The sequence below is a fragment of the Odocoileus virginianus genome, chromosome 17 (genome assembly GCF_023699985.2).
Source record: "Odocoileus virginianus isolate 20LAN1187 ecotype Illinois chromosome 17, Ovbor_1.2, whole genome shotgun sequence".
Lineage (NCBI taxonomy): Eukaryota > Metazoa > Chordata > Mammalia > Artiodactyla > Cervidae > Odocoileus > Odocoileus virginianus.
The window spans coordinates 35,957,170-36,099,881 of NC_069690.1; the positions used below are offsets into that span (position 1 = coordinate 35,957,170).

The 142,712-nt window shown below is 45.0% G+C and overlaps 3 protein-coding genes and 1 pseudogene across 10 annotated transcripts; 2 read left to right on the forward strand and 2 right to left on the reverse strand.

Moving 5' to 3' along the window:
• Nucleotides 1-14,821: 14,821 nt before the first annotated feature.
• Nucleotides 14,822-37,474, reverse strand: CALCOCO2 (calcium binding and coiled-coil domain 2). Of its 4 annotated transcripts, XM_020870776.2 has the most exons (13): nucleotides 37,368-37,474; nucleotides 30,207-30,396; nucleotides 25,693-25,795; nucleotides 25,400-25,533; nucleotides 24,463-24,588; nucleotides 23,573-23,661; nucleotides 23,112-23,181; nucleotides 22,304-22,426; nucleotides 21,921-22,007; nucleotides 19,304-19,399; nucleotides 17,393-17,528; nucleotides 16,342-16,370; nucleotides 14,822-15,845 (listed from the first exon to the last, which is right to left on the reverse strand). In XM_020870776.2, exons 2-13 carry the CDS (start codon nucleotides 30,384-30,386, stop codon nucleotides 15,666-15,668), a joined length of 1,353 nt encoding a protein of 450 aa, XP_020726435.2. In that variant the 5' UTR covers nucleotides 30,387-30,396; nucleotides 37,368-37,474; the 3' UTR covers nucleotides 14,822-15,665. The 4 variants fall into 4 exon arrangements, with proteins under 4 accessions (XP_020726435.2, XP_020726439.2, XP_020726437.2 ...); XM_020870780.2 differs by lacking the exons at nucleotides 14,822-15,845; nucleotides 16,342-16,370; nucleotides 17,393-17,528 and adding an exon at nucleotides 20,486-20,644 and having other exon boundaries at nucleotides 19,321-20,213; XM_020870778.2 differs by lacking the exons at nucleotides 14,822-15,845; nucleotides 16,342-16,370; nucleotides 17,393-17,528 and adding an exon at nucleotides 20,486-20,644 and having other exon boundaries at nucleotides 19,321-20,222.
• Nucleotides 37,475-37,713: 239 nt separating this feature from the next.
• Nucleotides 37,714-99,086, forward strand: TTLL6 (tubulin tyrosine ligase like 6). Of its 5 annotated transcripts, XM_070479334.1 has the most exons (17): nucleotides 37,714-38,508; nucleotides 40,003-40,207; nucleotides 60,388-60,607; nucleotides 61,468-61,506; nucleotides 62,474-62,592; nucleotides 62,731-62,861; nucleotides 64,448-64,604; nucleotides 65,377-65,520; nucleotides 66,146-66,231; nucleotides 71,408-71,633; nucleotides 72,949-73,124; nucleotides 74,424-74,612; nucleotides 75,404-75,581; nucleotides 76,517-76,798; nucleotides 89,701-90,070; nucleotides 90,553-90,821; nucleotides 97,709-99,086. In XM_070479334.1, the coding sequence occupies exons 3-16, from the start codon at nucleotides 60,430-60,432 to the stop codon at nucleotides 90,819-90,821; spliced, it is 2,544 nt and encodes an 847-aa protein (XP_070335435.1). In that variant the 5' UTR covers nucleotides 37,714-38,508; nucleotides 40,003-40,207; nucleotides 60,388-60,429; the 3' UTR covers nucleotides 97,709-99,086. The 5 variants fall into 5 exon arrangements, with proteins under 5 accessions (XP_070335435.1, XP_020726432.1, XP_070335434.1 ...); XM_020870773.2 differs by lacking the exons at nucleotides 37,714-38,508; nucleotides 40,003-40,207 and having other exon boundaries at nucleotides 60,519-60,608; nucleotides 61,466-61,506; XM_070479333.1 differs by lacking the exons at nucleotides 37,714-38,508; nucleotides 40,003-40,207; nucleotides 60,388-60,607; nucleotides 97,709-99,086 and adding an exon at nucleotides 92,082-94,631 and having other exon boundaries at nucleotides 61,466-61,506.
• Nucleotides 99,087-108,295: 9,209 nt separating this feature from the next.
• Nucleotides 108,296-109,619, reverse strand: LOC139039054 (protein INCA1 pseudogene; annotated as a pseudogene).
• Nucleotides 109,620-126,981: 17,362 nt separating this feature from the next.
• Nucleotides 126,982-128,756, forward strand: HOXB13 (homeobox B13). The gene is made up of 2 exons (XM_020870753.2): nucleotides 126,982-127,585; nucleotides 128,503-128,756. The coding sequence occupies exons 1-2, from the start codon at nucleotides 126,982-126,984 to the stop codon at nucleotides 128,754-128,756; spliced, it is 858 nt and encodes a 285-aa protein (XP_020726412.2).
• Nucleotides 128,757-142,712: the final 13,956 nt, after the last annotated feature.

A 142,712-nucleotide genomic window follows, 5' to 3' on the forward strand; every position in this document is an offset into this window, starting at 1 on the left:
CACCTCCTTACTGCTCGCCTCCTATTGGCCAGAACTCGGTCACGTGGCCACACGGCTGCAAGGAGGGTGATGAACTCTGGTCTCTGGCTGGACTACCACTTATCCTTGAGGGTGGGGTTTCCATTACTAACCAGAAGAAAGGGAGGATAGGCAGTGGAGAGTACTTCAAGGGGTAATTAGTACTCTCTGCCCCAAGGCCTGCATGAATCAGAGCGTTTATTGAGTGGCTTCTATGTATACAATCTGTTTCAGACACGGGAGGTGTGTGAAACCTGTAACTTGTACAAGAATGGATGGAAAGCACCCTGGTATAGGAAGGAAACTAGAGCAGTCATTAATCTGCCCAGAATCTCATAGGCAATCAGTGATGCAGCCAGGACGGTCTGGTCCCAGGACCAATACTCTTTTCATCACTGTTTTATTCTGCTCTGGGCCTTATTTAGTTTTTTTTTTTTTTTTTTTTTTTTTTTAGCTATTTTTTGCTCTCTGGGGTCAGAACTTTCTTTCCTCTAACACATACCTCTATTGTTCGACTTTCAGGCATGTCACTCTTACACACTTCCGTAGGAATGTGTAGTGTCATGTTTGCCAGTAAAAGACTGCTTCCCCTACAGCTTCCTCTGCACTGCTGCCTTCAGGCCACTCAGTCACCTTCCAGTCACTGCTCGGCCTGGCTGTTCAGTGGCTGAGACCCCTGTCCTCCTGCTTTCCCTGTGTGGCCTCATGATAAACTCCCACTATATAAAGATATTCTGCATGACCCGGGTCTTTGCTACTTGAAACAGCCCACAGTTCACCCCCTTATATGTGAGGCCTGGAGCCTGGCCTTTGCCTTGTGCATGTTAATGTACCAGCGGAGAGGTTTAAGCAGGTGGAATTCAGGAGCAGCCCTGTGATTAGAAGCATCCTAAGGTAGTGATGTGGGGATTGGGGGAGAAACAAGGAGGCCAGTGCAAGGCCTTAACCAAACTGGGGGGAATGGAGAGACGTTCTTCTTCCCTCTTGTTGGACACAGGGTCCTGGCCAGGGCAGCATGCAGCATGTTGCCCTCCAGGGCAGATTCGAATGGGAGCTTCCTCACCACCCGGCCGCACTGCCTTTCCAGGTGGACCCTGCAGTGTTCCAAACTCTGCATACTCCAGCTTCCCGGCATTCTTACTGCCCCCCAACAAGCCCGCACTTCTACAGTGCATCGCCTTTACTCACGCGGTTATATCTTTCCTCTCTAGCATTGCCAGGAAAACGCTTACTCATCCTTCAGAGTCCAAGTTACATGGCACCTCCCCTGCGGTGACACTTTCCCTGCTTCCCGGACTTAGTCACATTCCCCTGTGCTCCCGTGGGACTTGGTACACACATGCATTACAGCAGTCATTGCACTGAGCTGTTAATTGTGTGTTTGTGTTTGTAGTTGCCACTACAAAAATGGTGACCTCTCAAATGGTAGGGATAAACTTATTCCTCTCTATTTCCCTTTGTTCTCAGAGCACCTACAGGAGGCCTGGTATAGGTGGGCGCTCAATAAATGTCAGTGAATGAATGGTGGGGTTGATTGCAGCCTGATACAAGAGGGGCTCCCCACCTGCACCTTCCCGGAGCAACCTCTAGAGGGCAGTCGCATACCACATGCAGCTTCTCTAGCCTCTGCTCAGTTGCCTTTATTACCTCAGGCAGCTTGCACGATGATAGGTAGATAGATAGGTATGCCCATCATCATACAAGCTGCCTAAGGTAATAAAAGCAAACGGGCAGAGGCCAGAGAAGCTGCCTAAGATAGGTGGGTGGATAGATATGGTGGCTCTGGATGAGCTCTGGAGTTGACAAGCCCTGGGATCTTAGACTAACCTGGCAGATTTAGGTACTGGAAGCACTGTTGACTTATCCCTTAGATATTGTTTTAGAGCTGAGGAACTATGGTTGAAAGATGGAAAAAAGTTATCGGTTTTAAAATAAGCAAAGAAAATTGCAAAAATGAAAATTCACAAATATTAAATAAATGGTCACAAGATAAAAACATCACCCAGTTAACTGTAGCTCCACTTGTACATAATTTATGTATAAATTATATTTCATGTGAGATGTGAGTGCATCTTCCTGTTTTTGTCAGGATGTGGGCAATCCCAAAGCATCAAGGGCTCTTGATGCTCTTGAAAAGGCCCTGGGAAGGAGTAAGCGGAATGGAGTGTTATTGGAAGCCCAGACTCCCCACCAGAGGGCACAGGGCCCTGCTATTTAGCTCAGCTTCCCACTGAATCTGAGGCTGGAGGTCTGCACACCCACCTGCCTTTCCCTTTTCTGCTGAGGGCTCTGGGGCCACGCCCACCAAGGTCTGGTCAGTAACAAAGGTTGACCTCGGCCACCGTCTTTCCTGATCTCAAGTTAAGATAACAAAGAGTTGGTGTGAGCTCTTCCACTGGAAAAATATTGAATAGGAAGAGGCTGTTTCCCCTGGGACTTCTGAATCAGCAACAGAATGGGCAGGAGATGAGAATGTGACCAAGTGACTTTGAATTCAAGTCAAAACCAGTCAAGGGCTCTAAAGCACTGGGTGGGGACCCAGGAAGGCTTCTGGGAAGAGGGAGCATTTTGAGTTGGCTTTGACAGGTGAGTGAATGTCACACAGGCAGTAGGTGGAACATCCTAAAAGAGCAGGAGAGAGGGGAGGGGAAATTAAATGGCACATTCTTCAGGCTTCACAGATTTCCTGGGGCAGTGGGGTCTGCAATTCACACACGAAGGGGCTGAAATTCAAGGAGTTAATTATAATAGTAAAAAAAGGGTCATTTATTGAGTGCTTACTTTCAGCCAGACCCTGTGCTAAGTCCCTTACATATCTTGTCTCATTTAATCCTCTCAACAACCCTAATGAGAAGTAGATGTTATTAGGTTCATTTTACAGATAGGGAAACTGAGGTTCAGAGATGTTATATAAGTTATGGACCGTCAGGATTCAAAGGCAAGTCTGGCTGACTTCAAACCTCAGGCTTTTAATCACCACATCATGCCCTCTTTCAAAGCGGCCTGCCCAATTTCACAGGGTGTGAATTAAGTGGCAGAGTGGAACATTTATTGAGTGCTTATCATCAGTACAGACCTGTTCCAAAGGCTTTGCACATTTTGACTCATTTAGCTGAAGTAAAGGAGGCAATGATCATTCACAAACAGGGAAACCGAGGCCAAGAGAGGCTAATTAACTTGCTTAACTTGCCTACGGTTGCTTCCAGGCTGTCTGGTTCCAGAGTCTGGGCTCTTTACCACAAGCCTGCCTGTTCTATAAGGTCACAAGGTATGGGGCCAGGGCAGCGATAGGCCCAGTAGGGTAGAGAACATGAGGGTGGGGTGTAGTGGTCTGTGAGGTGTGTGAGGGAGAACCCAGCCACAGGAGCTGGTCGCAGTGTTTTTCTCTGCTGTTTCCTCAAAAGGAATTCAATGCTAAGTTCCAATCAAAACTACAGAGAGCATAATGCCTCCCCAGGTATCTTTCCCTTAAGGCAATTTGTTGAAGTGGTTTTAAATTAGCAAATACAGCTGCTTTGCAAATAGGGGTTCCTTTATTCCTTGTGATCAGGGCCATTGGTCCGCTGAAGCTTTCCTGTGTGGCTCACACAGTCCTCCAGTTAAGGTCGGGAGTCACTTTATTGAGGATGTTAGCAAGACGGGTCTGTGTGGGGGAAAGGCTGGTGTGGATGAGGTCAGAGATTTAATTAGGTGTTGGAAAGGGAAATGTCCATGGCTCTGGTCCCTAATATGACTCTATTCAGGGCCTCTGGGACCAGTTCTAGGTTTTGTGACTCAAAGGGAAACAATAAGCACAGCTTTATGTAGGTGGAAGGATCACATTTGGAGAAAGGGAAACTGTAGGGAGACAGAGTATTAATATTGAAGCATATGGGCCCTGAAGTTGGACTATCTGAATTCAAATCCCTACTCTGTTACCATATGATGTTGGGTAATTTACTCAACCTAAGTCTTACTGTCCCATCTTTAAAATGGGTATTTTAATGATCAGTTCAGTTCAGTTGCTCAGTCGTGTCCAACTCTTTGCAACCCCATGGACTGCAGCATGCCAGGTGTCCCTGTCCATCACCAACTCCTGGAGTTTACTATTTTAATGATAACTTCACTCATTAACTGTTCATATAGTAATGATTAATGGCTTGTTGTGGGAATTAAACTGACCACGTACAAAGTGCTTAACTCAATGCTTAACATATTAATACAAACAATCAATGCCTATTATTTTGTTCAAATTAAATGGGAAGACAACAATAAAAACAATTCTATTGTTCAAGTTAGCTATAGAAAGAATTTCCTCACAACAAAGAGTGTGAAGCTTGAGCAAATTGTAAAAGCTCCTCCACAGTTTCTTTCCAAGAGTGGATTTCAACTCAGGGGTGGTCGTTTCTGGAAGCAGGGCCTGGGGGTGCCCTGGTGACGGGCAGGTATGTGTGGCTTCCTGAATCTATAACAGTTGATAAAAACAGATATTCTCTATGGCATTGCCTGAAGTTTACAACCAGGAGATGGAGCACCTGCATTGCCAAGATGCGCATTTATAACTATTTCCTGGACCTGAGTAAATTTCTGTTTTAAAAGTACTTTCTGGATCCCTACCTAAGTCTCCTTACTGCTTAGCATTAGTATTTGCTTCTCTTTGGCTGAGTGAGAACTGAGCTGCAAAAACTCCCGGAATGAAGGAAGGATGAAAGGAATGGGGGGGGGGGACGGTAAGTGGGTTGGATGGGGGGGGCAGGGATGGGCCCCCCATAATGGGGAATGGGCTTGGGCTTGGACCCAGGTCTGGACATCACTGTGCTGTGCTTAGTTGCTCAGTCATGTCCGACTCTTTGCGACCCCATGGACTGTAGCCCACCAGGCTCCTCAGTCCATGGGGATTCTCCAGGCAAGAATACTGGAGTGGGTTGCCATACCCTCTTCTAGGGGATCTACCCAACCCAGGGATCAAACCTAGGTCTCCTGCATTACAGGCGGATTCTTCACGATCTGAGCCACCAGGGAAGCCCCTGGATATCACTAGGGACTCTTAAGATTTGTCCTGACTTGGAGGCAGCCAGAAAGCCTTTTGGCTACTGGCAAAGAATGAGTTACCGAGCGTCAGTCGAAGGGATGGCAAGTGGTGAGGGGGGCCTGGTCAAGTAGTTCTTATCTTTGGGGAAGTTTCAGAGTCATTGTCACTTGTAGGGAATTTCCTGAACTATGGACGTTATTGCAGACAGGATAGAATGGCTGGTGAGAGGAAGTTGGCCTCAGTCTCCCCCCACCCACACCCCCACAGCAGGCTTCAGTATTACAAACCTAAACCCTGGTCTGGCTTGACCTCCTGTGACCATGCCTCCCTTATTGGGTCCTCCTCCTCACTAAACCTCGGCTCCCTCCTCTGTAAAAGAGGATGGCAGTAGCACTTACTGACAGTAAACCTTGTATGTTGGATATAAATAATATAATATGACTCCTGGGGTCAGAGATTTGCACTGAGGGGAAGGAACACAGAAGAGAGTCTGTCCCATTTCTTGGCAGCTGATTAGAGGAACAAGCCAGTCATAAATCAAAAGACATGCAACTGGAAAATACCTTTTCCAGCCTGTGGTGGGGAGCAAAACACAAATATTGGAGAGAATTTCTAGTTGCTCTTGGCAGTAAATTTTGTCACATTGTTGCATTGGTTTTCTCTTCCCTGTCTATGTTGAGATGCTATTCAAATAAAAGTGTGTCCCCAGGGCTCCCGTAGGCTGGCAGCAGGAAGCACAAGTGGCAAGCTGGACATCTGATCAGAATGTGTTCTGGGTCCCCTGGCAGATTCTGGGGAATTGACTTAGAGCATTTACCATTCCACCACAAAAGCACAGAGGGCATTGGGAGGGGCTAGACTGTCTAGACTGTGCTGCCTGCAGACTATGCAGGGACCCCTGAATTCAACCCAGGGTAACAAGCGTCTACCAGGCACCTGTGTGTTCAGTAATCGGGGAAGGTTTTCAGATTGAGGGGGCTTCTTCCTGTCATTGGTGGGAGATTATCGGCTCAGGGAAAGGCTAGTGGATTAAAAAAGGTGAAAAAGATAAACAGCAAGAAGCAGTGAGGTGGAGAAAGAACCTCTACTGTTGGGGCTCATAGAGAGACCAGGAGGGGGTCAGAGGTGTGTGTGTGTGTGTGTGTGTGTGTGTGTGTGTGTGTGTTGCGGGCAGGCAGAGAACAACATCCCAGGGAGCAGATGTTGAGGAGGGACTAGCCTCTGACAACGGATGTGAAATATTGACCCAGGGGAAAGTGCCTGGTGTTTGTCCAGGCCAAACCAGTGCAGCAGTTTCCATGGGAGGAGGTATAGGAAGATGCCCCGAGTCGGGAGGCCCACACTCTGTAGCTCACCCTGGGGGAACCTCACCAAGGTCCAGAACTCAGTCTCCCTACTTGGGGACAGATCCTCTAGCAAGATTTAGAGAAGGATGCTTATGTTTGAAATCAAGGTGGGCAGCTGTGCACACACATGTGCACACAGATAAACAATTATATGGTCTTTTTTTTTTTTTTAAAGTTCACCTATGCATAGAAAGAACTAGATGGAAATGTTAACAGTGATTGTTTGTTTGATGGAACTATAATTTTCTTTCTATTTCATATATTTCAAATGCTCTTTAATGAGAAAATACTGGTTTTTAAAAAGAGAGGAAAGAAGTGCATCTGCCTGTCAATGTTTGGTTCCTGAAGTCAAAGGTTTGTTTCTAGCCCTGCTGATGTAGCTAAAACTGACTACATTAGTTAGCCGTCCTTCACCTTATACTTCATCTGTACATCTTTCCATATGTTTTTCTTTTCCTTCGTTAATGATTCTTTTGCACCCAATTTACCCGCTAGTATTTGACTCTATTGAACTCATTTTCTGAAGCTGTTTTCCTGCTTGGCTTTCAGGCAGCAGCTTTCCTTTCCTTCTTGGATGGCTGCCTAACTCCTAAAATTGATATTACTCAGGGTCTGTCCTCAACTGACCCTCCAGGTTGGAGCGCTGCCTCCCATGGTTTTATTCACACCACCTTGTGTCAATAACAACTTGTAGCTCCAACCCATCTCCTTGCAGAAACATTTCTCCAAATGCCTACTGCCTAAGCCCACAGGCCTCTCAGATTCAACATGCTTAAAGCTTAAATTCCTTCCCGAGGGCAACTCTTCCTTCTGTGGCATCTGTATTAATGGCCGGGGTCAGAACCCCAATCATTGTCTATTCTTCCCTACCTCTCTGTAGCAGGTTGAAAAGAGATGTCTTTGGCTTATAATTGTTACCTTATATGGATAAAGAATATTGCCTTATAAAATGAAAGGTGTGATTAAGGATCTTGAGAGGAGTTTATCTTGGATTATCTAGGTGGGTCCTAAACCCAATGAGGAGTGTCCTTAAGAGGCACATGGAAGAGAAGACACAGTGAGAAGAGGCGGCATTGTGACCAAGGAGGCAGAGAACGGCAGCTGCTGCAAGTCAAGGGACACCAACTCAAAGAACAGACTGTTCCCCACAGCCTTGGGAGGGAGTGTGATCCTGCCAACACTTCGGTTTTGAACTTCGAAGAGCTTCCAGAATCTGCCACTGTGAAGCAATAACTTTCTTTTTTGTTTTAAGGCAGCCAGTTAGTGTTAAGTTGTTAGGGAAATTAATGCAACCTCACTCTTTGGCATCTAATTGATCACAAAAGTCTTGTTGATTTCCACTCCTAAGTAGTTCTGGTTTCTTTCCCTTGTATATCTCCACTTTCTGGTCCGGGTCCCTTTGTGCTCTCTAGAACCACTATAATGGTCTCCTAACTGTTTTCCCTTTCTCTAGGCTTCCCCTGATTACTATCCCCACACCCAATCCATTTTCCACAGTGGTTCCACTGCCTAGAACCACAGGGAGCATTCTAGAATATAAGTTTGACTATATCACTCCCCTATTAAAAGATCTCAAAAGCTCTCTATCGCCTTTAATAGGACCAAGCTCAGATTATTCCTCAGGATGGTCTGCAAGGCCCTCCCCAGATGGGATGTAACCTTCTTTCCAGCCTCCTTTCTCATTCTGCACTACTAGGAACATGTGCTCTCATCACATGGATCATTGCAATTCCTTTTTCATGACCTGTTCTTTGAAGCTCCTGTTCTGTTTTTAGATAATAATAAATCTTTAATTTTGTGGTAATTATAGATTCATGTACAGTTTGTAAGCAATAATAGAGATCCCATGCAGTTTTCACTTCAATCCCAAAGAAGGGCAATGCCAAAGAATGTTCAAACTACCGTACAGTTGTGCTCATTTCGTGTGCTAGTAAAGTTATGCTCAAAATCCTTCAAGCTGGGCTTCAGCAGTACCTTAACTGTGAACCTCCAGATATATAAGCTGGGTTAAACCAGAGGAAACAGAGATCAAATTGCCAACATTTGTTTGATCCTAGAGAAAGCAAGGGAATTCCAGAAAAATAACTACTTCTGCTTCCTTGACTATACTAAAGCCTTTGACTGTATGGATCACAACAAACAGTGGAATTCTTAAAGAGATGGGAATACCAGACCACGTTACCTGTCTCCTGAAAAACCTGTATGCAGGTCAAGAAGCAACAGTTAGAATCCGACATGAAACAACTGACTGGTTCAAAATTGGGAAAGGAGTACACCAAGACTGTATATTGTTACCCTGCTTATTTAACTTATATGCAGAGTACATCACGTGAAATCCCATGCAGGATGAAACACAAGCTAGAATCAAGATTTCTGGATGAAATATCAACAGCCTCAGGTATACAGACGATAACACTCTAATGGCAGAAAGCAAAGAGGAACTAAAGAGTGTCTTGATGAGGGTAAAAGAGGAGAGTGAAAAAGTTGGCTTAAAACTAAACATTAAAAAGACCCTAATATCATGGCATTCAGTCACATCACTTTAGGGCAAATAGAAAGAGCTAAAGTGGAAGCAGTAACAGATTTTACTTTCTTGGGCTCCAAAATCACTGTGGATGGTGACTGCAGCCATGAAATTAAAAGATGCTTGCTCCTTGGAAGGAAAGCTATGACAAATCTAGCAAGGATATTAAAAAATAGATACATCAATTTGCTGATAAAGGCCCATATAGTCAAAGCTATGGTTTTTCCAGTAGTCATATATGGCTGTGAAAGTTGGACCATAAAGAAGGCTGAACAACAAAGAAATGATGCTTTTGAATTGTGGAGATGGAGAAGACTCTTGAGAGACCCTTGCACTATGAGATCAAACCAGTCTATCCTAAAAGAAATCAACCCTGAATATTCATCAGAATGACTGATGCTGAAGCTGAAGCTCCAATACTTTGGCCACCTGATCTTTTCACTGGAGGAGACCTGATGCTGGGGAAGATTGAGGGCAAAAGAAGGGGGTGGCAGAGGATGAGACGGTTCAATAGCATCACTGACTCAATGGATATGAATTTGAACAAATGCTAGGAGATAGTCAAGGACAGGGGGCCTGGTGTGCTGCAGTCCATGGGGTTGCAAAGAGTTGGACATGACTTAGTGACTGAATGACAACTTCAATGCACCTTTTAATGTCGCTTCCCTCAGTGGTAACATCCTGCAAAACTTTAGTAAAATAACATAACCAGGATATCAACACTCATGAAATTTGCCAACCTTATTCAATTTTCTGGTTTTTTGGTTCTCATTATGTAGTTGGTTCAATGTATTTTTATCACATGTAGGGTAGTAGATCCACCACCGTAGTCAAGACACAGTACAAGGACCCCTTCCTTGTACAGCCCTCATATATATCCCTACCTTCCTTCTCCTTCCTACATATCCCTACCTTCCTTCTCCCTCCTACCTCTACCTAACCCTTAGCATCTCTAGTTTAGTCTTCATGTCTATAATTTTGAATTTTAAAGTTTTTTTTTTGGGGGGGGAGCTGTGCAAGCTCTTTGTTGTGTCACATGGACTCTCTCTAGTTGCAGCCTATGGGTTTAGTTGGGATCTTAGCTCCCCAACGAGAGGTCAAACCTATGTCCTCTGCATTGGAAGGCATATTCTTAACCACCAGACCACCAGGGAAGTCCCTCAAGAGGGTTAAATGAACAGAATATATAGTATGTAATTAAAATGCTTTCAAGTTTAGCATAATTCCCTGGTGATTTCTGTAAAATTATTGCATGTGCCAGGTTTGTCCCTTTTTATTGCTGGGTAGCATTCCATCTTGTGCCTTTTTACAGCATCCTCCACAGTTTTCTCCACCTAAGGGTCACTCATTTTTTAATGTCAGATTCAAATCCTGTCCTCCCACCTGCAGGACTTGTTAAATATTATCACAGTTACTTGTTGTACGCTCAGCTCACATCATCTTCTCTGGTATCATTGTCCTCTCCCTATGCTCAGCCCTCCTCATCCTCCCAGTGACTTAGAGCAGACAGGTTGGTGCAGGGTGACTGCATCCTCTAGCCACAGTGAGCACTGGTTCACCCTAGCAGAGCAACAAGTCCTCCCTCAGGGAATCTAGAATTGGACTGAGATTCCCATCCTTTCCTTTCAAATCTCTCTCTTTTTTTTTTTTTTTTTTTTAAGAGCAGAGTAGCTTAAAAACTCAGATAGGCAGCAACCATTTTATACCATGCAAACTGGGAGGCAGAGAGTCAGACTGGCGTGAAAGAGAAGCTTTGACTTAGAGGCAGAGAAACCAGAGAGGAGACAGCAGGGATGATGTTCCTGTGTCACCGAGAGCCCCAGTCCCGGGGGCTGGGAGTCTTGCAGTCTGGGGCTCTGAGACACTCCGATACCCTCACACTCGCCCTCTCCTGTCCTTCTGAGCTCAAATAAGCTTGTTAGATGGAATTCAACTAGACTGTAGTGTCTTTCAGGACAGAAACTTGTTTCTCTTTATATGTTAATCTACAGCCATACCACCCTGAACGGCCGATCTTGTCTTTATATGCTAGTACTTCTGCTTTTAAGTTCTTTGCATTCTGGGGCTGCTTCTGTCTGCCGCTTTATAGAGACCCTCAGGATACCCTCCCTGTTTTGGTCTGCCATTTTTATCCCTAACCTCTTCCAAAGCACACTCCTATAAGACATCATTAACTTGGGCTTTGCTCACATCTTAATTAACACTCAGGTCCCACAGCCCTTCTGTCTTCAGTTTGGAAGATGATGTCCCTTATATTCATGTCCTTAACATTGCTTTTGGGGGTGTTTATCCCGTTTCCTCAACAGATTAGGAGACCCCTGAAACCAAGGCTCTCTCCCCCAGCAGGGCAGAAGGAATGTCTTCATTAATCTTGCAGATCCCTGAGGGAAGAACTTATCTTCTGTTTTTTAAAAAGAAATCCTGGCACTATATTAGCTCTGCACACTGTGGGTGCTCAATAAATGTCGACTGACTGGGTAAATGATAGACTTAGTCCCCTGGAGTGTCATATTCATTCTTTCCACAGGGAGAAAGTAATAACATTCAGCAGAGCAGGCTGGATCCCTTAATATGATTACCTGGGATTTGTGGGCTGGTGACTCCTTCTCCCAACTTTATTGGGTACATTCATCTCCACAGAATAGATAGATATTCCCGGAGACCACTAATGCTACTGGCCAAACAATGGGCTACCATTAATTGGCCTAACCCTGCTCATCATGGGCTTCCCCTGTGGCTTAGCAGTAAAGAATCTGGTTGCAATGCAGGAGCCACAGGAGACTCGGGTTCAATCCCTGCGTCGGGAAGATCCCCTGGAAGAGGGTATGGTAACCCACTCCAGTATTCTTGCCTGGAGAATCCCCATGGACAGAGAAGCCTGGTGAGCTACAGTCCATAGGGGTTGCAAAGAGTTGGACATGACTGAAGTGACTTAGCACGCATGCACTTAACACACTGCTCATCACATATGAGGCACTGCCTCCAGTCCAAGAGAATCCAACACTGCTGAAGCAGGGGTTGTACTGACAAGTGTGTTTTAACCAAGGTCAACCATGTTGTCTATATTTAAGACATCCTAGAGATTTCCCTGGCAGTCTAGTGGTTAAGACTCTGTGCTCCCAATGCAGGAGGCATGGGTTCTAGCGCTGGTCAGAGAACTAAGATCCTTCATGCCACATGGTGTGGCAAAAAAAAAAAAAAAAAAAAGACATCCTACTATGAGCCTTATAGGCTATATATGACCTTACCATTTTTTAACCCTTTAAAAACATACCAACTTGAGATATAAATAACATGGAATACATATCACCTATTTTGAGTGTGTAACTCAGTGGTTTTAGTATTTTCACAGAATTGTGGAACCACCTCCATAATAAATTTTAGAACATTTTCTTTACTCTCAAGAGAAACTCCATATCCAATAGCAGTCACTCTCCATTTTCCCCAACACACAACCCTATGAAAAGGGCTGTTGTTTTGGTTTTAGTTGCTGAGTCGTGTTTTGTGACCCCGTGGACTGTAGCCTGCCAGGCTCCCTCTGTCCTTGGAATTCTCCAGGCAAGAATACTAGAGTGGGCTGCCATTTCCTTCTTCAGGGGATCTTCCTGACCCAAGGATCGAACCTGTGTCTCCTGCGTTAGCAGGGGGATTCTTTACCACAGAGCCAACCAGGGAAGCTCCAGGAAAAGGGCTAATCTATTTTGTTTCCATGGAATATTTTCCTATTTTGGATATTTCATATAAATGGAATCTTGCAATATGTGGTCTTTTGTGACTAGCTTCTTTCAATTACCAAGTTTTCAAGGTTTCAAGATATTGTGACATATCAGTATTTCATTCCTATTTATGCCAAATAATATCCTGTTTTAAGGCTATGCCATATTTACCCATTCATAAATTGATGGACATTTGGTTGTTTTCACTTTTAGCAGGTTATTTCTCTATGTTACATCTTATTAATCTATAAAAATGGGAGTTAACAGCTGTCTGTTTCAAAGGATTACTGAAAGTACATATGGAAAATACGTAATATATTCTAAACTATAAAGCACTACATACATGTAAAGATATCATTTTAATATTTATATGAGATCAATTAAGGAATGTTGGGGCCAGTGTAATTTCCCTGAGCTTGTGGCCTATTGTTGGTTAACTCAGGGGAATTAGGTGCTATCTCTTTGGGTTTGATCTCTATGTTACATTGAGTCCATTTTGCTTTTTTCCCTAGGTAATGGACTGTATCTTTTAGCCACAGCCTATCATCTCATTAGCATTTGTTGCTAGGAGACCAGGTTAGAGAATGCTTAGCTCAGTGCAACCCACAGCCAATGTAGAAAATCACCCGAATCATAGGATGATATTTAAACATCAAGGCAGTTCCATTTCATCCCAATTTTTAGTAAGTCAAGGAAAAAGGGCTGAAGCTACAGGTGTTCTTAGGGACCTTGCTTTACCAAATATCTTGCCAACCCCGCCTTCTCTGATTTTAGGTTTGCTTTTCTTTACCACTCACACTCATGTATGCCAGGGTGACTTTTTTTTTTCCCCAACTGCTTAGCAAGTACATGTGCTAAGGTAATGCAAAAACACTTTCATATTAAAAAAGAGAAAATGAACTAAGAAGGAAAACTTGTTGCCATAATAAGTACAAAGATTCCCAAACCCAATTTAGATGTAGACACCATTTTACTCCTACCACCTGCTATTTTTCAGAGGCATTTTACAGCTTTAAAGTCTGTAGGTGCAAGAACTATAGAGGGGAAAGGCTGGGGTGATCTTCTAGTTTTCATCTTCATTTTATCAAAGGAGTGATGACTGGACTATGTAAGAATGACTGTTTCCTTTACCACTAGTAACTGCCTGGAGCATAATTTCCCCTTCAAAGCCTTGGTAAGAGCAGCTGGGGATAATGAACAGTGGTTAAAAGATGCTTTGTTTTACATCCAGCAAAAAGGATCATTAACACCTCAACTGTTTTTTTACCAAGCCTGTGGAAGGCTCCTGCTGCTGTTGATAATCACGGTAACCCTCAGGGTAGCAGGGGCAAAGGGGTGGGTAATTCACCAGAAAATGGTATTCACTGATTTGGATTATGTGCACCACTGCTCCTCTCCATTCATGTGCTTAATTAAGAGCTGACTAGTACAAAATAAATGAAACTGCAATTCTTCATTGGAACTATCTGGGGAGTAACAGAAATTTTGCAGGGAGGAGGGGTATACGCCAGAAAAACCACATTACTCTCTATTATATTTCTCTTCTAGACTTTGTCTTAATGTCACATCTGATTCTGAAGGGGCAAAGACTTATGAGTCCAAGAGACATTCTATTGAAATGGTGATACAGGAGAAGGAGGGGGGAGTATAGTTTCATGTTCATTTTATCAAAGGAGAAATAAAGGCCAGGAACTGTGACCAAGATAATATAGCTAGTCTAAGGTGCAACTCCAGTCATGCCAGGGAAGACCTCAGAAGGACTGCAGAACTATAGCTGGCTCAATCTGATTCAAAATATTATTTCATATCATTCAAAAGTTCCTGTAAAAGTCTTTCTAGTGACCAGCTGGTTGATTGCCTGGGGGTTATTTCCATTTGCTCAGTCCCTCAGGTAGAGAAAATGGAATTGCTTTCTTTTGGTTCAAGTAGGCAGGTCTGGATGGAGGGAACTGAACTTAGTTCACAAAAGGTGCCAGAATCCACACTCTTTTAAAAATACATATAAAACTAGAGTAATGAGTCAAGGTTCCAGGTTTCTCAAGCTCATGCTTCCTCAACTCCGTCTCCACCTCAAGGTAATGGCCGGGATACTTTTGTTGACTAGTTAAGACAGGTGAAGAGAAATCCTTGGTGGGGTCTATAATTCCCACAATCCTTTTGATTACTTTCCCCATAAGCTTAAAAAGAAAAGAACATGAACTCAAGGTTTATTTTAAATTACCAAAGTCCCTGAAGTAGAGGACTAGTTTATTTTTAGTATTAATGTGACTAACAATAGTTCTCATTATTTTGACTTATCCTTTTTCAAACTCACTTGCTCAGAAAGTTACAAACCCATACAGTTTCTACCAAGTCCCACTAACCATTAAGAAAGGACTTATAACAATAAAAGTTATGTGCACATGAAAAACCAGAGTAGAAAAATGTCATTCAGAGGTATAATACAAAGAGAAGACTTTCTGTGATTTAAATAATGTTTCATGTCCATGATTCAGGAATGCTTCTATTGGGAGCTATGAAATCAAGGTGAGAAAACTTTGGTATCCAAATTGGATATTTGGGTTCTCTGCCAGGCCATTTTGGGCTGGGCCTGAGGAGGAGGAAGAAATTCTCAATTCCAGATCAATCGCCAGTCCCAGGGTCAGGAGTGAGGACTAAGTACAAACATACACAAGGTCTGACCTTGGACGACAGTGGGACAACCTGGGAAACTACTCACTTGAGTCAGGCTGGCTGTGAAGAGCCAGGTCAGCACTATTGCAGGCAGGGCCTTTATGCTACAGACCCTCAGAAGACTAGGCATTTTAAGTGAGAGGCTGATATAGCTGGAGTTAGGTGACTTAAAAGGTTGTAACCCACAAGGATGGAAGTAATAGCCCTTAACACTATGCTTCAGATAACTGACATGACTCCACCTATAGGGCAGCAGGACTAAGTAAATTCCTAATAACTGAGGGTTAGGCAGGATCTTAGGTCATAACTCATAGAAGAAGCTATAGGTTCTACTGTATAAAATACATGTACAGTATAGATCCAAGAGGCTGGGACACTCAGAGAGTGTGGCAGAATACATGGTCTTCAAAGATCTGCTTCTCTTTTGCTGGGAAGGTCTTGTCACATATTGGACAACTCAAACTAGGGGTCTGCAGGTGCTGCTCCAAGGCCAAGTTGTGATCAAAAACATCATCAGGAAAGTCTGATTTGCAGGTGGGGCATTTCTTGATGGAGAGCTGGGAGGAAGAACAAAGAGGTCAGTCTGAATGCCATGTATACATGGCAGAGACCATGTCTGACTTTCTACTGTATCCTCAGCACCTAGCATACTGCTCGGCAGATGGTAGGTGATCAAGAAACAGAAGATGAATGAACAAATTCACATTTGGAGATACTCACTAGGGCTTTCTCTAACCCCAGGATTGAAAGGAAGCACTGGATATATCTTGTTTGGCTACCTGCTTGGTTCATCTTTCCTTCCCAGTCCTGCTACCAAACTCAACTCGCAGGTAGAGATCTTGAACAGAACAATGATGTGAACAGAACTGTGCTTTTTTTCTCTCTACCCAAACAGGCTCTCTTAGCTCCTGGCACTGACCAAATTGATCTTGCTGACTTTGGAGTTATCACAATGAAACAGTCTCCCTACAGTTCTCCCCTAAACTGGATGGAGCAAGAAGGGAAATTTTCTCAAAGCTTTGATGTGGGCAATCTCATGACTCAAATACTTACCAGGCTTGGGGCAGAACTTTCTTGGATACCTGAGGGTAATAAAAAAGATTTCATTCAATGAAAAAGTATCTATGCACTCGAATGCATTCTCCAGCTGTGTTCTAGCAGCTGTTTTCTTTAACCCTCATCATTCCTCTTCTGATTCTTTAGCTCCCATATATATCATCTATATTGATAGAGGGGATCTAGGTCAATGAGGGAAAAGAGGAAAAAATAATGAAGTGGCATTTTCAGTAGCCATTATATAATCAGAAAAAACAATAAACCTATTTTCTGTGTGGAGAAAATGAGATTTTAATGAAAACAGTAACAATTTAACAAGAAAATAGTCTGAGAATAGATTTTAAGACCAAATGCACATGAAGTCATTTTTTAAATGAAATGCTTAAAAGCAGTTTTAAGGAAAAATAAACTCATACCACTGTCTATTGCAAAGATGTGATTGTAACTGTTAAAAAATATGACTGCTTTAAACTGTCCCTAAAGAGCAAATAAGGCCTCATGTTGCTTTTGGAGACAAAAAAGCAGGAAAGTTCCCTGTGTGGCAAGGACATCTGCCCCCAGGTCCATAAATGATAAGACTGGCTGTCACCGCCCCCCTATTTCCTGTCCTCCAAACCACCCAGGGGTCTCTGTGGAGCACACCCCCTGCTACCCCTGGTCAGGCCGTGGGGGTGACTGCCTCACCACCCATCCTGGGCAGCAGAACCCGCCTCTTGTGCTTCCATTTCCAAATCTTAATTAGTTTCCTTGGCTCTGTGTATATCTTCTTCACAGAGACATTTCTCTGATTTATATATTTGGAATATAGCCACGGGACTCAATTTGTGTCTGCTGCCTCTAGGCGAATGATCTGATTTGCGACTTCTAGATTCAGATTTATTTCTCAATTAACACTTCTTGCCTGGCAATCTTTCTGTTGGGTACTCAGCTTCTGCCCAGCAAGTCTTAACAATGAGGCTGGTCTTAATTAGCATCTCAAGATAAAAAAATTTAGTGGGGGAACGGGATGCAGGCAGGGGCTTCCCAGCTCAAATGGCAAAGTTCTTACCAGAATATGGGTTTCCAAAGACAAGTCCTGGGTCTTGTCTTGTACCTCCTTGATTCGAAGTGGGCACTTGATATGACAAAGAGTCACAGTCCAGACCCATGTAACTCAGCAGTCTGTTGTTCTCTCTCTTCAAAAACTGAGGATAGAGTATTCACAGAGATATGTTGAAAGACAATAACAAAGAATGGCCACAAAGAACTGGCCACAGATGCGCATTACAGGTAGCTGTCAATTAACAATGTGGCACCAGAGAAGTCCAAGAAGTGATAAACCTTTATTCTTTAAAAGGGGAAGCAGCAGCTTCAATATTCCAAAGATTGAGGTCTTTTTTTTTTTAAGATTTTTTTATGTGGACAATTTTTTCAAAGTCCTCATTGAATTTTTTACAACACTGCTTCTGTTTTGTTTTTTTGGCCATGAGGCATGTACGATCTTAGCTCCCCAACCAGGGATTGAACCCGAAACCCTTGCATTGGAAGGCAAGGTCTTAACCACTAGACCAACAGGGAAGTCCCAAAATCTAAGTATTAATATCTGAATTTAAACATATGCTGGATTTCATTTAGAATCAATGCAAAAAGGAATTTACAATCTTTAAATACATACCAACTGAAGTGGGTATAGAAGCTGTGTGGATATGTGAAGGTGGCAGGAGCTATACTAAGACTAAAAATGTTGTACATTATTGAGAGCAGAATGCTTCTTTAGTCTCCTTCCTAGAACAATTTTCTTACATACTGTGAATGTTCTTCTCATATAATTTTCCCCTCTACATATTTTATCCGATCAAATGAATATGCTAACAGAGTGAGAGGAAGGAAGGAAGAGAGGGAGGGAATGCAAGGAGGAATGTAAGAAATCAAGCTGCAAGGGAGAGAAGTGACATTTAAAGTTCTCAGAAGAAAGAAAATTAGTAAACTTCTTAACATCTTCAGGGAGCTTTACTTTGTTTTTAACAAAGCTTCCAAATATCAGATGTTCTTCTTGTTGTAAGCTGTGTGCATTCTTCCTTTCCCATCTTCTGCACACCCCTCCCCAAAGGCCCACCCATGTTATCAACTATTTCAAAGTCAGGGTACTTAATTAAATTAAGAGGATGAGAATGACAGGACCAGAAACAGACCCCAAAGTCCTTCTGCAAAACTGAAGCACATTGGCATAAATGATACAATCAAAGGTAGAAAGGATGACTGAAGGCACAGCCCAGAAGCATTATGGAGAGGGAGGGAATGCGAGATGAAGAATGGCTGGAGGTATAGATCAGAGGAGGAGCCAGAATGCATGGACACCTGCTCTTTGATGCTAGCAAGTATGTGAAAATGACTTCAAGTTCAATCTTTTTATTTGTTGCCATCATTGTCAATCAATTAATAATAATGTGTTTAGCATAGAGCAGAAAATAAATACTGGTTGAATGAATGAATGAACTGATGAATGAATGAACCCACAGAATTTCACAGGTGCCTACCATGGGTCCAGCACTGGTACAGATCACCACTTCTGTTCCTAGTTTGGCAGCAGAGAAAAAGGAAAATGTTGTGCAGAAAGAAAGGAGTCCCTTGGCTAAATAGCATAAAAATGACGTAGGTTATTATTTCCCAAATACAATACTTACAATAGTTGTGGAATTAAAAGCAAAAATAGTAACTTACATCTTCATCAAGGCTGTTCCTTTCAAGTTGACTACTGCCATGCCAAACACGTTTCAGTTACAGAACAAAGAGTAGGTTTTGCGGTAGATTAGGAAACCAGGTGAAATGTAATCTTTGTTTAGGGAAACTGTTTCATCCAATGTCCCAGAAAGAGCTCTTTTTACGTTATCACCAAATCTCTGGGGCATCCTGCTCCTTCCCTTTAAAACTCTTTTACCAAAAAAATAAATAAATAAATAAAACTCTTTTACAGACTTACATCATTTTCTTCTTCCATTTTCTCTTTCTCTCTCTGTAGAACATTATATATCATCTTGTTCTCACTCAGTCTTTTTGACAGGTCCATGTTCTGGTCCTATCAAAAAAAAAATTAAGATTAGGATCACATATTATAGTCTGGGTCTGAGGTGGGATACAACAAGGAGATAGTAGAAGATCTGGTTTCCAAAGTGATGGGACTGAGGTGGCGGCGAAGGGACCAGGGATGGGGACGAGTGGCGCCATGCAGGGGATGCAGACTTACAGAAAAGTGACTTAACAAAATGCCTGAAGGCTTGGGGTGGCATCAAGATGCCGGTTTCTTTTGAGTTAGCTGGGAGTAAGTGACCAAAGAGAGAGTTAGCTTGGGAGAAACCTCAAGACTGACTTATCAGAATGAGGGATAGAAATCCCACCCAACCATGGAAACAATCATTTTTGTCTTGAATGAACACCTCACTGAATGCACAGTGAAGCACTGAGTTAGGCTGATGTGACTCCCAGTGTGAGGACAGGCATGTGGACTCAAGTTACAAGGAGGAAGAAGGAACCCTGGATGGCATTTATCCAAGGCTACAAGGAACCCAGACTGGGGTCTTGGGCTTTCCGGTACGATAGGTTCACCTGACTAGTTTCATGGACCCAAAAGTCATAGGCATGCTTCAGTGCTTCCCGTCTCCCACCTACATACGTACACATGCGCATACCTCACAAAAACACTTAAGCTAATCTTACTAGTTGTGGGTTTTTTTTTTTTCAAGATTTTTTATTTGAATGCTGGTGCCCAAAATGCTGTGCGCTTCTAGCCGACCCTGAGGAAGTAATGCCAGAGGGGGCTACCCGATGACAGTGCTGACTGGAGGCTCCTGGCTCCCCATCCCCATTGGCTCCTGCTGGCTCTTCTGGTCCTGCTTCACTTCCTCAAAAGGCAGAAATAAGAAAGGACTATCTGAGTCTGCAGAGCAACCCACTCAATGGTTACAAAAACCTTCCCTAGACCCACGGCTAAGCTGAGGCTTCTATTTCCAGGGATCCCCAGACAGGTTTCTGGCCTCATACTCCATCCCTCCTCTTTTTAGCAGAAGGATAAATCTCTCTCCCTAACAAGGGTGTAAAATCCTAGTCCCAGAACTACAAACCTTCATACCCCTTGCTTCCTGGGCCCCACATCTCTGTCACCTACCCGAGTGGCAGCCCTGAGTTGCCTGATCTGTTTGTGGAGACGTTGACACTCTTTGTACTTCTCTAAGAAACAGGCTTTCCCAGCCTCTACTTTTGCCTTTAGGTGTTCCACCTCTTGTACTAACAGCTCCTCCACTGCTGTTTTCTTGTTCCTAGGCTCCTGAAGCATAAGATACGTAGTCCTCAGAGTTAGGGGCCTTTTAGATGCATGAGCAATAAAGAATGCTATCAGACAGCTAGGGAGCCCCTGGGTCTTGAAAAGTATTCCATGAAAACCAAGGAAACCCATATCTGCCACAAGGGGGTTTAAACCTTTGAATAGCTATAGATTATTTATAAACAACAGTAATCTCTTTGCCACATCAGAGGTCACAAACTCAAAAGTGCCAATAGGAGCCTGGCAAGTAATATAATTGAATGAAGGAGCAGGATGCCATGAAACAGTGAGACTGCAGCCACGTGGGGCAGGCAGGACCCATCAAAAGGATCAGCAGTTACTCAGCTCCAGACACCACTGCTGGACGGGAATGTCGGCTCAAATGTTGCCACAGCCTCTGATTTTTCAAGAAGCTGGAAATACCATTTTTTTTAAAATGGGACATATTCCCTTTTTCCCCCCCCATTTTTAAGTGTTGATAAGCTAATCAGTTTTTTAAAAGATACTACTTAGAACAAATAAAACATTTCTGTGGAATATACTTAATCTGTGAGTTGTTGATTTTCAAATTTTGTTGAATCTATTCTTTAGTACATCAAGCTAAAATACACAGTAACATATATAGTAGGTACTCAATCATTGGTTGTATAATGACTGAACGAATGATGCATGCATGATATGAGTTACATTCCCAATAACTGGATATTCTCCACACATCAGGATTTCTCAGGTCCTTACAACAGTTCAGAAAATGGGATTTCTAGCACTTGTTATCACCACAAGGCCTCTTCTACAACAATATATTACAGGAAATTATTAGTCAATTAGGATTTCATCACTGTGTTGCATAGCTTAGAATAATGTATAAGGATGACAACTGCTAACATTATAATAATATTAATTATAACAAAATTTGACTACTATAATATTTTCTAATTTAGAGCTCATTTTATAATCATTAATGTGTCTGCCCCCATAGTAACTCTTTAAGAAGGGGGCAGAGGTTATTCTGTGTGATTCCTTACCCAAGGCTCTATTTACTACAACCTGTCATGAAGTTTAACTTACAATATTCCTCTGTCACTCATCATACATTAGAAATGCCCAGCTCTCCTAAATAGTTTGTAAAGGTCAGATTCCCTGTCCTTTTGGGTACAGAGAAAGAAGTCCAGAGGTAAATGCTATTCTAATCTGTCATTTACCCTATCACCTGAAAATAGGTCCTATCCTCTCCTTTCCTTAGGCGCCCTCCCACATAGCCATTCAAAGACAGACGTGCCATTAACTCCTGTTGTTTCTTCGCTGCAGTAGTTTCTTTCTGCTTCATCTCCTCCACTGTCTGCTCGAGCTTCTTCTGGTGCTCCCTCTGCAGAAAAACAGATGATGAGTACCACTGCTGGGAAAACACACACACACACACACACGCACATAAGCACAAGTGTGCATGCACTGGGGAAGGGGCTGCTAAGCTAATGAGCAAGACAGGGAAAGGCAAATCTTCTCTTATTAGCTTCTGAGAAAAGCCGTGAGATGCCTCATTTCAGATGGCTTCCCCTGAGACCTTTCCCAGAGCCTGTGATACCCACATATACAATAAAGAAAGAACAATGCATATATTTTTTCACAAAGGTCAAAAAATATTATTTTCTTTCATGACTCTACCTGTTCAGTTAAACTGCAAAAGAGCTGGCCATTTTCCTCTTTCAGGTGCTCCAGCTGCTCTGTCTTATCCTGAACTCCCTGAACGAGCTTCTCCATTTCTTTCCCTTGATTTGACAGCTGAGCCTAAAGCAAAAGTAGTGAATACCATCAAGATATAAAATAAGGAAACCAAAAAAATAAAAATTAAAAAAAAGTAAAAGAAGGAAACCTAAACAGGAACAATGCTTTTAAACACACAGTAACATTAGAGATGTGCTTTCCCCAGCAATTCCTAGCTATCCCTATGAACTTCTGTGTTCTTCAGCTCTACCTTACACCTACTGGAGAAGGGGAAGGCTACCCACTCCATATTTTTGCCTGGAGAATCCCCATGGACAGAGGAGCTTGGCGGACTTCAGTCCATCAGGTTGCAAAGAGCTAGACACAACTGAGCGACTAAGCACAGCACCTTACACCTAAGAATCTAAGACTCAATTGAGTAAAACTTGACAAACTACCCTTTAAAGCCCCACTCTAAGGCACAGCCTCCTAAAAATGAGAGCAGTTCTGCTTCTACCCGCTTACCCAGTCTTTTTAGTAAGATTTTGCTGGAAAAGATTTTGTAGCTGAAAGAAAAAAATTAGAAAGGATATTGGGGGGCGGGTGGCGGTCAAGAACGGAAAACACACACTCTGAAATTTCAGTCTGATGCTCTGAGAAGTCCACCATTAGGCACCCACTACAATGCACTATATCTTCCTGGATCACCATAGTGGAGTGGTGGTGAAGCTAAGAAAATCTACTTTGGCAAAGGTTTGGCATAACCTACCTGAAGCTGATCCACCCTGACTCCCATCTTCTCATTTTCTGAGGACATCTTCTGGTTTTGTTCTTTCAGTCTGTGGAGGTAAGAGATGACTAAATGAAAAATATGCTGATTCTAGTTGAGCTACCCCAGACCATATATGATTTGAGGCTGCCTTGGCCCTAAGCCTGCAGAGTTATTTTAAAATCCATTAGTCTCTTCTTCAGTCCCGTTCTGGCTTCCTGACCTCAAACTGCAAGTGTTCACTACTTAAAACTAATACCTGAATTCAGGTCACTTGTCTTTACCATTTTGATTCTAATTCTCTAACCTAGACTCAAAAAGCTCATGAGTCAAAGAGGGAGAATGATACCTATCATTGTCCTAATAGGAAGACTGCACTAACAAATTCTAGAAATCTAATCTGACCTTGCCTAAGGGTGTTTATAATACAGCAGCTCCTCCCATTCAAGAGTCAGACTCACTGAAGCAGCTCTGTCTCCCAACAGTCCTTCTGTTCTTTCATTGTCTGTTCCAACTTCTTATTGATGCTTTTCAGGGTTTCCAGCTCCTCCTGTATATTGAAATGTCAAAGGGGCTGACTGATCATTTCTAAGGCAGTGTTTAGTATCTCAGGCAGCCAACAAATATTTATTGAGCACTTATAATATGTCAAGCATAAAAGGATTTTCATATTAAAATGTTAATATGTTCTTTCCATATTAAAAATACATTTACCTTAAGAGTTTGGGATTAACATATATAGACTACTATGTATAAAATAGATAACCAATAAGGGCCTATGTATATAGCACAGGGAACTATACTCAATATTTATAATAAACTATAAAGGAAAAGAATCTTAAAAACAGATATATATATGCATAAGAAGCTAATACAACACTGTAAATCAACTATATTTCAAATTAAAAAAAGAAAGGAAAAAATACATCTACCTTAATTTCTCTTCTAGTGGAGCTTATATTTGTCCATTAAATAATTACACAAATATTTAACGAGTGCCTATATACACCAGACCCTGTTCTGGCACTGCAGACACAGCAGTGGACAAAATAAAATTTCTTTTTTCCCAGAAAAGTGCTGTCCAATAAATTCAGGAAAGTCACATATATAATTTAAAAAATTTAGCAATCACATTAAAAAAGCAAAAACAGACATGAAATTATTTTATTAAAAGTATATGTATTTAATCCAGTGTATCTAAAGTATCATTTTAATACATAAACAATAAAAAAGAAACACCTAATATACTAAAATCTGTGCCAGATACTAGTATAACAGAGTCAGATCAAACGAAAAAGTGGGTGCTGGGCAGAAGCCATCACCCCCACTCACATTTAACGAGCACACATACCTGCTTCTTTTGGAGCGTGGCCTGCATGTCTGAGTTTTGCTTCTGGAGGCTGACACAGCTGTCCTTCAGCTCGCGGTTTTCTTTGCAAAGCTCCTTGTTGTGCTGCTCAATTTCTTCCACCTCACCCTATGGAAGAACGTTTCATAAACATGTATTTGGCTTTTTATAGCTCAATGGATATTCAAGTCCCGCTGACATGAAATTCTCATACGCTGGGATGGTGAGGGTCTAGCTGGTCCCCGCTCACTGTAGTGACATCTGTGTACCCCAAGTGGAAGCAATCCCTCAGTAGGTAGGGAAGGGGGAAGAGAAATGTGTCTACCATAAGCGCTGAGCCTGCCATTACCAAGAAAGAAAAGATAAACAAAATTAAGCCACAAAAAGTTAAAAGGGGAAATGACAGAAGTCTGTAATTTTGTGTGTGTGTGTGTTCAAATACTTTATTTCTCCTATCAGACTCAGTTCTGTGAGACCGGAATAGGGTTTTAACAGATTCTTCATCACATCCCTAGTGTCCACCAGAGTGCTGGATGGAACTAGGTGTCCGGTTAAATAGCTGAGTAAGTAAATGAATCAAACTGAAAGATATTATACAAACCAGAATATCTGCTGTGTCTCTCCTCAAAGGAGCTTATAAAATTTACTGTAGTGATAAGATGTACACATGACAAAAATTAAGTAACTGGGAAAGTTAAGGGAATAACTGAATGCCAAGTGAGTTACAGAAGTTTCAGAGAAAGGAGAAATCACTTATTATTATGATTCTTATTAACACTCTGAAGTCATTCCCTTCTGATGGGTTTGAATGGGACTGTGTAAAAATTTCACAACAGTATCTGTTAGACATTCAATAAAGGCTTACTGACTAAAATTCTACCCTACCCTGGGACTGCTACTCTTAATGGCAGGAAGGGACTGAGATGAGATGCTTACAGACCTGAGTGGTAACAACCAGGATGTCCTCTTCATTTTCAGGACGGAACTGGAAAGGGATACTCGCTCCCCGGACTGCACCATCCTGATCCACATAGCAGAACTGGTAATACTCGTCGTCCTTGGGCAGGTAATAAGCTGGAAATAGAACATGACTTTTAACCCAAAATGAGGTCTAGTCAGAAAACTACAAATCTGGAAGTCTCTTATCTACCCCAGAAGGCTCTTATCTAGCTCGAGAGAATTAATGAGTCACGGTTGCTGTTTTTAATACTTTTGATCTAATATTTTTCTCACCTTTGAACTGGACTTCCTGCTGTTTGGCTGATTCACTGTTTAAGTCGGCGGGCAAAGTAACCCACATGAAGGTGTAGTACTCTCGGGTTGTCTTCCATCCAACCTGCAATGACAAGAGGCTCTTGTTCAGCATCTGAAAGTGCTCAGATTTAGGCTCTGTCTTCTGAAAATGCATCTTTTGTTATTTTAAAATTATAGTAGAATAAGTTCATTATCACAAGATCTACCCACAATGGATCAAATCTTTTTGACTTATGATAACTACATATATAATTAAAAATTGGTATGCATGCACATATACCAGTTACTCATAAATTACTCATCTTAGAAGGAAGCAAAAACTGGCCACTCAGTACCCAGGATAAGAGTGCCAAATATTGTACCTCCAAGTCAGATACAGTACTGAGAGTGATTGAGAAGAAAAGTTGTGGGATTGTGAGCTTTGATTCTGCTATCTTCTTACAATGGTATACTTGGAACTTCTTAATCAAGAAGCATTTCTGATCTGCCCTCTCTATTGGTTTTGCCCTCTCCTGTGTCCAATTCAGTCTTCTCACCTATACCAACCTGGTTACATCACTGCCTTTAAAAATTGCTTTTTAAAATAATGTGTGTTGGGGCTGTATGGGCAAGAGAATTCTTAGATCAGGAGGCACCAGATAACTAAGTCCAGTTTGTATGATTTTCTTGCTCCAGTGTTTTTCTTAATATATGTTTATTGAAGATTTTTTGGTGATAAAGATTAAAAAAAAAATCTGGTAGTCATAAAGGCCTCTTCCAGGTATGAAATGTAATAAGTCATAAGATATAAGGATGCTGTAAAATATGCCTCAGAGCAGAAAGCTGGCTAAGTGGGAAATATTCTCACTAAGTGTGAAAAGGGGTAAAAGATGTTCAAATCATATCTGGAAGATAAGAGCATACCGGAGCACAGAGAGGGAGTGAGTGTCTTCAAGGGGTGAACACTCAGAAAATAAGAAGCAAAATGATATTTATTGCCATATTTTGACTCTGCCTGAGCCCAGTGGGAAGAGCAGAAACTAAAAATAAACTCTATTTTTATATAGTAAGGAATCAGAGCATGGTTGAAAAGGCTATAAGCTCATCAGAACATACTGGGGCATGTTTTAGAGTCTCATTAATACACACCCCATTGCTGTGAGCACCTCTGAGCCACTGCAGCCTGTGGAGGGACAGGAAGCAAGAATTTTATGGAGTCTTCATTCACATCCTGGAGCTTCTTAATGCACTGTGACTAAAATATCATCTGGGAAGGCCTAAGAATTACTACTGCCTTGGACCGAGGAAGCAACCTCCAGTCACCTGAGCTTTCTGTCCTTGGCTCCTCTGTCTCAGGAGTCCTCGTCCCAGCCTGCCTCTTGTGGTATGACCACGGAACAGGGCATAGGAGCCTAGGTAAAGGACAGTAGGGAGCATAGGGCTCTATGTTGAAGGAAGAAAACCTGACTCCAAACCACTTTAGCTTTTATCACTGGTGGTAGCCTTCACTCTATGGAGAGGATGGAGCATGCTGCACATGCAGAAACATTTTGTGAGGGCCCCATGGGTGTCAGGAACCAGCGGTGTTAGGGCAGACGAGGAGCTGAGGAGCAGGATTAAGACTACACTGCAAGAACACCAGGAACATTTTAGAAGTGAGCTAAGAAGGACAAGCATTGAAAAGCAGAGATATTACTCTGCCGACAAAGGTTCGTATAGTCAAGGCTATGGTTTTCCAGTGGTCACATACGGTTATGAGAGCTAGATCATAAAGAAGGCAGAACACCAAAGAATTGATGCCTTCGAACTGTGGTGCCTGAGAAGACTCCTGGAAGTCCCTTGGACAGCAAGGAGATCAAACCAGTCAATCTTAAGGGAGATCAACCCTGAATATTCACTGGGGGGACTGATGCTGAAGCTGAAATTCCAGTATTTTGGTCATCTGATGTGAACATACGACTCACTAGAAAAGTCCCTGATGCTGGGAAAGATTGAGGGCAGAAGGAGAAGAGGGCATCAGAGGATGAGATGGTTGGGTGGCATCACTGATGCAATGAACATGAACTTGGGCAAACTCTGGGAGATGAAGAGGGACAGGGAGCCCTGGTGTGCTGCAGTCCATGGGGTCGCAGAGTCAGACACGAATGGATGAGTGAACAACAATAAAGGAAGGACAAAACTTTACATTCAGCCCTTAATTCTCTAATTTACTATCTGTTGTTCAAAGGAATTCAGCAGAAGAGAGGAAGAAAAGCAGAGGCTTGAGAGTCAAACAAAGGTCTCCAAACAGGGAGACCTTGGGAAAATCACCATCTTGCGTATGTTCATTTTATTCATCTGTGCACAAGTAATAAAACTGCTTACCTCAGGGGACTGCTGTGCTGTGAGGATTAAATTAGAAAACACACACCCCCACACACACACCAAAAAAAAAAGAGAAAGAAGGAAAGAAAACCCCATCAAAGAACTAGCATATCATATGTTCTCAAAAAGTTTGTGTTCTCTCTTTATTAGTCTTAAAATTTTCTTTCAGGCTTTAGTGGTGGTGATTGGTGGTTTAGATGCTAAGTCGTGTCCGACTCTTGTGATCCTGTAGACTGTAGCCTGTCAGGCTCCTCTGTCCATGGGATTCTCCAGGCAAGAATACTGGAGTGAGTTGCCATTTCCTTCTCCAGGGGAACTTCCCGACCCAGGAATTGAACCCGAGTCTCCTGCATTGCAGGTAGATGATTTACCAACTGAGCTATGAAGGAAGCCTTTCAGGCTTTAGGGTAGGTGTCAAATCAATAGCTTTTAGGGAATTAATTCCCTGGTGGTCTGGTGGTTAGGAATCGGCACTTTCATTGTCAGTGCCTGGGTTCAATCCCTGGTCAGGGAACTAAGATCCCTGCAAGCTGAGTGGTACAGCCAAAAAAATATGATCTAAAAAAAAAAAATACAAACAATACTTTTAAACATTTGTTTTTAAAAAGATTAATCCTTTCATTTGGTTTAGAGTGACGTCCTCGCTGGAAGTTGCTAAGGCTTGGGAATTATAAACAATCAGCCTGAGCAAAATGGGAAAAAAAGTTAGATTACCTCTGAGAAGCTATAAATAATTTTTAATGATTCTTTTCTTCAATTATATATACCGTTTTTTCAATTATATATATATAGCCACTAGCTAGCATATTGAAGCTACTTAATTTAAAGCATATGAAGCTACTTAAATTAAAATTAAATAAAATTTAAAATTTAGTTACTCAGTCACACTAACTACATTTTAAGTGCCATTAGCCACATGTGGTGAGAGCTTACTATACTGGACAGCGAAGCAGCCAGTATTGCTCCTTCCTAGAAATTCTACTTGTCAGTGTTAATCATCGAAAGTTCTACTGGACAGCTTAGATACATATGGGGAAGAAAAAAAACAGTTGCCATCTTCTTTCCAAGATAGAAAACACCCTGCTGTGTCAGGTTTCTGCTAGGACACCTTTAGTCTAATGAGTCAACGTCCTGCAGTCTCAGGAGCTGTCGTGATATTCGCCAGTGTCCCTCTGCTTGTCCACTATCCCCACCTCTGAACACTAGCCTTGTTACCTCCAGCTTCCATCACTCTTTCATTTAGCTTGAAATTCCAAACAATTAAGAGAAGGAATTTGATGAGGGATGTGAATTAGCACCAGCTCCTACATACTGCAGTCAAGAATGATGTCTGATTTCAGGATGAACAATGTTGGCAAACAAGTACATGACATACTGAGGTGTCAAAACAAAGGTCACTGACGCTGGAACTCTGCAGTGTAAATAATGTATGTTTGACCTTTATCTCCTATCTCTGGAAATAGGACAATTTGTCATTATGGTATGTGAATAAATGAGTGAGTGTATGTGTCTGTGGCAGGGGGAATGTTAGAGATAGAGAGAGACATGTGGGAAAGAAGGGGAGGTAGAGAATAAATTGACTATAATAAAAGAGTACCATTTCTGTACTTGAACTGACATGGTGATTAGACACTGGAAGAGGAAACCAAAGGAGCTCATAAACTTTCTGTTCTTGGAAATCTTCACAAAGAAGCAAGACACACTTATTCAGGAACAAACTTCTTGGATGCAGGGTATTAACTTTTCAACAACCTTTCCAGATTGGTAACACTCATATTTAAAAAAAATTAAACACTGTACTAAATAAGCAAGTGACATTAATTCACAGAAATTATGTAAGAGGCCATCTACCCCACTCAGGTCATAGATGAATATTAATTTAAAACATATTTACATTTGGTTTTTGAAAGTGTAATAAAACTTGGGGACTGTATGATTTGCTATTTTATTTTAGCTTAAGACTGAAATTAAAATTTGAGTCTTATAGCCCTGTTGATGTGTGAAGGGGGAAGTACTAGGGAGCTTAGTTTAGGATTTTAACATTGGTCACACATATAGGCAAAATGCTTATAATACAGAGACAGACACACACTCAGGTAACTAAGATTCACCTCTGGTTCCTAATCATTTGGTACTAAATTAACACTTACTCTAAAGATGCCAATCCAATCCTTTCGACGGGGAATGAAATGTTGGGTGAGGGTGTAATAGCACGTGATGTCCCCCCCAGGGATGTAGAACTTCTCCACACTGTTAAAGATGACCTGAGAGAAATGACAGTGGTCCAGCAAGACAGCTGATGTGGGGGGATCTTCTACTGTCTCTTCCATGGTAGGGGTCCTGTTAAGAGATATGGGATAGAATAAGGCTCAAAAGGGTTGTCTGAAATGCCAGAAATTTCTGGGCTCTCACCCAGGGAACATTCCGTTCAGGGCAAGTCAGGAAAAGCAAAAGCCTGACAAGTATTGAGATCACACAACTTGCTTTCTGTTTCACTATGAGCCACTTTGCATTCACAACTTCCTATGCTCTAAGAATTTTCTGAGACTATCTTTGACCTCTTCACCACAGGCACCACCATCCTCATTATATCCTTATCCTCTGCTCATAGCTAATTTTCTCCCTTTCTTCTAAATGCTGTAAGTAAGGCAGCCTTGAGGTAAATTCCCTGAGCTGGGAACTGTAAGACTTAGATTCTAGATTTTTTATCCCAACAAGCCCTGTGACTTTTGGAACATCAATTTCTCTAGATTTCAGCTTCTCTATTCAATTCCATTCATCCTGTAATTATCAGATCCTTCTTAATATTAAAGCACTCTGCTAGGGGCTGGGAATGAGTGCAGAAAGATAGGCCTAGGAGAAGATTATTTGACATGCAGTCGTGACAAGCACAGGTTCAGAAATCAAAACACTGGAGTTCAAATTCCAGCTTCACCACCTATAAAATGCATGCCCTTGGGTAATTTATTTAACTGGATTTTGCGCATGGTTCCTCATCTGTAAAATGGGGTTGATAACATCTACCTTATTCTTTGTGTGTATGTGGGAACATTAACTGAAATATAGGTATACCTTGCAGATATTGTAGGTTCAGTTCCAGACCAACTCAATAAAGCACATACTGGATAAAAGTGAGTCACACAATTTTTTTTTGGTTTCCCGGTACATATAAAAATTCTGTTTACATTATAATCTATTAAGTGCTCAGTAGCGTTATGTCTAAAAAAATAATGTACATACCTTAATTAAAAATATTTTATTATTAAAAAGTGCCAAAAGCAACATCAAAGATGACTGATCACAGATCACCATAATAAATATAAAAATAATGAAAAAGTCTGAAATATTGCAAGAATTACCAAAATGAGACATGAGTGAGCAAATGCAGATAGAAAAATGGTGCCAATAGACTTCCTTAAGATATAGTTGCCACAAACTTTCAATTTGGTAAAAAATGTCAAAAGTATCTGTGAAACACAATAAAACTAGGTATGCCTATAGTAGATAGTGACTAGTCCTTAAATCAGTACCTGTCATAGAGTAGGCAATTCACACAAAGTAAAGGCATGTTTAATTGCTAAGTTATGTTCAACTCTTTGTGATGCCATGAACTGTAGCCTGTCAAGCTCCTCTGTCCGTGGGATTTCCCAGGCAAGCATACTGGAGTGGGTTGCCACTTCCTTCTCCAGGGAATCGAACCTGTGTCTCCTGCTTGGCAGGCAGATTCTTTATCACTGAGCCAACTGGGAAGCTCCTAAAGTCATGCTGAGTGACAGAATAAAGTACTTGGACAAAGTCTGCATAAAGAGAGGGATTAACAGACGTGATTATTACTTTTGTGGGGTTTTTTTTTTTCTCTCTTCTGGCATACAGTCTTTGCCCTCAAAAGGGTCGCAATCCAATATGGAGGTTAGATGATAATTTAAGTGACTGCCAAATGGATAAATACATGCAAAATGCTCCTGGGTTCAAAAGAGAGAGAGAGACACGAGACTGGTTAGGGAAATAAAGAAAAGCTTTGAGCAGTGAGTGGAATCCTGGGTAAGTCCTCAAAGAAGATTAGGGTTTTGACAAGTGTGTTTGAGGGTGAGGAAACTTCAGATGAATGTTAACAGCATGCATAAAAGCAAAGAAACAGAAAAATGCAGTCCATGTTTGGAGGACAGCAAGCAAGTTTGGATCTCTACAAAACGGAGACAGTAAGCTGTATTTCACCTTTCGAGGTCATAGTACACATAAAATGTGATCAAGGGTGGGGAACTATTGAGGAGAAAAAAACAATATGTAAAAGAAAGAAAGTCTTTAGAACTGTCAGGACCTGATACTTCCTGCCCTTCAAAAGTCACATGTCCCGTGTTCTAAATGCCTCCTTGGTCTAACATTTGGTGAGTCCATGTTACTCAACCCTCAGCTGTACTGGGAAATGAGAACAACATTGCAGCTCTACACAGCAGATGAAGAAAGAGCTGTATATTTGCAAAAACGACATAATACCTTACAGATTCAGCTGCTAGAACATGTTGGAAGATTGTATACACACACATGCAAACACAACTTAAAAAAATAGTCTTAAGTACAATAACCAAAAAACACAGTAGCTCTTCTGGCTCTGCCCCACCCACTTATTTCCTGGTTTTATTTTGAACTCTAAGCAACAGGCCTCCTCTTCCAGCTCCCCAGAAGTAAGTTTTTTCACAGAGAAGGCAAGAAGACTTTGAGGTACTCAACTGTCTGTTCTTGGGACTGAACTGAGGAACTAAGAAATGTATTGGCTTTCTGGTTTGTGACACAGTTTGGCATATCCTCAATGTCAAAACTCAGATCAGTTTCTCTAAGGAAAGGTCATATTCCAGTCTAGGCCAGTACTTGTTCCTCCTGATAAGCTGTGGCCTGCTGACCTGATAAATGCTGCAGAAGGATGGGTAGGGAGATTTTTCACTGTCTTTCCCAGTGGTCTTCAGTCCACTGGGGCCAGCACAGCCCCTGGGTCCTAAGCCTGGAGCACCATTTATCCGAGCATGTGACTTGATCTCTGCTTTACCATGGATAATTATCAATACCTCAGGTAAGAGTGATTTCAGGCCCTGTCTCTCAATTAACCTAAGTACCATCATACTCTCTGTTCTTTTCCTTCATAACACTATCATAACTGTATATACAACACTAATGCTAGCCCATAGTAATCACTAACTAAGTACTCACAGAATAAATGAATGAATAAGATACGCATGTAATTCCTCAAAAAGTGAAAGGAAGGAGCTTTGTAGGTAAACGGTGGTGTGTATGATGGGTGGTGCTAATTCTTGTCTTTAGCCCTGCTCCTAATTTGTTCGGTGTCTTTGGAGAAGCTGCTGTTTCTCAGTTTTCTCTTTTCTAAAATAGGGTGAGGAGCAAGTTGCTGGTGGCTAAGTGGTTAGGATTCTGGGCTTTTACTGCTATGGTCGGGATTCAATCTCTGGTTGGGGAACTGAGATCCTATATGCCACACGATGAGGCCAAAAAAATAAAAAAGTAGGCTAAAGAGATGAAAATCTCCAAGTGTTATGTCAGTTCTTGGTATAGCTGGTTCAGCAGGCAGAGCTGGTTCAAGTGGCGTGGTGCCAAAAAAATAAAAGGCACAGATCTGATTTCCTTAAGGACCCATAAAATTCACACTCCATTACCTGCCTTGCACACTCTCAAACTCTGGCATGCTGTTTTTGCAAATGTATGCTACTCTGAAAAGCAGGACCAGTCAAGGGTAGGGGAGTTTGGTACTGCCTCTCTTTCTTTACTAGAAAAACAATCAATCTGTAAGTTAGCTCAGAACAGAACACTGAAGAAATGACAGCATATGCACACAAAATGACATGACAGAGCTCATGCTCTGAGGCTTGAGTGTATATCCAATGGAATCTTTGCTGTTGTTCAATCACTAAGTCGTGTCTGACTCATTGTGACCCCATGGACTGCAGCATACCAGGCTTCCCTATCCTTCACTATCTCCCAGAGTTTGCTCAAATTCATGCCCACTGAGTCAGTGATGTCATCCAACCAACTCATCCTCTGTCGCCCCCTTCTCCTCCTGCCCTCAATCTTTCCCAGCGTCATCTTTTCCAGTGAGTTGGCTCTTTGCATCAGGTGGCCAAAGTATTGGAGCTTCAGCTTCAGTCTTTCCAATGAGTATTCAGCATTGATTTCCTTTAGGATTGACTGGTTTGATCTCCCTGAAGTCCAAGGGACTCAACTCTCAAGAGTCCTCTCCAGCACCACAGTTTGAAAGCATCAATTTTTTGGTGCTAAGCCTTCTTTATGGTCCAACTTTCACATCTGCACGACTACTGGAAAAATCATAGCTTTGACTATATGAACCTTTGTCAACAAAGTGATGTCTCTGCTTTTTAGTATGTTGCCTAGGTTTGTTATAGCTTTTATTCCAAGGAGCAAGCTTTTTGATTTCAAGGCCAATAGATGGGACTCTGACATAGTTACTTTTTTTTTTTTTTTTCATCTCAGTTTCAGAAATGATTAAGGTCCTCAGAGGAGGAAGGCAATGTATTTTAAAATGAGTCTCCTGAACTGGCTCCTGGCTTCTAAGAAAACCTGACGCATTTTCATCTAACGAGCATCTCAAGACTAATATACCTCTCCTAGGACTGTTCCATGAGGGCATAGATTCTCTTATATTCTCCTGAAGAAAAGGAACAGAAAAGACAGTTCTACTCCTGCTCTTTCTGAATGAATCTGTAAACTACACCGATAACACTTTTTAGCAGAAAAATCAAAAAATGTTTTAAACTTTCTGATTAGGTTCTAACAATGCAAATATTCAACCAAATCATCTTACCAATTTTCCTAAAGAATTTTCATTATGCTAAATCAGGAAGAATAATCTTATTTAAAAAAAAAAAAAACAACTAAAATTCTACCACACAAATGTCCAACATTTTTGTTAGCCTTTTATACCAGTGGGCACATGTTTCATGAGAAATGAAGACTACAGATAAGTTTCCCTGGATTAGTTCACAGAAAGCAAATACATCTGAAGCCCAGAGAGAAATGCTAATCAATTCTTCATTTGGGAACAGTTAAAAACAAAACACACATTCAACCCAATTCCTTTATCCTTCTGCTTACTTAACTTTCTGAACTACTGCTGTTGCTGCTGCTGCTAAGTCACTTCAGTCGTGTCCGACTCTGTGTGACCCCATAGACGGCAGCCCACCAGGCTCCCCCATCCCTGGGATTCTCCAGGCAAGAACACTGGAGTGGGTTGCCATTTCCTTCTCCAATGCATGAAAGAGAAAAGTGAAAGTTAAGTCGCTCAGTCCTGTCTGACTCTTAGCGACTTCATGGACTGCAGCCTACCAGGCTCCTCCATCCATGGGATTTTTCAGGCAAGAGTACTGGAGTGGGGTGCCATTGCCTTCTCCGTCTAAACTACTAGCAATTAGCAAAATGGATGGACTGATTTGAATCCCATTCCCCCTGGCCCTGCAAGAGATGCTTCCACAAAACTACCCTTTAGAGAACACTGACAAATAGCTACTATGGATGTGTAGATGGCCCTGAGATGGGGACCAAAAGCAAAGATACATAGTCACTGGACCTCAGATTATTATAGCCACTTGCTATAATCCAAATTTTCCAAGTTCATTCTAGTTCCTTACCTAAAATCTTTGAGTTACTTAAGTAAATTTTATACCCCCAGGAGACTTTTATTGCCTAATTCACTAATAATTGTTTGGATTTGTTATCTAGCTTATTCTAAGCAGTCTTCATCCCATATACCACATCACTGTGCCCAAAGTACTAAGGAAAAACAGAGAAACAGTTCTGAACAACCAGAAGAAACTGCAAAAAGCTCAGAGCTGTGTACTCCATCTCCATTTTCTTTCATTTTACTTTACTGAGATTTTATACTTTTTCTGTGAAGAGGGTGATTATGCTAACCCTTGAAGTGACAAGGGCAGTGACAGTGTTTGATGTGCAGCAGAAAGGGAACTAAGCTAGGAGCCAAGGGACCTGGGTCCATTAATTCTGCCACTAACTAGCTCTGAGATCTTGGCCAAGTCACACTACTTTTTAAACCTCAGTTTCCTCATCTGTAAAAATGCATGGATCAGGCAAGAAAATCTCTAAGAAACTTTCCGGCTATAATGATGATCCCAAGTGAAGGAAAAAGGAAGTGAAGACAGAGTTTAACTGTCTTCATATAAGAAAATGAGGAAGCATGGTATTATATTAATAATAAGCGCAGTCAAAATTTTGAAGAGCCTTATTTGTACTGACTCCAAAGTCCGCAGGATGTGTTAGGGTTGTATAACTCTTACTACCCTTCTCAGAGTCCTTTCCACTCCACAGATGTCATTTATGCAACAGGGTAGAGTTTCAGATAGAGGCCCTCTGAGAGCATCTGTGAAAGTGAGTCACCTGGATATTCCTTAATCATTAAGGATATTGTTTAATCATTTCTTAATTATCTACATAATCTACAAAGGCCTACTGTATAAAAGTCTTTTGCTTTTAAAGGTTTTTGCAGTAGTGTAGTTGTTATATAGCTTTTATATTATTCTACTCCGCTCCAACCATGGCTATTTGTTTGCTTACGTCAGAAGCAAAGAATCGGAGGGATAGAGAAAAGTTTAAATGTCCAGGAGGGTTGAACTCAATAAATAAAAGTGGGAACATTATCCCCACTAATGTTGGGGCTAAATTGGGAGGAGTGTTGTGGGGGGAAAGGCTACAGGAGATCGATGGTAAAGAAGCAGGTCACCGCACTCCAGCTGCTCTCTCTTCTCAGCTGTCTAGAACATCTCCTCCAATTACAAACGGCAATTGAACGAAGGGGCTTCAGTGATCAGGACGAGGAAACTGAGACCCAAAGAGAAAGTAACTTGCCTAGGGTCACTGGGCAGGGTCCCGCTTCTGCCACCAAGTCGACCGCGATGACGATGACGTCAAGCACCGGAATTAAGGAGCCAGCACGACCTCGGCCGGCGTGGGGGGGCATGACGCCGTGACTTCAAGACCCTCACTCGGGTCAGAGGATTCCTTCTGTCCCAGGGACCGCCCACGCGGCCCCGGGCACTGAAGCCCTGCCCTCCTTGGCAGAAAACTGCCCTCAACCCTCCAAAGGCCGCGGAGAGGCTCCAGGGGGCCCATGACGTCACTCCCACTTACGGTCACCCCAGAAAGATGAAAGGAGGTGAAAACCGAAACCAGCCGCACCTCCGCCCGCCCATGGCCCTTTCTCAGGACTGGAAGTGTGAAGGCGGAGAACCTGAGGGCCCAACTGTCCCTAGTTGCCCGCCTTCGCGCCAGAGACTCACCAGGGGCTGCAGCCAGCGGCAGCGCAACAGCAACAGGGCACAGACGGGGACAGAGGCGGGGCTAAAAAGCCAGGGACGCGCTGTCCTGTCTGACCCCGCCCATCACGTCATAACGGTCAGCAAGTCCCGCCCTCACCGCGGTGCTTTAGGGGACTTGTAGTGCTCAGGTGCGTGGGTTCCAGGGTTTTCCGTCAACTTGTGTGCTCCGGAGCAGCAATCACATCCCAAGGAGCTTATTTCTTCCCCTAGAACGAGAAATGTTCCCCTAGAACATTTACTTTGATAGATAGATAGATAGATAGATAGATAGATAGATAGATAGATAGATGATAGATAGATAGATAGATAGATAGATAGATAGTTAGATAGATAGATAAAATTCTTTCCGTTTTGAATGAGAAAGCTCCATACATTTGAAGGGCCATTGAAAGACCATCTTCATTTCTCTCCTGTCTCCACAAAATACTTCCCTAAGAGTTTTACAGATGAGAATGCCTTTGGCATTTAATCATGCCTCCCACCTGCCCAGGGAGACCCAGCAATCTCCCTGGGTGCCCTAGTTTGTGGTTCATCATTTCCCCTCTAGGAAGAAATTATTCTTTAATGTTAACTCTGTCAAAGTAGTGCCCTTCCTAATTGGGTTAAGAATAAACTCGGCAAGAGTTCCTGCTAAGTCAGTTTAGAGAAAATTCCCCCACCTTTTGATATCTGATGAAACCCTGGCCTATCTTCAGCAAGAATCCTGTAAGTAGGTTTAGCAACAATCCTCCCACCTTGATGTCTTCTCTTAGCAATTTTCCATCCACTTGTCCTTATTGTATTTGGAGTCTAGTGCAGTCTCTCTCCTTTAGTGTAATGTACCCATTACAATAGTCCTGGATAAAGTCCCTCTTTTATCACGTCAGGATAATTATTTCTTAACACGGAACATGCTGAATATGAAAGATTAAATTCAGAAGTGCCCCTTCTCCAAGGTGCAGCATCTGTCTAAATATGAAAGGTAACTTTTCTGTGTCATTTAACGGGGGATCTTATGTCCCCGAAGCCACTTGAGGTTTCAGGCAAGAGAATGAGCGTTTCTAATTCTGCCTTCTCACAAGATTCCTGGCACTCAACTGAGATGAAAGGATGGTGGGAAATGGTGAGTAAACCCAGGAGAGGGGTTTCTGTTGAAAGTTCTAATTACCTTCTGAGTTACCAAAATAATACTCTTCTATCTAAAACTCTGTCTACTGCGGTGAGTGATCTCAAAATCCTGGATATATTTCTATTAATGTTACTTACTAGTCTTTTGAAAAGCACTAGGAGTTGACACCTCCTACACACACACAGCTTACAGTTGAGGTGGTAGTCCTCCTTACTGCGGTAAGAATAAACTCAGTTATGTCTTATCAATTGGTTGTTTTGTTGATAGTTTGGGGAGCTAAATTTGACAGCATAGAAGAAAAAGTTCAGTCTGATGTTTCCAATATAAGTGTCAAGGGAAGGCTGCAAGTACAATCCTTTATAACTGAATATTAAAGAAAGGAGAATTTATATTTAGACCTACAAAGAAAATCTTCCACTTCTATCTTCAACTGCTAGGTATGGGGGCTAACTAAGACTGGAGATTAGGTTACTCCACTGCCTGACACAGTGGGTTATCTCATTTAATCCTTATAAGAGAAGCACTTTTACTATCCCCATTTTATAGTTGATAAAATTGAAGCTTAGAGAAATAAAGTTGCCTGCCCCAAGGTCACACAGCTAGTTAGTGCCATTAGAAGGCTTTGAACCCAGCATTCTGATTCCAGTGTACTCAATCACTATACTCACTGTATTTTTCATGAGAGTTCAGTAATCTGTAAGGGAAGACAAACAAACACATAAATGAGTTTAATACCATGATATTGGCTTTAGGAGAACTGTTATGGTGCTAAAACAAAATTGACTTTTCCTAGGGCCAAGAAGGAAGCTTTCAAAGAAGTGTTAAAGAAAAAGTTATTCTGAAGCCTGTTAAAATGATAACAAGACTTTATTCAGAGCTATTACAATAGAAACATTGCAACAGGGGAGAGAGATTGCACTCAACTCCAAATACAATAAGGACACATAGGAATTCATAGCAATTAAGCAGAGTGGGGGGTGAGTAGATGCAAAACTACTAAAAGGACTCGATACCAAGGGTAATGAGGCTTCTTGCTCAACTGACTTAATAGGATTTTTGCCGAGGTCAGGCTAGGAACTGATAGATATCAGGGTGGAGGATTCTTTCTGAATCAACTTAGGGTTTTTGCTGAAACTGAACTTGCCAAGGATAGACACAGAAGCCCAAGTTTGAGGCCAAGTTGAGAAAAGGGCTCAGAGGAAACTAAGCAGAGTTTGGTCAAAGAGAGAGTGTTTGTCAGATGCTTGATTTATGTGAATAACAAATGTGGCAGGCAGAAAAAGGGATGGGAGGGGAATTTGAGATGGAGGGAGGGAGTGGCCATCTGCAGTAGTGCCTTTACCAGAATTCTCTGTAATGATAGAAATGTCCGCTATCTGTGCTATTGGGTCCAGGAGCCACTTACCACATGTACATCACCCACAGAACGCTTGAAATATGGCTATTACAACTGCGAACCGGATTTTTATTTAATGTAAATTTAACTAGGTTTATGTGACCACTGTCCCAGCTAGTGAAGATCTGCTGGAGCTAGGTGACAGGGCTGTGGACTTTGGAAAGTAGAAGCAGAGGCAACCTCAGAGAAGGTGCCCAACTAGCTACTACTGCTTTCACCTTCACCCTCAGCTCTAGTCCTGCCCAGAAACCAGTGACTCCTCTGGCCTTTGGACTGTCAACTCCATGGAAAAGGAAGGTAAGAGGAATTTTATCCCTGAAGCTTGCTATCTCTGTAACCATCTAGGGACTCTACAGTTTGATAACTTACAATGTAGAGATAGCTTGTATGCCCAGGTCTGAGAAAGAGAAGGAGTAATCAATGGCAAGAAGGCAACTAAAAATTATGTCAAATGTGGTGTTTCATAAACTTCAAGCGAAACCAGAACCAGCCATGCCTCACATTAATCAGGTGTTTCTAAAATGTGCTGGCAAACCAATCACCTACTTAGAACTTCAGGGGATGCTAATATTTAAGAGTGTTTTGGAATGTCCTGTTAAACATTTGGGAGGCATATATTTGTGTTTTAAAAGTACATTAAGTAAACAAAAAAAAATTTCTGTAATTCCACTCATGTTTTCAAGACTGCCATCTATAGAGAAAAATGTGTCTGTCCTTTAATTAGCTGATTCAAATCGATTCAATAGAAATTATTTCACAATTCTGTAAATTGTAAGTAATTTGTGGACAGGTGATTTTGACTTGTCTGATAGAGGTTTGATTGTTTTCCCTCCTTTTCTTGTGGGAAAAAAATCAGTTTTGCCTCAGCTTGCAACTCCTTTCAATATTTCTAATGGAAGAAATTTTCACATATGGAGGTATGGGGAGATTGTTCTGCTAGATGATTTAACTTAAATTTTATGCTGTTTGTGGCCTATCAAATGTATATTATATATCTGTTTTGCCATCAAAGCAAATGGTATAGTGACCAGAAGTTTAAAATGTCCATAAAAATTAAATGCCTCCCTTCCTAGGACACCAGTGCTTGAACTCCTTCGAGGTGTTGACTCCTCGAGGAGTCAACCTTCCCAGGTGTCAAGACCATACCAACTCGCTGTGTATATGCTGATCTGCTTTTTTTTTTTTTTTTTGAAAAGTTGAAGGAACATATCCCTGATGATTTGTTTGATATTCTTTGTTCTGACAAGATATAAAAGTGTATGGAAAACCATGCTTCTCCAGAGCAGTTCTTCAGAGTTGTCTGAGTGGCTGTGTCCTGTGTTATAGTCCTCAATTTGGCTAAACTATAACTCTTTTCTATTCCTATTACAGTTTGGTTATTAATTATTTACATTGACAATGCTTGGGGGTAGTTGGCAGGATATCAGAAAAGCTGGCCTGAGGTCACCTGTATCCTACTTCGGGCTGGTGCTTGGTACCAAGCCCCTTGAAGACCCCCATCCCCGCCCCACCTCTGCCTCACAGCACTCTTCAGATGCTTTGGTGAATTTTCCCTGATATCTGGATATCCTTTTATTAAATGATAGTCCATGACTTTTATTTGAGCTGTTATCTTAAGATCTGTAGTCTTAAGGGGGTAACAGTTCATTTCCTACATGAAAGGAACCTGGGGAGAATTCTTAGACAGAAGACCTGGGGGAAATTCCTAGGCAGGGACCAAGGGGGAATTTCTAGGCAGGAAAGACCTAAAAGAAATTTTGGAATGAACTAGGTTGGCTGAGCTTTTTTTAAAAAAAGTGTGGCTTAAAATTGGAAAGATGTATATGTTATAGTAAAATTAAACTTTAAAAAAAATGAAAACTATGCTTCTAAAGCTTATCAACTCATGGACAGACAGCCACCCACTGAACTGTTGGCTTCATGTATAAGTGATGTGGAGCCAGTACTTGCAAATACTTAAGTGTGTGTGTGAGTCGCTCAGTTGTGTCCGACTCTTTGCGACCCTATGGACTGTATAGACTGTAGCCTGTCAGGCTCCTCTGTCCACAGAATTCTCCAGGCAAGAATATTGGGTAGACATTCCCTTCTCCAGGGCATCTTCCCAACCCAGAGATCAAACCTGGGTCTCCTGTATTGAAAGCAGATTCTTTAACATCTGAGCCACCAGGAGAGCCCCCTTGGTTCAATTAGTAGAACCTAAAATTGAAAAAAGAAGGTGGGAGAGGGAAGAAGCCTGTTAAGCAAGAACACTCTGAGATCTTTCTGTGTGTCTATCTGGATGTATGTGTATCTCTTTGTGTGTTATAAATATGATATGTTTCTATCTCCAAATGATATTATCTAATTTATAAAAGAGCTCTATTTACTTGACTTAAGCATAAGCACCTACAAATCAAATATTTCTAAATGTAACAAAAAACTATCCTCCAAGGTGGCAGAGTAGAAGGGTATGTGCTTTCTACTTTGGTGCCAGAGCACCAAAATCACAATTAGCTGTTGAACAACCATTGTCAGGAGGATGCGGGGAACTACCAAAAAATATACCCCCAATCCAAATACAAAGCAGAAGCCTCAACAGGATGGTAAGAGGGGCACAGTCATGATATCAAATCCCATATGCCTGCCAGGTGGGTGACCCACAAACTGGAGAACAATAATACCAAAGAAGTTCTCCCACTGTTGTGAAGGTTCTGACCCCCACATCAGGCTTTCCAGCCTCTGGAGATCCAGCAAAGGGACTGGGGATCCCCAGGGAATCTGACTTTGAAGGACAGCAGGATTTAATTACAAGACTTCCACAGGACTAAGGGAAACAGACTTCACTTTTGGAAGGCACAGACAAAATCTTGAGCTCACCAAGACCCAGGGGAAATGAGTAGTGACCTCACAGGAGACTGAACCAGATATACTTGCTGGTGTTGGAGGGTCTTCTGTGGAGGTGTGGGTCAGCAATGACTCTCCTTGGGGATGGGGGCACTGGAGCGGTAGTCCTGGAAGGTGCCCCTTGGTCTAAGTCCTCCTGGAGATCTCCATTAACTCTACCACAGAGCCTGTTAGACCCCAGGGCTGGGTCACCTAAGGCAAAACAATTAACAGTGAGGAGCATAACCCCACCCATCAGCAGATAAGTGCAACACCCAGTTTTTCCCTCCGCCAGTCCCTCCCATCAAGAAGCTTACACAAGCCTCTTAGCCTCCTCCATCAGAGGGCAGACAAAAGAAGCAAGAAGAACCACAATCCCGCAGCAACTAGAACAAAAACCACAACACAGAAAGTTAATCAGAATGAAAAAGCAGAAGGTTAGGTCCCAGATGAAGGGACAAGATAAAATCTGAAAAACAACTAAATGAAGTGGAAACAGGCAACCTTCCAGAAAAAGAATTCAGAATAATGATTGTGAAGATGATCTAGGATCTCAGGAAAAGAATGGAGACGATGCAAGAAATATTTGCCAAAGACCTAGAAGAACTAAAAAACAAACATGTGGAGATGAACAATACACTAGAAGGAATCAATGGCAGAATAAGGCAGAAGATTGGAAAGGTAACCTGGAAGAGAGAATGGTGGAAATCACTGCTGCCAGACAGAATATGGAAAAAAGAATGAAAAAAAATGAAGACAACCTAAGAGACCTCTGGGACATGCCAACATTTGCATTACAGGGATCCTAGAAGAAGAGAGAGAGATACGACCTGAGAAGAGATATTTGAAGAGATAATAGCTGAAAATTTCTCTAACATAGGAAAGGAAGTAGTCAGCTAAGCTCAGGAAGTACAGAGAATCCCAGGCAGGATAAACCCAAGGAGGACCACACTGAGATACACCTAGTAATCAAACCGACAGAAATCAAAGACAAAGGTAAAATATTAAAAGCAACAAGGGAAAAATGACAAATAACATATAAGGGAACTCCCATGAGTTTATCAGTTGGTTTCTCAGCAGAAAGTCTACAAACCAGAAGGGAATGGCATGATACATTTAAAGTGATGAAAGGGAAGAAACTACAACCAAGAATACTCTACCCAGCAAGGAGCTCATTCAGATTTGACAGTTAAATCAAAAGCTTTTTCAAATGCCATTTGTCATCAGAACTAAGGCTTGCACTAAAGGGACTGAACCCAAGTATTAGGGAAATGACTTTCACACAAAGGCGAAGACAATAGAATCTGTAAAGGTTACGGCACTATAGATAAAGTCCATTCTACCTTCATAAAAATGAACCCTTCACTGTCGAACTTTTGCCGTCCTGATGTCCTTGGAACATGACAACAGTCTGCTCCCAAATCAGAGAAATTAAGATGGGTAAACAATAGCTGTAAGCTAAACAACTGAGGCTATGGGAAACCCAATACAGCTGCTCGGCTCTTCTTGCTTCTCTGGCAAGCCCCATTTTTGCTTGATGGGTTAAACTCTTCCCTTGCTGCAAGGCTGACATCCTTTTAGTGACAAAGAAACTGTTAGAAAATGTATTTTCCACGTGGAGTATGCTTTTTCCAGCGATCAAGGCACCTACTTCACTGGGAAAATCATAGTTGTCTTCTTTTTTATTCTATTTATTTATTTTTGACTGTGTTGCACAGCTTGCAAGATCTCAGTTCCCTGACCAGGGATCTAATCCGTGCCCCTTGTAGTGGAAGCAGAGAGCCCTAACCACATGATTGCCAGAGAATTTCCAACGTAGGAGTCTTAAAAAAAAAACTCACAAACTTCTTAAAATTATTACTTTCACTATCATCCTCAATCACCAGACAAGTTCAACAAAACTAAAGGAAAAACTAAACTCAAGCAGGACAAAAATCAGCTACATGGGATTTGACTAATTGGTAAATATGATTATGATTTTTGTGACTTTTTGTCTGAAATACTGCTGACTTCTAATCTTTGTTTTCCAGAGATGAGGCAACTTTTCTCCTTAAACTAATTATGGCTTATAGCAATTTGGTAAATTATACCTTTATAAGCAGAATTCATGTATGGATGTGAGAGTTGAACCATAAAGAAGGCTTAGCACTGAAGAATTGGTGCTTTTTTTTTTTTTAAACTTCATAGTTTCTTCACCTTTATTTAGGTAATGTAATTTAATGTACACATTAAACTGTTAAAAAAATCAGTGAATGGAATAACACCAAGGAAAATCTTCATGCTATTTTATTTCCACTAGAAAAATATTATCTATATAAAATTTGGTCCAGTTTCTTCCCCTTTATCTCTGCCATTCAAATTTAAATGCTTTAATTTTATTCCAGTAAAAATCACATATCTGACATGATAAAATACTTCACATCATTAAATTAATAGGGTTTAGTTGAATTAGGTGTGCTCTTTCTTATTTCTTAGGAATAGTAGCTCATCTTTCCTACATGTTATTTCCTTCTACTTTTATTCTTCTGAGTTAACTAAGTAAGGCATATCTGTTTTCCCACATCCAGCAATACAAGTGTTATAGAAGTGTAATTTATAACATTAGTAACTAGATTCATCATTAATCTTCAATTCATGTTGTTCTCCTTATTATATGGTATTTCCATAATATCTCCAGATACTTCAACCGATTAAGCCATTAGTTTAAAAATACTATTAAATTTCCAAACTAAATAACACTTGGCCCACTTAGAGTGATGCTGTCGTGAGAGGTCCTTGCACAGCTATTGCTTCGATCTCAACACAGCCTCCTTTGGGCAAAGCAGCAACCTGGTAAGCAGCTCGCGCAGGAAAACTCTTCTGGAAATATTGTTTGTAGACATCGTTGACAGTACTGAAGTCATTTATGTCAGCCAGCAAAACAGTTGCTTTTACCACATTTGTGATGTCACAGCCTGCTGCTTTCAGAATCTCACCTATGTTTGTAAGAGCCTGTTTAGCCTCTTCTGCCACCCCTCCTGGCACAAGCTGTCCACTTGCAGGGTCCATGCCTAGCTGTCCTGAAATGTAAATGGTCCTGTCGAATAACACAGCCTGACTGACTGACCAGCCGGGGCCAGAATCGGGGCTTTAAAGCATCACCCGAATTGGTGCTTTTTAACTGTGATGTTGGAGCAGACTCTTAAGAGTCCCTTGGATTGCAAGGAGATCAAACCAGTCAATCCTAAAGGAAATCAGTCCTAAATATTCATTGGAAGGACTGATGCTGAAGCTGAAGCTCCAATACTTTGGCCACCTGATGCAAAGAACTGACTCATTGGTAAAGACCCTGAATCTGGGAAAGGCAGGAGGAGAAGGGGACAACAGAGGATGAGATGGTTGGATGGCATCACCGACTTGACGGACATGAGTTTGAGCAAGCTCCAGGAGTTGGTGATGGACAGGGAAGCCTGGTGTGCTGCAGTCTACAGGGTCACAGAGAGTTGGACACGACTGAGAACTGAACTGAACTGAATTGAAGCAGAATTAAATCACTTTTCTTTTTACCTGATCCCTCCAGAATTTAGAAACTCCTAGGTTCTCAGCAGTCTTTCCCACAAAGGCAAAATGGTTATAAGATGCAAGAAAAACTGACTTTATAAATGATCTGTCTAATTGGCTCCGCCCAGTAATAGTCAAATTTTCCACTTTGCTTCATAGACAATTATCTGATATATTGTCATAGTATGTATTATTATTCTTTTCCTAGAGGAGCCTGGTAGGCTACAGTCCATGAGGTCGCAAAGAGTCAGATACGACTGAGCGACTAAGCACAACACATGTTAAAGGTCAAGTGCTTGGGGCTGGTGCACTGGGATGACCCAGAGGGATGGGATGGGGAGGGAGGTGGGAGGGGGGTTCAGGATGGGGAACACATGTAAATCCATGGCTGATCCATGTCAGTGTATGGCAAAAACCACTACAATATTGTAAAGTAATTAGCCTCCAACTAATAAAAATAAATGAAAAAATAAATGAATAAATAAAGGTAAAGTCCCTGGAACACCGGTGCTGGTACTCCTTTGATGAGAAGATTCCCTTCCCAGGTGCCAAGGTCATACTGATTTGCTGTGTGCATGCTGATATTCATTGTTGTTTTTTTTTTAAAAAAAACCTTGAAGGAATGTATCCCTGATTTGTTTGATTTTTTTTTATCTGATAAGATATAAAACTGTGTTTCTCCAGAGAAGTTCCTCAGAGTTATCTGAGAATTTTCTCAGAGTTATCTGTCTCTTGGTTGGCTCAAATATAACTCTTTTCTATTCCTATCATAGTTTGGTTATTGATTATTTGCACTGGCAATTCTTTTCATCAAATTGTGCTGCTTTTTTTGAACTAGCTGAACCATCTATCTTCACTGAATGAGCTAAATAAAATCTTTAACATGAGTTCAAATTCACTTTTATACCTGTGTGAATCATGGTTTTACCTTTTTTGGTGAACATTTTCTTAATATTTTTAATGCATACAAATACATATTTGACATAATTGTAGTCACAGTCTATAAATTTTTTTTCACTTACTATATCAGGTAAAAAATTTTTGTATACTGCTATAAAACTTCATAATGATTGGGAGTTTTTTTTGGTTGTTGTTACATAAGCTTTCTTCCCCATTCTCTAAGCATTGAATATTTAAGTTATTCAACCTTTATTTATTATTGTTGTTATTTGACCATGCTGTGCAGCATACAGGATCTTAGTTCCTCAACCAAGGATTGAACCCAACACCCCTGCAGCGGAAGCATGGCGTCCTAACCACTGGACTACCAGGGGATTCCCTAAACCACTTTTAAAAAGCAAAGATTCTGCATTTGCTTAACTCCTTTTGAAATTCTTTTTTTTTTGTAATTCTGGAATTTGACTATCATTACTATTTTTTAAAATAAAGAAGTATTTATTTATTTATTTGGCTTTGTCAGGTCTTAGTTGCTGCATCCTGGATCTTCGTAGCCTCGTGTGGACTCTTTCGTTGCCATGTATGGACTCTAGTTGCGGTGAGCAGGCTCAGTAACAGTGTTTCAAGGGCTCCAGAGCATGTGAGCTTCAGTAGTTGCAGGATGTGGGTTCTCTAGTTGTGGCACAGAGGCTTAGTTGCTCTGTGGTATGTAGGATCTTACTTCCTTGACCAGGGATGGAACTTGTGTCCCCTGCATCGGAAGGTAGATTCTTAACCACTGGATCACCAGGGAAGTCCCTCATTACTATTTTTACCATATAAAATGACACCAATGTGTAGGTGAAAGGACTCCATACTATATACTCATTTCACACACATACATGGGTACACAGTATGGAGTCTATAAAAGAAGTATTACTGGGAAATGAGTATTCTAATTTGAAAGAAAATAAAAAGGCAACTCTGACTATAGAGGATCCTTTTGCTACATGTAGTGCCTTCAGTGTGGGAGACCCAGGTTTGATCCCTGGGTCGGGAACATCCCCTGAAGGAAATGGCAACCCACTCCAGTATCCTTGCCTGGAAAATTCCATGAACGGAGGAGCCTGGCAGGCTACAGTCCATGCAGTTGGACACAACTGAGCGACTTCACTTTAGTGCACTGATAAGTACGTGCGTCTGGTGTCTCCAAGGTACCCAGCAAGCTGCCCTGCACACATAAAGTGTTCAAGTAATGTGCCTATTATTTCCCCTGCAGTCAGGGCCACTTTCTATGGAATTTGTTTCTAAAAGCATCTGCACCAAAAAAAAAAAAAAAAAAATCAAAACAATCAGGAATAGTAGCTCCTTTCAGGGAAAGCTGTTTCCCCCAGAAGGCAGAGGGAAGATGAAAAAGGACAAAATAAAAACAGAAACTGGAAGCTCCATTGTTCCTGGGCAAGCAGCCCTATTCCCTGGGCCTCTCTGAGCCCTATCAGATACACACCAAAACGGAAGACCTTAGAAGAGGTGCTAGACAGCAATTTCTGTTTCTGTTTCACCAATAACAGTACTAAAAAGTGTGCGAAGGAAGGAGAAGTTCTCTATGAAACCCTGCATGACCTTGGCCAAGGCATCATATTCTTCCGGGCCTCAATTTTCCTCATCTGCTAACAAGAGAAATACCAGGAGAATCTTTAAGATCTCTTCTGATTTAACAAGACTTCTGATTCTGTGATTGGACATACCTCTATAATATTTCCTAATACATTGCATCATTTCTATTTCCTACTTCATCCCTGATACATACACCAGTACTTTCTTTTGATTGGCACAAGAAGAAAGGGCTTCTAGGCTGGATCTTGGGTCAGGGGACCAAAAGCAGGACTCTCTTTTTTCTTTAATTAAAGGAAGTGTCTCAAACTGGGAAACAGTGTGTGTCAACTGTGAATAAACTTCTGAGGGTTCTGTTATTATTGTCTTTTCTTTATTTAGTCAGGTGGGTGCCTTAGGAACAAAAAGACAGTGAAAACAACAGCTTCAGACCTGTATTTTTTCACACACTTTTGCTTCTTAGTTGGAGCTCAGAGGAGGGGACACAGTTTACATTTTTTGAGAGGACTGCAAGGACCCTCTAACACACTGCTTTAACCTTCACACCTAAGCTCAGAAAACCCCAGTGTTTGTCATGTGGGTTTTCCTGTTTCTGGTTTGTCTGCTACAAACCGCTGATGCTCTCGGATTTCCTGGCTGTCACTCTCTGGCCCTGGAGGGGATGCCTGAGGGGGCTGAACCCTGCTTTGCTCTATCGTGGGGGCAGCTCAACTGTTCACCCTGTGTTTGTTCCTGTCATTACCCCTGAAAGGACAGCAGTGCCAGGCTCTGGCCTATTAGCTCCCACTGCGGCCAACCCTCTCATAAATAACCCGTTGTCAGGGATTTTAATGGAAGCCCTCTGGAAGCTGTAAATCTTTGTGGCTCCCTCCTGCATCCTCTCTCTCATTTCCATCACAATATTACTCCAGAGGGACCAGAGACCAAAGCATGAGCTTGCCAGAGCAGATTGGTAGGACACTGGGGAAAGAAAGAGGCGGGATGGGGGAGGGGAACAGAGCTGGGACAGTTGGTCTTAGGGAAGCATCTGTTGGGTGGCCAGTTGATGATGGTCACCTGGATCCCCAAGGCCCTGGAGAGGGGGAAGGGCAAGATGGCCTAGGGCCACCTGATGGGAAGAGGGAAGAGAACAGGATGGCAGAGAGGTTTCTGGAAGGGTGTACCTCGGGCCCTCCAGTGTGAATTTATGCACCAAGTAGCAGGATTTTAGTGTCTGCTTCAGGTTAAGCTATGCCTTTACCTCTAGCCTCCTCCTTCAGCAGATCAGCAGGTAAAGGGGCGGTGCCCTGTGTTGGCAGGAAAACCTTTCCTCTACCAATTTAGGTCTGAAAGGTAACAAAGTTTTTTATATACACCAGAGCATTCAGGAGTGAGTAACTACCCCAAATAGCTAGGGATTAAGGTTTATACATCAGTTTAATAAGAGTGGGGGTGTTGAGGGATTCACAGGATGGAAGTCTCATTCACAGGATGAGACTTGTTTACACAATTTTTTGGAATGTCCAAGAAAATGGGACATTCTAAATGGCTGGGTGATGCCTGCCTGACTGGAGATCTTCCTGGATGGGTGGAGGGGGTTGCCAGGTTGTGACCACTGGTGTTTGGAAAACTCTGGTTTATTTATATCAGGGAAGTTCAAATAGGATTTCTTTCTGCATCGGCTGTAGCCCAAATATTTTTACTTTATTTTTAAAGTAAAAATTCTCCTGAAGGTTTTTTTTTTTTTTTAAAGTCTATTCACCTGCTGTTTCTCCAGTATTCTATCACAGCATGGGACAAAATCCTGGGCACAAAGTTCCCAGTGAACCTGCTGAAACTTAGCTCCTGGACTAACTTTAGCGTGCTTCACATCACAGATGTGGATTTTGTCTTTTCCCTTAGCTGTTTTGACTACAGGTTTTCTTAGGGGGCCTTCTCCTTCTTACATGTCTCCCCTCAATTGCTGGAAAAGAAATGATCCCAGTCTTACATAAATCTTACTCCTTGGGACTAAACGATCTTTTTTCACAGGAGCAGCTATATTTCAGTGGCATCAAGTCAAGCATCTGGAAAGATTTCAAGAACGAAGAGGGATGTATATCCCTCCTCGGTTCAATCCGTAAGGGAGCTTCTCAAAATCGCTCTGGTTCAAGACTTAAAATCAATCCTTTGTTCAATCTTTCACCAATCTGAATCAACCCAGGCAAAAACTGCTCTGTGCTGTGCTTAGTCGCTCAGTCGTGTCCGATTTTTTACTGGCTGCCAATCCTTTCCAGGCAGGACTCTAAGCTCAGACAGGTGGAAACTTTAGGGAACCACAATTATTTGAATCCAGTCACAACTCTGATTCTCCACCTGAGAATAGTCAAGGTGTTGTTTTGAGAAGTCAAAACCCCTGAGCCCTGGGCAGCTCTTTCCTATTGGCCAGTTCAGTGGCGGGGTCAGGACCCTCCCACCCTCTGAGGTATCGTGATTCAATAAGCCTGAGCGGTTCGTCACAGGCTTGTGATACCCATTTTACTGCTAAAGAAGCTAAGTCTCAGGGCACGTCGGCTGTCCGAGGTTACACAGGCAACCTGAGATCTCGACTTGGGTTTCAATCTAGCCCTCTCTGCAAGGTGTTCCCTGCTCCCGGCAGTGGATGTTTACCCTCTACAGAGTGCCTAAGGGCCAAGGCGCCCCTCGCTCGGACCGACTGTCGCCGCTGGAGCTCCACAATCAGGCGTTCTGATTCGCTCTGGCCCCCCGACGTTCAAGCCGCGCCTGCGCACGACGCCCGGACGGCGCGGGCCGGATCCGCCGAGGACCCGGGGGCGGGGCGGACCGGGGAGGGCTGGGCGGATCCGGTAAGGCGGGGACCCGCGGAGGGCAAGCGGTAGTTGCGCCTCGCGCGGCGGGAGCGCGGTCCGCGTCTCAGCGTCCTCTGCGTCTCCCGGGACGACCTCGGGCGCTTCTCTCTCCGAGCGGTTAACTGGATTCGGGAGGCGGGGGGGCATGCCAACTACCGAAGGGGCCAATCGAAGGCCTGGAAAGACCTATATGCAAATGACGGGGGGGCGGGCGGACCCCAAATTAGGAGCGGCTCGGGTTGGGGTTAGGGGTTGTCTGGCAGCCAGTGGGAGCGTGTCTCCTTCGAGGAGGGGACCCACGAGTGTGGTTGCGAGCGATACGGGCGGCAGAGCGGGGGCGACACGGGGGAATAGGAATTGCGGGTAAGAGCGCCCCAAAGCCCGCTGCTGCCTCCAGGCCGCGGCCCCCTAGTGCCTCCCTACTGAAAACCGGGTTCTACATGCCCTCCACCCCCGCCCCGGTCCTCCACGGTGCCCAGTTTCCCAAGGCTACCTACTGGTGGCATTCTGTGGCAAAAGCCTCCCGCACGCCCTGCTTCCTCTCGGTTCTGCTGTAGCCCACCTCTAAGCAGGTCTAGGTATCGCTCACCCTCTTCCACGCCCCATACTTAATTCACTGCTAAAATATTCTCACTCCCTTTTCTCATCCTGAGGACCCCATGCCAGGACCTTTCTCACACACCAACCATTCTTTTCCCAGCTCCTCACTCTTTCCTAACCTATCTTTCCTCCCAAACCTGGGTCGCCCTCTGTGCGCACCCTCACTTCCGGCCCTCCCTCGATTTCCCCAAACCTCTGCCCCCAGGGGGGTTGTCCCTGAGATACCAGAGATCCCTGGGAATCGCACAACTCTCTCCCTTTCCTCCTTCCTCATCCTCCGATCCTTCTGATCACCTTTCTTCCTTTGTCTGGAGAATCCTTACAGAAATACACTTCTGTTTCTCCTGGCAGCGCAGCCCCCTGCAAATAACCTACCTCCTTTCCAGCCCTCTGCAAATAACCTATCTCCTTTTTCTTTCACTTCTAGGCGTTATTTCTCACCTTCCTGAAGGAAAACTCTTCTAGGCTTGAGGAAAGTTCTATGGGATTTGAACCCTAGGGAAAAATGTAACTTACATTTATTAATAGGAATGAACGTGGGAAGGGAGCTAACAGTTTACTGAAGCCTAGTATGTGCTAGACACTTGTTATTTATTGTGTACACCAGTGCCACAATTATATTTTCATTTTACAATAGCCCTTGTTTTGAACCAAACATAGCTTTAAGAGCTTTAGAAATGTTAACTCACTTAATCTTTAAAGCAACCCCATGAGGTGAATATTATTTTCATTTTACTTACGAGGGAACTGAGGTACAAAGAGACTCACTCACCCACAGTCACCATTCTGTTATAGTAAGTGGTAGAGGTGGGGTTTGGATCCAGAACCAATCTGTCTTTGCTAGTTACGTACTGCGTATTGTGGAGAAAATGACTGGGTATGAGCCTGCCTGAAAATTGCATCTTCCAGTCTTGCAGAATGCCTTGATTTCTAGCAGAATAAAAGATGGCATCTGAGTCAGCAAGTTTCTTGTTCACAGGGAATGTGGCCAGTTATTCTCAGCACTTATTGGCAAAACCCTTGAATAGTTGAGTGCCTCCCTTGTTAGTCTGTGTTTTGATAAGGGTCCCTTTAGGCCCTGTGCTGAGATTCAAAGGGTGGATAGAATGAAAAGCCAAAAGACCATAGTGAAAGTGAAAGTCTCTCAGTTGTGTCCAACTCTTTGTGACCCCAGGGACTGTATAGTCCATGGAATTCTCCAGGCCAGAACACTGGAGTGGATAGCTGTTCCCTTCTCCAGGGGATCTTCCCAACCCAGGGATTGAACCCAGGTCTCCTGCATTGCAGGCAGAGTCTTTACCAGCTGAGCCACCAGGGAAGCCCTTTCTTTCTGAAGTCATAGTTTTATGCTAAAATATAGACCAAATAGTGCTCAAATTGACTCTGGTAACAGGGGCAGGAAAAAAAGCCTTGCTAGAGTAGGGGAAGGAATGGAGGACCATTGTAGGCATTTTATTTTATCCTGCCTGCTTCAGAGTTCAAAGCACTTGCCTGGATATTAAGCTTTTATCTTCTTGGTGATTCCGTAATGACGGAAAAGATAGGAAATGAGGGAGAATATAAGCACTGGCTTCTAAATATGATATCCTATGTCAAAGAGGCAAAGCTAAAAGCAAGATCCAGAGATCTTATTCTGCATCTTTTTTTTGTCCCATCTACTTCTGTCTTTTTCTAAGAGCTAGCAGAGGCATTCTATGCTTCTGGTTGGGGAATGAGGACCAAAAGATGAAAAGGTGAGTGGAGTGCAGGAAAACCTGTTATTTGGAAGAAGAGAAGGAAATCACAGGCAGACACAGTAGGAAAACTCTTCAGTGCTGAATGAATTCCTGCAGACCAAAAGAAAAGCCTAGGTTGTGAAGGTCAGGGTTAAAAAAACTAACATTTGAAACACTTAACAACCAAATGATTCTTTCCTCCCTTTTACAGACCCCCATATTAATCCCTGGTAGCTCAGCTGGTAAAGAATCTGCCTGAAATGCAGGAGACCCCAGTTCGGTTCCTGGGTTGGGAAGAGTCCCTGCAGAAGGGATAGGCTACCCATTCCTGTATTCTCAGGCTCCCCTGGTGGCTCAGATGGTAAAGAATCTGCCCGCAATGCGGGAAGCCTTAGTTCAATCCCTGGGTTGGGCAGATCCCGTGGAGGAATGCATGGCAACCCAGTCTAGTATTCTTGCCTGGAGAATCCCTATGGACAAAGGAGCCTTGCAGTTTGCAGTCCATGGGTTGCAGAATCAGACATGACTGAGCAACTAAACATATTAATTCAGCATAGCAAAGGAAAGCACTAAACATTTCCCACCCTTCTGTAGCACCTCTTGGGCCAAGAAGAGTACTCAACATGTGTAGTCTTTGAGCAATGGAAATGAGTCCCTCCAAGTAACCTGCATTGTGTTTGCTTGCGTGGAGCTATCCCAGTGCTCATCCCCTCCCCCTGGTGGTCAATGGAAGTCATTTTCATGCTGTCACTAGGCTTTGGTTGGCAGCCTCTACTTGGAAGATCCCAAGATCAAATCCCATACCAAAATGCAAACAGGGTTTTTTCACTATCTTAACTATTTTACTTGGGAAGGGAAATTGACTGTGTCATCAAGAAAAACTGAAGATGATATTTTCTATGTTTGCTACATATATTTGTGCAGCATAGTATGTATGTTGTTTTTGCTTTAATTCCCTAAGTCCCTTGGTCTATATTGCCTGCCCACTGACTGGCATAATGGAAAGCTATGTAGAAGGGCAGGAAGCAGGGGCTTTGATCCTGGCTCTGCTGACTTCTCTCCAGCTTTGTACAAGTTGTCCCTCTCCGCTAGCTGGGAGGGGGATTTCAAAACCTCTAAGAAGCAAACAGACCGAACTAGACAATTTCCAAGGTCCCTCCCAGCTGTAATATTCAGGAATTCCACTGGAACATGCTCTGATTACACTCAAATAAGAGCCCTGGTACAGTGTGGACACTGGCGAAAAGAAGGGAAAGAAACAGTGAAAATACATACACAGTAGAAACAATAGGGCTGGTCTCGGATTATGTCAGATCTGGGGAGATCCAGGCCCCTTGTTGGAAGTGGGAATTTAGAAGCATTTGGCTTAAAGGAAAATGGTGTGGGACCAGCTGATTCTTAAGAGGCTAACATCACCAAGACTGCTTATAGGAGCTAGGAAAGCAGTCGCTTCACTTTATGGTTACAGTCGTTTATGGGTGATTGGCAGAGAGGAAAAGGCAGTGGATGGAGTGTAGAGGAGAGACAGGCTGTGGGGTCAGATGAATATGAATATAGCTTCTAATCCCAGGTCTGCCTCTTACCCTCTCTGTGTTTCAGCCTTCTCATCTGTAATAGAAGTAAGAGAGTATCTATGGTATGATATTATGAGGATGAGATGAGACAGTATGTATGTAAAGTGCTTTAGTATAATTAATACCTGTTATACTTGGTAAGTATAATTAATACTTGTTTACTTGGTAAGTGGGCTTCCCAGGTGGCGCTAGTGGTAAAGAATCTGCCTGCCAATGCAGGAGACGTAAGAGACATGGGTTTGTTCTCTGGGTTGGGAAGACCCCCTGGAGGAGGGCATAGCAACCCACTCCAGTATTCTTGCCTGGAGAATCCCATGAACAGAGGAGCCTGGTGGGCTACAGTCCATAGGGTCACACACAGTCACACAGGACTGAAGCGACTTAGCACGCATGCATGCATACTTGGTAAGTAGGTTGTAAATAGTATTTACTATTATAGTGAATGAAACTGTTTTAAATGCCTGCTATATGAAAGGATGCAAAGTCAATGCTTTGAAAAAGTTATTTTTTATGCTCACACAACATTTCTATTATATAGATGAGGAGAAGGAACCTTAGACAGGTGAAACTAGTTCCTGCATTTATTCATCCTTCCACTTCATTCATTCAAGAAGCATAGGGATCTCTGTTATGTGCCAGACACTGTGGCAAGAATTGAGAATTTACAATAGCCTCTTCCATCAGAGAAGTCACAGTCCAGGGCCACATAGCTGAGAATGATAGCAAATAGTGAGCACCTGCTATGTGCCAGGCACTCTCCTAAGCATACTGTATTAACTCAAATGAATTACTGTATTTAATTCTCATGGCTGGGGCACACCATTTTACAGATGAGGAAACTAAGGCAGAGAGCCGTTATGATAAGTAAATTGCCTGAGATCACACAACTAGGAAGTGGCAAAGCATGGACTTAAATCTAGGCAGATAGACTCCAGAATCTTGAGTTCTTAGCCACTTCATTACAGCTGCCTCTTAGTAAGTGGTTTAAAGCCACATCCCTGACTGCACAGGCCCTTTGTTGTTGTTTTCAGTTACTCAGCGTGACCCCATAGACTGCAACACACCAGGCTTCCCTGTCTTTCACCATCTCCTGGAGCTTGCTCAAACTCATGTCCACTAAGTCGGTGATGCCATCCAATCAGCTCATCCTCTGTCATCCCCTTTTCCTCCTGCCTTCAGTCTTTCTCAGCATCAGGGTCTTTTCTGAGTCAGTTCTTCTCATGTGGCCAAAATATTGGGGCTTCAGCATCAGGCACAGGCCCTCCCATTGGGATATAAGTACCGTATCTCAGGATGCCAGCAGCAGCCCCCTTCCCTCTTTTGTATTCTCCTTAACCTTGTTCTTTGAATCTGTGGCCTCACCTCTTTTGATTTCTCGAGGCTTCAAGATTGCTTTTGACCAAATTTTAAGACAGGAGAGTAGGTAGAAACCCCCAGGTTAACAGGGAGTAGTTGCTGAGACTGGGAAAGAAAAGTTGAGATCTGCTAGCAGAATCTGAGTAAATTCGGATGTCTGTGGGGTCAGACTTGGAGCCTAAATGAAAGAGAAGTGACCTGGGGCATACAAAAGTGTTTCCTCTCTCTCTCAATGCTGCTAAATGGAAAACAATAATAACATGAGGGTAACCGTCACTTGGCTCCTGAATCAGGGAGACAGTAGGGAATGATAGGGACTGAGGCAGACTGGAAAATGTCTAGAGAGGGAGCCATTGCTCAGTTCTGGTTGATTGCCGGCCTGAAGCAATGGGGACCTCCTTTTCCGAAAGGAATGGACATCTAGATTTTTATGACAGATCTACATTTCCTAGTTATTGGCAGCTACTTCCCTTTTACATCTCCTAACAGTGATGACCACTACTGTGGGGCAAGTAAACATTTCTGTAGGCTAGACTCAGAAGGCAAACCCTTGTGGCAAATATTGAGTGAGCTGTTCTCTTTTAGGGGCTGGAGAGAAGCCAACCGGATTTAGCCTTGGGTATGAACAGGAAGGAGAGAGCTGGGGGAAGAGAAAGCTCCCAAAGACAAAGCGAAAATAGTCACACGTGGCAATCAATGACTGTTGTCTGCTGTCTTGCATCTGTCTCGGGCGCCTTCTGAGTGTGTCTCACGTAGCCTAGTTTACAGAGGAAGGTGGGCAAGTCTGCCCTGATGAACCCACAGACCTACACAAGCTCCGTCCCTTCCTTGCTTTCTGTGCCCGAGGCTCTCTTGTGCAAGAGTAAACAGAATTTGACTGGCTTTTTTTGGGGGGTTGGGGGAGGGTTGTTGTTCTCTTTGAGGCAGACAAATACAAGCAACCAGACTTGTTTTTACCAAGGATTTGAAAAAGGGCAAAGACAACTTGCAACTCCAGAGGCCAGATTCAGGGTCAGTTTTCCCTCCTCAAGTTAACATTAACCTTTAGGTAAACGAGCCACTCCTCCTAGAGGGCTTGGTAAACAGGAGCCATTGTGGGGGCCAGGGGAGGGGAGCCGGCCGTTTACCCGGCAGGAAGCGAGCCGTCCAAGGTCAAGATTTCATGTACTGCAGTCCTCTTGAACTTTTCCAAGAATATGCCTGTTCGCTGAGAAAAACTGACGCACAACGCCCAGGTTTCATCCGTTAATTGCACTGAGTACAACCTTTCTCCCCCTGCTCAGGGCAGGCGTCACCGCAGATGGCTTGGCTGTGAGGAACAGCCCTTTTCAGCAAGAGAGAGAAACAAGTGGCAGTTCTTGGCCACTTCACAGCTCTGCTGTTCCTCTCAGTGGTGGCTACGAGCATTCAGTGAGATGGTGTATGTGAAAATTCTTTGGAACACCTAAGGAATTATGTCCATGTAGGGTTTTATTATTAAATTATTCATAGGTAGCCTCTGAATTAGAGCACCCTCCCCCATTTTGGTTTGAAAAAGAAATGGAGAGTGGTGGCAGGGTATCGTAATGTTAAATAAAACACGGCTGTAAGGTATCAAACTTGTCTGGAATTAGCAAAGTTGGGTATAGAGGGGAGGTGATTCCCAAGAGGTTGTGTGACTCTGGTGAGCCTGGTGTCATTGCAGGTTGCTGGTGGTAGTTGAAAAATTGTTGGAATCCTTCTGGGAAATAACATGGTGATATAAATAAATAATTAAAATATCAGAGGCTACATAATTTCCATATTCATTAACTTAGTCATTCTGGTTCTGGATAAATATCTTAAGAATATAATCCTAAAGAAATAAAGGCTCTTCTACACATGAAAGTGTGCATTTTAGAGCTATTTATATAATAGCAGGATTGAAAGCAATTTTCATTGTCAATATCTGCATTTAATTGCAATAGCTGGTTAAATTCGGACACATTCCTTCAGTGGGATATTATTACACAATGATGAAAAGCTGGAACTATGTAAACTTTGCCACAACCAAAAGAATAGTTATGATATGATAGTAAAGGACAAAAAGCAGGTCAAATGTTGTTTATTATGCAATTATAATTATATAAGACTTTTAATTATATAAGACATATATATAAGACATATAATTATATAAGACTAATGATAATTAGAATTTTAGAATAAAAAGGAATATACAAGGGATTCCTCTCTGGTCCAGTCTCTCAGACTTTGTCTTCCCATGTAGGAGACACAGGTGTGATCCCTGGACCAGGAACTAAGATTTCACCTGCCTTGCGGCCAAAAACCAAAACATAAAACAGAAGCAGTTTTGTAACAAATTCAATAAAGACTTATAAAATTGTCCACATTCAAAAATAGTCTTTAAAAAGAATACACGAAAAAGCCAAAGTTGCTCTGTTAGTTACAGGTGGCTTCCCACCTTGCCCTTTTCTGAGCTTCCTTTAATGTTATAACATTAACAATATTTCAATGATAATAATAAATTAGAACAAATTGTAGTAAAGATATTAACCATCTTTTAAAAGCCAAGGAGTTTTGAGGAAAGAATAGGGTAATTAGCAAGAGGACTATTGGCATCAAATCAGAGGGATTAAAATAATGAAGAGGTTGGTGGGGTTTGGGGAGGTGAGGAGAGGAGGAGGAAGCACCAGAAATCTGGTTTTATGGTCATAGAAGCCTCAGATGTGAAGGGGATATGAATCAGTTCATTGGGCCTGGGCAGTTCTGGGTACCCAAAGCACATTCCTAAGGATTAGTGAAGCAAAACCATGTCAAAGAACTTGATATTTGAAATTTCAAGCAAGCATCAAGGAAGTCATCATGGAGGTGGGGTTAGGGATGAGAACTTTGCTGGACTTCCTTGTAGGTATTTTATGATTTTTTCATGCTTTTATTTTGAATTGGATGGTGAGGGAGATACTGTAGCCTCTTCTGTGGTTGAAGTCTCTGAAGGGTTGCATCTGACCCTGGGCTGGAGTCTTGCTCAGTCAGCTACAAGTCAGTCCATCACTTGTGAATGCCAGTTGTGTTCATTCTCAGGCCAGCAAATTGCATGAGGGTTGTTTGGTGCAGCGCCTGAATAGTTAACAGACCTCCTCAAAGCACCCCATTTACAGCCACAGGGACCAACTCCCTCAGCTAGGGAGGCTCATAGTTCTGAGGCTGTCTCCAGACACTCACTCAGTTTTAATAATGAGACTGTTTACCTGGTACCAGGCATAGCATCTCAGCTTGCTATGATGCTGAAAACCCCAGGAGGGAAAAACCAAGGCCAGAGTTGGCTGAGTGAGTCCCCAAGGTCATAGTCATGGCAAAAGGTGGAATCAGCTCCCTGCTGGAGTGTGCAAAAACCATGGAGGTGAGGTGGCATTTCATAACACTGCAACCTGTTTTCTGGTTCTGAGTGCTGGCCCACCGCCCACATGAGCAAGGGAGGGGATCCCCCTGCAGGTGGATCTGAGTAACTGCCATTCTGTTTGCCCTCTCTCCAGGGTAGGGGGGCAGTCCCCCGAGCCTCCTCGCAGGCAGGGGAGATGCTCCAGAGCCTACCTTTGGAAGAAGAGGAAGGGACAGACTCAGAAGAGAAAGAGGACGGTTCTATAGAAGATTCAAAAGAAATCAACACCATGGCTTTTGTGAGAGAGAACACTGGGGCGCAAAAGGGACTTCAGAGTGCCCATTCGCAAGGCAAGAAGAAGAGGAAGAAAAAGAGGTTAGGATTGCAAGATGGGGAATGGGGATCCATGTTGGGAAAAGCAGGAGGGACCTGGAGGGGAGGGGGCCTCAGCGGCTAAGGAGTAGGTAAAGGAGAAACTGTGGAGTAAGTCACACCATTTTTGGTTCATATAAAAAGAACCTACTTTTGATTATCTGTTTTATAGAATCAAAGAATGCTGTGTGTAATCTAAAACCACACCTGTCCTAATCTTCATTCTGTTGTGTGGGGAGAAAATTGTGTGGGGAGGGACAATTTTCTCATTTTAAGAAAGTACTTATTGTCTTGGGGGTGTAGGATACTTTAAGTGTAACAGAACCACGTTGATTTCTTAGGATCTGACTGTGGCTTCTGTATTCCAGTTCTTATTTAATATTTTGCCATACCCTACTCCATTCTTGGGGGAGGGTGGAATGAATCACTTCTCAGACTGATTGATATCTGACATCTTCTCCGATTTCTAACTCATAGTTTCCCTTAATTGGGGGCAATAGGAGGGACACCATTAAATATTTTGGCCAAAAAGATGTTCACTTCCTATTCCTGATGGGCCACTGGAATTAGAGGATTGAGGAGTGATGATGTAAATGTGAAGCTTTAAGCAAAATCAGCCATAAACACAATACAGAATTTCTAGCTCATAGGCAGAGCAACAGTACTCTGCACCAAAGTTTTCTGTCACTATGCAGCTACAGGGATATGTATCCTCAATAACAGGGATGGTCAAAGCAGGCTCAGTGTGGCCACTGAGATTTCACTCAGCTCCCATGGGACTGGATATTTCTGCATGCAGTCACTTGTTCTGGCAAGTGTGTCTGTCTCTGTCTTGGTGCTTTCCCCTTTCTCTTTTCCAGATGATTGGTGATCAATCTATCCAGCTGCCGATATGAGAGTGGTGAGCATCTGTCTTCAATGCATCCACCATGGGGATCCCACTGGATTCCCCCAAAGAGTTGGGAAGGGTCACTTATATATTCCTGAGGATGGGAAGGGGGTGTCTGCTAATTGTGTTCTTTGCATCTCCCAGTCCAATTAACTATTTGAGAAAGTTGGGAATCTCATTCCAAGAAAATATGAGTTTTGATCTCGTATTGCTGAGATCTCATTTGAGATCATTTGATCTCATAGTGGTGTGTACTTCCACTATCTGTAGTTCCCATGTATGGTTATTGGGGGATCTATTGAAGAGCTGGCAGCGATGGCTGCAATCATTGGCTCTTTTTTGGAGCACAAGTTACAAACTGGCGGTCCGTGGGCTAAAGATGACCTGCAGACCTACTTTGACTGCAGAGCAGAGTGTTATTATTTTCACTTTGAATTTGGGTGCTTTAGGCTGGTCCTGACTCTTCTGGTCACTATAGGCACTTCTGCCTTTCCAGGTCCTTGAAGGTATTTGAATTTATGTTGGAGTCAGCTCCCAGTTATTAATAGGGACCAGGAAAGAAGGATGTGTGTGGTTTTGAAATACACTGTGTAGTTTTCTTCTGTCAATTTACCTTACTAATTAAGCTTGGTTTTGGCTGACGTTAAGGATTAGTTTATATTCCCTGAACACTCAGTGCTAGTGTTTGGAGGAAAGCCAAAGGCCTGCTTCCTGGCAAGGGTGGGTGAAACACTGACCTCAGAAAACCTTCTGTGGTGATCACTGGGCACCAGCCGCACTCTCCAATAGCTTTCTATTCTCTGTGTTCCTTTCTTGGCAAAAGTGTGTCCAGATGGGGCAAGATGGCTTCCGGTCCCAAGGAGCCCACTAGTCTGGCTTCCGTGTACAGTCTGGGAGCACCTAGAAACGTAACCTCCCCCTCTTGTGCTCCTTCCCCACCTCCCCCCTGATGGGTCTTTCTTCCTCCCCCTCCTGGCAGTGCGTAGGGCCGCCCAACAGTATGGCCTTCGAGAGGGAGGAGAAAGTGATGACTGGACGCTCTACTGGACTGACTTCTCAGTGTCACTGGAACGGGTGATGGAAATGAAAAGTTACCAGGTATCTGGGTCAGAGCTGGTCCTCAGTGTAAGCGTGGCATCAACCCTGTGGGGCCCCACTCTTATGACTGACCCCAAAGGGGAGCTCGTGGGTGCTCCTGTAGGCCCCATTGTTCATGACTTCTGGCTTCCTTTGCAGAAAATCAATCACTTCCCAGGGATGAGTGAAATCTGCCGCAAGGACTTGCTGGCCAGGAATATGAGCCGCATGTTGAAGATGTTCCCGAAAGATTTCCACTTTTTCCCGAGGACCTGGTGTCTTCCTGCTGAGTGAGTGCCCCTTTCTCCACTCCCCAGCCCCAGTTTACATTTTCTTCTTGCCCCTAACCCTGGTTACTACTTTCCCTTCCCATTGGATCTTCCATCTCTCTCTTTTCAGGAAGAGAAGGGATAAAGGGCGTATCCGAGGTTGAGAAAACACAAGGCTCCACCTGTAAAAGTAGATGACATTTAGGGGCTGGGTGCCTTGGAGCCTGTGCCTGCAGTTGGGATGAGAGTTTGTTCTGACCTTGAAAGCTGTTGATTTTGAACTTGTTCCAGTCTTTTCACTGCGCAGTTTCTGAATTTTTGAGGCCTTCGAGCACTTCTGGAGGGAGTGAGGTGATGGTTAGAGCCCTCTAACCATTAGGAGCAGGGAGGGATACCTGACCTCTGACCCATGGCAGGACATGGCAGTCAGCCTTTTCCCATCTCTGTCTCACTATATCCATCTGGAAACTGGACATCCATTCCTGGTACATAAAGTACTCTGGACCACACCGCTGAGAAGCAGGAGAACTGTGAGGTGACATGAGCATGACTTGGGTACAGTCCGGTGTCTGGATGAGGTGGGGGTACAGAAGCACTGCCATCAGAATGATGTTCACAAGGCAGGGGCCCCACAGGAGTCCCACTGTCCCCTCTCCACTGAGTGCTTTCCCAAACCAAGAGCACCAGAGTGCCCAGCTTTTTCGGACTTGTTTAGAACAATTGGCAGAGCTTAGCTGCAACTTAGAAGGAAATGTGTTTGTCATCAGGTCCGCAGGCACCTCCAGATTTCATGGCCACTGAGAGACATTGTAGTTACATGACTTCTCCAGTGGCCACAAAGCTCCTTTGAGTTAAATGGAAAACAAGAAGTATTGCAAGGCTGAGATTTAGAATCCTTTAAGTTGGTTGCTTTCTTCTGAGTATACTTTCTTCAAAGTACATTCGAAGATAGCATTTGCTGGACTACCCTGGTGGTCCAGTGATTAAGACTCCACCTTCCAATGCAGGGGGTGCAGGTTCAATCCTGGTTGCGGAACTAAGATCCCAAATGCCACGGGGTGAGGCCAAAAATTAAAATAAAAAGATAGCATTTTCCCTGTCACTCTAGCTAGAGTGGAGGTGTTACAGAGGAAAAGCTGAAGTGCAGAGCGGGGAAGGAGATCCAAAGTCACATCATTTGTCAGGGCTTGAGTCAGATTCAGAACTCTACATCTCTTATTTGTAAACTGAAAGCCAAACTGTGTGGATCACAATTACCTTTACGGGCTGTGAAGCATGTACCAACACCTTGCCTGCATTGTGTCATGTATGAGATAACTGTCATTGTCCTCATTGTGTAGATGATGGAACTGAGGTTTAGTGAGGTCAAGTCCTTGCAACGGGCCACACTGCTGGTGAGTGATGTTGCCTGGGTTTAAATCCAGCTCTGATCTCCCTCCAGAGCCCATCCTCTCTCCACTATGTGTGCTCCACTGGCTCTCCAGATCTCTGGGCATCTGTCTGTCAATTCCAGGGGGTTTGTCACTTTTTAAAAAAGAATAAAGAGCTCGCTTTCATTTTCACTGATCCTCAGCTAAAGGTGTCTCATTCCCTCCCTGCTCTGGTAGCTGGGGAGATTTGCAGAACTACAGCAGGTCAAGAAAAAATAAGACTTACATCTGTAAGCCGGATTCGGGCTGCCAAGGGAAAGGTATATTCATCACCCGAACAGTGAAAGAAATCAAACCAGGGGAGGATATGATCTGTCAGCTCTATATCTCAAAGGTACTTCCTCATCATGACTATTTATTTATCATCCACAGCACCCTCAGGCTGTAGCTTCACTGTGAAACTAGGGAAGGGAGGGTGGGGAGGGAGTGATACAAATCTTCTGCCTTATACTTGGTCAGACCAAGCCTTCTGACTGGAGAGGTGACATGTGCCTAGGCCAGAGTGCCCTTGGAGGTTGGTCTGGCCCTGCCAGGCTGGCCCCTTGCCTCTAACAAACAGCCTCCAGAGACACTGATCTCTGGAAATCCCACCTCCTTTGGGAGAGAGGAGTAGGCCTGGAGAGATCAGGGTAGCCAGCTTTACTGCGTGGCTGGAGATAAAGCCCGGTACAGAGAGGGAGCCTTCTAGAAGGTACATGGAAGGGACACCTGGCTGGCACTTCCATCAGCATTGCAACTGCAGGGAGAATTCTGGCAGAAGGCGGCAGGAGCATATACAGTCCTGGATGGTGACACATGTCCTTCATCACAGGACTTTTTCGTGTTATTTTGTCTCATTGCCAGGAGAGCTCTTCAGCGTAGTTACTTGTGCCACTCGACAGATCAGGAAACACAGGCCAGGTGTGCTTTAGTGACTCCCACCAGGTCACATGATGGGTCACAGGGCCCAGGCCCCACATCTCCCTCTCCAGTCCCGGCCCAGGCCACCCTTTTTTAAACACAGGCAACATTGGGACTGACGCCACAAAAGGCAAGACAGGGCCCCGATGAGCTTCAAGCCTGGGTTTCTCCTCTGATGCTGTGTGGCTCCTGTTCTCTCCTTCCAGCCCTTTATCATTGACGGGTTCAAGTTCGACTTACGGATTTATGTGCTCATGACATCCTGTGACCCCCTCAGGATTTTTGTATACAATGAAGGACTGGCACGCTTCGCCACCACCTCTTACTCCCATCCCTGCACAGACAACCTGGTGAGCTCGGGGACATGCTGCCTCCACTTCCTCTTTAAGCTGGTAAAAAACCCTGGTTACACCTGCATTCTCAAGGCATGTTGAATGTGGCCGTCCCTTGCTGGACTCTCAATTACCGTGTGACAGGATGTATCTGTTCTTGGATTTGGCCTTCCCAAGAGCCCTCAGAAATAGGGATTATCATCTCCAGTTTACAGATGAGGAAACTAAAATCCAGTTATAAGGACAGCAGAACTAGGAAAGTCCAGGACCTTGGGCCAAGGTCCAAGTTCACAGAACTAGGAAGAGGCGAGGATAGGACTCATGGCCTGACTGTAAAACCACAGTTCCATGGTACTCAAAAAAAGGACATGGGCAAGCCCCCAGCCCTCCCCCCACATCCCTGGCCCCAGGGTTCCTCAGGTCTTCCTCAGCAGAGTGCCACTCAGCCTCTGGAGTGGAAGTATCATGCTCCAGGCTGTAGGGTACCCCTTCTTTCTTCCTCCTTTTTGCCAGTGTATGTAAGCCGTAAGACATCCTCTTCCTTTTCCTTCTCTTTAAGTCCCAGGGCCCACGGGAGGGCGCAGAGAGGAAGTGGGAAGCTGCACTTCCTTCTGACCCCACAGACTTGTGTCTCTTTCCCCAGGATGATATCTGCATGCACCTGACTAATTATTCCATTAATAAGCACAGTGCCAATTTCCTTCAAGATGCTCACTCTGGCAGCAAGAGGTAAGGAAGCAGTTCCCCTTCTCTTTCCCTGCTGGACTCAGAGCTGCTCTCTGCGATTCTACTCGAATCCCATCAGTCCCTATCAGTGTTTCTATCTCAGATCTTGTGGTCTCAGAAAATATTTCTTTTCCTCTAAACCCAGAACAGACGCCTTAGTCTCTGCCTTCTGGCTGTTAATCATTAAAAGAAGGTCACATCATAAACCCTAGGGGGTTGGGAGGAGGAGAGATAAACATGAACTGTTTCCCCAGCAGGATACACACACACACCAAAACATACTCATATTACAGTTGGCCCTTCTGACATTTGCAGACCAACAGCTATTTATCGATTGCTGGTCTGCCACCGGAGAAGGACTGCCAGGCCTGGGGTTCCCTGGGGTGTTGCTCCAACAGAGATTCTCAAATGATGTGGCATGATGTCCTGATGTGACATGACCTGTGGCTAGCTGGCTGGAAGTTTCCCCAGAAGAATGGGGGGAAATGGGAGGAATGCATGAGTCTTTTCCCTAGTGGTTTTTACATTTCTCTGGTCATCTAATCCTGTCTCATTGATGTTTTTTTTTTTTTTTGTCTCATTAAGTTTTAAGATGACTAGGCTAAAGGGAAGGGCAAGGAAGGCCTGTGTGGCGGGGCCCATGTTGGTGCTTTGAGTGCATGTTTTTTTTTCATTGAATTTTCACAATACCATGGCAGAGGTGCCATCACCTCCCTCTTGTAGGTGGACAACTATGAGTTAGGCACCACCTCCATTTTATAGATGAGGAGACCGGGCCTCTGAGAGGTTAAATAAGCTGCTGAAAATTACAGGCTATAAATGCTAGAGCTGGACACAAATGCCACTCTGTCAGATTCCAAGGCGCATGATCTTTCTCTTGTATCAGGCTTAAAGGACTGATAAATAGAGTCTGTTTGGCTTCAGAGCATCAGAGAAGCACAGGAAATTTCACAACTCCCTTGGCAGCAGAGTTCCACAAAGCGAAAGGAAAGTCAGTAGGTTAAGCCTGCTGGAAGGGGACATGTCGGGTGGATAGGTGATCTCCCCCTTGTCCTAGAGTGCCAACCACCCATCTTGTCCACAGCTCCCTGACCTCCTCTTTGCCTACCTGATCCTTGGGGACCCACTGGCATTCTGCACTGTTCCGTGTTGAACATCAGGGCTTGGCGAGGCCCAGCTTCTAGTCCCTGCTCTGACTCTCGCTGGCTGAGTCATCTGGAGCAAGTCCGTTCACCTCTATGAGGCTCCGTTTCTTGGTCTGTAGGATGAGAGCAATGAGATGCCCTGCCCTGCCCACCTCATAGGTTCACTCCAAGCCTCACGTGACCTGTGAGAGCACCCAGACAGTGCTCTTAATTACTGTGGTTTCTCTTTAGTCTAAAGGCATGTAGTTAAATGACCATCATCCCCCTCCTCTTATAAGAACAAACACCCCACTAACAGACTTTGGGCCCTCAGGCTGTGATGGGTGGTGTATGTGGTGCCAGGACCAAGGTGGGGGTGTAGAGTATTGTTCTGCTGCCTTTATTCTCCCTCCTTCCTTCCTCTTCTTTTGCTTTGCCTCTCTCACCCAGGCCTGGCCTCACTGCTCTGCTCTTCTCCATGCCCCTCTCTGCTGGAGCCCCCTCTCCTACCTGCCCCTGCAGTCCCCCACTCACCCTTTCTCTAGGCCCATCTCTCCTCAGCTGCACCTGGATGTCTCAGTGTTGCTTTCTGCTCAGCATTTCCCAATGTCCTGAATCCTCTCTCCTCATGTCCACCCCAGCAGTCCAAGCTTCCCCCTCTCTACCTGCTGACTCACAGGATTGGAGAGTTTGGTATCATCTCAGATGTTTCCTTTTTCAGCAAATCATTAAATTCTGAAGTTCCTTCCTTCAAATGTCCCCCAGTCCTTTCCTTTCCACCAGGCCCCAACCTTGGCTCAGCCTCTTCCTTGACTGTTGCATGACCTCATCACTTCTCCTTAGCTCCAGGCACTTCTGCTTAACCTTTTTGTACATCCGATTTCTCATCTTTGAAATGACGAGATTGGGACATCCCTGGTGGTCCAATGTCTAAAACTCCGCACTCCCATGCAGGGGACCCAGGTTCAATCCCTGGTCAGGGAACTAGATCCCAGATGCTTCAACTGAAAGATCCGGAATGCCACATCAAAGGCTCGGTGTAGCCAAACAAATAAATGAAATGACATGATAGGGAGTTCCCTGGTGGTCCCGTGGTTGGGATTCCGAATTTCCACTGCAGGGGGCACATGGGTTTGATCGCTAGTCAGTTCACTGATCAGATCCCACAAGCCATGCAGTGCAAAATAAATACAAATAGATAAATAAAATGATGCGATAAAGCTGAATCCTGGTCAGCCAGCCCCAAACAGATTTACCATAAGAACTTATTGAGATGATATGTATGAATAGGCCTCAAAAACCATAACCCCCATGCAGGTAGCTCATATTATTATTATACACTCCATATACTCATTACTTCTGCACTCAGGTAACCAGTATGGTTCCAGGTGCCTAGAGCACCAGTTCAAACTCCTCTAGTCAGGCTATGCTTTGACCAGACCCCATTTCCCACTATTATTATTACTACACTAATAGTTACCGTTTTATTTGTTGGGACTTGCTGTCTGCCAGGCACTGCTCTGAGAAATTTATACACCTCGATACATTTAATTCTCACAATGACACTGTTAAGTTGGCATGATTTCCCAAGTTTGCATATTAGGGAACAGGTGTAAAAAGGTTAGGAAACTTGCCCAAGGTTACACAGCTAGAAAGTGGCAGAGCTGGAATTAACTCCTGAGTCTGGTCCATACCCTTAACTACTAGTAACACTGTCTGCACCATCCACTCTGTGGTGTTCTCTCAGGATGTTCTTTTGCTTAATTTTTGATACACAGGCCTTGCTCATTCCCACTTCTCTGCCTTTGCTCAGCTCCAACTGAAAACATAGGGAAACATCCTTGAAGGCCCTTCTGTCTAACTAAGCTCTGTGTTGCCTTCTCTGACCTGGTCCTAGATGCTGGTCCAGCCACATAACCACTGCAGTGTGGGGGAAACCCATCTTCTCTGTGGGCCTCTGTTTCCTCACTTGTCAGATGGGAGGATTGTCTTCCATCTCTAAGGACAAGCCTGTGGAATCTAAGTCTAATCACCCCAGAAGCCTCTCCATCTCTGGACTCCCACCATCCTCCTGGTCAACATCAGCTGTAGCCTGTAACTACTCTTTGCCTGGAGCACATGTTTGTCTTCTGTCCCTAGTTGTCCTTAAGTTCTTTGAGGGTTAGTATGGTGCCCTGGCTTTAGAATCTAGGTGCTTCCCATGTTTTGGGGCAGAGTGTCTTCCTTCTCTCCCTCCAGTTTGCTTTCACCTCTCCTCATTCTCCTCTTCCTCACCTTTTGAAACCATCTGCTTCTCCAACTGACTGCCTCACCTGCCCTAGACTACCCCCTTCCTAGCTTGACACCAGCCATACCCGCAGTAAATCCCCACCAGACTGCAAACTCAGTAGCAGCAGTGAAGAAGAAAAACTGGAAACGTGGCAGGTCTCCGGGGCAGAGACTGGGCCTTATTCATCTTTCAGGGAGCCTGGCACATAGTTGGTATGTTAAATCGAATGGACTAACCACTGGGTGTTATGAATTTACACAGTAATGTCTATTCATTGTGATGTGCCTGAGTCATCAAGAAGATGTTATGTTATGATTCATAATGTCTATTATAAGATGGTAGAGGAGTGTCTAATCTATTTGGGGAATTTTTATTTCCCAGTTAGGCAAATTAAACACTTTTTTTTTTTTTTTTTTTTTTTTACACTTGAGAGGATTGGCTTCAAGGGATCTGGAACATTCATTTATGAGCAGCACTTCATCCTGGACAATGGCAGATGGGAAAGGCATGCCTCTATACTGAGTGTCTCTGTTTATCTGTTGTCCTATAAATGCATCTTTGGTTGTTTCATATGTGTGCTGGCTCTTCAAATGGTCCTTAGGCTTCCCACAGGAGAGGTGCTTGTTTCTCAGGATCCCCTCATTGCATGAATTTTGCACACACAGCAGTGTGTTTGTCGCTCAGTTGTGTCCAACTCTTGGCGACCCCATGGACTGTAGCCCACCAGGCTCCTCTGCCCATGGGATTCTCCAGGCAAGAGGACTGGAGTGGGTTGCCATGCCCTCCTCCAGGGGATCTTCCCGACCCAGGGATCAAACCCATGTCTCTTATATCTCCTGCATTGGCAGGTGGGTTCTTTACTACTAGTGCCACCAGCAGGCCCTTAGTAAATGTGCATTGGCTGCACTGACTGGGGTCCAGCTCTATGGACTGCCTGGTTGAGCTGTGTTTCCTGTCTTCTCGTTCTTCTCTTTCCTTTTCATTCTCCTGCATCACCCATATTTCCTCCTCCAGTGTTTTCACTTCCTACTTTGGTTCTCTGTGCACACGTGTGTGTGTGTGTAAGGGGGCGGGTATCTGTCCCCACCATTTCCTTTTGGACCTGTCAGATTTGTCCTGTCTCTGTACTGTCCAGCTCAGAGCTGACTGGAGCATTTCCTCATGAACTTCTCTGCAAGGGGTAGATATTCTCTGCTATCTGTGACAGGGGGACCAGCCATCTTGGTTTGCCTGTGACTGAGGGGTTTCCTGGGATGTGGGACTTTCAGCTGTAAAGTCAAGACTATCTGGTTTGCCTGGGACAGTGGGTAACCCTATCTGTGGAAATGCTCTGGGGTTGCCTTTTCCCTCTGGGCTTCCCTTTAGGGGGTTAACATTGAACAAAATTAACCACATTTCTGTGTCTTTAGTGTCCCCAGAATCCCCTCAGACGGTGGAAGTGGAACCCAGATATCAGTGGCCTTAAGAGACTCCTTAAGTGCTTCTAATGAACACCAACGGCTAAGAAACCATTGCTACCAAGGCAACATTGTGATGTGGGGTGTTGGTTTCTGCAATTTTTAAAATTCATCCATGAAGCTTTCCACCGAGATACTCAGTCCCTGCCCCAGCCCACAGATGTTTTCTCCTACGGGGAGCTGACACAGCTATTACCCTTGCTCCTCAGTGTCCCTCCCACTGGCTCTGGGGCTTTATCCTCTCTAGAAGTTTCTAGTTTCCAGCATTCTACGGCCTTAGATGACCAGAGGTGGGCTGCCCTGCCTCACGGCCCATGGTTTCCTTCCAGGAAGCTCTCCACCTTCAACATGTACATGGAGAGCCATGGCTACAACGTGGCGCAGATCTGGAGAGACGTCGAGGACGTTATTATCAAGACGATCATCTCGGCCTACCCCATCATCAAGCATAACTACCACACCTGCTTTCCCCACCACACACTCAACAGCGCCTGCTTTGAAATCCTGGGCTTTGACATTTTGTTAGATCACAAACTCAAGCCCTGGCTGCTGGAGGTAGGGAGGTTGGGGTGAGGGGTGAAGCTGGCACCTGTTACTGGGGTCAGTTCCATCCCTTCGCCCTCCTGGCTCAGCTAGGATGTTGTAATCCACTTGCCGAGCATCGACCTCCCTGGCGCTTGCTGCCTGGGGCGTCTCCCGTTGCTGAAAAGTGGCCACCAGAGGGAGGTAGACGGCTGGGAATTAGAGAATTCCTTGTGCTTTCTTGAGGTCCACCCAGACTTAGAAGCTCTGATCTCAGGCAGAGTGACTCTAAAGACAGCTCTACCTTTTCTAACAGAGTTGTCTCCGTCACAGAAAGGAGACTTTGTTGTTCATCAAAGCTGGGTGGAGGATATTTGATATCAGATGGAGCTACTGGGCCTGGCTATCTGGGGCCTGGATTCAGTTCCAAGCACCAGCAGAGAACAACCTAGTGTCTGTGGGCATGGAAAAGGGCAGGGAGCCACTCAGTGAGTTTCCTGTCTCCTCCAGCCCCATGGGGTGATGGGAAGAGGAGGAAGAGAAGCTTCTGGGTGTCTGCATCTCTTCCTGACTGCACCTGTGCAAGCAGGCCTCTCCCATGGCTCTTCAGTGTACACACCAGAAGCAGGGGCAAGGGCAGGGCTGTGGTACAAGTCAGAGGTGATGGTGACGGCTGCCAGTGATACAGAGGCAGCCTGCAGAGGGGAGGACCCAGAATTACATATCAAATTCCTGGGGTCTTGCCTTTCCTCCATTCCTTGCCCTTGTTCCCAAGTACGTGTGGGAAGGAGAATATGGCCGTTTAGAGCTCTTACCAAAGAGCAGAATAAACTACCAGGAGCAAGCCTTCAGAAACTGCTAGAAGTCTTCAAATGTCACATAGTGCCTCTGAACAATATGGACTCTTCTGTGAGCAGGAATGAGTCCTTTCAGTCCTCCCACCATCCTGACCCTTAACCCCTATCAGGATCCTGAATGCATGCATCACTCCTTTCCCCTCCCCACCTCCCAGCCTGGCCCTCTGGACTGCCCTCTTCCATCTGGTCTCTGGGGTGCACAGTGAATGGGAGGGAGCAAATGCACCCCAGATGGAGGGGAAACCAAAGACAGACTTGCCATGCTCCTCAGGAATTCAGGACTGAAATAAAAGCTAGTTACACTGCAGGGGTTTCTGCTCCCTCCTTTTTTCACTGGGGCTCCAGTCCAGACCCTCTTTCCCTCTCTCTTCCACTCATTATGGTAGCCAGGGCCCCTAAGTGGGCTCGGGTAGCTCCATGGAGGGGGCACTTAGCTTTGCCCCCTGCTTGCATGCTGCCCAGCCTCCCCAGCTGCCGTCTTGTCCTCACAGGTAAACCACTCTCCGAGCTTCTCCACTGACTCCTGGTTGGATAAAGAGGTAAAGGATAGCCTGCTGTATGATACTCTGGTCCTGATCAACCTGAGAAGCTGTGACAAAAAGAAGGTCTTGGAGGAGGAGAGACAGCGGGGGCAGTTCCTACAGCAGTGTCGTTCTCGGGAGACCAGGTACAGTCATGGGTCAGTTCTAACAAATGATAATCCTGTTTGGAACATAAATTTCTATTTGCAGGATGTGGCGGGTTAAACAGTTTTTCTTGTGGTTATTCCTTTGTTCCTAAAAATAGGAGATTAATTTATAGACATAAGTACATGTGATCAATATAAGTTTGTTAATATCATATGGAGAGATCCAGGGATTACCAATACAAAAAGTAAAACCATCTGTCTTTACAAAAGGGAACATTCGTCTGTCCTCCCCTTGTCACTGTGTTGTGGGGAACACCTCATCCCTGCTGCATAGCATTTGCCTTCGTCCTATAACAGAGGCCTTTGTCTGCAGAGCAAGAAGGAAGTCTCATAGCCTGTCAAGGACTTGGCTTTGCTGCTTTTCAGATCTCACAGTGGCCCCTGCCCTCCTCACAAGCCTGATCCTTTGAACTGATCTTCTGGAAGTAGGCCATGGCATCAGGCCATCTCTGTTTGGATGGCACTGTGTTTCTTGGAGCACGTTCAGGTCTACTGCCTTCCCTGTGAGGAGGGGGCGGGTAGGTGGTAGTGTGGGGGATTGTATGTCCTGCTTTGGGAGCTAAAAAGACCAGTACTCTGGAAGGGGAGCTGCCTGTACAGGTCACCTCGCTGACAAGTGTCGGGTCTGGACACAGATCCTGATAGGTTTGTGCTGCCTGGCATTCCAGGATAACTTCCACTGAACTCTTGGAGAAGGAGGCAGCATCATCTAAGGAACATCCCCTGAATCAGTCTCCTCGTCATGACTTCGCCCTGGATGGCCCAGGGGCTCCTGGTTTCCCTACTATAAAAAGGGCTTATTGATCCTCCGACCTGACTTCCACCTCCTGGGAGGCTCTGAGGGGGAATGAGATCATCAACTCTCATAAAATCTCATCAGGCTTATCCAGGTTTATCCAAGCCCTCAAGTTTAGCCAGGTTCTCCAGAGGAGAGTAGCAGGGACTGTGATTGGAAAGGTGACAGTCTGCCTCCCATCAGAAGCTAAGCCAAGAGAGAAATGGGCTTTACTTGTAATGGGAGAGAATTTGGTGAGCTGTCAGGAAGACTGTTCTAACCGGCTCTTAGTGGTTATGACACCGGCTGTCCCAGGAGGGCTAGAATCTCCTTTCAGGAAACGTTCATGTATTCATTTACTTAGGAAACGCTGGTTGAACACTCTCGCATGCAAAGCCTTGGTCTCGCCCTAGATGACACCCGTGTCCTTGGAAAGGCCATGTCCTTTCTAAGCTTGGTCCCAAGAAGACCTAACTGCAGCCCTGCGTTCTGCTTCCCAACAGGAAAGAGGAAGTCAAGGGCTTTCAGGCCGTGCGTGTAGAGAAAACTGAGAAGTATGAAAAGGAAAACTGTGGAGGGTTCCGCCTGATTTATCCCAGTGTGAACTCGGAGAAGTATGAGAAGTTTTTCCAGGACAACAACTCCCTCTTCCAGAATACAGTTACCTCCAGGGCTCGGGAGGTCTATGCCCGGTAGGAAGTCTCCTGGGGTAAGGGGGGCTGGGTGTTGGGGGAAGAGGAGATTGTGCTTGACCTACGGTGTGACCTTGGGGCAGCCATGAAGTTGTTTTAGTCTCAAAAGGACCAGGAATCATAAGGTTCCTTGGTGTGGGATGTTGGTAAGTAGATATGAAGCTGTTTCTACAAACTCACACCTAAGATAGCCAGCCCAACCCCACTCCCAGAAAGCCCAACCCCTCAGAACTACCTCCTAGATTCATTCAGGTATCAGATCTAAGGACTGGAAGGGACTCATCCCATTTCACCCATTTCACCCATTTCATGGAGCAGAAAAATGATCATCCAGCAGATAATGACAGAAGAGGCTCTAGAAGCCCTGTCCCCTGAGTCCTGTAACTGAGTTATTTCCATCACATCATTGGCCAGAGAGGCCCAGCATATGAAGGGGTTTGATGTGGGAGCCCCTGATTTTATCCTCCTACCCAGACCCTCTCCCTAGCACTTGTCGGTTGTGTGATCTGGCATACTGGGAAGGGAGAAGAGAGATGGGGTGGTCGAGTGGGGTGCTGCCCCCCACCACATCTCTCCCTGGGCTAATCCCAGATGGGAAGTGGTATGGTTGGAGGAAGGACTGTCTCCTCCATCTCTTGCTTTGGAACCCTCAATCATTTGGACACACTGGGGCAGGGAAGATGGAGCACTCCCCCTCCTTGCCCAGTCTTGTCTGCCCCTCAAGAAGTAAGTCCGTAATATTCATAGCCCATCCCTAACCTGCATGATACTCACTGTTCCTTACTGGGCAGGCGGCTGATCCAGGAGCTGAGACTGAAACAAGAGAAAAAATGCTTGCAAATGAAACAGAAGAGGGTAGAGATGCATGGGGAATCGGCAGGCGAGCAAGCGAGAGGCAAGAGCTGGCAGAGCTGGCGACAGAAACAACAGCAGAAATGCAAGACTGCCCCCAACCAGACCTCCAAACAAGTAAACGTGGATGGGAGGGGAACGTGCATGCCCAGTACACTTCCCCGGCTGGGGCCAGTCCAGGGGGGGATGCTGAGAAGATCCCTACTGAGAACTCAGAAACACTGAAGGAATGGGGGCCGCATGGAGGGCTGGGCCCCAGGAGGGGGGCCTGGAAGTCACAAGGAGCCCTGCGGCCTTCAGAGGATCCCTCCATCCAGGCAGAGAGGACTCGCGCTGTTCTGTCCTTCTCCCTTCAGTAGGAGTAAAAGGGCTGGGAGGCTGAGGACCAGCCCCATGTGGGAGTGGGCTCTAGGACTACCTTACTCATGGTCCCCAACTCCAGTTAGGTTGAAATGCCCCCTTCCTGCAGGCCAGGGGCACAACTGAGAGAGAAGGCTACAGGGAAAAACTTTGGGGGGCAGGACCTCAGAACATTACAGCAGGGGGCAGAACACAGCTGGTCTTTCTAGCCTTCTCTCTGCTCCATGTATGGACTAGCCTCCAGGCTGGGGCCAGCTGTCCAGTTGTCCCGCGATCTCAGTCTCTGGAACCCCCTTCTTGGCCTAGCTCTCTCTCCTTGCTCAGTGGAAAGATTCAGTTGACTTTTCAGTCTCTCTCCTTCTTAAAGACTTACCTGAAGTGACAGGATTAGAAGTGTTTTTTTTTTTGTTGTTGTTAGGGTCATAGACCCTCTGAGAATCTGATAAAAGCTATGGAATCTCTTGCTATAAGTAACTGCAATTTTAAGTGGTTCAAAGATCCTGTGAAGCCATCCATGAGCCCTCTAGGGGGTGTCCTTGAACCCTAGGTTAACAGCCCCGGCTTAGAGAGACTGATTCAGATTGCTTTCCTCTCCTCCTGATCTCCTTTGCACCTACCCTTGGGTGCAGATAATCTAGAAGTGGACAGAGCTCAGTTCCCATGGGCTGTATGTTTGGTTTCCTTCTTCCCAGTATCTCCAGCCATTGACATTGGTGTCCGGCACACCTGACTTGCTCTCGAGTGTCAGACACACAGAGAAAAATGAAGCAGATAGCAGCCTTGACCAGGAGGCCCCCAAAGAGGAGGCTGATCCAGCACCCTGTAAGCCTTCATCTTCAAGGCCTTACAGCTCTGTACCTGACTTGAGGAATTCAGGTCTTCTCAGCTGCTCCAGGCCAGAGCTCAGTAAACCCATCTCCAAAATGAAGGAAGCCAAGTCTACCTCTGCAGTGAACACGATCACCAACACTGTGGTAAGTAGAGCAGGCTGCCTCCCCTGAGGACTGAGCTGGGGTGGGGTGGGGTAGTGGCAGGAGTCTTGCCTTCTGGTCCATTCTCTGCCCCTGACTTACTATGGCCCTTTGAGTAAGCTGCCTACCCCTTCTCAGGCCTCAGTTTCCCCACTTGTGAAGTCCAAGTTGTGGAATGACACTCCTGCTAAGAGTCTAGACCTATGCTATAGGGCTTTTAGAAAGGAGGCATGCCCTCTTTTGGGCAGGTTACCACCTGTTGTATTAGTTTCTGTAGGGCTGCTGTAACAAATGACCATAAACTTAGTGGCTTGAAACACAAATCTCTTCTCTCACGAATCTATTCTTTAGATCAGAAGCTAAAGATCTGAAAACAAGGTGTTGACAGGGTCATGCTCCCCTCTCTAGGGAGGATCCTTCCTTGCTTCTTGCTAGATTCTGGTGGTTGCTGTCCAATCTCTGCCTCTGTCATCACATGGACTTCTTACTTGTGCTTCTTCTCTGTGTTTCTTCACATGGCTTTATCAGGATACCAGTCATTGGATTTAGGGCTTACCCTTATCCACTATGGGCTTATTTTTAACTTGAGATCTGCAAAGATCCTATTTCCAAGTAAGGTCACATTCTGAGGTTGTGGGTGTACATAAATTTTAGGAAGTTGTTGTTGAACTCAGTATAGCACCTCAACAACACTTCCATTTGAAACAATGGAGTTTCAAACTCCATTGATGTATGGACACCTTTTGATGGAAAGAAACCTCTTTCAGATTCCAATTGTAAACAAATTATTTTTTTTAATATATACAAGCATAAAATAAAATATAGGTATAGGTATAAAGCCTTTATACATATAACTCTTGAAGTGAAGTGAAAGTTGTCCAGTCATGTCCTGCTCTTTGCAACCCCATGAACTATACAGTCCATGGAATTCTCTAGGCCAGAATATTGGAGTAGGTAGCCATTTCCTTCTTCAGGGGATCTTCCCAACCCAGAGATCAAACCCACATCTCTCGCATTGCAGGTGGATTCTTTTTCATCTGAGCTATCAGAGAAGCCCACCTATAGCTCTTGCTCCATGCTAAGTTGTTGCAGTCTTTTCGACCCTGTGCATTGTAGCCCACCAGGCTTCTCTATCCGTGGGATTTCCCAGGCAAGAGTACTGGAGTAGGTTGCCATTTCCTCCTCCAGAGCATCTTCCCTACTTAGGGAAGACCCAGTGTCTCCTGCATTGGCAGGCAGGTTCTTTACCACTGAGCCACCAGGGAAACCTAAAGCTCTTACATAGCTACAAAACAAGAATAAAGCACTTCCTGGTGTTCCAGTGGTTGAGGATCTGCCTGCCAAAGCAGGGACCATGGGTTCAATCCCTGCTCCAGGAAGATCCCACAGGCTTCAGGGCAACTAAGCCTATGCAGCACAGCTGTTGAGCTCATGCTCTAGAGCCTGTGAGCTGCAACTGCTGAAGCCCATGCACTCTAGGACCCAGGCTTTGCAGCAAGAGAAGCCTACACACCACAAAGAAGAGAAGCACCCATTCCCTGGAGCTAGAGAAAGCTTGTGCTCAGCACCAAAGACCCAGTCTGGCCAAAATTAATTAAAAAACAAAACAAACAGCACCAATAAAATCGGCACAAAATATTAACTTCACATGACAGTTGATTTTCTATTTCTGTAGAAACCAAGTTGCCACATAAATGCGGTACTGACAGTCCTAACACAGGTTCTTTTGTATTCACTATACTTAGGCCAACCAAGAGCTTTGTGGTGACTCTACTGGAAAATCTTCAGCACTGTTGGGCCTTCTCTTGGTCTAAGTGCAGTATAGAGTAGTGCAGTGTTTTTCAAATTTCTAACCAGAGCCCATAATAGAAATTCATTTGATTTCATAGTCCATCAAATATACATACATACAATTGGAGAAAAGTTTTTAAAACAGTGCTTAGCCATGCTGCATATAGTGAGTGACTCAATCTTTTCTTTTAAAGATACCAGTTACAACCCCCTAAATTAATTTCATGACCTAGTGGTAAGTTTGCAACCCATAGTTTGATAAACATCTTTAAGAGAGTTTGCTTCAGAGCCTTATCACCTTGGATTTCACAATGATTTCTTGGATATGACACCGAAAACACAAGCAGCAAATGCACAAATAGATAAGTGGGACTACATCAGACTTAAATAATCAACAAAATAAAAAGACAACCCGTGGAATGGGAGAAAATCTTTTCAGATTATATATCTGATAGAGATTAATATCCAGAATATATAAAGAACTCTTATAACACACAACAACAACAAAACCAAACAACCTGATTAAAAAATGGGCAAAGGCTGGGACTTCCCTGGTGGTCCAGTGGTTAGGACTCTATGCTTTCACTGCAGAGGGCACAGGTTCAGTCCCTGGTCAGGAATTAAGAGCCTGCCAGCCATGTGATTCGGCCAGAGGAAAGAAAAAAAAATGGGGTGGGGAGGGAAAATGTCTAATTAAACAGACATTTCTCCAAAGTGAAATTAGCCAGCCACACACACACACACACACACACACACACACAAAATACTGCATGCTTCCACTTATATGAGGTATCTAGAGTAGTCAAACTCTTAGAAACAAAAAGTAGTGGTGGTTGCCAGTGGCTGGTGGGTGGGGTGGAAAAGGGATGTTTAATGGGTCCAGAATTTCAGTTTTGCAAATGAAAAGATTCAAGAGATCTGTTGCCCAACAATGTGCATATAGTTAACACTACTGTACTATACACTTAAAAATGGTTATGATGATAAATTTTATGTTATATGGGGTTTTTTTTTTACTATAATAATTAAGAGTAGGAGTATACTTTGGGAATCTGGCTGCCTCTGTTGGGTTCTTGGGGTCTCCTTTTATTATATACATGACTTCCATCTAGTCAGTCTAATCTTCCTAAACCTTAGTTTCCTCACCTAAAAAATGGAATTTTCATCATAGTACCTACCAATGGATTACTATGAGGATTAAATGAAAGGATCCACAAAAATGCTGTGAGTGGTATTCAACACACAGGAGTCAGTAAGCATTAGCTATTATTTTAATGTTACTGCTACTTCTTAAGACCCCCACTTTGTGTGTGTGTGTGTTTTGCATTAACCCAAGAATTAAAGCAGTACTTTAACCTAAGACTTAAAACAGTACTACTTAACTCTGATGAAATAACAAAATAAGGCAGCTAGCAAAAATTCATTTTTTTTTCTTTTTTTGGATTTCATGTTGATTTGATCAAAATCATTGGTTCAGGATGTTGTACTATACTTGGTTCATTCAAAGCCTTTGCCTGTTTTATTTACTTGTCACTTTATCCCTATGCTCATCTCCATTCACCTAGCCACCATCTTTTGCTCATATGTTTCCTTGAAAAGAAGAGATTTTTTTTTAAATGCTGGCATTTAAAATTTGTGTAAATGTGACTGGGTTATTTATCTCATTCTATGTCCTATTTTTATTTTTATTGAGCTCTTCTTTTTCTTTTCTTTTTAAAGATTGATTTACATGCATTAAAATAATCAATTTTAGCTGAACAATTCTGACAAATAAATATACCTGTGTGATCAATATCCCTATCATGATATAGAACTTTCTGATATTTCCCCAAAGTTCCCTCTGGCCTTTCCCAGGCAGTTGACCTTTGCTCCCTGCATCCGTCCCCAAAACAGCCACTATCCTGACTCTTTTTTTATCTTAGATTAGTTTTGCCTATTTTCGAATTTTGTGCAAATGGAATAGTATATATTATTTTGAGTGTGACTCCTTTAATTCAGTATTATATCTGTGAAATTCATTCATGTTGTTGGATATATCAGTATTTTGTTCTTTATTGCTGAATTGTGTTCCATTATACAAATACACTGCAGTGTGTTCGTCCTTCTCCTGTTGATGGACATGTGGGTTGTTCCTAGTTTTTATTTTTTTATTGCTATTGTGATTAAAGCTCTTATGAACATTCCTGTATAAGTTTTTTTGTGGACGTAGTTTTCTTTTCTCTTGGATAACTACTTACGAGAAGGATTGTTAGGTCAAAGGGTAGATCTATGTATAACTTTATAAGAACACCAAAGCCTTTATTTAAAGTGATTATAATAGCTTTTGTACATTTCAGCCAACAACGGATGAAGGTACCAATTGCTCTGTGTTTGCTACCATTTGGTGCTGTCTTTTAAACCTTAGCCACTCTAATGGCTACGTTGTGATTTCTTATTTCGGTTTTAATTTGATGATTAAACATGTCAAGTACTTCATCAAGTGTTTATTGGTTATTCATGTATGTTGCTTTATGAGGAGTTTGTTCAAGTTTTTTGCCTTTCTCCTTTTTAAGAGACAGGATTTTGAAAAAAATCTCTATCTATTGCATTTGGTCTTAGTTGTGGCCCAGGGGAGCCTCAACTTAGTTGAGGATCTTAGTTCCCTGACCAGCGATAGAACCCAAGGTCCTCTGCATTACAAGGTGGATTCTTAACCACTGGACCACCAGGGAAGTCTCAGATTAAAAAAAAAAACATAAAACTTTTTTTTTTTTAACACCAAAAACATCTTGTATTGGGGTGTAGCCAGTTAACAATGTTGTAATAGTTTCAGGTGAACAAGTGAAGGGACTCAGCCATACATATACATGGTAGCCATTCTCCCCCCAAACCCCTCCCATCCAGGCTGGCACATAACATTGAGCACAGTTCCATGTGCTGTACAACAGGTTTCTGTTGGTTATCCATTTTAAATATAGAAGTTTGTACATGACCTTCCCAAAGTCCTTAACTGTCCCTTCCCCCTGGCAACCATGAGTTCATTTTCTAAGTCTGTGAGTCTCTTTCTGTTTTGTAAGTAAGTTTGTTTATATCAGATGATATTTCTCCTCCTTGTCTGACTTACTTCACTCATTATGACACTCTCTAGGTCCATTCATGTTGCTGCAAATGGCTTTATCTCTTTCTTTTTAATGGCTGGATAATATTCCATTATATAAATATATATACACCACATCTTTTTTTTTTTTTTTTTTTATTAGTTGGAGGCTAATTACTTTACATCATTACAGTAGTTTTTGTTATACATTGAAATGAATTAGCCATGGATTTACATGTATTCCCCATCCCAGTCCCCCCTCCCACCTCCCTCTCCACCCGATCCCTCTGGGTCTTCCCAGTGCACCAGGCCCTAGCACTTGTCTCATGCACCCAACCTGGGCTGGTTATCTGTTTCACCCTAGATAATATACATGTTTCAATGCTGTTCTCTTGAAATATCCCACCCTCGCCTTCTCCCAGAGTCCACAAGTCTGTTCTATACATCTGAGTCTCTTTTTCTGTTTTGCATATAGGGTTATCGTTACCATCTTTCTAAAGTCCATATATATGTGTTAGTATACTGTAATGGTCTTTATCTTTCTGGCTTACTTCGCTCTGTATAATGGGCTCCAGTTTCATCCATCTCATTAGAACTGATTCAAATGAATTCTTTTTAATGGCTGAGTAATATTCCATGGTGTATATGTACCACAGCTTCCTCATCCATTCGTCTGCTGAGGGGCATCTGGGTTGCTTCCATGTCCTGGCTATTATAACAGTGCTGCGATGAACATTGGGGTGCACGTGTCTCTTTCAGATCTGGTTTCCTTGGTGTGTATGCCCAGAAGTGGGATTGCTGGGTCATATGGTAGTTCTATTTCCAGCTTTTTAAGAAATCTCCACACTGTTTTCCATAGTGGCTGTACTAGTTTGCATTCCCACCAACAGTGTAAGAGGGTTCCCTTTTCTCCACACCCTCTCCAGCATTTATTGCTTGTAGACTTTTGGATAACAGCCATCCTGACTGGCGTATAATGGTAACTCATTGTGGTTTTGATTTGCATTTCTCTGATGATGAGTGATGTTGAGCATCTTTTCATGTGTTTGTTAGCCATCTGTATGTCTTCCTTGGAGAAATGTCTGTTGAGTTCTTTGGCCCATTTTTTGATTGGTACACCACATCTTCTTTATCCATTCGTCTGTTGATGAACATTTAGGTTGTTTTCATGTCTTGGCCATTGTAAACACTGCAGCGCTATAGTGAACGCTGGGGTGCATGTATCTTTTCGGGCCATGTTTTTCTCTGGGCATATATCCAGAGAAATTGGATTTTTTAATGTTTTTGCTGTTGTGTTGTAGGAACTCTTTATATATTCTGGAAACCTACCTATTCTTTTTCTTAAGAGTGTTTTTTGATTAGTGAAAAAGCAATTTTGATGAAGCTTATGAATTTTTCTTTTATGGTTATTGCTTTCTGTGTCCTGCTTAAGAAGTTTTCATGCACTCCCATGTCAGAGGTATTTCCCTAGTTTTTTTCTAAAAGCTTTATGGTTTTAGCTTTGTATATAGGTCCATAATCCAACTCAGATTAACTTTTGAGTGTGCTAGGTGATGGGCAGTAGGGTTTTATCCCCATAGGCACATCTAGTTACAAGACTATTTACTGAAGGACCTTCCTTTCTCATTGAATTGCTTAGGTACCTTATAAGTTCTTTAAGGTTTTATTTTGTTGTTGTTGTTGATTCCATAGGATTTTCATCAAACAATTATGTCATCTTCAAATAAGGACAGTTTTACTTCTTTATTTTCAATCTTCATGCCTTTTATTTCTTTTTCTTGCCTTATTGCCTGTCTGGGATTTCTAGAACAATGTTGAATAGGAGAGGGGAGAGTAGACATCCTTGTCTTGTTTCCAATCTTAAAGGGGAAACATTCAGTTTTTTATCATTAAGTATGGCATTATTTGTAGTTTTTGATAATGCTCTTTACTAGCTTGAAGAAGTTCACTTCTATTCCTAGTTTGCTGAGTGTTGTTTTAAATCATGAATGGATATTGAATTTTGTCAAGTGCTTTTTTGATACCAATTGATAGAATCATATAGTTTTTCTACTTACATTGTTAATCTGATATATTACATTGATTAATTTTTTATTTTGAGCCAGTCTTATATTCCTGGAATATAAGACCTTTTTGCCATGTTGTATTGTTCTTTTTACAGATTGCTGCATTCAGTTTACTAATGTTTTGTTGAGGATTTTTATTGTCTGTGTTCATCAGAGATGTTGGTCTGTAGTTTTGTTTCTTTTTTGTCTGTTAGCTCCATAAGATAAATTGGGAAGTGTTTTCTCCTTTTCTGTTTTCTAGAAGAGATTGTGTAGAATTGTCATTATTTCTTATTTAAATATTCAGTTAGAGTTCTCCAGTGAAATGCTCTCAACCTGGTGATTTCTTTTTTGGAATATTTCCCTCATAGTTCAGTTGGTAAATCATCTGCCTGCAATGCAGGAGACCGGGGTTCGATTTCTGGGTCGGGAAGATCCCCTAGAGAAGGAAATGGCAACCCACTCCAGTATTTTTGCCTGGAGAATCCCATGGACAGAGGAGCCTGACAGGCTACAGGTATCGCAAGAGTCGGACACAACCTAGCAACTAAACCACCAAAATATAATTAAATTTCTTTAATAGTTATGTATTTTATTTTGAGTGAGTTTTGGTGGTTTGTGGTTTTTAAGATATTGGTCAATTTTATCTAAGTTGTTGGATTTATATGTGAAGAGTTGTTTATAGTAGTTCCCTATTATCCTTTTAATGTCTGCAGAGTTTGTAGTGATACATTCTTTCATTCCTGATAATGTAATTTTTTATTCTTTCACTTTTTTTTCTTGGTAAGTGTCACTAAGAGTTTATCAATTTATTCTTTTCAAAGAGCTGAATTTTGTTCCTATGGATTTTTTATTTTCTATTATTTTCCAATTATTTTCTATTATTATTTCCAATTTCCTATTATTTTCTGATTTTTTATTTCATTGATTTTTGTCACCAATGCTTAGGTTCTGTTTGCTTTGGATTATTTTTGTTTTTTTAATTTCTTAAGGGGGAAGTTTAGGATGTTAAATAAGACTTTCTTTCCTAATATACACACGTCATGCTATAAATTTCTTTCTAAGAACAACTTTTAACTAGATACCACGAATTTTGATCTATTTTCATTTTCGTTTAGTCCAAAATGTTTTCTAATTTCACTTGAGATTGTCTTTATGACCCTTGGGTTATTTAGAAATGTGGATTTTTTTTAATTTTTAAAATTTTATTTATTTTTGTGTTTTTTTATTGAACTATATTTGCTGTGTAATATTATATAAATTATAGATATACAATATAGTGATTCACAATTTTTAAAGGTTACACTCCATTTATTGTTATTATAAAATATTGTCTCAATTCCCCATGTTGTACAATATATCCTTGAAGTTTATTTTGTACCTAATAGTTTGTACCTCTGACTCCCCTATCCCTATATTACCCCTCCCCACTTCCCTCTCCCTACTGTCAACCACTAGTTTATTCTCTATATGTGAGTCTGCTTCTCTACTTTTATATTTGCTAGTTTGTTGTATTTTTTAAATTCTACACGTAAGAGATATCATACAGTATTTGTCTTTCTCTGTCTGACTTATTTCATTTAGCATAATGTCCTCCAAGTCCATCCATGTTGCTGCAGATGGCAAAATTTGGTCCTTATTATGGCTAAGTAACATTCTTTTGTGTGTGTGTTTGTGTATGTCTGTGTGTGTGTATGTGTGTGTGGTTATACCACATCTTTATCTATTTTTCTATTGCTGGGCACTTAAGTTGCTTTCATGTCTTGGCAATTGAGAAATGTGTTAACTTTCAGTTGTTTGGGGATTTTCCTGTTATTGATTTCTAATTTAATTCCATATCATCAGAGAACACACTTTATATTATTTCAGCTCTTTAAAATTTATTAAAGTTTATGTTATAACCCAGAACATGGTTTCTTTTCGAGAATGTTTCATGTGCACTTTAAAAGAATATTTTGCTGCTGTTGGGCAGTGGGTCAGTTAGATTTATTTGGTTGCTGATGTTGTTCAGTTCTTCTGTATTCTTATTAAATTTCTGTATACTCATTCTATTAATCACTGAATTCTATTCATTACTGAAATCCACCTCAGGATTTTCATCATGGACATGGGGGCAAAGAGAGTAGAGAAAAGAAAAGAAGAGCTACAACTAGAAGGTTCTCTTAGAGCTTTCTCTGTCTAAGGAATTACTTAGCTGGCTAAGGAATGTTACTTAGCCATAAATAGGACAAAATTTTGCCTTGCAGCAACATGGATGGACTTGATGGACGTTATGCTGAATGAAATAAGTCAGACAGAGAAAGACAAATACTGTATGACATCACTTATATGTAGAATCTAAAAAAAGACAACAAACTAGTGAATATTCCCCCATACCCACTTTTGAATTTTGAGTTGCCTTGAGTTCAGGTCAGGGCATACTGAAGGAAAAAACAGTAAACTTCCCTGGTGGCTCAGATGGTAAAGAATCCACCTGCAATGTGGGAGACCTGGGTTTGATCTCTGGATTGGGAAGATCCCATGAAAGAGGGCATGGGCATGGCCACCCACTCCAGTATTCTTGCCTGGAGAATCCCCATGGACAGAGGAGGCTGGCGGGCTGCAGTCCATGTGGTCTCAAAGATTGGACACGACTGAGCGATTAAGCGCAGCACTGATGACTTGCTGGTGCTTTGAATTCTCATCTTCCTCAAATCTTCCTCCATCTGCTTGCTACTGTTTACTTTTCAGAATTGTCAGATAACTATTCTATGCATGCATTCTGTGCAGGTTTTGTAGGAATAGCCTATGGGAAAGATAGATGCAATATGCTTAATTCACCTTAGCTAGAATCAGAACCAAACTACTGTCCCTTCTACTTGTTTTAAATGTTCTTATCCCTTTGATGTCTTCATGATACATCAAGATGTCTCCTTTTTCATGGATGATAAAAGCATTTGTATTTTCTCTTTATTTTGATCTTAGTATGAGCTTATCCATTTTATTAATTAAAGAACCAATTTTAGGCTTTGTTAATTTTCTCTACAGTTTATTTTCTGTTACTATTGCTTTCCAGTGTTGTTGTTGGTTGTTTCATTGCTAAGTCGTGTCTGACTCTTTTGTGACTCCATAGACTGTAACTCACCAGGCTCCTCTGTCCATGGGATTTCTCAGGCAAAAAATTGGAGTAGGTTGCCATATCCTTCTCCTGGGGATCTTTCTGATCCAGTGATTAAACCTGCATCTCCTGCTTGACAGGAGGATTCTTTACCACTGAGCCACCAGTGTTTTCTCTATTATTTCCTTTTTTCCCCAGTGCTATCTTTATTATTTCCCTTTTTTCTATTAGCTTTTAGTTTAATTCAATCACTATTTTCTAATTTCTTAAAGTGAAAAGTTAGATTATTTACTGTAAGCCTTTCTTCCTATCTAATATGTGTTTAGCACTATAAATTTCCCTGTAAATACCAGATTATCTTCATATCATAAATTTTGATATGTTGCATTTTTATCATTGTTTGGAATATTTTTCTGATTCCCTTGTGATTTCATTTTTGTTCCATGGGTGATCTAGAAGTATATTGTATAATTTTCTAATATTTAAGAGTTTTCTAGATATCTTATTGCTATTCAGTAAGTTCAGTCACTTAGTCATGTCCGACTCTGCGACCCCCATGGACTGCAGCATGCCAGGCTTCCCTGTCCATAACCTACTCCTGGAGTTTGCTCAAACTCATGTCCATTGAGTCGGTGATTCCATCTTTACCATCTTATCCTCTATCGTCCCCTTCTCCCACTCCTGCCTTCAGTCTTTCCCAGCATCAGGGTCTTTGCATCAGTTCTTTGCATCAGGTGGCCAAAGTATTGGAGTTTCAGCTTCAGTATCAGTCCTTCCAATGAATATTCAGACTGATTTCCTGTAGGATTGACTAGTTTGATCTCCTTGTAGTCCAGGGAACTCTCTAGAGTCTTCTCTAACACCACAGTTCAGAAGCATCAATTCTTCAGTGCTCAGCTTTCTTTATAGTCCAACTCTCACATCCATGCACGACTACTGGAAAAACCATAGCTTTGACTAGACGGACCTTTGTTGGCAAAGTAATGTCTGCTTTTTAATACACTATCTAGGTTGGTCATAGCTTTCCTTCCAAGGAGTAAGCATCTTTTAATTTCATGGCTGCAGTCACCATCTGCAGTGATTTTGGAGCCCAAGAAAAGAAAGTCTGTCACTTTTCATTGTTCCCCCATCTATTTGCCGTGAAGTGATGGGACCGGATGCCATGATCTTAGTTTTTTGAATGTTGAGTTTTTTAATTAATTTATTTTTTATTTAAGGATAATTGCTTTATGAATGTTGTTTTAAGCCAGCTTTTTCACTCTCCTCTTTCACTTTCATCAGGAGGCTCTTTAGTTCTTCTCTTTCTGCCATAAGGGTGGTATCATCTGCATATCTGAGGTTACTGATATTTCTCCCAGCAATTTTGATTCCAGTTTGTGCCTCATCCAGCCGAGTTTCTCATGATGTACTCTGCATGTAAGTTAAATAAGCACAGTGACAATATACAACCTTCATGTACTCCTTTCCCAATTTGGAACCAGTCCATTTTTCCATGTCCAATTCTAACTGTTGCTTCTTGACTTGCATACAGATTTCTCAGGAGGCAGATCAGGTAGTCTGGTATTCCCATCTCTCCACACAGTCAAAGGCTTTGGCATAGTCAATAAAGCAGAAGTAGATGTTTTTCTGGAATTCTCTTGCTTTTTCTATGATCCAAAGGATGTTTGCAATTTGATTTCTGGTTCTTCTACCTTTTCTAAATCCAGCTTGAACATCTGGAAGTTCACTGCTCACATATTGTTAAAGCCTGGCTTGGAGAATTTTGAGCATTACTTTGCTAGCATGTGAGATGTGTGCAATTATGTGGTAGTTTGAACATTCTTTGGCATTGTTTTTCTTTGGGATGGGAATGAAAACCAACCTTTTCCAGTCCTGTGGCTTATAGCTATTAGTTTCTAATTTGATTCCTTTTTGGTTTGTACAATGTTTTGATAAAATTTCAGTGTCTTAAAATTTATTGTCTTATTTTACAGCCCAGCAATACCTTGATGAATCCACTCTAGTATTCTTGTCTGGAGAATCCCATGGACAGAGGAGCCTGGTGGGCTATTGTCCATGGGGTCACAAAGAGTCAGACATGACTGAGCAAATAACACCTTAACTTTATTTCACTTTGCATAACCTGTTCAGAGTTCATTTATGTTGTAGCATGTATCAGAATTTCCTTCCTTTTGAGGATGGTAATAATATTCCACTGTACCTATACCACATTTTGTTTATTCATTCATTTGTTGGTGGACATTTGGGCTGTATCCACCTTTTGCCTATTGTGAATAATGTTGCTGGGAACATTGGTGTACATACTTTTTTAAAAGGAGTGATCTTATAACTTATTTAGCATCTATAGCTAGGAGCTGAATTGCTGGGTCACAAGGTATTTGTAATCTTATTTATTAATTTTTGACTGCACTGGGTCTTTGTTGCTGCATGCAGGCTTTCTGTAGTGGTGAGCAAGGGCTACTCTTCATTGCAGTGTGCGGATTGTAATCTTATCTTACTTATCTTTCTAGATGGTTCACCAGAGTGTCTGGACCAACCTACATTCTCATCAGCAGTGCATGAGCATCCCTGTAGCTCCCTTGCATTCCACCAACACTGATCTCCAGCTTTCTATTTTTTGCCAGTTTAATAGTTGTAAAATAATACCTATTTCTCTGATTACCAGTCTCTAGTGTTTAAAGTCTCTCTCACATTTAAAGACCTCCAGAGGAAGCTCTGTGGACATTCGCCACCATCTTCCGCCTTAGTGTTTAACCAATTCATGGTTAGAAACTGTTCTGACCAAAATCTTATTGCTCATGAATTCAGCTCTTCATCTATTTGTTTTAATTAAAAGGAGCCTAGGAAGGAGCCCTTGGCTTTTCATAATCTCATTTTGGACCATTTTCTCTTCCAGCCTCTAACTTCAGTAGAAGCCTTCCCAGAATCTACCACCCTGGTCTCAGACACCCCTGAACGTCTGCTGAATGTGACTGTGACAGCCAGCTCTGAGTGTAGCAGCCCAAAGATGGACAGGGTGGCCTCCTTTAAATGCAAGCCACAGCAGGTGCCTTGGCACCTCATCCCAGAAAAAGTATCAAACAGTTTTCTGCCTACAAAATCCCAGAGCTTCTCGTGGAGTCCGAACCCAAGCTGGACTTTGCTAAAGAATGGCCGGAAGAAGCAGCATCCCATGTCAGAGCTGTTCACCAAGGTTCAACTGAGAGAGAAGCTGTCTTTGTTCCCAGCTCACTACAACCCAAAGCTGGTGCTGAGTGACCAGTCACGTGAGTGCCAGTGTGTTTGAAGATGTGCCAAGAGCATAGGGGATGAAGAAACCAACAGAACCAGCCTAATCTTGGGGAGTGCCCCATCTGAGGGGGGCTGAAGCCCCTGCCTTCAGGGAGATCCGAGTCTGATAGTGGAGACCTAGTCTTTGTACTTACGGAGTCTCTAGCCTTAAGGGGAAAGCAAAAAAAAAAAAAAGTGATAAAAATAGAAAGCTATGTCTAAGTACCCTTTTCAATCTTTTCTGGTTCTTATTCAGATGAAGCCCATTCAGCTGAGCCTGTACAAGTTTGGGGTGTTAAGTCTGGGGAAAAAAAAAAGGGAAGAGAAACTGTTTAGAAGAATGGCGCAGTGGCTGATTCTAATTAAGGAGCTTCAGCCAGTTTTAAGCAGGAGACCCTAGTGGGAGGTGTCTTTCACCAAGAATTTCTGCTGAGTCCAGCAGCACAGATTGATGATGCCAATGACTTTGCCTTTCCAGAAAACCCCTCCCTGCCCCGGGAGTCCTACTTTTGCAGCCGAAGCTCTGGCGAGAAGAGGCAGCTGGATGTGCCCTCCTTCCTCTTCTTACAGAATTCTCACGGCCTTGATGTTTCCCTGAAAGACCTGCTGGTGGTTGCCACTCCAGCCCGACTGGACCCAAGGCCTGGCAGAAGCCATACAGGTGCTTTGAAAGACCTGTGTATGCAAGATCAGGAAGCATACAGTCACTGCCTGATCTCTGGTCAAAGAGGATGTGAGAGGAACTAGGTAGGCCCACTTATATTCCCTTCATGTGTCTAGAGCATTGGCAGGCACTCTACATGTATTTCTGGAATGTTGGGTAGGTAGGTGGGCAGATAGATTCATAAAATCATGCAGGTAAGTAGACAGTTAAGACTCACTTCACGGCTTCCCTGCTGGCTCAGTAGTAAAGAATCCGCCTACCAATGCAGGAGACATGGGTTCAGTCCCTGGTCCGGGAAGATCCGTATGCTGAGGGGCAACTAAGCCCGTCCACCACAACTACTGAAGCCCCATGCCTACAGCCTGTGTTCTGCAAGAAGAGAACCCACCACAATGAGAAGCCTGCATACTGAAATGAAGAGTAGCCACTGCTTGCCACAACTAAAGAAAGCCTGCACACAGCAACGAAAACCTGGCATAGTCCAAAATAAATACGTTTTAAGAAAAGACTCACCACAGTCAAAATGTGACCCCCTTGCAATGTATTGATATGTTTCTACTATGACTGATCTGGCCCCGCTGCTTTAAGTACACTTTGCCTTGTTTTCCACTTCTGGCTGAAATTGAGACAGTCACTAATGCCGGCCCTGGAAGTAGAACCATGTTAACCATGAAAAGGTTGATCTCCATACCTTTTGTCCTCTGCCAGCCTAGCCTACTTAGGTCCAGGGCACTTGACCTGAGAGCTGGCCCTGTAAGGCGTGTACTAAGGGGACAGAACAACAGGACACTGGTGCCTGAGCAGATCTGGAAACAAAGATCCTTAAGCTTTTACTTATTTATTTATGGCTCTACTGGGTTTCCATTACCGTGCACAGGCTTCCTCTAGTTGCAGTGAGCAGGGGCTACTTTTCTTTGCAGCGTGAAGGCTTCTCATTGTGGTAGTTTCTCTTGTGGAGCACCAGCTCTAGGCGCAGGGACTCCAGTAGTTGCCGCACATGGACTCTAGACCGCAGGCTAAGTAGTTGTGATACAGCGCACGTACATGTGGAATCTTGTCCTGGACCAGGGATTGAACCTGTGTCCCCTCTATTGGCAGGCAGATTCTTAACTACTGGACAACCAGGAAAATTCAAAGACCCCTAAGCATGGCAAGGGAGCCCTCTGTCAGAGCATTAGTGCTTCTGAAGGAAGGTGATATGTAAAAATTTAGAGCTCTACAAGATAGCATTGCCTATGGTGGAGGGTTAGAACTGGACGTGGAACAACAGACTGGTTCCAAATAGGGAAAAGAGTATGTCAAGGCTGTATATTGTTACCACTGCTTATTTAACTTATATACAGAGTACATCTTGAGATCGCTGGTCTGGATGAAGCACAAGCTGGAATCAAGATTGCTGGGAGAAATATCAATAACCTCAGATATGCAGATGACACCACCCTTATGGTAGAAAGAGAACAACTAAAGAGCCTCTTGATGAAAGTGAAAGAAGAGAGGAGAGTGAAAAAGTTGGCTTAAACTCAACACTCAGAAAACTAAGACCATGGCATCTGGTCCCATCACTTCATGGCAAATAGATGGGGAAACAGTGGGAACAGTGACAGACTTTATTTTCTTGGGCTCCAAAATCACTGCAGATGGTGACTGCAGCCATGAAATTAAAAGACCCTTGCTCCTTGGAAGAAAAGTTATGACCAACCTAGACAGCATATTAAAAAGCAGAGACATTACTTTGCCAACAAAGGTCCATCTAGTCCAAGTTTTTTTTCCAGTAGTCATGTATGGATGTGAGAGTTGGACTATAAAGAAAGCTGAGCGCCAAAGAATTGATGGTTTTGAACTCTGATGTTGGAGAAGACTCTTGAAAGTCCTTTGAACTGCAAGGAGATCCAACCAGTCCATCCTAAAGAAAATCAGTCCTGAATATTCATTAGAAGGACTGATGCTGAAGCTGAAACTCCAATACTTTGGCCACCTGATGCAAAGAACTGACTCATTGGAAAAGACCCTGATGCTGGGAAAGATTGAAGGCAGGAGGAGAAGGGGACAACAGAGGATGAGATGGTTGGATGGCATCACCAACTCAATGGCCATAAGTTTGAGTAAACTCTGGGAGCTGGCAATGGACAAGGAGGCCTGGTGCTGCAGTTCATGGGGTCGCAAAGAGTCAGACACAACTGAGTGAACTGAACTGAACTGAACTGATGGTTTAGGGATTTATACTGCTTGACTGCCTATAGAAGGAGATACACTTTAATCATCTCATTCACTTCTGCCACCTAAAACAGACTGACCGGACAGTCTGACCTGGCCCCCTTGTGACCTGTAGTTCACTCTGCAGAAGGGCTGACGAGTGATTATCTACCCATACACATCACTTTGGGTGCTCATAAAAATGCATATTCCAAGGCCTGCTCCTGGAAATTCTCAATCAGTAGGTCCTACTGAGGGGTTCAGGAATCTGCATTTTAAGAAGCTCCACTAGGTATTCTGATGGTCCTCTCACCACCCTCAAAGGAAAAAATTGGCTTAGTGTTTCCCAAACTTCCCTGATGATATGAATTGTATGGGGACCCTTGTTAAGCCTGTAGTTTCCAAGGCCATACCTCTGGAAATCCTGACACGAGATTTGGGACAGGCCACTGGGAATTTGCCTTTTGAAGACATCTCTCTAGTGTGGAAATGAAGACTACCCTACATGTAGACCCAGGCCTGGGCAGAGGAACCTGTGATGGCCACCCTGACCTGTGGACCTGTTATAGGAACAAAACTCCTCAGTCCTGATGGGGCTCAAACCCACCCCCACAGTCTCTGGTTCATAATTTTCTAGAATTTTAAGTTATTTATGTTCCTATTTTTAAAGGGAAGGATAGGGGACTTCCCTGGTAATCCCTGGTGGTCCAGTGGCTAAGAGTCCATCTTGTGATGCAGGGGACATGGGTTCAACCCCTGATAGGGAGACTAAGATCCCATATGCCTTGGAGCAGCTGCATCTGTGTGCCACAACTAAGACCTGATGCAGCCAAGTAAATAAATAAATATTTTTTAAAGTGAGGTGGATGATGTGTGGTGGTGGGGGTTTAGTCGCTAAGTTGTATCTGACTCACTGTGACCCCATGGACTGTAGCCTGCAAGGCCCCTCTGTCCATGGGATTTCCTAGGCAAGAATATTAGAGTGGGTTGCCATTTACTTCTCCAGGGGGATCTTCCTGACCCAGGGATCAAACATGGGTCTCCTTGCATTGCAGTCAGATTCTTTACCAACTGAACCACCAGGAAGCCTGGGGCATGAAACCTTATATGCAATATGAGTGTTAAAGTTATAATGATCAGAAGCCACACCGAGAAAGGGAGAAGATAATTATATTGAAAGGGTATGATTAAGTGCTTCCTAAAATGACCATTGAATTTGACTCTGGACCTCTTAGCAGAAAAAATAACATGCATCCTGTTTTGGACTTTTTTGTCTCCCCAGTCAAGGACTTCCAAAGGACATAGACTATGTCTGCACCATCACACTGGGGTTTCCCTGAAGGCAGGGTCTTCATCCTCCTACTCCAACCCCAGACAGGGCACTCCTCAAGATGAGGGCTGGTTCTGTTGGTTTCTTCATCCCCTAAGCTCTTGGCTACTTCTTCATCTACTTCTGCTTCATTGACTATGCTATAGTTTTTGTGTGGATCACAACAAACTGTGGGAAATTCTTAAAGAGATGGGAATGCCACCTTACCTGCCTCCTGAGAAACCTGTATGCAGGTCAAGAAGCAATAGTTAGAATCAGACATGGAATAGTGGACTGGTTCAAAATTGAGAAAGGAGTATGTCTAGGTTGTATATTGTCACTCTGCTTATTAACTTATATGCAAAGTACATTATGCAAAATGCTGGGCTGGATAAAGTTGGAATCAAGTTTGCCAGGGAAAATATCAATAGCCTCAGATATGCAGATGACACCACTCTTATGGCAGAAAGTTAAGAGGAACTAAAGAGCCTCTTGATGAAGGTGAAAGAGGAGAGTGAAAAAGCTGGCTTAAACTCAACATTCAGAAAACTAAGATCATGGCATCCGGTCCCATCACTTCATGGCAAATAGATGGGGAAACAATGGAAACAATGACAGACATTGTTTTCTTGGGCTCCAAAATCACTGCAGATGGTGACTGCAGCCGTGAAATTAAAAGATGCTTGCTCCTTGGGAGAAAAGCTATGACCAACCTAGACAGTGTATTAAAAAGCAGAGTCATTAACTTTGCCGACAAAGGTCAGTCTAGTCAAAGCTATGTTTTCCCAGTAGTCATGTATGGATGTGAGAGTTTGACTATAAAGAAGGCTGAGTGCTGAAGAATTGATACTTTAGAACTGTGGTGTTGGAGAAGACTCTTGAAAGTCCCTTGGACTTTCAAGGCAAGGCAATTAAACCAGTTAATCCTAAAGGAAATCAGTCCTGAATATTCATTGGAAGGATTGATGCTGAAGCTCCAATACTTTGGCCACCTGATGCAAAGAACTGACTCATTGGAAAAGACCCTGATGCTGGGAAAGATTGAAGGCAGGAGGAGAAGGGGACAACAGAAGATGAGGTGGTTGGATGGCATCACCAACTCAATGGACATGAGTTTGAGCAAGCCCCGGGAGATGGTGAGGACAGGGAAGCCTGGCATGCTGCAGTTTATCGGGTCGCAGAGTGGGATATGACTGAGCGACTGAACAATGACAACAACCTCTTGGCACATCTCTGTACACACTGGCACTCATGTAGCTAGTCTGGGAACAAAGACAGCTTCTCTCTCAGTTGAACCTTGGTGAACAGCTCAGACATGGGATGCTGCTTCTTCTGGCCATTCTTTAGCAAAGTCCAGCTTGGATTTGCAGAGAAGGCAATGGCACCCCACTCCAGTACTCTTGCCTGGAAAATCCCATGGACAGAGGAGCCTGGTAGGCTGCAGTCCATGAGGTTGCTAAGAGTCGGACACGACTGAGTGACTTCACTTTCACTTTTCACTTTCATGCGCTGGAGAAGGAAATGGCAACCCACTCCAGTGTTCTTGCCTGGAGAATCCCAGGGACAGGGGAGCCTGGTGGGCTGCCGTCCATGGGGTCGCACAGAGTCGGACACGACTGAAGTGACTTAGCAGCAGCAGCAGCAGCTTGGATTTGGACTCCATGAGAAGCTCTGGGATTTTGTAGGCAGAGAAGATTTTGATATTTTCTCCTAAATAAGTAAAGATAAATTTACTCATCTAATAAACAGGTGATTCTTTAGGGGTGATTCTTTTCACTGCCTCTGATTTCTAAGAGCAGTTTGTCATGTGGTCACTTGCTATTATGGACTTTTTGTACCATAGTAGATGATGGCTGAAGGTACTGGCATGTTTTCTGATGAATATTAATGATGGTAAAATTTACTCTTTTTTGGGGGGTAATGTACTCTATAGACACTAGCACTCTCTCTCTCTCTCTTTGTATATATATAATTTAATTTCAGTCATAATTGTGAAGTTTAGAAAAGAAAAAACTGAGGCTCAAAGAGCATAAGGTTTAACATTCAGAAGGTTCCACAGCTTTCAGTGGTGAAGGGTTTGAGTCAGATGTTTCTGATTCCCAATCCTCAAGCTCTTACAGCCACTCTTTCTTTCCAGTGGTATTTTTAATGTTAGTCTTCAGTTAGAGCTGAGGGAATGATAAATGGCTCTTTAGTGAAGGTATTTCTGCAGGAAGCAGTGGTGGCCAAGGTCAAGCAGAGCTTTCCAGGGTATTGTGTGGAGTCACCAGATCTCAGAGCTTATCCTCTGCTTTTAGGTCAAGTAATGGCTTCTCAAAATTCCCAGCCGATCAGACTGCAAGGAACTGACACAGACAAGGCAAACTGGCAAAAGTCTAATTATATGCGGCAGAATGCCTATCAACATGTTGATTTACAAATAAAGCAGGATGTGGTATGAGAATAGGGCTTATGTATAATAATGCTTGAATTAGAGAAGGAAAGAGCAGAGTAGATGTTCAAATGACAGATCATGGACTTTCTCTGTAGGTATAATAACAATACCTCCACACATCACGTTTACCTACTGTCTCTCATGTAATCCTCAGGTCAATGCTGTGAGGTTGACAAGACAGAATTATTCCCTTATCCTCAATTTACAGAGGAAGAAAATCAAGGTTTGGGGACATTAACTGATTTGCCCAACCTCACACAGTGGTGCATTCCAATATTTCTTCCTCTTTACCAGTCTGCCATGAACTTAGATCCCATCCTGACTCGTGCGAGGAAGGGAGCCCTGACAAATTCCTCCATTTTTCTGCTTAAATCTCTATAACCTCATCATCCTTCCTTGGGATCCACTTTTGCAGTGAGGCCACTGAGGTCAGGGCTTCAGATCTGCTAACAGTTGAGTTTTAGGGGATAAATAATCCCTTTTTGTAGGACTTAAGGATGATTTAAAGCTTGCTAATGCAGGGTGCTTGGCACTCTCCTTGATAAATGGTAGCTACAATGATGATGGTGGTAATGATACTGTGCTGATGGTGTTGAGCCCAACACAGACTGAACACTTGTTTTGGGTGTACTAAAAGTTTTGCTTACAGTATCTCAATCCTCAAAGCAACTCTTTGTGGTAAGTACCACTGTTATTCTCTTTTTTCAAATGAGGAAACCAAGGTTTAGAGAACTCAGGTAAATTGGCCAGGGGCACACAGATGCTGAGAGCTAAGTTTGTGCTTTTAACAAGCACCACTTTTTGTCTCTGGACCAGCTGGGTTGGCAGCTCTTAAATGATCCTTGTCAAATGTTTGGGGCTATGATAAGGATCCAGGAATATGACTGTTGTGTAGGTAAAATGAGTTTCTGGTTACTGTGGATGTGAATCACCACAAGGTAGGAATGGTGATGATGGGTTAATTGACTTAAATATTCTAGAAGCCATTTTAAAGAAAAATCTAAGAAAAAAATTTTTTTTTTTTTTGTTTGCAGAGTCAGACTGGATTTCTGCCATTTCTTCCTCTCACTCCCAGGAAATGATTTGTCTCTTCCTATAGTGTCTACGATGCCTGCAGAAGCAACTGAAAGTTTTATTTCCTCATCTAGAGAGCCTGGTCTTATGACTACCTCCCATTAGCACTACTGAGGCTAACAGCCTTGCCTTTTGTCCCGCCCCCCAGTTAGCTTACAGTACTGGAGGACCAAGACTTCTGGGAGTTATGGGTGCTGCCCCAGGACACGTCCCATTTGTCCCACCAGTGGCGTTCTTACGGGTCCCTCACATGGCACTGCTATCCAGGATACTCCCAAGGATAGAGCAACTTGAAGGAAGGAGTTGCAAGGAAGGACTCCCAGCTTCCAGAAGTCCGGAGCCCTCAGGGCACCAACAGGCCAGTGTCAGTTGGTCTCCAACTCCAGAGAGAAAAGACCAAGAGCTAGGCGTGATGGAGAACTCTGAGCCCTAAGTAAAGGAATCAGGACAGTTGTAGCTTCATCAGGTAAAGACCAGACCTCCTCTTATACTAGCAGCTCTGTGCCCAAGTATCTTCCGGCTGCCTTCCCTACCATCCTAACTCAAATTGCCTTTTCTGATGCCACTGTCACTATCAGGCTGCCATAGGTCATAGTCTGACCCAGACAAAAGATGTAAGACTTGCTGAAATGGGACTTCCTAGAAGCTCTGTGTCTTTCCCTCTTCCTCCCTAGTCACCAACCCCAGCCAGTCAAGGTTCCTGAGCTGATAAAATGGGAGTCTCTTAAGGTGAAGTCAGAATTATTTGTCTTCCTAAGGGACAATTTGGTGCCAGCACTTTTGAACCTAACGACAGGGTCACCTTCATGGTCATGCAGTCTATGCAGTCACACAGGGCTCTACACTAGGAGGGCCTTGCGTCTGGTTTAATGCTGTTACCATCTCGAAATTCTGATTAGTTTGTGAACGAGGAGTCTTGTATTTTCATTTTTGCACTGGGCCCACCAAATTAGGCAGCTGACCCTGCCTAGAGGCTGTAATGGCTCCGGGTTGTCCAAAGGCAAAACTATTAATAGTAGGATGCTTTCCTAGCCCTGCCTGCCTCACGCTTGTTCAGCCATGGAGCTATGCGGAGCAATTGTCTGCTGAATGCTTATGGGCGACAAAAAATGCTTATGGCAGTCCCTGCCCCCATGGAGTGTGCGGTGGGGTAAGATGGGTCCCCGGATACCTAGTCGGGTTTAAGTTCCACTAAAGAAGAGCATCGGTGGATGAGAAGGGAATGCCCTCACACCTAGTTGTGAGGATTAAGTCTGCTTCATTAGGAGAGGTGATATTTGAGGTGACAGAAAAAGATAAATGGATTTTTTAATTAAAATTTTAATGTAAAAAATTTCACATTGCAGTGATAATTTATTTGCCTTTGTATGAAATTTTGTATAAAAATTTAGGTTCAAAATGCCTTTCCTTCAAAAAAATTTTTTAATTGAAATACAATTGACATATAATATTATATCAGTTTCAGGTATACAACATAGTGGTTCGACATTTACACACATTATGAATTGATCATCACCATAAATGTAGTAACCATCTGTTACCAAACAAAGTATTACAATATTAGTGACTACATACCCTATGCTGTACATTACATCCCTGTGATTTATTTATTTTATAACTTGTTTCTCTTAAATCCCCTTCACCTATTTAGCCAACCTTCCTTCCCTCTGGTGGTTACTAGTTTGTTCTTGGTATCTATGAGTCTGTTTCTGTTTTGTTTGTTCATTTGTTTTGTTTTTTAGTCCACGTGTAAGTGAAATAATATGGTATTTGTCTTTCTGCGTCTAACTTACTTCACTTAGCATAACACTCTCTAGAACTATCCATGTCACAAATGGCAAGATTTCATTCTTCTTATGGCTAAGGAATATTCCATTGTGGATGTAGAGACTACGTCTTCTTCATCTATTTATCTATCAAAGGACACTTAGGTTACTTCCATAACTGGGCTATTGTAAATGATGTTGCAATGAACATAGGGATGCATATACCTTCCCTAATTAGTGTTTTGATTTTCTTTGGCTAAATACCCAAAAGTAGAATTTCTGGATCATTTGGTTAGTTCTATTTTTAATTTTTTGAGGAACCTCTATACTATTTTCCATAGTAGCCGTACCAATTTGCATTCCCACCAACAGTACATGAGGATTCCCTTTTCTCCACATCCTCACCAACACTTGTTGCCTGTTACTCCCTGATAATTAGTTATGTTGAGCATCTTTTCACGTGTTGACCAGCTATATGTCTTTTTTTTTTTTTTTTGAAAAATGTCTGTTCAGGCCTTCTCATTTTTTATTGGATTGTTTGGCTTTTTAAAAAAAATCACTATTGAGTTTTGTGAGTTCTTTATATATTTTAGATGTTAACCCTTTACTGTCATTTTATGTAATTTACAAATATCTTCTCCATATAAACAGGGTTTTTAAAAGTGAATATGAGGTGTGGGACTGAGCAATAAAGTTCTGGAAGAAAATATAAACAACCCGGGACATGATCAAGAAGTAAAGTCCAGTCCAATTTGGCTGGATCAGAAAGGATAACTGGGAGATGACATTGGAAAGATAGTTTAAAAGAGGGCCTTGGAGACCCAGCTGTTCTTTGTTTCATTATTGTACACTTCATGATGGTGAACTTGTTTGTGGCTGTCTCTCCACTGGACTGTACCATGTCTGTACTTCTTTGTATCCCTTGGTTTCAGCCTGGTGCTTAGGACCTAACTGTGATTCAGTAAATACTTGCCAAATGAATGGATGTAGTGGAGAGTCTAAAATGTTTTCCTGGGAAATGTTAACCTAATTTAATGGGCAGTAGGAAACCACTAAAGGTTTTTGAATGGGATAGGTTTTATTTAGTGTTAGAAAGGTGAGTCTCATCGTAGATGGTAGAATGGATGACTAGCAAGGGGGAGAGAACGAAGCTGGAAGAGAGGTTAGGAGGCTCATACAATGATCCAAGTTTCAAGCGCTTGCAGCCCCTATCAGGATGGCTGACTGTGGGAAAGAAAGGGAGACAAACATTGTAGAGCTGGGACACAGCAGCTGAATGAATGGAGGGGGAAAAGGAAAGGGAATAAGAAAGATGGCCTCAAAAGAACTGAGTCCCGGGATGTTTCGAGAGAACAGCATCAAAACATGTATATTATCTATAGTGAAACAGATCACCAGCCCAGGTTGGATGCATGAGACAGGTGCTCGGGCCTGGTGCACTGGGAAGACTCAGAGGGACTGGGTAGAGAGGGAGGTGGGAGGGGGGATCGGGATGGGGAATACATGTAACTCCATGGCTGATTCATGTCAATGTATGACAAAACCCACTACAATATTGTAAATTAATTAGCCTCCAACTAATAAATGGAAAAAAAAAAAAAAAGAACTGAGTCCCGTGAAAGAAGATAGGAACTTTGGAGCTCTGGGGGATGGAGATCAGGGTATTTGTTTCATAAAGCAGATAGATGAGTTCCTGTCTCCAGATGGATTCAAAAGAGCAGCACTGAAGGACACATTTCCAAATACAAAAATGATTTCCTGAAGACAAAGCTGTTAAATGCAGCCATGTTGGATCAGGCGGGTTCTCTAGGCTCAAAACTATCTGGGCAGCTTAAAAAAACTATCTGGTGCCTCCACTCCCTCAGACGAAATTAGTCAATCTGGCTGGGGTAGGGGGTTATTGACCTGGATTTAGAAATCTTCCTCAGAGGGTCCTGATACATAGTGAAGTTCGGGAGCCACTCATCTGACTCATCCCACTGGACAGCCGTGGCCACCTCAAACAGGCAAGCTAGCTCTCCCTAGCCTTAAAAGGGCCATTTCAGAATCAGTCCAGTTTTCCCTCCACCCTGGCAGGGAGTGTGGGGCGGGCAGACTGGCAGCTGTTCCAAGTGTCCTCCCCCACCCATGCTGGATGATTACATGAGCCAAATGTAATCATTCACAAGCCTTGTCTTTACAGCTGGCGTGTCACTTAGCTTAATTACAGCACACAGTGGCATTTCAACTCAAGGAATCTAAAAAAGCAATAAAATGGGTTTTGCAAATTGTCAGAAAGGCAATGAAGACCTTGAAACTGCAATTTACTAAGCATTGCTTTCAATTATTTTCCATTCTCCAGGCATGACTCTTAAGTTATTAACTGGCAGCCTAGGAAAGCCAATCGGCAATGTGTCCTGTGGAGGATATTCCACGTCTCCTGAGAGCACACCATGTGCCGGGGAGGTGGTGAGAGGCTCCAGGAGCTGCCCTGAGGTGGGAAGGGATCGTTCTGAGCGTGTGTTTTCCCCACCGTGCACCTGCGAATCATGCTTCTGCCATGACTTTCCTGAACCATGGGCCATGACTGGTCTGGGGTGGCCTCAGTAAGCCTCTTCCTTTTTACTCCTGAACATCTACTGTTCTGAAAAAGCATGAGGAAAAAAAGCAAAACCTAGGACTTAATTTTTTTTTAATTTAGATTTTGTGCTTGGTATCTTCATCTCTATGATTTCTTTTGCTATTTCCTGGTTCCTTTTAATTCTTGAGTACATACTCTTTGGGCAGCCATTTGAAAGGGAGACTGTGGTATCTCTCTACCACCCTGCTTTCCTGAGCCTAGGAGTCTTAGGAATGATAATAAAAAGAGACTCCATCCATCTGAGGCGGGGGGAGCAGCAGGGAGTCAGCATCCCCTTGCTGTGAGCAACATTGGTCAGCATGACAATCAGGAGCAGAGTGCCAGCTGCCTCTGCAGTCATGCCAGGCAGGAGAGCAAACACCCAAATCCTGTTGGCAAACCCAGCAGGGCCATCACAACGTGGCCAAAGTAAACAGGGGCTGGGGCAGCCTGCTGAGATGGACTCTCACTTTCCCTTGGATCTGGTAGACGGTGAGACGGAGCCAGCTGAGCCCAGGGGTCAGGGCATCAAATAGCCAGAGGGACACTCATACCCATCCCTGGGTTGGGGCAAAACCTGGACCCTTGCTATTCTTGCCATGATCCCCTTTGAATTAGGCACAGGCCAAGGAACATATGTTCAATGATGATCAAGCATGTTCCCATGTATTACTTTTTTTATTCTTCACAGCAGGCTTATAGATCAGTATTATCCCCATCTTGCAGATGAGAAAACTGAGGCAAGGAGACATTAAAGACACAGAGCCAGGACTTTGGCTCAGGGCCTCTGACTCAGTGTCTGCTGCACTTCTCTTCCCCTCTGCCCTTCCACTCTTCACTCCAAGCTCTCCCCTGTCAGTTCCCACAGTCCTTCCACTGGCAGAGCTCTCACACTCTAAACCGGACTTGAGTTCTTTCTGTTTCTTAGCACAGCGTGCGTGTGTGCTAAGTCACTTCAGTCGTGTTTGACTCTCTGAGACCCTGTGGACTACAGCCTGCCAGGCTTCTCTGTCCATGGGATTCTCTAGGCAAGAATATTGCAGTGGGTTGCCATGCCTTCCTCCATGGGATCTTCCCAACCCAGGTACTGAACCCACGTCTCATGTCTTCAGCATTGGTAGGTGGGTTGTTTACCACTAGTGCCATCTGGGAAGTTCAAAGGAGGGGGAGGGGTTATCAGGAAACAGCTAGTGGACCCCTGATTCTGCGTGTCACACCCACCAACACAAATAGAGACCCAGTGAGAAGAATTTGTTTACAAATATTTGCAATTATTTGGATATTTCACCAGTGCTTCTTACCCTCACCCCTTATTTAAACAGGAAAGATCTGAATCAAGAGCTCTGCCTTTCATGTTATAATTTCGTTCTGTTTGGACACCGTCTGAAAAGACCCTCTTCTGACCTGCAGCCTCTCGGTGTCCCTAGGGCCCAGTGAAAATTCACATCCCTTGCTGCCTGGTTGGGAAATATATGTTTCACGGACAGCCACACAGAAGCTACATTCATATCTAATGGAGGGACTGGGCTCCTATTGAAAAAAGAAAAGCCAGTTCTTGGGTTGGCTGTTCCCTTCTGGGTCCTCATTTCTCAGCAGATTTCCTGGTTATTTGAAATTTTCTGATTATTTTTCCAACATGACTGAGGAGAAGGAGGGACAGAACCAGTACTTTTCCTCCAACATATTCATTTGCTCTGTTTCTGGAGACCTTGCAGGGAAAAGCCATTATCAGAAGGAGCCTGGGAAAGAGGAGGTGAAGGGCGCGCTTGGAGCAAGTCCTCCAGTCCCTGTCTCTGGAGAGAGGATTTAGAAGGCAGAGTGGGCTGCGGGTCCCCGGGAGAGAGAGAGGCCTGTGCGGAGCTGGTTTGGAACCTCTGTTGCAGAAGACGCCGCCCGGCAAAAGCGCATGGGGGGAGTTTGCCTGTTGTTGGAGACTGGGACGTGAGCGGTAAAAACCTCGCTCCCCACCACCCAGGCCCGAAGTGCGGTTCCAAGCCACCCAGGGAGTAGGCTGGCTCGGGGCGCTGAGTCCAAGGGAGAAAAGTCCCTGGTGGACCGTTTCTGGCTGCCTGCTTCCCAGACACAGCGCCTCACACGCGCTGTCCCGCCCAGCGCATCCCGGCTCCGGCGCCGCGGCCACGGGCAAAAGGGCTCCCCGTAGAGAGGCCAGGCTTTCGCCCCAGCGGGGTCGGGGGACGATGGGTCCGGGTTGGAAGTAGGACAGAGGTTGGCCGGGCTGCGCCTGAGATTCCGCTAAGAATGCTCAGGGCCAGACCGCCGGTTACCAAGCGCTTCCCCCTCGCTCCTCTCTCGGCTTCTCCCCACAAAGCCTCTGAGGTAACGTCAGGACGTGAAATAGGCTTCCTCCGATATGGACCAGAGAATCCGTAGGCATCGCTGTTTATTCAGCAATTATCATGTTCCAGGTACTGGGGCAAAGCGCATAACGAGCTTTATTATACCCTCACCTCATGAGGGGGCTGCTATACCCATTTACAGAGGAAGACTGAGCCTGAGAAGCGGAGTAAACCAATACATGTCAGTTCAAGACTGAACAGTCCATGTCTCCAAACCCAGGGGAGACCTGGGACGCCTGGACCTCGGTGGCTTGAACTTGCACTTCGTGCTTGGAGTTAGCTTCTAGTGTTTAGGTCAGTGTAAGGCTAATCAGGGAGCAGAGCTGTGCGTTTCAGCGTGGTCACCTCCGTTCCCCCGCTGCTTCTGTAAGGACTCCCGTGAAGACAGCGTGGGAATCTTGACAACTCCAGTCTTACAGAACTGAACTCAGCAATGAACGTCCAAGTCGTAGACAGTTTAGAGCAGTTTCAACGAAGGTCTTCTGATGTCCAAGAAGAGTTTTCAGCCTGGCTGTTTTCTTGCATTATTTTCATCCTTGGAGTAAAATACCAGCTGTTAGGGGTGTCTCTGCACTTGGTAGCTTTGATTTAATAGCATCTGCCTCTTCGCAGAGCTATTGATTCTCTTGGTGTGGTGGTGGGCTACAACCTGGACACCTGAAGAAAGGGAATGGAGCTCTCGCCCTTTCCCTCCCTCCCTCCTACCCTTCCATCCTCCCTTCCGCCTACCTTTTCCCTTCCTTCCTTCCTTCCTTCTTCTCTGGGGTCTGTGGAGAAGAGTGGAATTTGGTGTTACTTTATCTTTAATTCACTTCTCAGTCACTCTAGTCACTTGGCTGTAATTGGGTGGAGGCAAGTGCCTGAGAATTTTTCTGGGACATGTGTCATTAGGGCCTTAAGAAGGTCTGAGAGGCAGCTGCGGCTGGTGGGACATTTTTGCTGACACGAAGTTCTGGGCTATACTGTGTTGATATGATTCCAGCGTCAATGCTGTTAGTATTATCCCCCTTTAACAGGCAAGGAGGCTATGCTCAGGGAGATGAAACTGGTGAAGCTGGTGAGGAGAGGGATCCAGGTCTATGCTGGGTCTGTTTGACCTCACAGCTTCTTCATACTCCATCCAGGGCCCAAAAATGACTTTGAATTGAGAGTCAAAATAGGCTCCCTTTACGTCATATTCAACATTAAAAATGATAGCCATAGTAACTATGTTCTTAAGGTTTAGTAACCAAGTTTGTCCCCAAGAAATGAGAATTTCCTCTTGTCCTGACTGTGCCCCTAACCCTTCACAGATGCCCGCTGTCCCTCCAGAGGGATGTCCTTTAGCTGCTTCTGAGGGAATTGGAATCCAGCTGAGACCTGACAGTCCTTTCCCCCATCCCCCAACGCTGGGGTCATTTTCAAAGTCTCATTTCTGAGGCTCCAGAAAACTGATTTTTTTATCTAGCTAGAGAGAAACATCGACAGCGGAATGCTCCTTCTTCGTCCTCCAGGCTGCCCTAATATTCCTGGCAGGAAAAAGAGGATTTCAGAACCTCCTCTCCTCTAAGCCTCTCTCCTTTCCTCCCTCCCTCTCCCAGCCACCCCCTTGCTTTCTTGTCCCACCAGTTTTCAAAGTGCAGAGGATGTTTACCCTCCGGAGCAAGGCCGGGATGGTGCTGAGGTCAGAAGCCTGATTCACCACTGGGAGGCACCCGAACCCGGCCACTGCCCAACGGCCTCGAATGCAGAGGTGATCCAGCCTTGGAAACCCCACGCTGCCTTGCCAGTAATCACCTTTGGGACTCCCCAGCCTCCCAGGCATCCTCCTGAGCCCGCCTGCCAAGCCTGGAAGCACACTCAACCACGGGAAAACTGTGAGGGGGCCCTGGGCGCTCTCCCTCCCCAGTCGCCATCAGAATTGAGGGACGGGAAAAGGGTTTTCATATCCCGCCCTGCCTGACCTCCAATTTACTTTAAGACCTTCCTGGCTTATCTGGTGCATCTTTGTCTAATGCCTAAAGATTTCTGCTCACCCTCTCCTCGCTCCCACCCCCACACCAGGCCAAGATACTCTTTGCCCTTGGGGAGGAGGAGCAAGGAGGTAGAGGAAAATCGAGAACTTGCACCTTCCCAGAGGCCACGGGTTGAGAACTGAAAGGGTTTGGATCTTAGGTGCAGAGAGGAAGGGGTAGCAGCCTCCCGGCTCTTCTAGTCCATGACCTCTGAGGAGTGGTTCCCCCTTCATAACCCGGGGCGGGGGAGGGGGAGTTAATATTTCACCAGCTACCCCCTTCCTTCCTCCCAGAAGCTCCTAAGTGACTGTCCCCAGTCCAGCTGCCACGTGGTCCCATGTTGAGTCAGCCTCCTCACCTGTGCAGCCCCGACCCGGGCCCTGTCTGCCGGAGCTTGTTGCCTCGGCCCCCGCCTGACCCCGACACACCGATAAGCCCCCAGACGGCCAAACATCGTTAACTTCTTTGCGTTTCTAGACTTCTCTGCCTGTCCTTTCCATGACCCCGGCTGAGGGGTCGCCCGGTGTGAGCCTGCACTTCCCCCAGGGGCTGGCCTCTGGTGGGACGAGGAAGCTTGCCTCGTCCCCATCCCCTCCCCCATTCTCATGCTTCAGGATGGGGAGTCAACCTTCTGTGAAAGCTGGTTGGTCTAAAATAGTGTTCCCTCACTCTCTGTCCTGCCACAACTCACCTTGCCTGTGTAGAGTTTGTCTCAGAAGAGCTCCAGGAAACAGTAAAAATTGAGAGAGTGAAAGGAGAAATTGACACAGAGAATGTCAACCACAATTTCAGAAACTGGAGCTTAAAATCCCTCTCAGCTCAACCTTAAATATGTGGGGTGGGGCGTGAAAAGGACTGGATTGTCCACTGGGTCTAGTAACCACCATATAATGTTCTTGCTTTCTTAATTCCCTTTAGCTTTTTGAAGTGCTGCTCACACACACCCTAAAAGGGGATCACACTAAATAGGAGACTGTCTACATCAAAAACAACCAGTTGTTGGGAAACAGGATGCTGATGGTTTTCCCCAAAACCCATGGGGATCATAGCCTCAGGTTCACAGACCATCTGTCCAGGGTGGAGGGAACCACCATTAGAAAGCTGGTTCTTTTCACCCCGGTCACTTGCTTCAAGCACCCTCACTGCCACCAGGGACACTGGTTCTGCCCTCAAATCCTTGTCTCTCCATTCCTCCTGAGAAAGAGAAGACTTCTGGAAAAAAACACCCCAGGAAGACAGGCTCTGGCCAAAGAGGGAGCTGGGGCTGTGGAGAAGCCATCCACAGTGGAGGACAGAGGGTCTCTGGAGTGGGGATGGGGAGCTCTTCTTCCTAGAGGAGCCCCCTCCCTTTCTGGACAGGAGCTGAGTTCTTCAACCCAAGTATGTGGTCTACACTTATTCAAGCAATTGTTTGGATAAATTGGAAAATTTTCTCACCTGAAATAATGCAATAACGGGACCGAGAAGTTAAAAGTCCTTTGATCAGAAATCAAATAAGAAATTGCCCCCCCCCAAAAGAAAGAAAGCCCCTCAGACCTCTCCTGGGAAAGAGGTCTTTTGACTAAGAAATAGATAATGTTATAATCTAATTTGGGGGCGGGGGGCTCCACTTGCTTACTTTTTAATAACAGAAGAAGAAGAGAATAGTGGCAGGGAGCCTTGGGGAGTTTCTTCTGATGGAGAGGGGAAGCCATTGGCACTGTTCGTGCCTAGTTTAGAGGCGGGGAGAGGAAGATGGCCAAGGAAAGGATGTTCCAAATACTGGAGATTCCAACTCCCAATCCTGGGCCCCTGAGGCACGGCCCGCGTCTTGGGCTTGGACGGTTTCTCCCTACTCCTCAGACTGTAGTTCCACCCCCCAGGGATGGTAAAAGGGGTTCCTTGTGGCTGTGACAGTGCTGAAGGGACCCATAGAGCCCAGCTGCCTGGAGAGACAAGACCCTCCTGGCCCAGGGGACTCCAGGGAGACCAAAGCAGCTGGGCCCTGCCAGAAGGAGGAAGTGGTCCTCCTCCTGTGGATAGTCTGCCCTCTCCTCTTCCCGATCAGGGTGTTCGGTGGTGCTGGGGAAGCCACAGCCATCACTGTCAACCAGCAGGGGCCCAGACGCAGCCCCAGAACTGCCCCACTGGGCCTTCTTCAGCCTGCGGAGACTTAAGGTCACTGATGATTCTCTGTTGCCTCCTGAGAGCCTCCAAGTGATGAGTGACCGCCCTTACCCGGGCTGGGATGCCCCCAGATCCCTGCTGCATTCCTCCTGAATGCGGCCTCCTCCTCTTTCTTCTGCAGAGCACCTCAGGAGGTGGGAGACTCTCAGGGCCATACTGGCCAGGCTGGGAGCAACCAGTGGCTCTCAGCAGGGGTGGGGTGTACTGTTCCTCCCTCCAGGTGGGGCTGGGCCTTTGACTAAGACTCTCCCAGAAGGTGTCTCCATAGCGCTGGGGTGTCAGTCTGAGGCTTTGGCAAAGGAGATAAGGTTGTCTGCATCTTCCTCTACTTGCATGACTGGACTGGGTTGAGAGGTTGGATTGAGTCTCCTCATTGGTGCGAGGCGTGAGGAGCTGCTAAACCTGAAGGCACAGTTTGGGGGCTGAGGAGTTGATGTGGCTTCCAGGTGGTGGGCCCTGCGGGGCTGAGGCCTGCTGGGGCCAGGCTGAGCAGACAGGGGTGGCCTGGGCCTGAGGGGGCGACACGGCACTGCGGGCCCAGTCGAACTTTTCCCGGCTTTTCTGGCGCTGGCCTCCCGAGTCCCGGCGTCCGGGTCGCCCTTCCACGTCCGCAACTCGGTTCCCCTGTCTCCGCCTGGTGGGTCCCTCAGTCCCGGGGACGTGGCCACTTTAACAGCTGTCTGGGTCGCTCCCGGGCTATTCTCGCGGCGGCGCGCGCCCGCCCTCCCATCCGCGCGCCCGCGCGCCCCCCGGTCCCCCGCCCCCCGCTCCCGCTCCAGCTCGCGCAGCCCGGGCGGGTGCCAGCCGCTGGCGCCGCTACTGCTGCCGCCCAAGGGGCACGAGTCCGCCGCCCGCCGCCCGCCGCCCGCCGCCCGCCGCCCGGGGACCTGACGAGGGGCGGGGGCAGCCCCGGTCACGGATCTCACGCTTCCCGGAAAGTTTGTCCCGTGGCACTCTGCCCAGCCGCTCCGGGAGCCCCGCCGCGACATAATCTAATTTTAAAAAGCCTTTAAAATTCGATCTACCCAATCCAAACCTCAATTTCAAAAATTCTGAGGGGATAAAACTTTATAACCAAATCTTGGGGAAAGTATACCTTATTTTCAAATCTGAAACACTACCCTGAGGCATTTGACTGGCTTGAAATTCCCCCAATTTCAAGTTAAGTCAGTTTCGGCACACAGGAAGTGCTCAGTAAGTGTTGGCAGCCACATCCTCTCCTCCTTGTATATATCCGGCTCCTGATGCTGAAACTCTGCAGGGCCCGAATTCTCTCTGGATCTTTTCTCTAACGTTCGGCCTCATGTTTTGGGGGCCCGATTTCTTTTTACAGCGCCCAGGTAGGATCAAGGCGCAAACCATTCTGCCTTCCAAAGAATTTCTGAAAGTGGTGGGAATGAGCGGAATGAGGATTACTTCCCAGAAAAGCGCTGCAAAGGCTGCTTTTGAGCCCGCGGAATATCCAGGGCTTTAGAAAGAGGCTGTGCCTGCGACCTGAGACAGGGGAACCCGCCTGGAGTTTTGCGAGGCAGGATGTGGGGCGGTTGGCTCATTGCGAGGATCCCGCCGCTGATGGGGGCCTCTGGAGAGAGCGGTACGCGCGGCCTGTGCGGCTCCTCCGTTCCCTAATATGTTCTAGTCCTCGCTGGCCTCCCTCGTCCCCCAGCTTCAGCCCCACCGCCTCTCCCCAGCCCACGTCAGTCCCTGCTGGTCCAGGTGTCCTCTGGGGATAAGTAAGTGCGTGGAGATCACTAGGTCCCTAGAGGGAGCGGCTTTCTCTCATTATCCAGAGAACCGAGGCCGAGTCGACAGACCGTCCTCCCCCGTCCAGAACCGAAGGGCCGAATCTCCAAAGGCCCATCTGCCAGGTGTTTGGAGCAGTCGTATCTTAGACTCTACCTCAATTTTCTAGTGTTTTGTAAGTTCTTAAGTGAGAGTGTGCTGACCTGTGGAGGGGTTTGCCTCGGGCTGAGGCTTCGGGGGAAGGAAACAGGGAGTCTGGCCTGTTTCAGCTCTGCCGCAGCAGCGCTGTAGCGGTTTCAGTGAGTCCAACGCGGGACTTTTCTGTCTTCTAATCTTAAGGAGAGTCGAAGAAGAAAAGGAGATGATTAGGAAAAGCCAAGTCTATCCAATAAAAATGCAGCTCTGCAAGAGAAAATAAAAATGGGCAATAGTCTGAAATCTACACTCCCATTTCTAACAGAAAAGGAAAAAATGGTCGAGAAACCTCTAATACATATAAACTTCAAATCCTCAGTCACAAGTATAATTCTATTGACAAAAAAACCCATGACCTCACGTTTTAATAAAATATAAAAAACAAATTAGTTAGAAATTAGATTAACAAAAGACAATAGAAAAATAGGAAAAGAAAAGAGTTTTCTGAGAAAGGACATATAAATTGCTTTAACACTGTGAGATTAGGTTCAGCTTCCATGAATATGAAAAATGCACAAAACCTTTGATACAACCCGTTTTTTAAGACCATACCATACACATATACTTGCATAAATACACAGAGTAGTGTATTTTGGTAAGATAGGGGGAAAAGGAAGAGAAAGTTGGAAACATTTTATCAATAGTCACCTGGTTGAATAAATTGTGGCACATTCATACAATAAAATGGAACCATTAAAAAGACATTAGTAAAGACACAAAACCGTCATTAACACTTTTCTAAAAAAATAAAAGACAAAATGCAAAGCTATATACATATGGTGTGCTGCCACTTTTGTTAAAGGTGCTGGTAAGGATACCAAGGACTCTGGGAACGGTGCTTCTGGTCAGAGGTGATCAAAGAACTACTTTTCTGGTATTTATTAGTATTATAAATCTGGTATTTGTTATTTTAATAGTGTACATTATAAATTTTATAGAGGATAAATTTTATCATGAAAAATTGAAAACAGAAAAATTAAAAATGAATTACATTTCTGCTTATAAGATCTGATTAATGCAATCTTTGTAACAACCACTCAGACACTTAGAACTCCTAAAAACCAGACCGTTAACTTACTCGTTGTAAAAAATATAAGCAAAGGTTTTTTGGTTTTGTTTTCCGTAGCAAGTTTGCAGAAAACGATACTAAAGCAGGCACTTAGCTGGTAGTCTGAGTAAAAAGATTTATTTGGGCATGGGGGAGTAGGAACTAGCTTTTAGCCCCTAGACTAGGTCTATACCTCTGAGATCTCCGACAGAAGAGTGAAAAGGAGACATTATTTGCACCATTCAGAGCAAAAATCAAACCAAACTCCAGCTGTTCAATTTGAAGTTGAAACATACGTACTGTTGCGGAACTTTCCGCCTTCTCCGGGTTGGCTTGGCTCTGTTTCAGATCTTCGAACCTTATCGTCCTGGGACCCCCCCCCCCGCCCCCACCCCGGGCCGCTCTAGGAGATGTTGTTTCGGCGGCCATTCGGCTGAGAGTCGGCGGGCGAGGCGAGCTGGGGCTGCCCTGGTGAATCTGGGGATGCAGACCGGGCAGAGCCAGGGGCACCCTCCTCTGATGCGAGTAAATGCTCCGGGAGGGAAATGCCTTGCTCTGTCCCGCTCGCGGCCTCCCCAGCCGACCCAGGCAGACGTGAGGGCCCGGACCCAGGAGCTCCTGGTTTCCCAACCAACTTTGACCGCCCGCTTCGGGCAATCTCCCTATGTTGGACCGGCTCCCGCGCCTCGTTCAAAAGAAGGCTGGCCCTTCGGGCAGGTTATCCGAGGGTAAGCCAGCGGGCGAGGTTCTCCTGATCCTTGCACTGATCTGAGGGGGCCGAGAGTGGGGTGGGGGACGTGGGGCAAGAGCCGGGCGGCTTCTGGGGCGCCTATGGGTCCGTGTCCTTGAAGCGACCAGCGACTGACTCCAATCCGTGCAGGAGAAACATGCGTCTGGGGCCCAAATCCCCCTTCCCTAGCCCAGCGCCTCGGCTCTCTTCCTGACCTTCCTTGCTAAAACATATGGACACTGAGGCCCAGAAAGATTAAAAGACGTCTGCTGGAGCTGGGTCAAGGAGGAGATACTGGGGACGGCTTCTTGGTCAACAGGATCCTTGGCAAACCCAGAGAATGAGTTGTGTGAGGGGGAACGGACCAGTAAGGGAGGTAGAAGTGGGAGGTGGGGACAATCTGGGTCAGGAGAGGTGTTGCTGAAGGAGGATAAGATCCCACCCTCCTGGAGACCCCACAGGGATTTGGACTTAAGAGACATCAAGCCAAATCCACCACCACCCACCACCCCCAGCCAAGTCTCCTCAAAGAGCAGCTGTGCAGAGGCTGAAATGGTCCAAACATGGAAATTATAAATTGATTGGATTTCACCCCAAACCATTAATTTCCTCTTTTTTTTCTCTTTCTGTTACCCATTTTCAGTCCTCCCTGAAGGCGCGTCTAAATGAAGGAAAGATCAGAGTCGGCCAGGCAGGGCCCTTGAAATCTTGTTCATCTGTCACATTCTCCCCCATTTGACTGGCCTGGCCAAAATGGAATGGGGGCTTGAAATCTGAATATTTGCCTAAATGCTCCAGCTTTCTCTGTGTAAATGTGGCTGTGACTCTGTCACACCAGGCAAGAGATGACCACAAATAAGACTAAAACTAAAAATAAAGTAAAAACTTACTGGCTTTGGGGGTCTTGAAAATCATTGGTGGGTCTTTAGTCCTGTTTGGTCCTGCTTCTTCTGACTTATAACCTGATCAAAGAAATAAATACAATTGGAACTGATACAACTTCAGGACCACTCGAGGTTGTTTTGTTTATACACAACCAAAGCATGTCCTTTCCAATACTGAACCGGGAGAGGTGACAGATTTCCCCCCTGGGGAGTGGGGGAGTCTGCTCTTAGATTAGAGCGGAAGTGGCCTGATCACCTCCCTTCAGGAGTTAACAGCTCAGGGAAAGTGAAAAATCCAGCCAATCAATGATTGTTTGGTTGGAGAAAAGCCAAACAATGGCTCTGGCTGATTTCTTCCAGCATTGTCTGAGCTGGCTGGTCATTAAAAGGCCAACCTAGCCGGTGCTGAACTGGGAGATCAGTATCTGTGTCAGTACTGGTTCTGGAAGGTCCCAGCCCCCGCTGCTCTCCTATCCAACTCTCTAGGATGTCTCCTCTGCTTTGATGCACTGAAATGTCCTAATTTCGCTCCAGTTTCTATCCCTATTCTTTTCTCTATATGTGCTCCCAGCTGGCCCTGTGTCCGTCTCTCTATCATAGACTACATTCATTTCTCTAGGGGGCTTTTGCTTTAGAGCTTGTGGGTACCGTCTAGGATGCTTCATGGACTGGACACCTTGTCTTCATGGGGAGGGTGACTCACCTACCTATGTTTATTATAATCCCACATACTTCAACATGATATCAAAATTTTTTTCCTCCTGAAACCGACAATTTGACTAAGGCAGAGAGGGAAGACAATTTTGATTCAGTTTGGAGTCTCCTTCTCTTGGTCATGTGTGGAAAAAAATTACAGGCCAAGATTCCAGCCGAAACAGATTTTCCTCGCTATTGGAAAGGACCCCACTTAAGGAGTCAGCCAGGACAGCTTTCTGGGGTCCAGAGAGAACCGAGCGGTGTTTGAAGCCCACCTTCCCTTTTCCTAAATAAATAAATTCTGGCATCCAACTCAAGGAGGAAAATTAAAGGAAGCAAAAAGGAAAAGAAAACCAGAAAGAAAACAAACTGGAGGAGGCCTATCTTGACTCAGATCTGGCTCAGTCCAGGTCCCCTGGCAGAGCCTCCACACCCAACTCAGGGGCCAGACCAAGACTAAGAGAAAACACTTCATCCTGCTCTTCTTTTAAAAGTCTCCCCACCAGGGCAGGAATCCAGACACAATGCCAGAATTTTCCACCTCTTCTTTGTGGGTGGGGATGCTTAAAGTCACCTTGGACTCCTGCCCCTCTTCCCTTCTCCCCGCCTCCCACTAGTACTGCCTTGATCTGGGGAAAGTGTTAAAGTGTTAGTCTCTCAGGCCTCTTTGCGACCCCATGGACTGAAGCCCACCAGGCTCCTCTGTCCATGGCATTTTCCAGGCAAGTATACTGGAGTGGAGGCGCCGTTCCCTCCTCTGGGGGCTCTTCCTGACCTAGGGATCTAACCCTGGGTCTCCGGCTTTGCCGGCAGATTCTTTACTGTCTGAGCCACCAAGGGGAGGAGCCTAGCCATCAGGTATCACGGCTCAAAGTAGCCAGACTGCTCCGGGACCCACTGTACCTCCAGACTCTTTTCAAATGAACACATTCAACCCAATCCCTCAAAAAGATCTAAACAATGTAGACTCCCTGATGGTATAGACCCGCCCTGCAGTGCTAATGGCTCTACAGAGATCCCACACTCCTTGGAAGGAGACTGCTTTGTAGGTGTGGGGCTTGGAGTTAAGGACTTTTAAGTTAAGCAGAAAGGAGAGTAAATCCTAGATAGCAACAATTCCATGCTTGCACAGCAGAGATCTTGTGATGTGCAGCAAACATGAATCTTGGAAGATAAGCATCCAATTTCAGAGGCCCCAGCGGTGGGAAGACCTGCAGCTGCCAGGTTGGCTGAAGCAAAATTCAGCATGCATTTCTTGTCTGCAATGAGATGGCTTCCCATATCCTTTGCAGACATTGCACAAGTGATTAATATACATAAGTGTACATGCGTGCACGAAACACCAGATTTTCTAAGGAAAAAACCCTGTCAGATAAGCAGTTGGGAAAACAAGACTAAATCTCTTAGTACTGCTGGCTGGCTGAGGAAGCTCTCTCTAAGCCAAAGTCACACCTTTATTTCACCCCAAAACCTTCAAAGGATAAATATGAGTTTTGTGTAAATCTCTGGAGAGGATCACAAGCTGCTTGTTACTCAAAATGGATTATGTGAGATTCAGTTTACAAGGGCAAACTGTATTTCACACAAGTCACCTTGAATAACCTAATAATTAATTAAAACCACGTCCTGCAGTGGAGAATTTATTACATTCGCCAGCTTTTTATGAGCTAGGTGTAGTTTGGAAATGAAAAATGTGAGGACTCTTCAGTATGTCTGTGCTGCATTCTGCACTGGCTCACAGTGACTCCCTCTCTCCGGGTCCCAGAGAGCAGAGTCAGGGGTGTGGGACCTCAGTTGGGAAGGGTAGAGCCCAATTATTGCAGCTGAGTTGGACTCTCTTCAGTTTTTGTAACCAGGGCCTGGGCCAGTGTTTCTTGGACTTCCTCTTGGAGATAAGTTGGGGCTTTGGGGTGGTTGAGGGATCCCTGGAAAGAGGAAAGTGGTGTGACCAATAGAGAAGGGGCAATGAGGAGAGGGACGAGACAAAATCCTGACTTGTGCCAGGCTGCTTGGCAATTCCTGGGAAAGAGGAGTGGGCATTGTGGTACTCTTCTCCATGACAAGGAGGTCATAGCTTCTTTGACTGGGTACAACCAAGTCCAGATCTTAGTTTGGAAGGAGGTGCTTTTTGTGTACCCAGCCAAAGAAGCTATGTGAGGAGGTGCTTTTCCATAGATATAGGACCAGAACAAGCTTGTAGGTTGGTTCTCTTCCCCTAGTAGAAATCCCACATTCATCTTAGGCACTACCAACTCAGAGCTGCAACCGGTTGGTTATAGGTATGTTGTAATCTTTATACAGCAACTCCACTTCCCTCATTTTTATTGTCTCCAAGCAGCCCTGTGCAGAAGGCTGGGCAGAGACAATCACTCCCACTTTACAGATGGAAAGACAGAGGGCTGGAGAGAGATGGCCAGCTCAAGGACATACAGCTAGAAACATGTGTCAGAGCAGGGAGAGAAATTCCAGCTCCCCGTGTCAATGATGCCTGAAGGGCAGGAAGGAATAAGAGATGGCAAAGCTAGTCTGGCCACTGCACCTTGGAAACAGGCGACGCTCTTTAGTTCTCTTGGGAAGCATGGTGGCCTCTGGGGGCACCTCCGAGGAAGGGACTGGACAGTCCTGCCCCAGTGGCAGTAATCTTGCCTCTAGATCTGAAGCTGAGTATCAGTCTTTGACACTCTTTGAAACCTGGATGATTCAAAGACTCATCAGAGGGTTCTTGACTGCCTGGGAGGGGAAGAGAGAGAGAGGTCCAAGGGCAATAAGGGAACCAAAGGAAGGCAGAATGTGGTCTGTGGGTGGAGGGGCATTGCCTGACCCAGCTCCACTTTCTTTGGGAGAAGATACAGGAAACTGTGTCGTTTTCCTGTCCATGGCCGGCTCCCTGGACAGTGGAGCAAAACCTGTAAAAATAAGTTTTTTGGTCTAACATAGAACAATAATCTTTCTTGAAGATGACCAATACTTTTGGGGGCTTCTCTGGTGGCTCAGAGGTAAAGAATCCGCCTGCCAGTGCCTGCCAGTGCACAAGCGCCCCTGGAGAAGGAAATGGCAACTCACTCCAGTATTTTTCCCTGGGAAATTCCATGTGCAGAGGTGACTGGTGGGCTATAATCCATGGGGTCGCAGAGTCTGACAGGACTTAGTGACTAAACAACAAAATATCTCTGGGAATTGGGTTGACTCAGGTTTTTAAATAAACAAATGGTATGAAAAAAGGAGACAAGGAAACTGCTATAAGAAACTTGAGACATGCCAACTAAATGTAATATGTGACTTTACTTCGATTATGATTTGAGCAAACTGATTGCAAAAAGACAATTTTGAGACAACTGAGGAAACTGAAACACAGATAGTATTAAAAGATTATTGTTAATTTTGTTACGTGTGATAATCACATGAAGGAACTATTAAAAAAAAAAAGGAAAAAGAAGTCTTTATCTGTTAAGGATTCAAACAAAGTATTTTTGGATGAAATGCTGCTTGTGACTTGCTTTAAAATACTCCAGAAAGAAACCTGAAATATGATTGGTTTTGAGTTGATACAGGTTGACACTGAGTGATGAGTTTAAGGAGTTATTATACTCTTCTATATGTATGAAATTTCGTTTTTACTGTTTTCTGTGTATGTGAAGTTTGCCACTAGAAAACAAATCAACAAGGCCGTGGATCCACATCCCCCAAATCCACACACACACTCAACATCAAGGAGTGTGTCTTTGAGAACCCTCATGGAATCAAGTTCAGAATGTTCAGGCTCATCAAACTCCCATTTTTCCCCAGGGAGAGAGCAGGATTGGAAAGTATTTTAGCACCAGACTGACTCCACTGTTTTCTTTCTCTGCAGTGCTATGGGGCCATGAGACACTGAGGAGTTTGAGTCTCAGAGGATTCAGCTACAGGTGAATATTTCCAGGCATATCTCCCTCCTTTCTCTAATGGACAAAGCTCCAAAATGAAACAGGGGTGGCAGGGGTACGGACAAGTGAGTTGAGTTCAGCCCATAACTTTATGGTTTTACATCAACTATGCCTCGATTTCTTTAAATGCTATGTGTTAAAGGAGTCCTTTTATTTTGGAGTCAATGTTTTTCCCAAATCCCTTTGTTTCCTTCTTTTCCCTTTAGTAACTTCCCAAATATCTCGTCTATTTGTATAAGGTAGTACTTTTAAATGGGATTCCTTTCCATTTTAAAAGTTGGAAACAACTTGGTGTTTGAATAGGAAGAGAACGTGAAATGGTCAGAGCCTGGATTTGGTGCCATAAAGACCAGTGTTGGAGTTCGGACTTCATTATTCATCAGTCTCTAGAAGTTGAACGAATTAATCTCCTAAACCTCAGTTTTCTGATCTACAAAACGGGAGTAACAATTGCCCTTTACACAGTTCTATTGCTGTGAGGATTAAATGAAAGGCACATACGGGGCGCTTACAGTCCCCGACATCCACACCTGGGTTACGAAGACGTTGACATTTCTGAAGGGCCGCCCCAAGAAGCCGGAGGAGCAGCGCAGGGCCGTTGGGGCGTGAGAAGCTGGCCGAAGCGCTGTCCGGGAAGCTGAGAAGCAAACCGCGAGGGCAGACGCCGCGCTCCTCCCTCCGATGCTCTAAGCGGGTTTTGGTCCAGAGGGAACTTCCGCCCTGAGGTCAACCTCCGCCTGAGGATGCGGGATCCCTGGAGGGCAAGATGCACCTAGGGAAGTAGAGGAGGTCTCCGGTGGGTGGGAGATAGACAGGGCTCCCCTGCTCTCCAGCTGTGACTTTGCGGTTAGAGACCTCAGCCGCCGGCGGGGCCGCTTCGCCACACGCCAGCGGGCGCACAAACCTCGCTGGGTGCGGTGCCTTCCGTTGCATTACCGAAAAATCTGCCCCACCAGGCGCTTACACAAGGGCAAGGAGGGGACAAGATCGGGGAAGTCCTCAGGCCCCCCTCGTCTTGAGTGGGTTCCTTGGGAGCCTCCTAGCCTGCCTAACTTGCACTGATCTCAGGCCAGGAAGGGCCTCTCAGGACAAGGTCGCCGTTCATTTGCACCTCCCCTGGTTCAAGGCTTGGCCTGCATCTCTGGGACAGACGATTCCTGAGGCTAGAAAAACCATGTCGATGGGGCAAGCTGAGGGTAAATGAACCCAAAAGTAGGCTAATGTGAGGGATTCCAAGGACAAGAGAGCACCCCCAATCTGTCTGCATCACCCCCTAAATACACACCACACGCACACACACACACACACACACACACACACACACACAATTACAGAGCTGGGTTGGGCCTGCAGTAGATCCTGGAGGGGATGGAAATAAGCAGTCTGTTTCCCATGACTCTTCCTCAGGCCCCCATGTGGGCCTCTGGGGCTAAGCTCTGTTCATATGAAAGTTTCCAGGCTGATCTCAGGAATAAGTAACTGGAATCCTGGTCTTGTCTAGAGTAGCTGGAACAGTCAGACAAGCAGTGCTTCAGCCTGGGAGGGGGTGCTCTTGTAACCAAGCTTTGACCCCCTAGGACCTGGTAGATAAGGAGCTGAGACTTGAAAACCACTCTGAACTTGTGAAGCTTCTAAACAGTCACTCAAAAGTCCCTGTCTGACTTTGGGACTCCCTGGGAGAGGCATGGAGATGGATAGTCAGGTATCACTGAAAGTTCCAATGTTACATCCAGCCACCATAACTGACTACTGAAGGTAGACATCCCTCTCCTGCTCCCAGTATGGCAGCACAGAGCTGCCTGGAGTCACAAAATTGGCTGTGGATTTCCTGAGGTCAAGTCATCTTGACTTGGGCAAGATAGCTTCTTTTCCTCAGCATCTGCCACCCAGCCACTCAAGCACATAGCTAACTAGAATTGAATGATCTCTAAGGATCCTCCCAATTCCAAATGCCAACTTACTAGTTTGGGTAAGTAAGGAATTTGAGGCTTCCTATTCTAACCTTCTAGATCCTTAGCTTCTGATTTAGCTTCTATACCTACAGCTTCTAAGATTGGAATCTCCTCCCAAGCCCTACCCTGGCCACATAAGCAATGTGAGGGGAAAGTAAAGATCTTCATGTCTCTAGGGAAAAGATTTTTGGCATCTGGGGACAATAACAGCTACAATCCTTTCAAATCATGGATAAATCTGTGGACTCAATGGAGATCAAATAATAAAAAAAATTTTTTCCTAGTGGGTGATTTTCTCATTTAAAGTGAAAGGCATTTCATATAGCTTCTCAGAACTCTTAGAAAATCTCTGGCAGGGAGTAGAGGGGAAGAAGTCCTAGTTTAAGCCCAAGTGATCAAGAGGTGAGCAGATTATGAGCCCAGAGCTCTGCTCCAATCCCTAACCTCACTTTGATGGAGTTCCTTATGTGTGGCCAAATAGCAGCTCTGGACATCTAGGGTCCCATTGTAGACAATTGGACAGATTCCTCCAGGCTTATAAGGTATCAGGGTCTGAGGTAAATGGCCAGATCAGAACCTTGGGGGCCTGGCTGAGATGGGAGTCCTTAGGTGGTAACTAGGGCAGAGTCCTTAGGTGGTAACCAGGAACTACCTCATATTCATCTCAGGTTGGGATTCAGAAAGGCAGATGGTGTGTGTGTGTGTGTGTGTGTGTGTGTGTAGCCAGACACTCTGGGATGCAGGAGGGTTATTTTCAAACCTTAAATGAATTATAAGAAGGTAATCTTTGTGGCATTTTCCCCTCCCATCTTGGTTGTGCTTCTTCAAAGACAGGAACTGATGAGCAACATGGACAGGATAGCTGTTAGAAAAACTGCCATTTTCTTTGGTCCGTGTGTGTGTGTGTGTGAGTGTGTGTGTGAAATGCTTGCCTTTCTCCTCTCCCAGCTTTGTTTCTTGGAACATATAATTCAGAGGAAAAGGGAAAAACTCTTGCTGTGGTGGTGGATGGAAGAGGATGACAAGATGGTCTGGTTCTGGGCCATTGGAAGGGTCTCAGATCTCTCAGCCAGGGGAATGGGGGGATCAGAGCAAGAAATCAAATCTATCAAACTGTACTTTCCCCTAAACTTCAAACCTACAGCTCCACTTCAGGCCAAATAGGCGGGTTTGGGACTGGAGGGGCCAGAGCCTCCATGTTGGCAGTCCTCTTGATTTCAGGAGTGAAAACTTAGTGTTTGTCTCTAGCAGAGTCTATATGTGAGTAGCTAGAATTTATCCTAATAATTATCACTTATATCCAACATTCTCTGAGGGGGAAAAAACAAGGTGGAGATGGGGATAGGGGAGTTGTAAGAGACTCAGACTGCTTTCTTGAATTTGCAGGTAGGATTCGTGATATATTCCCCATTCCTGAGCCCATCCAGGATCCCAGGGGCTGAAACAGAGGAAGCTGAGTTTCTGAGGGCCCTGGAAGCATCTACAAACCCCAAAGGCATTGGCTGTGGGCTCCCATTTGAGGAACTCACCCTTGTGAGTGTGTGTAGGCGGTGGGAAGGCTGGAGGGCTCCGGGGAGGGTGAGGGGTGGAGGAGGTGATCTCCAGCACCAGTTTTGTCCCATTTAATGGGCTACTGAGGAGTTTACACCCTGGGGCTGAGTGTCCCAACTGAGTCAGTACACGTCGGTTGCCTCACAGAGGCCAGGTCACAGGGCTGGGGCTCCCTCAAGGACCTAATAACTGTGCCCTGCCCTAGACCCGTGCAGAATAATCAGTGGTGAGCCTAGAAGCCTCTTGCTGACTCCCTCCATGACTTGCCTCCTCACTAACGCCCTCAACCTCCAGTAATCGTCCCTTCCCTGTTCCTGCCTGCGCACCACCCTTGTGTCCAAAGTGAACAGTGACTGCAGACTAAAAGGGAAGCTGATCCAGCCCTTCCCTCATTACACAGGGCAGATAGGAAAATGGAGGCGCAGAGAGGGAAGATGACATTGCCCACCATGCCGAGCGAGATTAGACCCTTACCTGAGCCTTGTGCTCCCCATTCCTGATGGTTGGGGCCAGATGCCACCGGGCTTTTCTGGGTTGGGGTTGTGGGCAGGTGACTTGGTCGGCCTCCCAGCAAAGCGTACTTCCTGCAAGGAGGCTGGGGCCCCTCGGAGGTGGGCCTTTCAACCTGGCACGCACACATATGGCAGGCAGGATCAGTCGGCGGGCTTGCCCCGGAGAGCTGCTCTGTTCAGCGCCCCACAGGTTTACTCCCATCCCCCTTCTCGCTCTCTGCCTCCCTCCCTTGGCTCTTGGCCCCACTCACGGTTCCTGACTCAATGCTTCTCTGGTTTCTGGGCGCCATCAGGACCGCGGCAGCGATGTGGCTGGCACTAGCTTCTCCCCTTAGCAGATAGTCTTTGATTGCTCCTCAGATCCACTTGCTGGGTGGTGAAGGCCTAATAGGCTCTAATTTCTGGATCCTCAGCCTCGGCTTCTGAAGCACTTGCGTTTGTCCTGAGAGGGTCCTAATCCCAAGGATGTCGCAGGGCTGACAGGGTGAGAGGGACATGGAGGTGAGAGTGGCCTCCTCCTGACCAGCCAGGCCTCCACTCTTGTAGTTCTTGTAGCTCCCAGACTCTGCCGTCATTTTGTCCAAAACATTTTCCTGTGAGGCCTGGCCAGAGCCTGCCTGATTTCACAGAGAAGGGCCCCAGTTCAGGCTGGCTGGAGATCGGGCTGCAGGACCGCCCTGCAAGGTGCCTGCCAAGGTCAGACTGTGGCGGTGGGGAGCCCCCGGCGGGCTCTATGCCGACCTCAGAGAACAATGGAAAATTGAGAGGGCCAGGAAAGGGGTAGAGAAAAGTGAAAAGGGAAATAAGAGGGGGGAAAATAGAAAAAAATAAAATAGATGAGAGGGAAAGACAGAAAAGGAGGAGGGAAGGAAAAAGGAGAAAATGAAAGAAAGAAAAGGGAGAGGATGAAAAAGCAAACAAGCGAAAAGCAGTGTACGCGAGTTGGAGAACTAGAAAGTAACCAAGGGAAAAATAAAGGTAATCGGAGGTGGGGTGGGGAGAAAGTAAGCAGTAAAGACGGAAGGAAAGAAAATAAGAATGTCCCCAAAGCAAGATAACCAAAATTGAAGGAGAGAAAGGCAGAAGAACACAAATATAAAAAGGAAAGAAAGATACTGAAAGACTAAAGACAGATTAAGGAACATAGAGATAGAAAGAAAGGATGGAAGAAAAGCCCAAAGAGAGGCATGCACCCTGTTAGCCCATTTTCATGAAATCAACCTCCTCAAGCAGTTCCACCAGGCCGCGCAGTCTAGCCGGCCAGCGGAGCCCCGACCTTTCCAGAATCGCTGCGAATTCTTGTTTTTCATCACGACCGACTGAAAGCTGCAGGACCGCGTACATTCCTCCAGGTGGGAGAACGAAAAATAAACCATAATTTAACAAATGCCCCAAGCGGGGTGGGTGGGCTTCTCTCGCCCCCTCCCCCTAGTCGGCTGTCCGCAGCCCCAGCTCCACGGGCGCAGACAAGGAGGTGCCCACCGGCCGGAACCCCTGCGGCCGCGCTCAAAGGCCTGGCTGTAAAGGTCAAAGGCGGTCTGTGGGGCCGCTCTGAATGGGCTCCCGGAGGTAAACAGACTCTTAACTTTCAACTTGGCCTTGACCTTCCTGGAGGTGTCTGGCCTGTATGTAAAGGAGCAGCTGAGGCTTTTCTGCGAGTTTGGCTGGGTCAGTAAACGGGGTTGGGGGTCGGGGAGGCTCAGGGAGCCTGAGGGTCTGTCTGGAGGCTCCCAGCAGGACAAAAAGGAATCTGTGGGGCTGGGGGAAGGGCTGGCTCAGCCCAGGCGGGTGGGGAGGTCACGATGTCTTGGTTGTTCTAAATTCCGCCCTCGACTCTAGAGCTCAGGGAGGATACTGAGGTGCGGAGCCTCAGGTTCTGTATGTGGGAACTGCAGGCTTACTCAAGGCTGAAAGAGGCAAGTGAGAAGGGGCCAATCAATACTTGTTAGGGAAACTGTTCTTTTTTTTTTTTCCAAATAAAAACAGGTGGTTCGTAGTTCATTAGAAACGGAAACACATACAGAAACACAAATAGAACCCATTTATTCAGTTTATGAAATGCTTTCATGTGCAAAAAAATCTTCACAGCATTTCTGAGGGGTAGAAATTACTGTGCCTTTAAGAAGACATAATTTTACGGATAAGACGTACTCTGCCTTACTTGACTCCAGTTGAGGTCTATGACAGGTCATAGATGTTTGCAAATACTTAAACATGCTTAAACTTAAAAATACTTAAACAGAAAATGGGAGCACATGCACATATATTAATGTGATATTTGGAACTGTTCCCTAGAATCTGCTAGATGCTAAATAAATTGTAGAGTAAAACAGAAACAACCCCCCTCCCGTAGTATTTATTTGTATTGAATTATATCTGTTTGCATAGAGGTCTCCAGCACAGTTGGTGAGCTTCTCCAGGGCAAGGTTTGAGTTGCTCTTCTCTGCATTCTACAATGATGCAGAGTTACATGCATTCAGCTGCTTATTTCTGTAAGACATAGACAAGAACATTAATATCCAAAAAGCACAATGGCAGGCAATATTGCTATGAATCTTGAAATTTTTGTATTTAATTATTTTCCTTCTAAAAAATAGAGATAAGCTGATGTAATGTGAAGAAATATCCCATGTACATCTGGAATTTTTACAGTGAACATACCCATGTAACTAGCATATGGATAGAGATCTGAGATCCAGAACATTTCCAGCCTTATGTCACCTACTAGTCAGAAGCTCCCCTCTCCAGGGCAATCTATTCTGACTTCTATCACCATAGATTTGATTTTGGCTATTCTTGGTTGAACTGCATAGAAATAGAATCATACAAAATTTACTCTTTTGTGTAGCCTCTTTTACCCACCTATCTGTGCAATTTATCTATGTTGTGTGTAGCAGTGTTTTTTAAAATTGCACTATTGATGAACATTTGGGTTGTTTCTATTTTTGAGCAATAATAAATAAATCTGCTTTAGATATTTTAGTACTTGCCTATTGATAGATATAAACATTCATTTCTGTTGGGTATATTCCCAGGAATGGAATTGATTTATCTATTTATAAAATTTAGGGATCTAGTCATGCCTGTGTTTTCATCTACCAAGCAAAAAGCAGTAAAAAATTCTTAGTCGTTAAGTAAAAATCCTGGTATTTCTGCCTTTCATAATCAGACAAGCAAGAGGCCATAGTAAAAACTGGAAAGCACCAAAGAGACATCGCCTCCCTTTTCTCTTCTGTTGTTTTCAAATACAACAAAATCCAGTGAGGATTTCATGCTTAGTGTCTTCAATTATCAGCAATGATCACTGAAAGTAAGCTATACTCTTCCCTACAGCCCTGCAACTTGGAGCAACTCTGGTTGCATGGGCCGTTTCCTGAAAGATAGCTCAAGTTCAGACTCAGGTTGGTGAGGGGGTATGGCCAAGCCCACCTAGAGTGCAGGGTAGTCTGTTCTATAAAATTGCCATGACCTTGGTGTAGAATGCAAAACTTCCTGTCTTCTCCAGAAAACCTGTGAGTTCTAGAAAAAGTGAACCCAGAAGATTTGATTTGGGAGGGGTAGTGATGGAAAATCTCTGAAGACAGATCTGTGGGGGAAAAAAATGGTTTGAGGCTTCTGCCTTGCCCTGCACAATAGTTCCCAACAGATGGGTCTCAGATAATTCCTCCAGTGGTTGAGATTCCCTCTCCCATGCCCTTTTCCTTCTTAGGAAAGGGAAAGCCTGGAGGAAGCACATAGGGGTCCTGGGTTTTCTGGTCCTAGGCTTGGGTTGGGAGCGTGCCAAGACCAGGGTGAGTTTTCTGGGCCCCGAGGAATGTAGGGGAAGACAGAGAGACTGGGTACTTCATAAAGGCCAGACTTCTGTATTCTTGGGGTCCAGATTCCCCCGAACTAGTTCTTTGCCAGCTAGCCAGGCCTGGTTTTCTGGAAATAATCTTAGATCCCAGAAAAGGGGGGAAGGGTTTATCTTTTCTGACTGGTACTTAGGATTTTATAACATTCTATCTCAAACCCGTCCTTCAACTTCTCTCCCTTACTGTGTCTCTGGATCACATTTTCCTGGCTCTTTCTCTGCCTCTCTCTGAATATACAGGTCGTATGTGACATCTTTCCCTAGTTCTTTCCCCATCCTAAAACGGAAATCCAAACCCCCTTTTACAGGCCAGGTCCAGAAGCTCCATTTCCGCTTCAGGTCTGAACCTTTAGCGTCTCCAGTTCTCAAGTCTCCTTCGGAGTCTGTGTCCCGCTCCCTCTGCTTTCCACCCCTCTTCGAATCCGGAGCTTTATAGCCTATGCGTGGTATCCTAGGCACTTCCCGAGGTCCAGGGGTAGCTTATCACTGCACATCCAAAATGGGAGGGGCACCTGGAGTGAACTGGGATGCTACTACTGGGACCCCCAAGCAAGGAGCTTCCAGAAATACCCCTTAACTCCCGTTTTCTAGCCCCTTCTGGCTCAGACGCATTCCCGGGTTTTTCCTTTCAGGCTCAGAGCGGCCTCTAGGCCCCACCCTCAACTCCCCTTCCCCCCACGAGATGGACACTTTATAGGGAGAGCTTTTTATTCTCTTGTTAAACCTGCCAAAGCCAGGGAGGGAGAGGAGGCGACCGAGGTGGGGCTGGCTCCGTCTCTCCTCTCCCGCCTCCCCGCCCCCGAAGTAGCTGGGTTGTTCCCAACTGGAAAGAGGCGGGAAGACACCCCGTCCCTTTTCTCTCGTTTTCAAATGCAATTAAAAAAAGAAAGCCGAGAGAGAAAGAGAGGAGGGAGGAGAGTGAGAAGGAGGAAGGCGGGGAGAGAAGGAAGGAAGGAGGAGGGAGGGAGCGAGGGAGCGAGGGAGGGTGAGGGGGGAAAAGAGAGAACGCGGGGGTAAAGTATTTTCGCAATTTCTGCAGAGAAGATTTTATGAGCTTCTCTTCTCCAGGCCGCAGCCAATCAGCCCGCGTGCCCGGGCACCTGCGGCTCCTGCGTCACGACGGCCTGGCTGAGCGAATGCAGGCACCCAGAGAGCTGCCAGCGATTTAAAACGCTTTGGATTCCCCGGACCTGGGTGGGGAGAGCGAGCTGGGTGCCCCCTGTACCCCCCACACCCAGCGCCTCATGAGCCGATCCTCGGCCCCATGGAGCCCGGCACTTATACCACTTTGGAAGGCGCCAAGGAGATCGAAGGCTTGCTGGGAGCTGGAGGGAGTCGGAACCTGGTCACCCACTCCCCACTGACCAGCCATCCAGCGGCGGCGCCTACGCTGATGCCTGCTGTCAACTACGCCCCGCTGGATCTGCCAGGCTCTGCGGAACCACCAAAGCAGTGCCACCCATGCCCCGGGGTGCCCCAGGGGGCGTCCCCAGCTCCAGTGCCTTACGGCTACTTTGGAGGCGGGTACTACTCCTGCCGAGTGTCCCGAAGCTCGCTGAAGCCCTGTGCCCAGGCGGCCACTCTGGCCGCCTACCCTGCGGAAACTCCGGCGTCTGGGGAGGAGTACCCCAGCCGCCCCACCGAGTTTGCCTTCTACCCGGGATACCCGGGACCCTACCAGCCTATGGCCAGTTACCTGGATGTGTCGGTGGTGCAGACATTGGGTGCCCCTGGGGAGCCTCGCCACGACTCCCTGCTGCCTGTGGACAGTTACCAGCCCTGGGCCCTCACCAGTGGCTGGAACAGTCAGATGTGTTGCCAGGGAGAACAGAACCCTCCAGGTCCTTTCTGGAAGGCAGCATTTGCAGGTAAGCTGCTCTGGATGCCCTTGGTGCTGAGTGTGGCGTTCTAGACCCTGCCTGGATGGGTCTTGGGCTGGTGAGGAGGAGCTTGGTTCTCCTTGGTTGGCTACTAGGGCTCTGAAGGAGGGCGCAGGCATTAGAGAGCCTAGGTGAAGGCCTCAGAGGGTCAGTGTGAGGGGCCTGAGCTGGGTGCTATTTGAAGCCTGAGGCCCACCAGGTCCCTGATCTCCCTGGGAGGCTGTGGGACCAGCCTTTCAATATGTCGGAGTGCTTGACTCTCTTTGCTGTTGTTTGGGACTTAGGGTGTTCCTGCCCAGCAGGACCTCAGTTTAATTCCTCTCAATTCATTGAGTGTGGGGGTGCAGCTGGGTGGAGACAGAGAAATTGGTTGTTCTGTAAAGAATACAACCCCTTTCTCTCAGATGAGCTTTTCAGTTTCCAAAGGGAAGTATAGATTTCCTGCAGCCATGACTTAGGTGTGTGCATTGGTGCATGTGTGTGTGTGTGTGTGTGTGTGTGTGTTGGGAGTAGGGGCAGAAATGTGTTCCCTCCTGTACAGAATTTGCTTGTAGTATCTTTAAAGAGTGGCCAAGAGTTGGAAAATGCATATGAGGGTGGACAAATATAGATGGTGGGCAAAGGTCTGGCCATATGTGATGGGTGTGTTTGCAGACTGCAGGCGTGAAGGCAGTGATGAGTGAGGGTGGCCTGCAGAACTCTCCTCTTTCCAAGGCTGGGTGGATCAGGAAACCAACCAGCCGGAAGCGGAGGTGTCCTCTTGTGCTTTGGGGAAATGGCAGTGCCTGTATGGTAGCCTGAGTGCTCCTGTAGGATGACCTAGGTTGTGGGGCCTGGGTCAGACCCTGGGCTTGCGCCAGGCCGTGGTCTGAGCATGTCTCTCTCTCCCTCCCTCTCCTGCATAGACTCAAGCGCGCAGCATCCGCCTGACGGCTGCACCTTCCGCCGAGGTCGCAAGAAGCGCATTCCCTACAGCAAGGGACAGTTGCGGGAACTGGAGCGTGAATATTCAGCTAACAAGTTCATCACCAAGGACAAGAGGCGCAAGATCTCGGCTGCCACCAGCCTCTCAGAGCGCCAGATCACCATCTGGTTTCAGAATCGCCGGGTCAAGGAGAAGAAGGTCCTCGCCAAGGTCAAAACCAGTGCTACTCCATGAGGGAGCTCCCTGGCTCTGGCTGGGAGGGGGAAGGGGGGAGTTGGGGTATCCTGGTGAGACCAGGAGCCTGCCTCGGCCAAGCTGGGGCCCAGGACTCTGCTGAGAGGCCCCCAGAAGTGACACTCTTCCCAGGCCAATGTTCCTGGGCTGTTCTTCAGAGACAGTCTGGATACCCCATGGATCACAGAGAGCCAGCAAGGCCCAGAGTTACAGCCCAGTCCACCAGGTAACACTACCCAAATGACCTTGTCCCAGTCATAATCATTCATTCTGGCAGTTGCAATAATCACCGTACCCAGTACTAGTTGCCATGATAATTAGTATCACATTTTCTATCTAGAGCTCTGTAGAGCACTTTTAGAAACTGCTTTTGTGGATTGAGCTGATCTTGAATAAACTTGGAAGGAGACCGGTGACAGGACAGCTTCCTCTGGAACCTCTTCCATTTCCAAAGCCTGTCCCCATTCCAGTGAAGGCAGAGGAGACAAGAAATGGCAGATTTACCCCTGGAACTACATTTCCCATTGCCTCTTTAGCATTTTTTTTTTTCTAAGATGACAGCTAGGCAGGTTGGCCAATGCTGGAGGGTACCTCTCCCTCCCTCCACTGTACCCCCTGGTCTCAGAAGTCCACATGCCTAACTCTTTAGTTTCAGCCCTGTGTGAAAATGAGGCCAGTGGACTGCCCTCCAGGGTCTGTTCTTTCTTCCAGAGAAATGGGGTTTGAGAAAGCGCCTGGATAATTCACCACTTCCTCTCCAAAACTTTCCAAGCTTTCCCTTAATGTTTCTGGTGGTTCTGACCAAAGGTGGTAGGTCATGGTTCATTGGGCATTTGGGAGCTGTATGAAATAGACATTTGTGGCCTTGTAGACAGAGCCCCTCTTAGGCACAAACGGTTGCAGAATGAGGGGACTGGTAGCCTATCCGTGGCAGGCACATCCCAAACACACTTGTATAGCCTAGAAGGAGAAAACATGAATATGGCAAGTTCACTGCCCATTTCTCCTCTGCTTGCCTGCGGGTGACACCAAGGAGCTTCCGAGTCTCAGGCCTTGGAGTCTCAGGCAGATTCTTTACCGAGTGAAAGAACTAGCGGTGGCAGAAGCTCCCAAAAGCCAGTGTCAGAATGGGGAACCGCAGGCCGCCAGGACAATAGTGGAAACAGAACTGTTCCCTTTCACTTTGTGCTGGTTCAGTTCACATACACCGATTCTGGGGGAGTGGAGGGCAGTTTGGCGCCAACCATGTTTTCCACAACCACGTAGACAATATGCGAATAGTGCGGAGTTCCAGAAACCTGGGGCAGACTGGCTGTTCGCAGAGCCGAGGGGAACCTGAAGTCGTGTATCTAGGCCGGGACCAGATGCGATCTTTGCGCGGAACATCAGCCGGGCTGAGCTGGATCTTCCCGCAGCCCGGGCTGGCGGGTTCTGGCAGTCTTCCGGCGATCGAGAGCACAGGAGTGAAGTGGAGAGGACTGGCCGCCAGACCTACGTTCCGAAGCCTCCCCGCAGCTGGCAGTCAGGAGGCGAGCTCCGGAAGGGGCCCCGGCCGCGTCTCGACGGCCCCTCCATCTCAGAGCGGACTCCTCCTTTTCCAGGGAACCAACCGCCTGAGTTTCCTGGAAACCGCCGCAGCCGAGCAATTCGAGTCGTGTGGCATCGCAGTCCTGCCTCTTCTCGGAAGGAAGACTCTTCTAAGTCTTCCAATTTTTTCTTTTTTTAACCAAAGAGCATTCTAAAGCTGAGGGGGGGAAAAGGCCCCGACTGGCAATGCCCTCCCTCCCTGGGTCTTCTTAGATAGTGAGTGTGCTTGGGGAAGGGGAAGATGTCAATTTCGTGATTTACACAGCCTTTCCAAGCCCCGTGGTCCAGTTTAAGCTCCCTGGTATCGCGCCTCGCCCAGAGAAAGTTACTTTCTGCTTTCCATGTTCTCCTTCAAGCGAAGTCCCAATCTTTAGTAATTTTTAATACCGCGGATTCCGAAGGTTAGTGGGTGCAGCCCCCTCCCTTGCCGCTTCTGAAATTGAGAGACTTCAGGACAGATAGGCCTATGGGTAGGTGGAGTGTGGGACAAATGAGGGAGACCGCCGTGGTGCTTGCTCCCTACAGAGGGAGGGGAAAGGCTTTAGGTTACCACTCGGAATTCCCGAGGTGACTTCGGAAGGCCTGCAGTCAGGGGCCTCGAGACTCTGGACTCCCGGGGCTCTAATGCCTCCATTCCGTTACCAAGGACTTAAAGTTTCGGGGCTCCTCTGTTATGCTCTCGCAACAATTTTAGAACAAACAAAAGATGTGGGATTTTAGATTTATTTCTCTACCAACGTGAGTTTGGCCTATTAAAAAGACAAGGGCGCCCCCTTCCGGCAGAATCTCGCCATTTCAGAGAAACTCGCCGGTCGGCTCGGCTTTTTAACAACTCTTCAACTGAGCCTCTGGCTTCCGAAAGCCTAGGGACTCAGGCCTCCGGGGTTGGAGAATTCGTAGCCGCGTGTGAGAGCGCCCTGACCCGGAGTCGCCTGAAACTGGGCCAGGGTACTGGCAAATGTATCAGCCCAGCGGCGGAGAGACCCAGGAGGAAGGCTAGAAGGGCAGCACAAGAGATCTGTAATAGAGAAAAAACAGGGTGGCCGGGGCTCCCAGAGCAAGGCTGCGGCGCCATCAGCCCTCGATCCAGGTCTTCATTCCACTGGAGTACTTAATTTATCTTCCTCGCCAGAACAATTCGCGGCAAACCCCTCTCCCCCGCTTCCCCCTGCCCCGAGTCATTTACTTGTATGGAATCTGTGCAAAAAAAAAAAAAAAAAAAAAATTCAATTTCGCTTTGTGTTAAACCGTTTTATGGAAGCTCTTTCCAAACACCGGTGTTACTACCAAGGCGAATTATATCCCCTTCCACCGAGACCACTTAAAAACCTTTCACTAATTTGTGTCTAAACTACAACAAAATTATGTATCTACATTTACTTGCCTGCAGCTATTTGCTTTTTAAATAGGGCCACTTTAAGCTATTAATACAAGAAAGTGTTTCGCTAAAATTTAGATTGAAATGCGTGAATACAACGTTCTCAAATAGGTAAATTCAGACATTTTCATGGACAAATAAACGCCTAGGCGGAGGAAACACACCGGGTGTCTTTTCACCAACGACGCGTGATTTTACTCCGGGCCTCCCTCTGCGCCCTCTCCGTTTCTCTGAGCGGAACTTCGCCAGCTCAGTCTCAGCAAACGTCGAAACAGGGTTGGAGGGTGGTGTCTACGCTGCGCCAGGACCGAAATCACTTCCAATTCCAAATCAGGCGGATTTTGTTAGGCCTCGAGAGGACAGATTAGGCGGTAATGGTGGAAAAGACCATTGACAGGACCTCGGGAAGCTCTTTTCGAATCTAGTTTCTCGAAGCAGCCCCGCGGACAGCGAACCCGGGGCCCCAGCTCCGGGGTCCCTTACTGGCAAGCGGGCAAACGCTCGCCGCCACCCTAGAACTCGCGAGCCGCAGCAGGCGACTGTTGGCACCGCCGTGACCCCCGTCCCAGCCCGCTCTCCCCCACCAGTTCTCCCTCCTTTCCCAGCTAGCCACCTCTGCTCTGAGTGGTTCGAGGACCAGTAGCTGCCCTGCGGCAGAAGAAAGGCCTAAATCAAGACACCTCCCCCCCCACCCCCGCCCCAGTTCTCCGAACAGCACGGCCCCCCTCCTCCAACGCGGAGCTGACGGCCCTCCGCTCCTCCAGCCCCATTGCTCCCCCTTATTAAAGTTTTACTCAAGGGCCTAAGTGCTGCACTTGAATTAGGCTTCCTTCCGGGGGAACCCTCTGTGCCGAGCCCCCTTCCGGTCTAATAGAAACACCGGAGCTTCAAACGTGATTTACACGAACCTGTTACCGTAAACTGGCAATAAAGCGCGGAGGCAACTGCTGCGCAGGGGGCAAAAGGAGAGGTTCCGTTGTTTTTGAAAGAAATTTATAGTACATTCTCTCCCACCTGAATACTCCGTCTCGGGGAAAGGGGGAGAAAGCAGAGGGTGGCCCCTCACCCGGCGGGGCCAGCCCGCCCCTCCCCGCAGGCGCTGGCCTGGGCCGGGAGCGAAATTTGAAAACATCCAATGCGGAACTGATGCCAGCCTTTCTTCCTTTCTCGGCTACCAGTTACTGTCGTGTAGAAAGCGGGTGGGGGTGGTCGGAGCAAACGGAGGAGTTCCACCACGGATCCCCCTCCCCTAAGTGCCTCCAAAATGACGGAAAGGCCAGCGTTCAGTCACCCTCGGGACGATGGAGAGGGAAAGGCCGTCTGCCGGCGGACTTGGCCGTTGAACTTGAAGTTTCTGGCCAGTGGTTCCCGCCGCCCCTACCCCCACTCTCCTCTTTATGGGAATTTGGAGGAAGGTGAGGGAAGGGGTCCCGTTTCTGGCCTTGGGAAGGAGGGAGGAGGCCAAGCGGCGCTGGCTGAGCCAGAGCGACCGGAAGACTGTCGCGAGACGCCGGGTTGGGGAGGCGAGGAGCCTGCAGCGGAGAGTGGGCACTCCAGCCACGAGGTGGGGAGCCGGGGGCTGTGCACCCTCTCCTTGAGCCCCGCCCCAGGCTCTGCTGGGAGGGGGCCCCTTGTGCGGCGCTGCGATCCTTCCTCCTCTAGCCCAAGGTGCGTGAGCAGAGCCCTGCGCCACTCGGAGGTCGGCGCCGGCCCAGCTCCGAGCCTTGGAGCCCACCAAATTCCAGCCCTGGCCTTGGCAGAGAGAGCAAGAGTGTTATGCTCCCATTTCTCAGAGCAAGACCCACTCATTTTGCTACTTTCAAGAATGCGCTTCTCTCTAAAAAGGTAAACCTGCTGATTCGTGGGCCAAGGACCTTAAGCTCTTTTCGTCTGGGGACCTGCTGAAGGAGCCGTCGGGGAATGGGGGTGGGGGTCGTCCCCGGACTCTGGGGGACCCCGCAGTCACAGCGGGCAGGGAAGGGTGGGTGTCAGGCTCTCGAAGAGGCCTTTCAGCTCGTTGTTTCCTAAAAAGGCTGGCAGCCGCCTGGGCAAAAAGGGACCAAGAAAGCTGCTTCGCAGCACGCGGGACGCGAGCGCGGCCTCAGCGGGGGAGAGTCTGGCTTGGGAGAGCAAGGCCTGCCCATAGGACCTTGTATTTGTCTCCGACTGGATGGAATCTTTGTACAGACGAAATTATTATTGTTAATGTTCTTATTTAAACTGTGATACTTTACAAAACATTTACTTTGAAAACTGGGTGAAACAACCCTGATGATAATGACTTATTAATGCACCCTTAAGGGAGAGGCTGTGGCCCTTTAAAACTAAATCAGTGCGGCTTACTCTCACACGGCTGCCTTCCTTCTGCCATTCCTATGCCCTGTTGAGCTCTTTGAGTTCTGGCATCTGAGGAGCAACTAGAGGGGCTGCCCAGGGCTGGTAGCCCTGTATTCTGCCCAGGGACTCAGAACTTGCACACAAGCAGCGGGGGGCCACCACCGCTGCTAGCTTGTTGGGTGGGGGCAGGGAACCAGGTAATCTACAGATGCACTCCAGACTCACCTAACCCTCCCTGCCCCCGCTGGTTCTTGCCCATGCCCTCTCAGAGCTACTGCCCCCACACAGACAAAACCCACTTTATAAAATGAGGACGTTGAGGCTAAGCCTTAGTTACTTGATCAGCGTCACAGTCTAAGCAGAGCCCCGCAAAGCAGGAGTTCTAAGGGCTAAGCTCTGTGGTCATCAGCGCAAGAGAACAGCAAGCCAAGTCTCTCCCCCTCTCCCAACATACCTCTTCTCACAAGGTCTCTCTAGACACAGTTTCTATCCGGAGCCATCCTTTGAGGTCACCGAGCTGCACTCTAGCCCCCCAGTTTGGATAAGTGCAACCACAGGGGATTAAACACAAGTAGAAATTTAGTTCAATCCATCGCTCATTTATTGAGTGCCTGCTGCACGCAAAACCATCCCTTGAAGTGGAAGGCTGGAGGAGATACAGTGGAAATACTATCTCCCTTCCTACCGATCGCTCTCTGGCGGTCTGCCTCTCACTCGCTGGCAGATCTTGGGTCTGTCGTTTCTTCATTTGTGACCCGAAGCTACTGTATTCTGTGATTTCTGACATTGTAAGGTGGGTCAAACGCCTACTCAGGGGGAACGGAGACCGAGAACGATTCACCCTCAGGGCATATGGAGAGGCTTTCCGGAACCTATGCTGGAGGACTTGAAAGATGCTTAGAATACCAAATCGGGGTAGAAAGATGTGAGCAAAACTCGGGAGAGGGTGCAGAAGAGGCAGGTCTCTGAGGGAGAGAGGTCTGGACCCCGACTCTTGTTGGGGTAGAGCTGGGAGGAACAGAGCAAGGGCGTCCTCACTGGGTCCTGGACGCTAGCCGAAGCCTGTGAGGTACCCATTCAGACTGTGAGCACCCGGCTCCCACCCAGGCGCGCACGCACCTAGTGTTCGCGCCGGCGCTACGGGACGCCCAGCGCAGGCCCCAGGCCGAGCCAGCTCTCGAAGAGAGAAATAGGTACCCGGCGTGGACGCTCAGCGCCCCATCTTAAAAGGGTTCAGCCTGTCGCCCCCGCCCGAGACCTGACCTCGGTCTTTGTCTGGTTAAGTTCGTCGCCCTTCCCCCTCCAGGCAGAGTTCTGCCGTTGAACTTGAGCCCGGCCATAAACATTCCTTGGTGGCGGAAGAGGATTGTGGAAGGATTCGGAACGCCGGAGCCCCGGCCTTCTCCCACTCAAGCTTGCATTGCTTTTTTAGCCACGGGTTTTGGCTTTTTGTGTTCCGCGGAAACGTCGCCAGATCTGCATTTTAAAAATCCGATTATTGAGGACTTATGGAAAGTTAGACCAATACTTTAGTCAGATTCAACGTATTGTTACTTTTCGTTTTCATTCATGTATAATTCATGCTGTCCTATTTTTTGACAGTAAAATTCCCCACACTTAGGAAAAAAAAAAAAAAAGACCTGGAAAGGCAAATGCGTAAAGAGCAAACGAATAGCTACAGCAGAGGAATTACTAGAGAAGATCATCCCTAGGCCGTCCCCTCCATATTTTTAAAAGCGCCCCTCCTTGGGCAGCACAGCTCCAGCCAGCGGCCGACGAGCCCCGCTGGGCCCTGTGTCCTCCCACGATCCGGAAGCTTAGGCTTGGTAAATGGGGCACCCCCCATCCTTGGCCTGGGGAGCGGTCCGAGGGACCCAGGACTCCTGGCGCGTGCTTCCCTGGCGCCGGCGGAGGCTGCGCAGAGCGGCCTGCTGAGACCATATTAGTGTTTTCGTTTACTCTTTTTCAGGAGAATCCAGGATCCCTAAACGAGGGAGGATAAAAGACTCGATCCCAGGGTCTTTTCCTGGCTCAGAAAAACCCGCTGTAAGGGGTACTGGGCGCGCTGGGCTTCCCTCCCCACGAGGAGTCGGGGCAGCGCGGCGAGCGGCAGAGAAGGCTCCAAACCCCGGAGAGCCTAGGACAAGCTCCCGGCCTCCGAACCTCAGGCCAGATCAAGTGCTCGGAGGCAGGTCCTCACCGGCAAACCGGAAGAGGGGCGTGAGACAGCTGCCGGAACACTGGTCTCCGCGTTCAACCGCAGCTCCCCCCCGCGTCCCCACTTCACTTGAACCAGTCGGAGGACTCGGACCGAGGAGGGGTTTTGTCTCATTCTCCTCCCCAGCCTTCGATTCCCAAGTCTACGGGGCCCTGAAGGGAACTCAGCCAACCCCTCTCCTTTTTTCTGACTTTTGGGGGAAAGAAGCGTGGACGCCTCGGTCAAGTTCACGGATCTGGCCGGCGTCTCTTAGGACGAGTGGGGCCACCGCTGTCATCCGGATCAGGAGGGTCCTAAACAGTTGGGATTGGGGGTGGGGGAGTGCGGGGACAAAGCTTCCAGAAAGCCTTTTGGTCTTTAGTCTGCTGTTCGGTTCTCACATTCCCGCCTGCCCATCCCCTCAGCTCTGTAGAGGAAAAATAACTCCATCTGAAAGGAAGCCGTTTACTTGGAAAAATAATTGCGAAGGCCTCATGGAGTGTGCTCAGAATGGTCTTAAGTCTTTGGCACTTGGGTAATTTTTCGTTAGTTCTGTTCCGGCATTTATGAAAGTTAAGGGTTTACAGTGTTTATTTGGTACAACCTTTTCTTCGGAATCTGATTTAGAGTAAAAGAAGCCACATCTACACTGCGCCCAGATTAAACACGTTGAAATAATTACCCCCAACATTCCAGCCCTTAAAAAAAAAAAGAAAAAAAAATCTCGAATTGGGAAATAAAAAAAACTTATTCAGGTGCAGAAAATAGAACATAGGGCTTTAAATACACACAAACTGTAAAAACTCTTAATAAACAACCTTCTGAATTTTTCCTCATTTTGCATTCCAGATCTCATGTTTTATAATTTGCAACCACTGTGATGTGTTACTTTTGTCTTTCCACTCCCCAACTTATATATATGTATTCTATCTTGAGTCTAAAAACACACTATACATTTACTATGTTACAAGCAATTCCCTAAGTTATTGCAGTTTTCTAAATGTCACTTAAAATGCATAACATGAAACGAAATGAATTGTCATCATTTAGCATTTACCTAGTGCTAGTCATTTAGGTTGTCCCCACATTTTAAAAGAAAACTTTTTTTTCCTGGTTAGAAAAGTAACACATTTTCATTGTCAAGGATTTTGAAAATATTTAAAAAGCAGTATAAAGAAAATAAAACCACCCCATATCTTACTATCCAAAATTTACCAAAGTGAATCTTTTATTGTACTTTCTTTGGTTTTTTTCCCTTGCAAATATGTGTAATTTCAAAATTCAGATTCCTTGTGAACATTTTTGAACTTTGCCTTTTAACTTAATATTAGAAGAACTTTTCCCAGTGTCATTAAGCATTCTTCAAAAACATCATTTAATGATCACATAGTATCCAGTGCTTCTTCATTTAGATAAGCAATTCTCTAATTATTGGTCTTTTCCAAGTTTACTGTTTAAAATAATTCATAAGAAAGAGAACATTGTTATGACCCTACGTGTGTTTGGTAGGAAGATAAGAGTTGAATCTCCCTCAAATAGAGTGTTTCAAAAATTTTAGGTTAAAATTTCCCCCTCCTAGGTATTAGGTGAGAGGGAATGAAACTGGGCCTGCTAGAGTGCTGGAAATATTGTTTTGATTAAGATGGTGGTTCCAAGGGTGTGTATTCATGAAAAAAAATCATTTGGCTGAACATTTAAAATGTGTGCAATTTACTTTTTAATTTTAACATTTCCCCCCACTCCTGAGAGCCTATATCTTTTTACATAGAAAAGGAACAATGAAGAAAATAGGTAGGCAGAGGAAGTGAGAAAGGAGTGGGGACCAACCCAAACTGGGACCGTTCACCCTGTGCTGGGATATTTTCTTTAGTTCATAGAAACGTGAAGTCAATATTGAAAAGCTAGTGATGAGGAGAAAACAAACAAAAGAAGAACCTGGCCCTTTCCCCGACCCCATGTTAGGTAAAGACTTTTCAATTACACTTTGTGGCTTTGAATTTTCCTTGCAAATAGAAGGTACTAATAAAAATAGGCTAGAAAAGGTTTATAAAGGCAGTTAAAATTAATGCGTAAATAACCAACTTGGCTAACATGGTCATGTGAAATAGAAGTGGGGTGTTTTACATATAATGAAATAAAAAGTTGAATTTCAGAAAGATTCATTTTGGATCTATTTTGTAACCCACATTTTCACTTTTTTTTTTTTTTAATGTTTAAAGAGAACTTTATTATGACAGTGAGTTTTGACTTGAAAATCATTCCGTGAAGTGGAAGTGAAAGTGGCTCAGATGTGTCTGATCTTTAAGACCCCTTGGACTGTAGCCTTCCAGGCTCCTCTGCCCATGAGATTCTCCAGGCAAGAATAATGGAGTGGGTTGCCATTTCCTTCTCCACACATTTTCACTTTAAAAGCTGAACTTGGAAGCTGCAGGAACAACTGCTCCCCCAAGGAGGATCTGAGAGGGAGTAGGGTGGTGTCTGATCTGGTTTTATTGGCACGATCTTGTGTGATGCTGTGTGCTGACCAGAACATGTGCTTCATCCCTGGGATGCTAGAGGAGAAGAAAAAACCCTTCAAACTATTTGTCACCACAGTTGCTTCCTGATGTGCTCCAGCTAGAAGACTGCTACAATCACTGCATACTGTTTGGCAGTGATTTTAATTTTTTGAATTGTTTTTTCACTTGGGATAAAGTTGGATTTTTAATATCTGATGAAGAAAGACATCACAGATATTTTTTCATGTTAGAGGAATATACTGTGGGTATTTTGGCTCTCCCTGATTTTTTGAGATATAGCATAATTCAGTAAAGTGCATTAATCCTAAGTGTGTTGCTCAGGGAATAATCACCCAAGTAACCACTGTTCAGAACAAGATATAGAACATTTGTGGCACCTCTGTGGATTCCCTCCTGCCCCTTTCCAGTATAATATTCCAGAGAGAGTTGCTATTCTGGTTTTTGTTGCTACGGATTAGTTTTGCCTGTTCTTGAACTTCACATAAAGAGGCATACAGTACAGAGTACAGACCTCTTTTGTGTCTGGTTTATGTCACTCAACAAAATGTGCAATTAATCTGTGTTGTAGTGTGTATCAGCATTTTATTCTTTTACATTGCTCTATGCTATTCCATTTCATTCACCTCTTGATGGACATTTGAGTTATTTCTATTTTGGGCTATTATGAATATTCTTGAACAGGTCTTTTGGTGGATAAATTGATTCATTTCCTATAGAATTTCTGGATTACAGGGTAGGTATATGTTTAAATTTACCAGCTATGTGGTGTTTTAAAAAATCAAATTATTGGGAATTCCCTGGTGGTCCAGCAGTTAGGACTTTGTGCTTTCATTGCCACAGGCGAAGGTGGGGGAACTAAGATCCTGCAAGCCACACAGCACAGCCAAATAAATAAATAAAATAAAATAAAATAATCATGGACCAGGCTTCCCTTGTGGCTCAGCTGGTAAAGAATCTGCCTGCAAGGCAGGAGACCTGGGTTCCATCCCTGGGAATAGTATAGTCCATTGTATAGTCCATGGGGTCGCAAAGAGTTGGACACAACTGAGCAACTTTTACTTCACGTCACTTAATCCATGGACCAGTCCCAATTCCCCACAACCAGTATAAGTAGTGGGGCTTCCCAGGTGGCTCAGTGGTAAAGAATCCATCTGCCAGTGCAGGAGACCCAGATTTGATCCCTGGGTCAGGAAGATCCACTGGAGAAGGAAAAGGCTACCCACTCCAGTATTCTGTCCTGGAGAATTCCATGGACAGAGGGTCCTGGTGAACTGTGGGTTGCAAAAGAGTAGGACTTAGCGACTAAACAACAAGTACAAGTGGTCAGATTTAAGAGCAAGAAAATCTAACATTAATGGAGTGGATATGATTACTTTTGCTTGAATTTCTAGAAAGAGCTTATTTTGAAGTCTTGATGGCCTGGATCCTTGGGACAGCAGAGATTTGAGTTTGCTGACAGAAGCACATCAAAACTCACGGCTCTGGTTCTTCCTGTAGCCTCCCTCCACTGATCCAGTCACATCTGCAAGTTATGCCTATGTGGATGTCAACAAACTCCCCCCAAATGCAAGTGCAGTGAGTCAGGGCAAAGAAGAACTATGACTGAGGTCAATGGTCAGGATCAGCAGGGCCCAGGGGTTAGTGCTAGAAGATGGAAGTGATTCTCTTGAGTCCTGATTTGGATGCTGAGTTATGACTTGGGAAATTTACAGCCCTGTGGTTTTTTAACAAGAAGCAATCTATCTTCCCAGGCAGAACTTCCATTACTGGTGACAGGTACCTGGAGCCAGCTTATTAAAAACCATCATTTCAACCCCCAAAGTGAACGTGCCACAATTGTGTTAGGATGGAATACTAATTTCCAGCTCCACATCCTAATCTGGGGCATAGAGAGAACACTATAAGACATATTAATATTAAAGAGAAAGGAAACCCAACACTATTTCTGCAGCGACACCCTGAGCCCAGGATCTGAGAGCGTGAGGATCTGCCTGTATCTCCTGGGTCACATGCCCCCATCCCAGCAGGTCAACACAGCTCAGAGGCTCTCACCTACTGCCTTGGGATGGCCCTGTTGTGGCCCCGAGACAGAGCTTACCTTGATGCTCAGCGGCTGTCGTAGAGTGGAGTGAGCACTGGATTTCCAGTCAGTGGGCTGGATGCAAGTCCCAGCTGTGGTGGAGGAACAAGGCCTCTTAGGTTTATAAGGTGCTTTTTAATTCTTCCAAGTATGTGCATCTTCCAAAAGACGTGCATTCACATCTTTTATCTCATGGTTCAGTGATGTACAAGGAGAGGGAAAGAATCTGCCCATTTTACAGAGAAAGTAAATGAATACCCTGGAGGCGGCACTTGTTTTTGGAGGTGAGAGGAGCCTCTACTCATCGGCTTTTTCCTCTAACTCTCTCTTGTGCAGCTTTTCTTTGTTTTTTAAATTTTTGCCTGACCACACACATGGGATCTTAGTTCTCCAACCAGGGATTGAACTCAGGCTTCCCGGCTGTGGAAGCAGAGTCTTACCACTGGACCCAAGGAAGTCCCTCTCCTGTGCAGCTTTGAGAACAACTCTGAGAAATTTGAATGGCAGAAGGGGAGATATTTCACAGTGATCTCTCAGGGTTGAGCCAGTTTTTATGCCCCCACAGAGTTTCTCTACCCCCATCCAATATCCTGGATGATCTTCCTGACTGAGCTATCAATTATCAATGAACTTTCTCTCCTGCAGACCTGGCTGTGCTCTGGCCAAGTCAAAGGGACACTTAAGGACATGGTCTGAACGGTTGAGTCAAGAATTAGCCATGAAGTGAACCAAGTACAGTTACTTGTACAGGAGAGCCTGCCAGAAGAGATCTCATCTAAATGTTTGGAGTTGGGGGCATGGGGGTTGCGGGACCTGGTACTTAGACATGGGAGGGATCTCCCCCAGAGATGAAGTTGAAGGTTCATTTTCAGCTGCAAAATATAAAAAAATTTTCTGAGTTTTGGTTTCTATCTTAACACCTAACATGAATTTTGCATAGTTGCCATGAAATAGATGTTTTACAACTCTTTGTGGCTGATTTCATGTAGTGTCACAATTTATATCACTTATATAAAACTGCCCCAGAGTTTTGTTCCTCTGGGAAATTGGGGGGCATGTGCTGTGTCCATCTTTCTGTCTCTTCTTACTCTGACACTCCACCTGAGACCTTATTTTCTTCAGACTCCTTCAAAATGAGCACATCTAAAATTTCTGTTGTTTTAACATCTCAGGGCCCAAAAGAAAATGATGCCATTGTGTCTAATTGAATTTTTCATTACATGTCTGGCCATGTGGTCTGAGGCATGGGAGATCTGAAAACTTGTCACTGCAGACTCTTGTGAAGTGTGTGTATAGGTGACAATCAAACCAGTTTCATCTCCTTGTCAGCATGGTCCAACGTGGGGCATTCTTGGCCTTACAGACAGAACTACTTCCTAAGCCTTGGATTTAGGAATCAGCTGTCTCCCTTCCTAGTGGCACATTCCTAGACATTAAGCCTTGGCTTTTATAAAACAAAGGATTCCCCATTCATGTGCAAAATAAGTATTTCTCTGGGGGAGCTTCTCCTTTAACCCAATTGTCAGTAACCAGAGAGCCTGATTGCTGTTTCATTTTAGAGATGATTTAGATGATCAATATAAGCTCTTCCCCAACAAAAACATTTTGTCCTTGAGAAGGTTTCCTTGGAAGTGTCTCAATATGCCTCATTTACTATTTTACTGTGGCCCCAAAATTTTTGGCAAAGTTCTCGGGTGAAAGTGTGACTCCAAGCTGGGAAGTCTGCTACCACGTTGCCAAGGGGTTTTCTAGTGGTAGTGCTCAAGGGGGCCACCTCTGCCACCCTGACTCATTAAAGAGGCTGATGAGCTTTGCCCTGCGTTTTGTACCACACCTCAGTCCATATCCTCTGACCTAT

Bases quoted from the DNA above. Each gene is read 5' to 3' on its own strand.
- TTLL6 (XM_070479334.1), top strand. From the start codon at position 60,430: ATGCTCCAGAGCCTACCTTTGGAAGAAGAGGAAGGGACAGACTCAGAA. The intron at 61,507-62,473 runs GTGAGCATCTGT...CCCTCCTGGCAG, and splicing joins CAGCTGCCGATATGAGAGTG to TGCGTAGGGCCGCCCAACAG. The intron at 65,521-66,145 runs GTGAGCTCGGGG...CTCTTTCCCCAG, and splicing joins ATCCCTGCACAGACAACCTG to GATGATATCTGCATGCACCT.
- CALCOCO2 (XM_020870776.2), bottom strand. From the start codon at position 30,386: ATGGAAGAGACAGTAGAAGATCCCCCCACATCAGCTGTCTTGCTGGAC. The intron at 25,534-25,692 runs GTGAGAAAAATA...TTCTATTTCCAG, and splicing joins GCAGGAAGTCCAGTTCAAAG to CTTATTACCTGCCCAAGGAC. The intron at 23,662-24,462 runs GTATGTGTGCTC...TTCAATATACAG, and splicing joins CCACGCTCCAAAAGAAGCAG to GAGGAGCTGGAAACCCTGAA.
- HOXB13 (XM_020870753.2), top strand. From the start codon at position 126,982: ATGGAGCCCGGCACTTATACCACTTTGGAAGGCGCCAAGGAGATCGAA. The intron at 127,586-128,502 runs GTAAGCTGCTCT...TCTCCTGCATAG, and splicing joins CTGGAAGGCAGCATTTGCAG to ACTCAAGCGCGCAGCATCCG.